The sequence below is a fragment of the Ranitomeya variabilis genome, chromosome 5 (genome assembly GCF_051348905.1).
Source record: "Ranitomeya variabilis isolate aRanVar5 chromosome 5, aRanVar5.hap1, whole genome shotgun sequence".
Classification (NCBI taxonomy): Eukaryota; Metazoa; Chordata; class Amphibia; order Anura; family Dendrobatidae; genus Ranitomeya; species Ranitomeya variabilis.
The window spans coordinates 558,467,161-558,611,339 of NC_135236.1; the positions used below are offsets into that span (position 1 = coordinate 558,467,161).

At 46.6% G+C, this 144,179-nt stretch overlaps 1 protein-coding gene across 1 annotated transcript; it reads left to right on the plus strand.

The window, feature by feature from the left end:
* Nucleotides 1-7,510: 7,510 nt before the first annotated feature.
* LOC143773840 (uncharacterized) lies at nt 7,511-104,162 on the plus strand. Its single transcript, XM_077261173.1, has 4 exons — nt 7,511-7,716; nt 7,807-7,854; nt 82,964-83,122; nt 103,866-104,162. The coding sequence occupies exons 1-4, from the start codon at nt 7,519-7,521 to the stop codon at nt 104,037-104,039; spliced, it is 579 nt and encodes a 192-aa protein (XP_077117288.1). The 5' UTR covers nt 7,511-7,518; the 3' UTR covers nt 104,040-104,162.
* Nucleotides 104,163-144,179: the final 40,017 nt, after the last annotated feature.

Sequence of the window (144,179 nt, forward strand, 5' to 3'; positions counted from 1 at the left end):
TCAAGCGCTTGAAAGACCTTAGGTGACGTCACTGCTTTGTGATTGGTCGCGTAGCGGTCACGGAGCGCCGTGACGTCATCTAAGGCCCTTCAAGCGCACATTCTTAGGTACAACGGCTCCTGGTTACGGCGGTAAAGTCCAGGCTGCGTCAAAGAGGTGAGCATATCCCTATTTTTTATTTTAATTCTTTCTTTTACACATTGATATGGATCCCAGGGCCTGAAGGAGAGTTTCCTCTCCTTCAGACCCTGGGAACCATACAGGATACCGTCCGATACTTGGTGTCCCATTGACTTGTATTGGTATCGGGTATCGGTATCGGATTAGATCCGATACTTTGCCGGTATCGGCCGATACTTTCCGATACCGATACTTTCAAGTATCGGACGGTATTGCTCAACACTATTCATAAGGTGAAAAGGCTGCATTTCTGTGGCCAACAGATTGGAGTGGCCATGCAATAATCTAAGAGATCACAGGCCATGAGTATTACTGAAACAAGTGCTGTAATCTTGGTAGCGAATACCTCTCAGCTGGCCCCTATGGTCCAGACAATGACACGATTGAATGACGAATCATCCGAGTAGGCTGCAGGCTGTTCACAATAATTAGTTCTCAGAAAAGTAATAGTGAACATATAGCTTAACCACATCCAGATTAGAACACATGGAATATGTGTATATCCCACCATACGATCACTCCATGATAACTCTACACTCCTCGCTGTTAACAACAATCCTGTTTTTAACCCTATAAATAAATACAGGACGATTGGACACCATTCTTCTTTGGAGGTTCCCACTATCAGGGTGTTCCATTCCCCTTCCCTCAGAGTAGCAGTCATATACCAGCCCTCAGGCTCACCCACCCACTTTCTTGACCACTTTTATGCGTTGCTGCCACACTTCATGTCCTCAGAACTGACAACCCCTATCCTGGGAGACTACAACAGCTCCACCTCCCCAACTGCATCCCAGCTTCTATCTCTAGCCAATTCTCGTGGCCTCTCGCAACTTTCCAACTCTGAGACACACAAAGACGGCAACACCTCTGATCTGGACTTTGTCAGGCTCAGTTCAATCTCCTACCTAGATTACTCACCTCTTACCCTTTGTCCCCCATGAATTTAGGAGTATAACCACAACTTAACACTGGAAAGATATACAGTATATCTTGGTACCGTGCTAGCTAGATATGAACTGTTCCAAAATTTATGGACATAACTGTTTCCCACTCTCACATAATGGTAGTTCTGTTTCACGTCACCTGTCTTATCTATGGCATTTTTTTCTGGGCTGTATTGTGCATAAATATGTGTTGTTTCAGAATTTGTATTAGTCTATGCATGATGAAGGGACCTGCATAGTCTCGAAAGCTTGCAATTTGTTACCATCTTTTCAATTAGTCATTAAAAGGTATCAACTACTGAGGACTCTCAATTCTAAATATTTTTCTAACCACAACTTAGACATTTGTCGGTGCTGCCTAAAAACACATCTGTTTAGGACGGCCTATCACATTCCCTAATTGAATCCTTTATATATATATATATAGCTTATTCTCTACTTCTCTGAACATAATTCGACATCAAACTCAAACGTACCCAAAAGGCTCATGCAGCCTTTATCTACCCCATTTCCTCAAGATGGTTGTACGATCATTGTAAATAAGCACCTGCAATTTGTGTCCACACCACCTCATTGTAGATTTTAAGCTCTGAAGAGCAGAGTTGTCATTATTTTTGCTTTAATTGTTTGATTATCTTAAACTTGGTAACTTTTGACTGTTTTTTATGAACTGCTGACTTGTAAAGCTGCGTGGAATATGTTTGCGATATATAAACTAAGATTATTATTAGTAGATTGAAGATAGTAAAGTTCAAGCTGTTAACTTTGCCATGTGTAGGAGGAAAGAATCTTTTACATGAGCACAACAGCACAACCGAGGGTTTGCTGCTGTGCTGACATAGGGTAGAGTAGGGTGAACATGACAAGCTACTGGACTGTGAGAGAGGTGCAGGTGGAGATGTTACGGTGGATTGAGAAAGATGGGGTGTGCTTGGTATGAAAGATCAGTTAAAAACAGCAGGCATGTTCAATTCCATATCAGCTGACAGGCTCACAGTCACCCCAAATGTAGGTAGTAAATCAGTGGAGGTTCTTTGTCTGAGACCTGTGTGACAACACTTGCCATGTTGAGAGAGGAGGAAGAATCAGAACATGCGGTTGATGGAATGGATGGTAGTTGCTGATGCCAGTTAGTTTGCATTTTAGCACAGTGACATTCCCTGATTAATGCATGTTGATCACGCATTTGCCAGTTCATGCATGAAGTACTGAAATGATTTAATTTTTTTACTCTACTAGGTCTTTTTTTCAGAAGTTGACAGCTAACGTGATTTTTTAGATTTTTGGCGGTCTGAAAAAAAGACCCAAGAAAGGCAACTGCAGAAACACGAACACTGCTGTCAACCGCTAGAGTTGTGGCTCAGGATGCATTAGTTGTTGTGGTTGCATAACACTGTGTCTACATAACCTACTCATCTTCCTCCTCTTCCTCTGCTGAGCAACTCATCTGCATGACTCTGAGTTTACACCAAATGTTATCTATTACCTCATTGTCATCCTCTCTGTTCTCCTACTCCTCGCCCTGAGAGTCACCCTCCTCCTCTTCCTGCCTTGACGGCACAGTACAGTATGCGGGCGTCTAAAGTATCTGCGTCTCATCACAAATAGATCACCTTCACCAACAGGGTTAATGTCTATTGTTGAGGGTTTGGTTTATGCTCGGACCAAATGTCGTCCTCCCATGGATCAAAGTGAGAAAAAAATTGGCTATCAGTGCAAATGATTTCCTCCTCTTGACTCTGTGAATCTCTAGAGTACACTTCCTTTGTCCATGGCATACAGTCTGTGAAGAGATCTGCAGACGCAGCCATCTGTGGTTCCCAACAGTCAGGTGGGCACTTGGAGAGTTGTGATGTGAGGAAAAAAGGGTAATTGGGGTGCCACAACAGAGGATTGTACTGTGTGTGATGTTAAGGTGGAGGAAGAGGAGCAGAGGCCACTTGATGCAATGCTTGCCATCTACTGGAGCACATGTTCTTTCTGGTCCTCATCTACAAAGCGTACCATAGTACGGCTGCCAAAAAAAGGGAGCGGAGTTGCCCATCCAGTACCAGAAGTTGTTAAAATGCTGTGCAATTGCTCATTGCAGCAAAACAAACCAACTTCTCATCCCTCATATCATACCTGTCTCACAACCCTAAACAGCTATTCAGTACTTTCAATTCTTTCTTGCATCTACCAGCCTCTCCTCCCTCTCCTTCAATATAGAGGTGCCTGAGCTACGTTATTAGTTTGCCTTGCATGCTTGCTAGTTGTCAGGTTCCCCAGGTCCGCCTGTCTGCTTGTCTACCCTGTACCCATCTGCTCTTACCTGTTTGTGTCCATATGCTAATATCTGTCTGTGCCCTTCCATCAGCCGGTCCAGATCGCACCTACCAATGCCCATCTGTCTAACATCCAGTCCAGCCAGCACCTGCCAGTGAATTTCTGTTCCTCGGCCTGTCCCATCTGCACCCGTGGTTCCATTGTCACTACAGAGCCTGCCTGCATTTTTCATCCCTCCTTCGGGCCGTAGCAGCTTACCCACTGAAGGGGGTCAGCTGCCACCTTCTGTAGACCAGCCATGGAGTAGCACCTGGTGCCACTTCTTTGTCCCTCCATGGGTCGCATTTTTTCACCTGCTGCCTTTTGTCCGAGTAGAGATTTGGTAGGCCACTGTTATGGTCCGGTGGTAGGACCTCAAAACTGACCTGACACATATGACCAGAATATAGGACAAGTTCTGGGGATGTGGCAGCTATACTGACCGCAATCCTGATCCTATCCACACACAATAAAGGCAGCTGTGGAGCGTTCCTAAAATCCTAGACGCCTCGTTCACAGCCTGAGAAACTGACTACCCCTAGAGAGAAAGCAAAGACCTCACTTGCCTCAGAGAAATAACCCCAAAGTTATAGTCAGCCCCCCACAAATAATAACGGTGAGTTAAGGGGAAAAGACAAACGTAGAAATGAAACAGGTTAAGCAAATGAGGCCCGCTAATACTAGATAGACAGAAAATAGATAGGAGTCTGTGCAGTCAGTACAAAAACTATCAAAAATAAACCACGCAGAGAATGCAAGAACCCCCACACCGACTCACGATGTGAGGGGCGCACTCTGCACCCCAGAACTAACCAGCAAGCAAAAATCACATAAAAGCAAGCTGGACTGAACTCATTATATAGTGAGAAACGTTTTCAAGGAAATAATAAGCAAACAAACTTAGCTTCTCCAGCAGGAGACTGGTCACAAGGAATATTCAGGAGAACTCAGAAACAGGACTGAATACACCGACAGCAGGCAACAAATGAAGGGCCAGGTGAATTAAATAGGCCCAGCATAGCAGGAAATGAATCAGCAGAGCCCAGCCAAGACCAGCCATATCGCTAAAGGCCACCAGAGGGAGCCCTAGAACAAACTCACACAGTACCGCTCACGACCACAGGAGGGAGCCCGAGAACGGAATTCACAACAGGCCACCTAGTTACGCCCCTTCCAGGCTTTCAGAGGGATATGGAACAGAGATTCCACCACTTTGCCCTTTACAGTCTCCATCTGCTGGGTTGGCCGTAGTGGAAGAGGTGTCGGTCCCCAATATACTAGTTCTACTTTAATGCAATTGATGCCACTTTTTTCATGTTTGCCACTAATTTTTGTAAATGTGTAGACTCCTGGTTGGGTCTCCTTCATGCGTGTTGCCTATAGCAGTAGGCCTCCAAGACCATCAGGCCTCCACTTCCTTGGAGTCAACTACCCGTGTTACTATCCTTAGATTTTTAGTAGTCTACAAAATTTGTATGATATTTGTGCCCCTTGAATGTAGCTGAATATGAAAGCAGATTGAGCTGTTGCATTTGGTTTCAGGGCTTCCAGCACAGGAGGCCTACATCGATCCCTCACCCACCTCGGCTTACTGTGACATTCAATTGAAAGCTATAAATGCTGTCCCAGACCCCGATACCTCATGCCTGACTGATTGCTGCAGTGCCATGCTATAATTAGTACTGTGGGTGAATTGAGGCCACTTTCCTGGTGTCTGTCGCTAATTTGATGTGTTTTGGGGCCTTTATAAGGTGTTGTGCATGCATTTGTTTTTGCCTCCCATTGAGATGAATGGCATTTGTTTATGTTCGGCGAATATATCAGCGAAAATTGCAAATTCGAAGATGGAAATCCGAACCAAACATTGAAATATTTGCTCATCTCTATTAGGAAGCCTTTGCTGGTGTTTTTTGTTAATGGTTCTAATTTATTGTGATAATTACTTTTGGGTTTTCATTGGCTGTAAGCCATGATCATCAACATTAGCAGAAATAAACACTTGAAATAGATCACTTTGTTTGTAATGACTCTATATAATGTATGAGTTTGACTTTTTGCATTGAAGAACTGAAATAAATTAACTTTTTTATTATATTCTAACTTTGTGAGAAGCACCTGTAGTCTGGGGTCTGCTATCACTTCCTGTCCTTCATGTATAGCGAGAGGTCTGTCTCTACCTGTCCTTCATGTATAGTGTGGGTTCTGTCATCTCTACCTGTCCTTCATGTATAGTGTAGAGTTTGTTATCTCTACCTGTCCTTAATGTATAGTGTGGGTTCTGTCATCTCTACCTGTCCTACATGTATAGTGTGCATTTTCTCATCTCTACCTTCCCTTCATGCAAAGTGTGAGGTCTGTCATCTCTACCTGTCCATCATGTATACTGTGAGGTCTGTCATCTCTACCTGTCCTTCATGTATAGTGTGAGCAGGGCCAGCGTCACCACCCGGCTCACCAGGACAAGTGTAGGGGCCCTGAGTAAGCGGGGGGACCAATCGCCATTGGGGACTTACTTTTCCCTGTTCCTCCGCAGTTCCTGTGTTTTCCACTTTTTCTGACTCTGTGATGTTTCAGGGCAGAGGGCGCAAAGACATCACTACAGTGCACCCTCTGCTCTGAGCAGTTACAGAGCAGACCTATAGCCAGCGAGGAGAGGTGAATATTTGAGTTTTTTTTAATGTATGGAGCATTATTTTGGGCCCAATCTGTATAGAGCATATATGGGGCCCATTCTGTATTTAGTATTATATGTTGGCCATTCTTTATGGAGCAATATATGGGGCCTATTCTGTATGGAGCATTATATGGGGCCCATTCTCCATGGAGTATTATATAGGGCCCATTCTGTATGGAAACTATATGGGCATATTCTGCATGGAGTAATATATGGGGCCCATTCTGAATTGGGTATTATATGGGACCCATGCTGTATGGAGCAATATATGGAGATCATTCTATATGGAGCAATATAAGTGGCCCATTCTGTATGTAGCATTATATGGGGCCCATTCTCAATGAACCATTATATGGGGCCCATTCTATATGGAGCAATATATGGGGCCCATTCTTTATGGAGCATTATATGGAGCCCATTCTGTATGGGGCACTATATATGGGGCCCATTATTTATGAAGCATTATATGGGGCCCATTCTGTATGTAGTAATATATGGGGCCCATTCTGTATGGAGCACTATATGGGGCCAATTCTACATGGAGAAATATATAGGGCCCATTAGGTATAGAGCAATATATAAGGCCCATTTTGTATGTGTATGAGAAGTGATTTGCATTTCCACAAAGGCAAACTTAGGAAATCTCTACTTTTGTTTTCGCTTAAAGCACCACTCCAGAATTATTCTTTTTTTCAACTCTGGAGTGATGCTTTAAATCTAAGCCCCTGCCACTGGTCATATACTTACCCTTTGGCAGCTTCACAGAATTTCTTTTCCTCTCCAGTCCCTTTGTTCCATCCTGTGAGTTTCTGACGGGCCGGATGTCAGAAGACTATACAAGAGCGCAATAAAAGTCTATGAGAGCCAGAATGAGGCCTTCGGACTGATGGGAGCAGTGGCGAAAATGGATGAAAACGCCGTAAGGTGATTATGAGACGGAGCAGGAGAATTACATTTAAAGCACCACTCCAGCGGTGCTATAAAAAAACAGCTGGAGTGGTGCTTTAACAAATGGCCCAATTTTTATTTATTTAATTCTCCAACCAGTGAGCTCTTATCTGCCCCACAACCCTGAAAAGGAGATGTTTGGTCATGGATGCTCTTAAAAGGGAAATTCCATTAAGGACCATTTATTTTAACTTCTCCCTTTAGGATTATCTTCTAATTAAAGAGAGATTTTGCAATAAAGCCACTGAGGATACTGAGATCACATGTCTCACATTTGCAGCATGTAGGGAGGATCCATCATCACTCCAACCTCTTCAAATAGAGCCTTGTGATTTCACACGCCTAGCAATAAGTTACTCATTTCAAAATCAGATTTTTTTTTTTAGAAAACCTTATCTTTTTGAACCAGAAGATAAAAACATTTCCTTTTCATGAGCTACAGTATATATAGATTTTTACTTTTAGATGCCAGAGCTTTGTTTGGTCTTACATTTAGTGTTCCCATTTAAAATGGATAGATGCTTTAAATTGTCATGTTTTTATTTTGGAATATTTTGTACATTATTCTTTCCAACATATACAATATCTGTCTACAATCCAAGACCTATCATTGAAGAAATTATTATTTTAACTGAAAAGGTAACTGACAAATTATTACATGAGGTAAGTGACCATAAATCCTTTTAAGATCCTGAAATTATTTGTTGTTTCCATTGATTATTATTTGATCGTTTGTTCTTTTTTGTAATTTAGCTCGATCATCACTTTCCTTTGGATACTCTACTGAAGAGTCAGAACTGGGTAATGTAACATTATCTTATAGATGTTCACTTTTACTCTATATGTTCACTATGTTCTTTTGTTTTAAGTCTATATATAATCAGTGCTTTATGTTGTTGCACTATGTAGTTATACTAATCAGTTCTATACAAGCATGTCTCACAGGTGCTTCACTTTATGATAGGTTCACCTGTACTGGAACGGCATAATGCTAATTTGATACATATTTTACTATTATATTTAAAATATGAGTAATTTCTGCCATTGAAGTGCAGTAGATTTCCATGTGGAATCTTTTTCCATATGGAAATGTTTTAGCTGCATATGAACATGGTTTCAGAGAGCCCATTCAAAAACATAGGGCATAGATTGTCCTCAAATTTTACACAAATCTGGTTAAAAATTTGTATCAAATAGTGTAAAAATAAAGGTTGTACAGTCCCAGTTTATTTTAATGTCCCTCTTTTTGACCTTATAAATACATTTGCAATACTACCGTTACTGTGTTACTCCAGGAAGCATCTGTTTGGTTTTCCACTGCATATTTGTATATTATTTAATAATTTTGGTCCTTAAAATTGGTTTCATTAGGTTATTTTTTGTGCCAATATATGTAAATCATACTAGATTCAAATACATAAATTTGTGTCAAAACCATAGAAGCATAAATGTTCCACTATCACCCATGGATCTTAAACTTGTTTTTCTTTTTAATTCCACTTTTATTAATTCTCAATGTTAGAGTACTAATTGGGAAATGACAACATATGCACCGTGCTCAATAATGAAAAATTATAGAAAGAATATCATCAGCCAGCCTTAGGCTAGGTTCACATTGCGTTAATGGGTTAACGCTAACGGACTGCATTGCACGGTGAAATTGTCGCAATTAACGCCGTGCAACGGGTCCGTTAGCGCACCCATTGACAGCAATGTGATTTTTCCCTGTAGCGCATCGATAACGCATGCCATTTTCGGCACGTGCTAGTGATGTACCGTTCTTTTGTGACGGACCTTGGACGCTGCTTGCAGCGTCCGAGGTGCGCCCGAGGTCCGTTCGGGGATCTGCGCTAGCGGGGACGGCGAACGAGGACCCTAGAGAAACATTGCGTTAGCGCAATCCGCTAGCGCTATGCGCTTAACGGATAACCCATTAACGCAATGTGAACCTAGCCTTAGGCTAAATAGTACCTTTGGCAAAATTACCTTTGATGCCCCCCTACTCCATTTTTTTTATATATAGTATGCCAAATACACATGCATGTGTTTTAAATGCTAGGAAAATTGATTGAAGCTTTCTTCACATATTGGCACTTGTTCATTGAGACGGACATTTTGTACATTTTGTATGCCAATCTTTGTAAAGAAGTAACTGGAGTGCGATGCAACTAATTTCTGAAAGTGTTGCTCCAATACTTATACATTGATTATTAATATGAGAACTCTTAGGTTCTGACCTCTAGCACCCCACAGATTAGCTTTTCTCAGTGAAGGCTGCCAGATATTGGCAGTTTTGGAGCATGGCAGCCAGTAGCATAACTAAAGTCTGATGTGCCCCGGTGGAAGATTTGGACTGTGCCCCCCGCATCCTGAATATTTATATATATTATATATACAGTGGCTTGCGAAAGTATTCGGCTCCCTGGAACTTTTCAATCTTTTCCCACATATCATGCTTCAAACATAAAGATACCAAATGTAAATGTTTGGTGAAGAATTAACAACAAGTGGAACACAATTGTGAAGTTGAATGAAATTTATTGGTTATTTTACATTTTTGTGGAAATTCAAAAACTGAAAAGTGGGGCGTGCAATATTATTTGGCCCCATTAACGTAATACTTTGTTGCGCCACCTTTTGCTGCGATTACAGCTGCAAGTCGCTTGGGGTATGTCTCTATCAGTTTTGTACATCGAGAGACTGAAATTCTTGCCCATTCTTCCTTGACAAACAGCTCGAGCTCAGTGAGGTTTGATGGAGATCGTTAGTGAACAGCAGTTTTCAGCTCTTTCCACAGATTCTTGAGTGGATTGAGATCTAGACTGTGACTTGGCCATTCTAAGACCTGGATACGTTTATTTGTGAACCATTCACTTGTAGATTTTGCTTTATGTTTGGGATCATTGTATTGTTGGAAGACAAATCTCCATCCCAGTCTCGGGTCTTTTGCAGACTCAAACAGGTTTTCTTCAAGAATGGTCCTGTATTTGGCTCTATCCATCTTCGCATCAATTTTAACCGTCTTCCCTGTCCCTGCTGAAGAAAAGCAGGCCCAAACCATGATGCTGCCACCACCATGTTTGACAGTGGGGATGGTGTGTTCAGGGTGATGAGCTGTGTTGCCTTTACGCCAAACATATCATTTGGCATTGTTGCCAAAAAGTTCAATTTTGGTTTCATCTGACCAGAGCACTTTCTTCCACATGTTTGGTGTGTCTCCAAGGTGGCTTGTTGCAAACTTTAAACGACACTTTTTATGAATATCTTTGAGAAATGGCTTTCTTCTTGCCACTCTTCCATAAAGGCCAGATTTGTGCAGTGTACGACTGATTGCTGTCCTATGGACAGACTGTACCACCTTTGCTGTAGATCTCTGCAGTTCATCCAGAGTGATCATGGGCCTCTTGGCTGCATCTCTGATCAGTCTTCTCCTTGTTTGAGATGAAAGTTTAGAGGGACGGCAGGGTCTTGGTAGATTTGCAGTGGCATGATACTCCTTCCATTTCAATATGATCGCTTGCACAGTGCTCCTTGGGATGTTAGAGTTTTGGAAATCATTTTGTATCCAAATCTGGCTTTAAACTTCTCCACAACAGGACCTGCCTGTTGTGTTCCTTGGACTTCATGATGCTCTCTGGGCTTCAAACAGAACCCTGAGACTATCACAGAGCAGGTGCATCTATACGGAGACTTGATTACACACAGGTGGATTATATTTTTCATCATTAGGCATTTAGGACTACATTGGATCATTCAGAGATCCACAATGAACTTCTGGAATGAGTTTGCTGCACTGAAAGTAAAGGGGCCGAATAATATTGCACGCCCCACTTTTCATTTTTTGAATTTCCCCAAAAAATTAAAATAACCAATACATTTCGTTCAACTTCATAATTGTGTTCCACTTGTTGTTGACTATTTACAAGCAAGTACGGCCCTACCCACGCAACTTGTGAACAACAACAGTCATTTTTGGAACTGGCAGCAATGGACAAACTTTTAACTATTTACAGTCACATCAGTTTTCTTTTTATTTTCTCTTATGCTTGTCTGGCCAGTGATGGTTGCCTTCCCTGCTTCTCCTGACATTTACAGCACTCTTGCCAGGTTATCATGGGGATTTCCCCTTGGAGCATGATCATGTCCTCCTCTCTGCTCACCTCCAGTGGTGTGCCTGTGAGTTTTAGCAGTGCTCTCATGTGCTTCTCCATCCCGGATCCCTGGTCCCAGGGAACACTGTAACGGCCCCAACCAGGTCAGGGAGCTGATGGTGCTGGGAGCGGGCCTACCAGTGATTCGTCGGTCTGCAGCGAGGCACAGTCGGTGGCTGCGGTAAGGTCAGTCACTGGAGCGAGGTCAGTCGCTGTGGCACGAGCAGTCGCTGGAGTGGGGTCGGTCACCGGGGCAGGGTCATTCCTCATACCTGCTTCAGATGCGGTCCCCTCGGTGCCGGTCTGCTCCGCTGTTGAAGCTGCAGTCGCTGGTCGCTGGATGGGCCACGGTGCTGTTGTCTCCTTCAGCAGCATCTCACTTTCCGGCTCCGCTGGGGTCAAAGGTGCGGGCTGCAGGTCTTTTGTCGGCGCCGCAATCTTTTTCAGCAGTGCCGCTGTTTCTGGCTCCTGGGCGCCGGATCTTCTTTCCTTCTCCGGACCAGACGAGGCTGCCAACGGACATCTGGTAAGGCTCGCAATGAAGGCCTCTTTCCACCCGGTTACGGTGCTCAGCTGTGCCTGCAGAAGTTGGTTGGTGAGTTCTTCCACCTCCGCTTTCAGGAACTCCAGGACCTTTGGTGACGGCTCGCTGCGGCTTCCATCCTGGTAGCTGGGGGAGTCCTCAGCTTCCACCCCACCCTCCGAGTCTGGAGCTGCAGCTCTGAGGGCATGCACAGCTCCGTTTCCTTCTCCTTTGCACTCTGACAGGATCCCACCCCTGCCAGGGATCAACTAACTGAGCAGAGCTCAACCAGCAACTCACTAACTTTCCCTACAGGCGACCAATTTTACCAATGTGGGGAGTGGCGTAATAAATAGGACAAGAGCTCCCCCTGGTGGCCTGGAGTGTGAAATGTGTTGCATGTTTGTGATACCTGGATGCATTTATCCTTCTTTGCCTCCAAACGTAGCATCACTCTCCCCGAGAGGAAAGCAATACCACTGCGACAACCAGGAACCTGGGGCACCGCAATAGTCCTCCATATAGTATAGTGTACCCCATAGCACTCCATATAATATAATGCACCCTCCATAGTACTATATATATATAATGCACACCCCATATTCCTTCATATAGTATAATGTACCTCCATATATAATGCACAGCCCATAGTACTCCATGTATGCATAATACACAGCACATATTCTTCATATAATATAATGCACAGCCCATATTCCCCCATATAGTATAATTCACAGCCAATAGTTCATCATATGGTATACAGCACAGCCCATAGTCCTCCATATAGTATAATGAACCTCATAGTCCTCCATATAATATAATGCACTCTCCATAGACCACCATTTAGTATAAAACACAGCCCATATCCTTCATATAACATAAAGTACAGCCCATATTAGCATAATATACAGCCTATATCATTAATATAATAAAATGCACATCCATGTAGTAGTATGGCCACCGTGTACTCACTGATTTAGAAAATAAATAAATACTCACCTCCCATTCACTCCCCCTTCGCGTGGCATCCTGTTCTGAAGCCGGCAACTTATTTCAGCGTGCAAATGACAGGAGCACATGATATCACTGCCATACGCCCCCAGTCAAATACATGTCGAAGTCAGTTTGCTTGCCTCTGATTGGCTGGCAGCGTGCATTTCCGCATATGGACCAGACAGGTCTGTGTGCTGCAATACACTTCAGCTGAATGTGCATCCATGGATGCTCATCCATCTAAAGTATTTGCTATCATCGGTGGGCCCCTTACCTGCCAGGCCCGCTTTCGGTGGTGACCATAGCAACCATTGCCAAATACTGCAGATTCACTTCTATTTGTTTGAATAGGAGTGGATTTCAGTATGTGGCAGCAGTAGCTACAGAGTTGATGAAGCTGTACTGTTCTGCTACACAACTGCTAACATCTAGACTGAGAACAGCTGATCGGTGGTGGTGCTAGGGGTCGGAACCTCAGCGATCTGATTACAGTAAAAGGTGTGAAGCAAACCCATATGATGCGTGTGCATCTTAATGAATAAGGTGTTCTGCTCCACCAGAAATTTTACTCCAGCCATAAGATGGAGCACATATCTGGTGTAATTTACCCATCTTTAGAGGAATAAATTATGATGAACCTTCTAAGTGGGCTTCTCCATTCCCTACTCATTCCACAGTGCAAACTTACCACTCACTCACACACTGGTCATATTGTGCGCACAACCCTGACACACTGGTTATATCGCACATAGCCCTCACAGCCCTAACAAACTGGCTGTATATCATACACAGCCCTCACACACTGATTGTAGATCGCATACAGACCTGACCCACTGGCCGTTTATCGCATACAACCCTTACACACTGGCCGTATACCACACACCAGCTGTATTATGCACACAGCCTTCACACACAGGCAGTATACCACACACAGCTTTCACACACATGCAGTATGCCGCACACAGCACTCATACACTGACCATATCCCAGAGATGTAGGCAGGTTTTCCAGCACGTGGAGCAAGAATTCAGTTTGCGGCCCCACCTCATCAGCACATATGCGATCTGAATACTTACTCACATGCAAACGAGCTGCTCTCCATAATTCTCTTAATGGTCAGTGAAAAACTGAGAGAAGTAGGAAAAAAAGCTTTTTGTCACGTGACCGTAGGTAAGAAAATCGCATATCAGTGAAGTGGTCATGTGATGACTGATGGAACCTGCAAGCAGAGCTGAATCCTGACATTGATTATATTACACACTGTTAGGATTAGCATGCTACAGGGTTTCATGTTATAATTAAAGAGCTTTTTCTGGTTGGAGAAGAAAGTCTGAAATGTGACTGAAGGGTTCTGAATTTTCACAGCACATGCACTGCACACTTTTAGGATTCTCCCTTGCTGGTGGCAAGAGTGCATAGTCATGTGAGTAGGGCCGGCATTATGGGCATGCAGACCAGGCAGCTGCCTAGGGGCCCCACCAGGGGCTGGCTGGCAATTTTCAGCCTGGGGGGCAATCACAAGGCAGTGGCCCTCGAGTTGCGGTGGCCCTCCTTTTTCCTGCTTATATCTGGCCACTGCATTAAAGTAGCAGAGATAACAGACTTTAAAAACAGGCTGGTACACAAATATGGGAACTGAACGGAGCTTGCTGCATAGATATGGGAGCAGAATCGAGCTTACTCCAGAGATATGGGAACAGAACGGAGCTTACTACAGAGATATGTGAGCAGAACAGAGCTTACTACAGAGATATGGGAGCAGAACAGAGCTTATTATAGAGATATGGGAGCAGAACCGAACTTACTAGATTCAGAGATATGGGAGCCGAACCGAGCTTACTGCAAAGATATGGGAGCAGAACCGAGCTTACCACAGAGATATGGGAGCAGAACCGAGCTAACAGCAAGGATATGGGAGCAGAACCGAGCTTACTGCAGAGATATGGGAGCAGAAGTGAGCTTACTAGAGAGATAAGGGAGCAGAACCGAGCTTACTACAGAGATATGGGAGCAGAACCGAGCTTACTGCAGAGATATGGGAGCAGAACCGAGCTTACTACAGAGATAAGGGAGCAGAACCGAGCTTAATAAGTCTACTACATGGAACCAAGTCTGCTACATAGAAACTGGAGCAGAACTGAGATTATGACATACATACAGTACCATAATCTAGATTACTACATTGATAGAGTACCAGAACCAAGCTTACTGCTTAGATATGGTGCTTACTTACAAACATACACACAACAATACAGCTACACAGTGCCTAGTACTATCACCACTACACAGAGAATACATAATATTATAATATCACCATTATCTCTACATGAAACTACATTCTATACAAAGACCAATGATGCCACCATACACTCCCTGACAGAAGTTATGTCGCTTATCCATGTTATGTCAATAAAAGCTTATAACCTGATGTTAAATTCATCCATTGGTTGTATAAGTTATTCTTTTGAAAGCTGGAACACTCCAAAATGTGATTTAGGTTAAGAAAATAAATTGTTATCAAAGCAGAAATATTGATCATTTAATGGACACAGAATGGTCAGATTTTGGCAAGACAAAATTTTTGTTGCCCACAGACAAATAATTAACTTAAAATACAAATATATGTTGCATAACATTGGTGAATGAAGTTGTGGTGCTCATCTAGATTCTTTGGTTTTGTCTTCCAAGCTTCCTCTTTCATCCTTCCCCAAACATGCTCAATGATGTTCATGTCTAGTGACTGGGCTGGCCACTCCTTGAGCACCTTGATCTTTTTTGCCTGGAGGAACTTTGTTGTAGAGATGGATGTATGAGATGGAGCACCATCCTGCTGCAGAATTTGACCTCTTTTATGATTTGGAATATAAGCGGTAGTTAATACTTCTTGATATTTTAGGCTATTGATATTGCCTTCCACCTTGCAAATGTTTCGCACACCCCAAAACTGAATGTAACCCCAGACCATGATCTTTCAACCACCAAATTTAACTGTCTTCTGGGTGTATTTTGGATCCATACTGGCTCCAGTAAGTCTCCTGCAGTGTTTGTGGCAGCTGTGGTGTAATTCTTCTACTGAAGAGAAATCCATCTTCTGCCACTTTTCCAGTGTCCATCTACAGGTCCTTCTCAAAAAAATAGCATATAGTGTTAAATTTCATTATTTACCATAATGTAATGATTACAATTAAACTTTCATATATTATAGATTCATTATCCACCAACTGAAATTTGTCAGGTCTTTTATTGTTTTAATACTGATGATTTTGGCATACAACTCCTGATAACCCAAAAAACCTGTCTCAATAAATTAGCATATCAAGAAAAGGTTCTCTAAATGATCTATTACCCTAATCTTATGAATCAACTAATTAACTCTAAACACATGCAAAAGATACCTGAGGCTTTTAATAACTCCCTGCCTGGTTCATTACTCAAAACCCCCATCATGGGTAAGACTAGCGACCTGACAGATGTCAAGAAGGCCATCATTGACACCCTCAAGCAAGAGGGTAAGACCCAGAAAGAAATTTCTCAACAAATAGGCTGTTCCCAGAGTGCTGTATCAAGGCACCTCAATGGTAAGTCTGTTGGAAGGAAACAATGTGGCAGAAAACGCTGTACAACGAGAAGAGGTGACCGGACCCTGAGGAAGATTGTGGAGAAGGACCGATTCCAGACCTTGGGGAACCTGAGGAAGCAGTGGACTGAGTCTGGTGTGGAAACATCCAGAGCCACCGTGCACAGGCGTGTGCAGGAAATGGGCTACAGGTGCCGCATTCCCCAGGTAAAGCCACTTTTGAACCATAAACAGCGGCAAAAGCGCCTGACCTGGGCTACAGAGAAGCAGTACTGGACTGTTGCTAAGTGGTCCCAAGTACTTTTTTCTGATGAAAGCAAATTTTGCATGTCATTCGGAAATCAAGGTGCCAGAGTCTGGAGGAAGACTGGGGAGAAAGAAATGCCAAAATGCCTGAAGTCCAGTGTCAAGTACCCACAGTCAGTGATGGTGTGGGGTGCCATGTCAGCTGCTGGTGTTGGTCCACTGTGTTTCATCAAGGGCAGGGTCAATGCAGCTAGCTATCAGGAGATTTTGGAGCACTTCATGCTTCCATCGGCTGAAATGCTTTATGGAGATGAAGATTTCATTTTTCAGCACGACCTGGCACCTGCTCACAGTGCCAAAACCACTGGTAAATGGTTTACTGACCATGGTATTACTGTGCTCAATTGGCCTGCCAACTCTCCTGACCTGAACCCCATAGAGAATCTGTGGGATATTGTGAAGAGAAAGTTGAGAGACGCAAGACCCAACACTCTGGATGAGCTTAAGGCCGCTATTGAAGCATCCTGGGCCTCCATAACATCTCAGCAGTAGTGTTGAGCATTCCGATACCGCAAGTATCGGGTATCGGCCGATACTTGCGGTATCGGAATTCCGATACCGGGATTCCGATACTTGCCGCGTATCGGATACCGGAATCGGAAGTTCACAGATTCAAAATGCACAAATTCATCCAATGAGAATGATTCCAAGTGTGGGCACATCCTGTTCAGCATGGAGGGCATGAAACTACTGGCATGGCTGTGATTGGCTGCTGAAATGATGTCATGATGCAGTTTAAAAGTCGCTGGCGCCATTTTGCGCTCACTCTGCTGTGAATTCAGTTAGTGACAGGACGCTGTTTGCTGACTGAGGGCCAGTTTAGAGATAGCGATTTGCTTCTTTGTGCTTTCCAAAGGCTAATTTAGCAACCGCTGTGTTCACCTACTATTCACCTTGCTTTTGCCTTGTAGCGCTGTTTTCACAGTGATCTGCAAGGTCTGTGTGTGTGTGTGTGTGTGAGTGCAGCCCACTCTCTAGTCTGAGTGCAGCCACATAGGCCATCCATAGCTGGTTGTATTCAGTTCAGGGAGGGTGGTTCATTGCCTCATACTGTTCTTCTTTTTTTTTTTTTCCAAGTAGTGTAGTCTGCTGCTAATTTTTTCAAAAAATTCCTATTAGTGTCTTTCCACCCGTCTCCAGCTAATTTGTGGAAAAACACTACATAGGATAACGTAGAGGAGAGTTTTTGGGCCTTGCAGCGCCATTTACGACTGTCTGCACGGTCTCCGTGTGACTGCAGCTCGCCCTTTAGTCTGTGAGCAGCCATAGCCTGGTTGTCTCCAGCTCAGGGTTCTCCACTGCGTCATACCGCTAAATCAATTTTCCTTTTATTTTAAGTAGTGCAGGCTGCTGCACATTTTTTCAAAAAATTCCTATTAGTGTCTTTCCACCCGTCTCCAGCTAATTTGTGGAAAAACACAACATAGGATAACGTAGAGGAGGGTTTTTGGGCCTTGCAGCGCCGTTTACGGCTGTCTGCACGGTCTCCGTGTGACTGCAGCTCGCCCTGTAGTCTGTGAGCAGCCATAGCCTGGTTGTCTCCAGCTCAGGGTTCTCCACTGCGTCATACCGCAAAATCAATTTTCCTTTTATTTTAAGTAGTGCAGGCTGCTGCACATTTTTTCAAAAAATTCCTATTAGTGTCTTTCCACCCGTCTCCAGCTAACTTGTGGAAAAACACTACATAGGATAACGTAGAGGAGGGTTTTTGGGCCTTGCAGCACCGTTTACGGCTGTCTGCACGGTCTCCGTGTGACTGCAGCTCTATCTGTTGTCAGTTCAGCCCCCAAAAAATAAATAAATAATAAAGTTCACCAAACACACCAGTGACACCACTTTACATTTGTGTAGGCCACATTAGCTCATATTAAAGTCTAGTCCACACTTTAGAAAATTAGTGTTTCTTATACCTGTTAGGAGGAGTTGCTCAGGAATAAGCACACAAAGCCGTTAGTACTTTTCTGCTTATCTTTATCAGTCAACCAAGATGAAGAAGGCAGTGAGTAAGGCACGTGGGCGTGGGCGTGGGCGCGGAGCAGGGAGGGGACGTGTGGATTCTGTGCCTGCTGCGGGCACCGGTGACTCATCAGCACCCACTTTCACCAGGGAACAGTCATTCATGCGCAGCTTTGTCGCAGAGCGCCGTACACCGCTGCTGCGTGAAGAACAAATTGAAGCCGTTGTCGGATGGATGGCAGCTAATGCATCAACTTCAATTAGTGCCACATCCTCTCAGACACAGAGCACTGGAGAGCAGCCATCTGTCTCTTCACCACCTGCCAAATTGCCCAGGCAGACAGAGAGCCCAGGACAGGAGCCGTCTCTACTTCTGTTCTCTGAATCTCTTGGCTTGGAAACATGGGGCCAGCCAAGCAGCATTGGAGAAATGGAAGAAGAGGCAGGGTGCAGTGATGCCCAACAGCTTTTTCTCTCTTCCTCTGAAGAGGCGGGTGGGCCAGTGGCTCCGGTCACCACATCGCAGGCCGCATCAGCTGATGATGACACTCAGGTGCCACTTACTGGTGCGTGCTCTGCTGCTGAGACTACCCAGGAGGAGCAGTTGGGGGCAGAGGGTAGTGTAGATGATGAGGTCCTTGACCCATCCTGGCGTGAGGGACAGGAAGGTGGTGGGAGCAGCTCTGAGGAAGAGATTCCCCGTACGGCCCAAAGAGGGAGAGGGAGGGGGAAGACTGCGGATCCTGCAGCCTCCGCTTTGGCACCCGTTAGGAGCATGTCTCTTCCAAAAGCCAAAAAGGGCGCTCCCAAGACTTGCAGTGCCTGGTCCTTTTTTGACACAGTTGCAGATGACATTTGCTATGTCAAATGCAAGGTGTGTCATCAAAAAGTCAAAAGAGGGAAAAATGTCAGCAACCTCAATACCTCCAACATGTGGAAACATGTGCGCACTAGGCACGTGGTGGAGTTAGAAAAACACACTGAAGAGCTAGGCCAACAAACAGCGGCAGCTACCACCTCTTCAGCTCGTGTTGCCTCTTCCTCCAGCTCACACGCAGCTGGTTTGGCTTCCTCCCAGGATCGCCGTGGAAGAACCTCTGGCCCTGTTGTCCAGAGACCCGCTGTAATTCCACCCGCAGCACCACTTTCCCAGTCATCCACACACTCCCAGCCCAGTCTACAGCCATCGGTAGTACAGGCATGGGAGAAAAGGCGGCCTTTCTCGTCAAACCACCCACGAGCACAGGCTCTGACTGCAGGCATTGCCAAACTTCTGTCACTGGAAATGCTGTCATTCAGGCTGGTGGAGACTGACAGCTTCCGTGACTTGATGTCATTGGCAGTCCCACAGTACAATGTGCCCAGCCGCTTTTACTTCAGCAGGCAAGCCGTCCCTGCCCTGCACAAGCATGTGGAGGGACACATAAAACACGCGCTACTGAACGCCGTCAGTAGCAAGGTCCACCTCACCACCGATGCGTGGACCAGTCAACATGGACAGGGGCGATACCTTTCCCTCACTGCCCATTGGGTTAATGTCGTTGAGCCGGGTACAGATCGTGCGAGTGGCGCAGGATGTGTCCTGCCCACTCCAAGGATTGCAGGAATCCATTCTGTACGCATTGACTCCTCCTCTTACACCAGTTCCTCAGAATCATCGCTGCAGGAGCCGTCACAGTCCACCTCCACATGGACCCGTGATGAACGTTTACCTGTTGCGACCGACATGAGCACAGCCGTGGCCAAACGTCAACAGGCCGTCTTGAAATTAATTTATTTGGGGAATCGAAGCCACACAGCGCAGGAGCTCTGGAATGCCATCAAGCAGGAGAGCGATGTGTGGTTTGTGCCAGCGAATCTCCAGCCAGGCATGGTAGTGTGTGATAATGGCCGAAATCTGGTGGCAGCTCTGGGCCTCGGCAACCTCACTCACATCCCATGTCTGGCACATGTGCTCAATTTGGTCGTGCAGAGTTTTTTGAGGGACTATCCGGATCTTGATGCACTGCTGCACAAGGTCCGCCTAGAATGTGCTCACTTGTGGCGTTCCAGCACGGCAAAAGCGCGCATTGCGGCTCTGCAGCGCCGACACCGCCTGCCGGAACATCGCATCATATGTGACCTACCTACCAGGTGGAATTCCACGTTACATATGTTGGAGCGGTTGTGTGAGCAGCAGCAAGCTGTAATGGAGTACCAGCTGCTTCAGGCGCAAAGAAGTCGCACTCAGCGCCGTACAGACTTCACAACCACAGAGTGGGCCACTATGAATGACGTCTCCCAGGTTTTGCGTCCCTTTGATTATTCCACGCGGATGACGAGTGCAGATGATGCACTAGTCAGCATGACTGTCCCCCTTATCTGCCTGCTTGAAAAATCACTGCAAGCGCTAAGGGATGATGTTGTGGAAGAGGTGGAGGATGAGGATTCACCATTTCCATCATCCTCTGGACAGTCAGCGCCACGTGGTTCCTCACAAACGCGTAGGCAGGGGACAGTTTGTGAGGAGGATGAGGAGGAGTCAATGGAGGAGGAAGACATCCGTCCAGAGGAGGGAGTTACACAATTGTCCAGTACTCAGTGTGTACAGCGAGGGTGGGGTGATGACGAGCAGGCAGAGATCACGCCTCCAGCAGGGGACAGTGTTTCTTGGGCAGTTGGCAGTCTGCAGCACATGGTGGATTACATGCTGCAGTGCCTGAGAAACGACCGCCGCATCGCCCACATTCTCAACATGTCTGATTATTGGGTGTTCACCCTCCTAGATCCTCGCTACCGGGACAACGTAGAAAGCCTCATCACACCGTTGAACCGGGAGCGAAAAATGCGGGAGTACCAAGACACACTGGTGAATTCCATCATCTTCTCCATTCCAACTGAGAGAAGTGCTGCTAGTGCATTCCAAAGCAGCTCAGTGCGTCCAGGCAGTGGTGGAGGCTCTGCACAAAGAGGGAGCAGAAGCAGTGCCTCTGCCCAAGGCAAGACCAGTATGGCCCAACTGTGGCACAGTTTTCTGTGCCCGCCACAAAAGTCTACACCATCACAGACGGCTCCAGTCAGCAGGAGGCAACGGTTCCGTCAGATGGTGACAGACTACATGTCTTGCCCTCTTGCTGTACTCCCAGACGGCTCTTCCCCTTTCAAGTTTTGGGTCTCAAAGCTGGATACATGGCCAGAGCTAAGCCAGTATGCATTGGAGGTGCTGTCTTGCCCTGCGGCCAGTGTATTATCGGAACGTGTCTTTAGTGCTGCAGGTGGTGTACTAACTGACCGTCGCATGCGACTATCCTCCGATAACGTTGACCGGCTTACTTTCCTGAAAATGAACAAGGCCTGGATCTCGCAGGAATTTGCCACTCCTCTTCCTGATTAAATAATTAGGTGACTGTCTACAGTATCCAGGTCTCCTGTTGTGTTCATCTTTCTACCACCTGAACTTAAATTCCTGGGCTCCAACACCGCCAGTTGAGGCTCAGAAGTGCCGTCTGCACAGTCAAAACATACGACCCAGTGTTATTGGGTTTCAGTAACGTCAGCTGATCCCCAGCTGTGTAGCCTGCAATGTGTCCTGCGACCGCCACGCTGACACAACAACTGAAATGTAAGGGAACCTGTCCCCCCCCCCCAAGGCGTTTGTTACTGAAAGAGCCACCTTGTGCAGCAGTAATGCTGCACAAGGAAAAGGTAGCTATTTTTGTTTAGCTCCTTGCACACGCAGAACTTAACACTTATAAAATGTGTCCACTGATACCGTAAAACCGTCCCGGAGGTGGGACTTTCCTTCGTAATATGACTCAGCACAGCCGTCATTCCTACCCCCCCGGCGCCGTGCCACGGCTCCTCAGCGTTGTTTGATTCCGTCCCGGAGCCTGCGCTGTTATGTTATCCCGTGGCCAGGCACACTTAGCGCTGCCCGTCTTCTGACATCATTTGGTGTCAGGATGGCTGCGCCTGTGCGGCCGCGCTGGCCGAGAGCCCGCCTCGCAGTGTCTTCTGATATAATCCCACTGGGGGCCTGAGATCCATGGACATGCGCAGTGCATATCTGAACCTCCACCTCTCACTCATCTCCCTACGGCTTCTTCAGACTGTGCGGTGTCAGCTGGTCCCTAATAGCATGCCACGGCCGTGACACCGCACAGTCTTAAGAAGCCGTAGGGAGGGGAGTGAGAGGCAAGGATATGCACTGCGCATGGCCATGGATCCCAGGCCCGCGGTGGGATTACATTAGACGACACTGCGAGGCGGGCTCTCGGCCAGCGCGTTCGCACAGGCGCAGCCAGCCTGACACCAAATGATGTCAGAAGATGGGCAGCGCTAAGTGTGCCTGGCCAAGGGATAACATAACAGCGCAGGCTCCGGGACGGAATCAAACAACGCTGAGGAGCCGTGGTACGGCGCCGGGGGGGTAAGAATGACGGCTGTGCTGCGTCATATTACGAAGGAAAGTCCCACCTCCGGGACGGTCTCACGGTTTCAGGGGACACATTTTATAAGTGTTTAGTTCTGTGTTTGCAAGGAGCATAATGAAAAGAGCCACCTTTTCCTTTTGCATCTTTTGTGCTGCACAAGCTGGCTCTTTCAGCTACAAACGCCTTGGGGGGGGTTAAAGGTTCCCTTTCGACTTTCTCCAATCAGGCTTCGGCCTACATTGTGTTCCTCTGCTTTTCCACCTGTCCCTGGGCTCCAACACCGCTAGTTGCCGTCCAGAAGTGCTGTCCGCACAGTCCCAACAGTCGCTCCTCTGTTATTGGGGTTCAGTAACGTCAGCTGTTCCCCTGCTGTGTGTGTGGCAATCCCTCCTACCTCCTCCTACCTCCTCCACCTCTTCCTCCTCCACCTGTCCCTGGGCTCCAACACCGCTAGTTGCCGTCCAGAAGTGCTGTCCGCACAGTCCCAACAGTCCCTCCTCTGTTATTGGGGTTCAGTAACATCAGCTGTTCCCCTGCTGTGTGTGTGGCAATCCCTCCTACCTCCTCCTACCTCCTCCTCCTCCACCTGTCCCTGGGCTCCAACACCGCTAGTTGCCGTCCAGAAGTGCTGTCCGCACAGTCCCAACAGTCCCTCCTCTGTTATTGGGGTTCAGTAACGTCTGCTGTTCCCCTGCTGTGTGTGTGGCAATCCCTCCTACCTCCTCCACCTCCTCCTCCTCCACCTGTCCCTGGGCTCCAACACCGCTAGTTGCCGTCCAGAAGTGCTGACCGCACAGTCCCAACAGTCCCTCCTCTGTTATTGGGGTTCAGTAACGTCAGCTGTTCCCCTGCTGTGTGTGTGGCAATCCCTCCTACCTCCTCCACCTCCTCCTCCTCCACCTGTCCCTGGGCTCCAACACCGCTAGTTGCCGTCCAGAAGTGCTGTACGCACAGTCCCAACAGTCCCTCCTCTGTTATTGGGGTTCAGTAACGTCAGCTGTTCCCCTGCTGTGTGTGTGGCAATCCCTCCTACCTCCTCCACCTCCTCCACCTCCTCCTCCTCCACCTGTCCCTGGGCTCCAACACCGCTAGTTGCCGTCCAGAAGTGCTGTCCACACAGTCCCAACAGTCCCTCCTCTGTTATTGGGGTTCAGTAACGTCAGCTGTTCCCCTGCTGTGTGTGTGGCAATCCCTCCTACCTCCTCCACCTCCTCCTCCTCCACCTGTCCCTGGGCTCCAACACCGCTAGTTGCCATCCAGAAGTGCTGTCCGCACAGTCCCAACAGTCCCTCCTCTGTTATTGGGGTTCAGTAACGTCAGCTGTTCCCCTGCTGTGTGTGTGGCAATCCCTCCTACCTCCTCCACCTCCTCCTCCTCCACCTGTCCCTGGGCTCCAACACCGCTAGTTGCCGTCCAGAAGTGCTGTCCGCACAGTCCCAACAGTCCCTCCTCTGTTATTGGGGTTCAGTAACGTCAGCTGTTCCCCTGCTGTGTGTGTGGCAATCCCTCCTACCTCCTCCACCTCCTCCTCCTCCACCTGTCCCTGGGCTCCAACACCGCTAGTTGCCGTCCAGAAGTGCTGTCCGCACAGTCCCAACAGTCCCTCCTCTGTTATTGGGGTTCAGTAACGTCAGCTGTTCCCCTGCTGTGTGTGTGGCAATCCCTCCTACCTCCTCCTACCTCCTCCACCTCCTCCTCCTCCACCTGTCCCTGGGCTCCAACACCGCTAGTTGCCATCCAGAAGTGCTGTCCGCACAGTCCCAACAGTCCCTCCTCTGTTATTGGGGTTCAGTAACGTCAGCTGTTCCCCTGCTGTGTGTGTGACAATCCCTCCTACCTCCTCCTACCTCCTCCTCCTCCACCTGTCCCTGGGCTCCAACACCGCTAGTTGCCGTCCAGAAGTGCTGTCCGCACAGTCCCAACAGTCCCTCCTCTGTTATTGGGGTTCAGTAACGTCTGCTGTTCCCCTGCTGTGTGTGTGGCAATCCCTCCTACCTCCTCCACTTCCTCCTCCTCCACCTGTCCCTGGGCTCCAACACCGCTAGTTGCCGTCCAGAAGTGCTGTCCGCACAGTCCCAACAGTCCCTCCTCTGTTATTGGGGTTCAGTAACGTCAGCTGTTCCCCTGCTGTGTGTGTGGCAATCCCTCCTACCTCCTCCACCTCCTCCTCCTCCACCTGTCCCTGGGCTCCAACACCGCTAGTTGCCGTCCAGAAGTGCTGTCCGCACAGTCCCAACATATCTGAACCTCCACCTCTCATTCATCTCCCTACGGCTTTTTCAGACTGTGCGGTGTCAGCTGGTCCCTAATAGCATGCCACGGCCGTGACACCGCACAGTCTGAAGAAGCCGTAGGGAGGGGAGTGAGAGGTGAGGATATGCACTGCGCATGGCCACGGATCCCAGGCCCGCGGTGGGATTACATTAGACGACACTGCGAGGCGGGCTCTCAGCCAGCGCAGCCGCACAGGCGCAGCCAGTCTGACACCAAATGATGTCAGAAGACGGGCAGCGCAAAATGTGTGCATGGCCAAGGGCTAACCTAACAGCGCAGGCTCCGGGACTGATTCAAACAACGCTGAAGAGGCGGCGCACGGCGTCAAGGGGGTAAGAATGACGGCTGTGCTGCGTCACATCACAAAGGAAAGTTCCACCAACCGGACGGTATCACGGTAGGAGGGGACACTTTTCATAAGTGTTAGGTTCAGCATGTGCAAGGACCATAATTAAAAGAGCTAAGTTTACCTTTTCCAGCATTAGTGCTGTACACGATGGCTCTTTCAGCTACAAACGCTTGGGGGGGGGGTTAAAGTTTCCCTTTCAACTTGCTCCAGTGCAGGCTTCGGCCTACACTCTAATCCCTCTCCTCCTCCTGCTGACCCTGGGCTCTAACACCGCCAGTTGGGGCCCAGATGTGCTGGCTGCACAGAGCCAAACACCAGCCAATGTGTCAGTGGGGTTCAGCACCGCCAGCTGTTCCCCTGCTGTGTAGCCGGCAACGTGTCCTGCAACAGCCTCGCAGGCACAAGAACTTAAATTGAAGGAAACCTGTCCCCCCTCCCCCAGGCGTTTCTACGTTTTACAGCCACCTTGTACGACAGTAATGCTGCATGTGTGCAAGGTGGCTCAGAAACTTATTCTCCTTGCCCAGGTTGAACTGAACACGTCTAAAATGAGTCCTCTGCGACCATTAAAACGTCCCTCAGGTGTGATTTTCCTTTGTATTGACACGCAACAAGCTCCTTGGTAGCGCTGCCCGTCTTCTGGCATCATTGTTTGGCTGCCTGAGCCTCTGCGGCCGCCTTGCCCCACACAACGCCCCTCGGTGTCTTATTTATTTGGACTGCGAGGGTGTGATTGATGGGCATGAACGGTGCATTTCTTCGCCTGTCCCTCATCTCCTTCCGCCTTCTTCGCACTGTGCGTCTTCATGGCCGTGGCATGCGATAAGGGATCAACTGACGCCGCATAGTCTGAAGCGGGTGTAAGAACCCAAGCGAGAGGCGAACATATGTACTGCACCAGGCCATGAATCCCAGCCCCGCAGTGTTTTAACAATGTTAAGACACTGCGGGGCTTGGATTCATGGTCATCGCAAACCGCAACGGCCGACATTACATGATGTCAGAGGATGGGCAGCGCTAACAGGCCAAGGGGTAACACAAAAGCGCAGACTCCTGTGCAACAAATAACGATGCTCAGGAGGCCGCGCAAAGCACCAAGGTGGCATTTTTGCCAGCTGTACTGCGTCTCTTTACGAAGGGAACTCACGCCTCAAAATCAGTTTGACTGTGTAAGGGCCTAAATGTTATACGTGTTTCATTCAGCGTGTGCAAGGAGAAAAATTAAAAGAGCAACCTTTGACTTGTGCAGCACTACTGCTGCATAAGCTGTGGCTCTTCTACTTTGTAACACCTGAGGGGGGGGTTAAAGGTTACCTTTGAAATTGGTTCAATTAGGCTTCAGCCTACACTCTGCTCCCCCTGCAGAGCCCGGGCTCCAACACCGCCAGTTGGGGCCCGGTACTGCTAGCTGCACAGAGCTAAACACCAGCCAATGTGTCAGTGGGGTTCAGCACCGCCAGCTGTTCCCCTGCTGTGCACCCGGCAACGTGTCCTGCAACAGCCACGCAGGCACAACAGACCCAAAGCTGCCGCCAGTGCAGGCTTCGGCCTACACTCTGCTCCCTCTCCTCCTCCTGCTGACTCTGGGCTCTAACACTGCCAGTTGGGGCCCGATACTGCTAGCTGCACAGAGCCAAACACCAGCCAATGTGTCAGTGGGGTTCAGCACCGCCAGCTGTTCCCCTGCTGTGTAGCCGGCAACGTGTCCTGCAAAAGCCACGCAGACACAAGAACTGAAATTGAAGGGAACCTGTCCCCCCTCCCCCAGGCGTTTGTATGTTTTACAGCCACCTTGTACAGCGGTAATGCTGCATGTGTGCAAGGTGGCTCATAAACGTATTCTCCTCGCACATGTGGAACTGAAAACACGTCTAAAATGTGTCCTCTGTGTGACCATTTAACCGTCCCGGAGGTGTGACTTTCCTTTGTAATGACACGCTGCAACCCCCTTGGTAGCGCTGGCCGTCTTCTGGCATCATTGTTTGGCTGCCTGCGCCTCTGCGGCCGCCCTGACCCACACAACGCCTCTCGGTGTCTTATTTATTGGGACTGCGAGGGTGTGATTGATGGGCATGAGCAGTAAATCAGTTCGCCTGTCCCTCATCTCCTTCCGCCTTCTTCAGACTGTGCGGCTTCATGGCCGTGGCATGCGATAAGGGATCAGCTGACACCGCACAGTCTGAAGCGGGTGTAAGGACCCGAGTGTGAGAGGCAAACATATGTGCTGCGCCAGGCCATGAATCCCAGCCCCGCAGTGTTTTAACAATGTTAAGACACTGCGGGGCTGGGATTCATGGTCATCGCGAACCGCACCGGCCGACATTAAATGATGTCAGAAGATGGGCAGCGCTAACAGCGCTAGGCCAGGGGATAACATGACAGCGCAGACTCCTGTACAGCAAATAACAACGCTCAGGAGGCTGCACCCAGCACCAAGGTGGGATTCTTGACATCTGTGCTGCGTCTCATTACGAAGGGAACTCGCGCCTCCAACACAGTTTGACTGTATAAAGGGCTAAATGTTATACGTGTTTCATTCAGCGTGTGCAAGGAGAAAAATTAAAAGAGCAACCTTTGACTTGTGCAGCACTACTGCTGCATAAGCTGTGGCTCTTCTACTTTGTAACACCTGAGGGGGGGTTTAAAGGTTACCTTTGAAATTGGTTAAATTAGGCTTCGGCCTACACTCTGCTCCCCCTGCAGAGCCCAGGCTCCAACACCGCCAGTTGGGGCCCGGTACTGCTAGCTGCACAGAGCTAAACACCAGCCAATGTGTCAGTGGGGTTCAGCACCGCCAGCTGTTCCCCTGCTGTGCAGCCGGCAACGTGTCCTGCAACAGCCACGCAGGCACAACAGACCCAAAGCTGCCGCCAGTGCAGGCTTCGGCCTACACTCTGCTCCCTCTCCTCCTCCTGCTGACTCTGGGCTCTAACACCGCCAGTTGGGGCCCGGTACTGCTAGCTGCACAGAGCCAAACACCAGCCAATGTGTCAGTGGGGTTCAGCACCGCCAGCTGTTCCCCTGCTGTGTAGCCGGCAACGTGTCCTGCAAAAGCCACGCAGACACAAGAACTGAAATTGAAGGGAACCTGTCCCCCCTCCCCCAGGCGTTTGTATGTTTTACAGCCACCTTGTACAGCGGTAATGCTGCATGTGTGCAAGGTGGCTCATAAACGTATTCTCTTCGCACATGTGGAACTGAAAACACGTCTAAAATGTGTCCTCTGTGTGACCATTTAACCGTCCCGGAGGTGTGACTTTCCTTTGTAATGACACGCTGCAACCCCCTTGGTAGCGCTGGCCGTCTTCTGGCATCATTGTTTGGCTGCCTGCGGCTCTGCGGCCGCCCTGACCCACACAACGCCCCTCGGTGTCTTATTTATTGGGACTGCGAGGGTGTGATTGATGGGCATGAGCAGTGCATCAGTTCGCCTGTCCCTCATCTCCTTCCGCCTTCTTCAGACTGTGCGGCTTCATGGCCGTGGCATGCGATAAGGGATCAGCTGACGCCGCACAGTCTGAAGCGGGTGTAAGGACCCGAGTGTGAGAGGCGAACATATGTGCTGCGCCAGGCCATGAATCCCAGCCCCGCAGTGTTTTAACAATGTTAAAACACTGCGGGGCCGGGATTCATGGTCATCGTGAACCGCACCGGCCGACATTAAATGATGTCAGAAGATGGGCAGCGCTAACAGCGCTAGGCCAGGGGATAACACGACAGCGCAGACTCCTGTACAGCAAATAACAACGCTCAGGAGGCTGCACCCAGCACCAAGGTGGGATTCTTGACATCTGTGCTGCGTCTCATTACGCAGGGAACTCGCGCCTCCAACACAGTTTGACTGTATAAAGGGCTAAATGTTATACGTGTTTCATTCAGCGTGTGCAAGGAGAAAAATTAAAAGAGCAACCTTTGACTTGTGCAGCACTACTGCTGCATAAGCTGTGGCTCTTCTACTTTGTAACACCTGAGGGGGGGTTAAAGGTTACCTTTGAAATTGGTTCAATTAGGCTTCGGCCTACACTCTGCTCCTCCTGCAGAGCCCGGGCTCCAACACCGCCAGTTGGGGCCTGATACTGCTAGCTGCACAGAGCTAAACACCAGCCAATGTGTCAGTGGGGTTCAGCACCGCCAGCTGTTCCCCTGCTGTGCAGCCGGCAACGTGTCCTGCAACAGCCACGCAGGCACAACAGACCCAAAGCTGCCGCCAGTGCAGGCTTCGGCCTACACTCTGCTCCCTCTCCTCCTCCTGCTGACCCTTTGCTCCAACACTGCTAGTTGGGGCTCTAGGAAGACAAGCTTGAATAGGTCCCCATCCTGGTTCCAGCACCGTCAGCTGGTTCCGGGCAGAGCCTTTGGCTTAGGTGCCTCCTTCTGGGTATCCGAGTTCCACCAACGTCAGGTGGTCCTTGGTAGTGCTTTCAGCACGGGTACCTCCTGCTTAGTAACCGGTAGGGTTGAGCGAAACGGGTCGATCATTTTCAAAAGTCGCCGACTTTTGGCTAAGTCGGCGTCTCATGAAACCCGATCCGACCCCTGTGCTTGTCGGCCATGCGGTACGCGACTTTCGCGCCAAAGTCGCGTTTCAATGACGCGAAAAGCGCCATTTCTCAGCCAATGAAGGTGAACGCAGAGTGTGGGCAGCGTGATGACATAGATCCTGGTCCCCACCATCTTAGAGAAGGGCATTGCAGTGATTGGCTTGCTGTCTGCGGCGTCACAGGGGCTATAAAGGGGCGTTCCCGCCGACCGCCATCTTACTGCTGCTGATCTGAGCTTAGGGACAGGTTGCTGCCGCTTCATCAGAAGCAGGGAGAGCGTTAGGCAGGGTCCACTAACCACCAAACCGCTTGTGCTGCAGCGATTTCCACTGTCCAACACCACCTTCGGTGTGCAGGGACTGTGGAAGCTATTTTTTTTTTTTTTTCCCCTCAGCGCTGTAGCTCATTGGGCTGCCCTAGAAGGCTCCGTGATAGCTGTATTGCTGTGTGTACGCCACTGTGGAAACCAACTGCTTTTTTCAAAGCACATATCCTCTTGTTCCTTCCTTTCTGCACAGCTATCTTTTCTGTTTTTCCACACTTTTTATTTAATTTGTGCATCAGTCCACTCCTATTGCTGCCTGCCATACCTGGCTTACATTACTGCAGGGAGATAGTAATTGTAGGACAGTTTTTTTTTTTTTTTTGTTTTTTTTTTTTGTGGGAGATTAAGATTGGCATTTCTGCTACAGTGCCATCCCTGTGTGTGCCATCTCTCACTGAGTGGGCCATAGAAAGCCTATTTATTTTTTCCGTGATTTGTGTTCTAAAATCTACCTCAACACAAAAACAGTACATCAATCAGTGGGAGAAAAATATTGGCCTCAGTCAGGGCTTGTGTGCCACTGCTGTGTGTGCTATCTCTCATTCAGTGGGCTATAGCAAGCCTATTTTTTATTTTTTTTTTTAATATTATTTGGTTTCTAATTCTCCCTGAAAAAAAAAAAAAAAACCTAAAAAAACAGTGGGAGAATAATATTGCCCTTTCAGCTTGTGTGCCAGTCTTGACTCCTGGGTGTGCCACCTCTCTCCCTCTCATTCAGTGGGCCATAGAAAGCCTATTTATTTATTTTTTTAAATATTATTGGGTTTCTAAAGTCTCCCTGAAAAAACAAAAAATACATAAAAAAACAGTGGGAGAGTAATATTGCCCTTTCAGCTTGTGTGCCAGTCTTGACTCCTGGGTGTGCCACCTCTCTCCCTTTCATTCAGTGGGCCATAGAAAGCCTATTTATTTTTTCCGTGATTTGTGTTCTAAAATCTACCTCAACACAAAAACACTACATCAATCAGTGGGAGAAAAATATTGGCCTCAGTCAGGGCTTGTGTGCCACTGCTGTGTGTGCTATCTCTCATTCAGTGGGCTATAGCAAGCCTATTTTTTTTTTTTTTTTTTTAATATTATTTGGTTTCTAAAGTCTCCCTGAAAAAAAAAAAAAAACATAAAAAAACAGTGGGAGAGTAATATTGCCCTTTCAGCTTGTGTGCCAGTCTTGACTCCTGGGTGTGCCACCTCTCTCCCTTTCATTCAGTGGGCCATAGAAAGCCTATTTATTTTTTGGTTTTTTTAATATTATTTGGTTTCTAAAGTCTCCCTGAAAATAAAAAAAAAAAATACATAAAAAAACAGTGGGAGAGTAATATTGCCATTTCAGCTTGTGTGCCAGTCTTGACTCCTGGGTGTGCCACCTCTCTCCCTCTCATTCAGTGGGCCATAGAAAGCCTTGTTTTTTTGTTTTTTTTTTAATATTATTTGGTTTCTAAAGTCTCCCTGAAAATAAAAAAAAAAAACATAAAAAAACAGTGGGAGAGTAATATTGCCATTTCAGCTTGTGTGCCAGTCTTGACTCCTGGGTGTGCCACCTCTCTCTCTAATTGTGGGCCATAGAAAGCCTATTTATTTTTTGGTTTTTTTAATATTATTTGGTTTCTAAAGTCTCCCTGAAAATAAAAAAAAAAAATACATAAAAAAACAGTGGGAGAGTAATATTGCCCTTTCAGCTTGTGTGCCAGTCTTGACTCCTGGGTGTGCCACCTCTCTCCCTTTCATTCAGTGGGCCATAGAAAGCCTATTTATTTTTTGGTTTTTTTAATATTATTTGGTTTCTAAAGTCTCCCTGAAAATAAAAAAAAAAAATACATAAAAAAACAGTGGGAGAGTAATATTGCCCTTTCAGCTTGTGTGCCAGTCTTGACTCCTGGGTGTGCCACCTCTCTCCCTTTCATTCAGTGGGCCATAGAAAGCCTATTAATTTTTTTGTTTTTTTAATATTATTTGGTTTCTAAAGTCTCCCTGAAAATAAAAAAAAAAAATACATAAAAAAACAGTGGGAGAGTAATATTGCCATTTCAGCTTGTGTGCCAGTCTTGACTCCTGGGTGTGCCACCTCTCTCCCTCTCATTCAGTGGGCCATAGAAAGCCTTGTTTTTTTGTTTTTTTTTTAATATTATTTGGTTTCTAAAGTCTCCCTGAAAATAAAAAAAAAAAACATAAAAAAACAGTGGGAGAGTAATATTGCCATTTCAGCTTGTGTGCCAGTCTTGACTCCTGGGTGTGCCACCTCTCTCTCTAATTGTGGGCCATAGAAAGCCTATTTATTTTTTGGTTTTTTTAATATTATTTGGTTTCTAAAGTCTCCCTGAAAATAAAAAAAAAAAATACATAAAAAAACAGTGGGAGAGTAATATTGCCATTTCAGCTTGTGTGCCAGTCTTGACTCCTGGGTGTGCCACCTCTGTCCCTCTCATTCAGTGGGCCATAGAAAGCCTTGTTTTTTTTTTTTTTTTTAAATATTATTTGGTTTCTAAAGTCTCCCTGAAAATAAAAAAAAAATACATAAAAAAACAGTGGGAGAGTAATATTGCCATTTCAGCTTGTGTGCCAGTCTTGACTCCTGGGTGTGCCACCTCTCTCTCTAATTGTGGGCCATAGAAAGCCTTTTTATTTTTTTCCTTCATTTGTGTTTTAAAATCAACCTCAACACAAAAACACTACATCAATCAGTGGGAGAAAAATATTGGCCTCAGTCAGGGCTTGTGTGCCACTCCTGTGCGTGCCATCTCTCATTCAGTGGGCCATAGAAAGCCTTGTTTTTTTGTTTTTTTTTTAAATATTATTTGGTTTCTAAAGTCTCACAGAGAAAAAAAAATAAATAAATTAGGTGGGAGATTAATATTGACATTAGTGCTTGAGTGACAGTCCTGCGTGTGTGTCATCTCTGTGATTTGGTGTCACAGAAAACAGAGTGTGTAACATTGTGCCTGATTTTCCTTGTGGTCTCACCAACCTGTTAAGGGATATTGAAATCATACTGAAGTTATAGCTCACCGTGTAAGTTGTTTGACAGCAACAAATAAAGTTAGTTTGGTTACGATTTTTAAACAATGAGGAAGTCTGGTGCAAGAGGTCGTCGTGGGCGTTCATTGTCAGCTGGTAATGATGGTAGTGGTAGTGGAGCATCAGGTGGTCGTGGGGATAAAAATATTCCACCTAAGTCTGGAGCTGTGGAGCCAGTTTCGTCGTCAGGCTACACAAGGCCTCGAACGCTCTCTTTTCTGGGAGTAGGAAAACCGCTTTTAAAGGCTGAGCAGCAACAGCAAGTTTTGGCTTACATTGCAGACTCAGCCTCTAGCTCTTTTGCCTCCTCTTCCGAAACTGGTAAATGTAAAAGCAGCGCGTCGCTTGTGGATGTTCACGGTCAGGGACAAGTCGCTTCCTTGTCCTCCTCAGCAAAAACTACAACAAGAGAGAAGGATGCAGCAGGCGACACAACGGGTCACTCCATGGAGCTCTTTACACATACCGTCCCTGGCTTAGAAAGTGAAACATTTAACAGGCCATGCCCATTACAAGTAGATTCTGACATGGAGTGCACTGATGCACAGCCACAGCCAGAGTACTATGCTGCTCCTTTGACTCAGACCACCACATTGCCCTCTCAGGGTACAGATCCACAATCAGACCCTGATGAGACTATGTTGCCCCGCCACGAACGCTATACCACCGACCGACACAGTGACACAGACGAAGTTGCACACGAGCTCGAAGAGGAGGTAATAGATGACCCAGTTATTGACCCCGATTGGCAGCCATTGGGGGAACAGGGTGCAGGCGGCAGTAGTTCAGAAGCGGAGGTGGAGGAGGGGCCGCAGCAGGCATCAACATCGCAACAGGTTCCATCTGCCGGGCCCGTATCTGGCCCAAAACGCGTGTCAAAGCCAAAACCTGTTGGAGGACAGCGTGGCCATCCGGTTAAAGCTCAGTCTGCAATCCCTGAAAAGGGATCCGAGTCTAGGAAGAGTGCAGTCTGGCATTTTTTTAAACAACATCCAACTGATCAGCGCAAAGTCATCTGTCAAAAATGTTCAACTAGCTTAAGCAGAGGTCAGAATCTGAAAAGTCTAAATACTAGTTGCATGCATAGACACTTAACCACCATGCATTTTCAAGCCTGGACTAACTACCAAACGTCCCTTAAGGTTGTAGCACCCTCGGCCAATGAAGCTAGTCAGCAACGCAACATCCCTTCCGTCACTGTAAGGCCACCATTTTCCGCACCACCGGCAGTATCTGTGCAGGTTTCTTTGCCAGCCAAAAGCAGTCAGGGTCAGGGAATCACCAGTTTAGTAGGAGGAAATATTGCATCTAGGGCACCGGCGGAAACAATACCGTCTCCAACCGTCTCTCAGTCTGCCATGTACACCGGCACACCCGAAAGTTCCACGATCTCCTGCTCTCCAGTCCAGCTCACCCTACATGAGACTCTGGTTAGAAAAAGGAAGTACTTATCCTCGCATCCGCGTACACAGGGTTTTAACGCCCACATAGCTAGACTAATCTCGTTAGAGATGATGCCCTACCGTTTAGTTGAAAGCGAAGCTTTTAAAGCCCTGATGGAGTACGCTGAACCACGATACGAGCTACCTAGTCGACACTTTTTTTCCAGAAAAGCCATCCCAGCCCTGCACCAGCATGTTAAACAGCGCATCGTCCATGCACTTAGGCAATCTGTGAGTACAAAGGTGCACCTGACTACAGATGCATGGACCAGTAGGCATGGCCAGGGACGTTATGTGTCCATCACGGCACACTGGGTGAATGTGGTGGATGCAGGGTCCACAGGCGACATCAATTTAGGGACAGTTGTGCCTAGCCCACGGTCTAGGAAACAGTTGGCTGTAGGCGTTCGCACCCCCTCCTCCTCCTCCTCGTCCTCCTGCAGAAGCTACAGCTCTTCCACAGAACGCAGTCGGCCAACCACTCCATCGGCAGATGACACTGTTGCACACCAGTTGTCCCATTATGGGCCAGCTACTGCCAAGCGTCAGCAGGCTGTATTGGCTATGAAGTGTTTGGGCGACAACAGACACACCGCGGAAGTTCTGTCCGAGTTCTTGCAACAAGAAACGCAGTCGTGGCTGGGCACAGTAGATCTTGAGGCAGGCAAGGTAGTGAGTGATAACGGAAGGAATTTCATGGCTGCCATCTCCCTTTCCCAACTGAAACACATTCCTTGCCTGGCTCACACCTTAAACCTGGTGGTGCAGTGCTTATTGAAAACTTATCCTGGGTTCTCCGACCTGCTCCTCAAAGTGCGTGCACTTTGCTCACATATCCGACGTTCGCCTGTACACGCCAGCCGTATGCAGACCTATCAGCGGTCTTTGAACCTTCCCCAGCATCGCCTAATCATAGACGTTGCAACAAGGTGGAACTCAACACTGCACATGCTTCAGAGACTGTGCGAACAGAGGCGTGCTGTTATTTATTTGTGGGAGGATACACGGGCAGGCAGTAGGATGGCAGACATGGAGTTGTCAGGTGTGCAGTGGTCGAAGATACAAGACATGTGTCAAGTCCTTCAGTGTTTTGAGGAATGCACACGGCTGGTTAGTGCAGACAACGCCGTAATAAGCATGAGCATCCCCCTAATGCGTCTGCTGATGCAAAGTTTGACGCACATAAAGGAGCAGGCGTCTGCACCAGAGGAAGAGGGAAGCCTTGATGACAGTCAGCCATTGTCTGGTCAGGGCAGTGTACAGGACGAGGTAGCGGGCGAAGAGGAGGTGGAGGACGAGGAGGATGATGGGGATGAGTATATTTTTAATGCCGAACCTTTCCCGGGGGCACAGGAAATTGGTTGCGTGTCACGGCCGGGTTCTGGTTTTTTGAGGGACACAAGTGACGTAGATTTGCCTGCAACTGCCCCTCAACCAATCACAACCGGAGATTTGACAACTGGAACTTTGGCCCACATGGCGGATTATGCCTTACGTATCCTAAAAAGGGACACACGCATTACGAAAATGATGAACGATGACGATTACTGGTTGGCCTGCCTCCTTGATCCACGCTATAAAGGCAAATTGCAAAATATTATGCCACATGAGAACTTGGAACTAATATTAGCAACCAAACAATCAACTCTTGTTGACCGTTTGCTTCAGGCATTCCCAGCACACAGCGCACGTGATCGTTCTCACACAAGCTCCAGGGGGCAGCAGACTAGGAGTGTTAGGGGTGCACACATCAGAAGTGGCGTTGGACAGAGGGGTTTTCTGACCAGGTTGTGGAGTGATTTTGCTATGACCGCAGACAGGACAGGTACTGCTGCATCAATTGAAAGTGACAGGAGACAACATTTGTCCAGTATGGTTACTAACTATTTTTCATCCCTTATCGATGTTCTCCCTCAACCGTCATTCCCATTTGATTACTGGGCCTCCAAATTAGACACCTGGCCAGAATTGGCAGAATATGCATTGCAGGAGCTTGCTTGCCCGGCAGCAAGTGTCCTATCAGAAAGAGTATTCAGTGCTGCAGGTTCAATATTAACCGAAAAAAGGACTCGTCTGGCTACCCAAAATGTTGACGATCTAACATTCATTAAAATGAACCACAACTGGATTTCGAAATCTTTTGCCCCACCTTGCCCGGCCGACACCTAGCTTTCCTATGAAAAGCTCTTGCCTGTGAATTACTTTTCTAATGTCTAATTTGCTGCAGCTGATTGTACAGCATACGACATGTTTACACCTCCCTAAATGGCAAAACTCCCCACACGGGGCCGTGGTATCGCGACTTGGCGCAAGCACCCGTGAGACTGCTGTTTGTCTGAAGAGGTGGGTGTGCTCGCTTTTGGTTGACGGCATTGCTACTGGGTCCCTCATAGTACAATGTAGTGTCTCTGGCGGTGGTGGTGCGCACCCAACGTCAGACACACCGTTGTAACATGAGGGGCCCTGGGGCGGTCCCGCCGGCCTCAAGAGAGTTCCCCCCTACCCCAGCTCAAAATGTGCTCTACCACGTGCAAAATTATGTCGCACAGCTCCACCAATCTTTAGTCTATTCGCTGACATCATTCAATGTCTGGCACTGACAATACAAATTTGTAGACATCTATGATGCAACTTAAAGTAGTCTGTGTCTGTGTCCTATATTGGCACCATTAAATAGTTACTGCCAAATTACAATGTCAGAAACTCAGTAGATGAGCCCACCCCTGTACCTAAGTATGCCACCTTTTTTTTTTGTTTTGGTTGTTTTGCGAGACATTAACATCTATTTATATTTTGGGAGTACTGGGACAGACACTCCTTGCACTACTCCTCCACTCACCACCAAGCTGCCTGTGTATCCATGTAACCGCTGTAAAACTGCCATGAGCCTATTGTTTGTTATTTTAGGCCTTTGATAGCCTGTCTGCGGTCCCTACTTTAAATACTCCTCCACTGACCACCAAGCTGCCTGCCCGTGTATCCATGTAACCGCTGTGAAACTGCCATGAGCCTATTGTTTGTTATGTTAGGCCTTTGATAGCCTGTCTGCGGTCCCTACTTTAAATACTCCTCCACTGACCAGACCACTGCTGCCCGTGTACCCCTGGAACCAATTATAAAGTGCCTACAGCCAGCCCATTTTCTTATGTTAGGCCTTTGAAGCCTGTCTGCGGTCCCTACTTTAAATACTCCTCCACTCACCACCACCAAGCTGCCTGCCCGTGTATCCATGTAACCGCTGTGAAACTGCCATGAGCCTATTGTTTGTTATTTTAGGCCTTTGATAGCCTGTGTGCGGTCCCTACTTTAAATACTCCTCCACTCACCACCAAGCTGCCTGCCCGTGTATCCATGTAACCGCTGTGAAACTGCCATGAGCCTATTGTTTGTTATGTTAGGCCTTTGATAGCCTGTCTGCGGTCCCTACTTTAAATACTCCTCCACTGACCAGACCACTGCTGCCCGTGTACCCCTGGAACCAATTATAAAGTGCCTACAGCCAGCCCATTTTCTTATGTTAGGCCTTTGATAGCCTGTCTGCGGTCCCTACTTTAAATACTCCTCCACTGACCAGACCACTGCTGCCCGTGTACCCCTGGAACCAATTATAAAGTGCCTACAGCCAGCCCATTTTCTTATGTTAGGCCTTTGAAGCCTGTCTGCGGTCCCTACTTTAAATACTCCTCCACTCACCACCACCAAGCTGCCTGCCCGTGTATCCATGTAACCGCTGTGAAACTGCCATGAGCCTATTGTTTGTTATTTTAGGCCTTTGATAGCCTGTCTGCGGTCCCTACTTTAAATACTCCTCCACTCACCACCAAGCTGCCTGCCCGTGTATCCATGTAACCGCTGTGAAACTGCCATCATGAGCCTATTGTTTGTTATGTTAGGCCTTTGATAGCCTGTCTGCGGTCCCTACTTTAAATACTCCTCCACTGACCAGACCACTGCTGCCCGTGTACCCCTGGAACCAATTATAAAGTGCCTACAGCCAGCCCATTTTCTTATGTTAGGCCTTTGAAGCCTGTCTGCGGTCCCTACTTTAAATACTCCTCCACTGACCAGACCACTGCTGCCCGTGTACCCCTGGAACCAATTATAAAGTGCCTACAGCCAGCCCATTTTCTTATGTTAGGCCTTTGAAGCCTGTCTGCGGTCCCTACTTTAAATACTCCTCCACTCACCACCACCAAGCTGCCTGCCCGTCTATCCATGTAACCGCTGTAAAACTGCAATGAGCCTATTGTTTGTTATTTTAGGCCTTTGATAGCCTGTCTGCGGCCCCTACTTGCAATACTCCTCCACTGACCACAATGCTGCCTGGAGTGCCTGCCTGTGTATCCATGTAACCGATGTAAAACTGCCATGACTGCCTACTGTTTGTTATTTTAGGCCTTTGATAGCCTGTCTGCAGCCCCTACTTGCAATACTCCTCCACTGACCACACCAATGCTGCCCGTGTACCCCTGGAACCTATTTAAAAGTTCATAGAGCCTAGTTATATATTTTATTTACTATTAATAAGGCCATGATGGACTACGCTGTACCACGCTACAAGCTAACCAGTCGACACTTCTTTTGCGAGAAAAGCCATCCCAACCCTCCACCAGCATGTAGAAGACCGCATTGTCCATGCACTCTGGCAATCTGTGAGTACAAAGGTGCACCTGACAACAGACGCATGGACCTGTAGGCATGGCCACGGAAGATTACGTGTCCATTACGGCGCAATGGGTTAATGTGGTGGATGCATGGTCCACAGGGGACAGCCTACTAAGTCTGTCTGCAGTCCCTAATTCAAATTGTGCTCCACTGTCTAAATCGGAACTTCCACCTTCTGGCTTTCGGCCTATAGTATCAGAAATTAAACTGCATTTGGCCTTCAACTTTGGTTAGGGCCTACTAACGGCTTCTGCCCCTCCCTGGTGTTGCCCTCAACTAAATAAAGCTGAGCTTCAACCTTCTGCTCCAAATTACCATTTTGAAAAATGCAATAGGCTTTTCAGGCCTACTAAAGGAGTCTGTCTGTGTGCCCCTCCCTGGTGTTGTCCTCAACTAAATAAAGCTGAGCTTCAACCTTCCGGCTCTCATTATGTGGTTTTAAAAAAAAAAAAGGTGGTTAGGGCCTACTAACGGCTTCTGCCCCTCCCTGGTGTTGTCCTCAACTAAATAAAGCTGAGCTTCAACCTTCCGGCTCTCATTATGTGGTTTTAAAAAAAAAAAAGGTGGTTAGGGCCTACTAACGGCTTCTGCCCCTCCCTGGTGTTGTCCTCAACTAAATAAAGCTGAGCTTCAACCTTCCGGCTCTCATTATGTGGTTTTAAAAAAAAAAAAGGTGGTTAGGGCCTACTAACGGCTTCTGCCCCTCCCTGGTGTTGTCCTCAACTAAATAAAGCTGAGCTTCAACCTTCCGGCTCTCATTATGTGGTTTTAAAAAAAAAAAAGGTGGTTAGGGCCTACTAACGGCTTCTGCCCCTCCCTGGTGTTGTCCTCAACTAAATAAAGCTGAGCTTCAACCTTCCGGCTCTCATTATGTGGTTTTAAAAAAAAAAATGGTGGTTAGGGCCTACTAACGGCTTCTGCCCCTCCCTGGTGTTGTCCTCAACTAAATAAAGCTGAGCTTCAACCTTCCGGCTCTCATTATGTGGTTTTAAAAAAAAAAAAGGTGGTTAGGGCCTACTAACGGCTTCTGCCCCTCCCTGGTGTTGTCCTCAACTAAATAAAGCTGAGCTTCAACCTTCCGGCTCTCATTATGTGGTTTTAAAAAAAAAAAAGGTGGTTAGGGCCTACTAACGGCTTCTGCCCCTCCCTGGTGTTGTCCTCAACTAAATAAAGCTGAGCTTCAACCTTCCGGCTCTCATTATGTGGTTTTAAAAAAAAAAAAGGTGGTTAGGGCCTACTAACGGCTTCTGCCCCTCCCTGGTGTTGTCCTCAACTAAATAAAGCTGAGCTTCAACCTTCCGGCTCTCATTATGTGGTTTTAAAAAAAAAAAAGGTGGTTAGGGCCTACTAACGGCTTCTGCCCCTCCCTGGTGTTGTCCTCAACTAAATAAAGCTGAGCTTCAACCTTCCGGCTCTCATTATGTGGTTTTAAAAAAAAAAAAGGTGGTTAGGGCCTACTAACGGCTTCTGCCCCTCCCTGGTGTTGTCCTCAACTAAATAAAGCTGAGCTTCAACCTTCCGGCTCTCATTATGTGGTTTTAAAAAAAAAAATGGTGGTTAGGGCCTACTAACGGCTTCTGCCCCTCCCTGGTGTTGTCCTCAACTAAATAAAGCTGAGCTTCAACCTTCCGGCTCTCATTATGTGGTTTTAAAAAAAAAAAAGGTGGTTAGGGCCTACTAACGGCTTCTGCCCCTCCCTGGTGTTGTCCTCAACTAAATAAAGCTGAGCTTCAACCTTCCGGCTCTCATTATGAGGTTTTAAAAAAAAAAATGGTGGTTAGGGCCTACTAACGGCTTCTGCCCCTCCCTGGTGTTGTCCTCAACTAAATAAAGCTGAGCTTCAACCTTCCGGCTCTCATTATGTGGTTTTAAAAAAAAAAATGGTGGTTAGGGCCTACTAACGGCTTCTGCCCCTCCCTGGTGTTGTCCTCAACTAAATAAAGCTGAGCTTCAACCTTCCGGCTCTCATTATGTGGTTTTAAAAAAAAAAAAGGTGGTTAGGGCCTACTAACGGCTTCTGCCCCTCCCTGGTGTTGTCCTCAACTAAATAAAGCTGAGCTTCAACCTTCCGGCTCTCATTATGTGGTTTTAAAAAAAAAAATGGTGGTTAGGGCCTACTAACGGCTTCTGCCCCTCCCTGGTGTTGTCCTCAACTAAATAAAGCTGAGCTTCAACCTTCCGGCTCTCATTATGTGGTTTTAAAAAAAAAAATGGTGGTTAGGGCCTACTAACGGCTTCTGCCCCTCCCTGGTGTTGTCCTCAACTAAATAAAGCTGAGCTTCAACCTTCCGGCTCTCATTATGTGGTTTTAAAAAAAAAAAAGGTGGTTAGGGCCTACTAACGGCTTCTGCCCCTCCCTGGTGTTGTCCTCAACTAAATAAAGCTGAGCTTCAACCTTCCGGCTCTCATTATGTGGTTTTAAAAAAAAAAAAGGTGGTTAGGGCCTACTAACGGCTTCTGCCCCTCCCTGGTGTTGTCCTCAACTAAATAAAGCTGAGCTTCAACCTTCCGGCTCTCATTATGTGGTTTTAAAAAAAAAAATGGTGGTTAGGGCCTACTAACGGCTTCTGCCCCTCCCTGGTGTTGTCCTCAACTAAATAAAGCTGAGCTTCAACCTTCCGGCTCTCATTATGTGGTTTTAAAAAAAAAAAAGGTGGTTAGGGCCTACTAACGGCTTCTGCCCCTCCCTGGTGTTGTCCTCAACTAAATAAAGCTGAGCTTCAACCTTCCGGCTCTCATTATGTGGTTTTAAAAAAAAAAAGGTGGTTAGGGCCTACTAACGGCTTCTGCCCCTCCCTGGTGTTGTCCTCAACTAAATAAAGCTGAGCTTCAACCTTCCGGCTCTCATTATGTGGTTTTAAAAAAAAAAAATGGTGGTTAGGGCCTACTAACGGCTTCTGCCCCTCCCTGGTGTTGTCCTCAACTAAATAAAGCTGAGCTTCAACCTTCCGGCTCTCATTAAGTGGTTTTAAAAAAAAAATGGTGGTTAGGGCCTACTAACGGCTTCTGCCCCTCCCTGGTGTTGCCCTCAACTAAATAAAGCTGAGCTTCAACCTTCTGCTCCAAATTACCATTTTAAAAAATGCAATAGGCTTTTCCGGCCTACTAAAGGTGTCTGCCCCTCCCTGGTGTTGTCCTCAACTGAACAAAGCTGAGCTTCCACATTCTGGCTTTCGCCCTATACTATCAGATATTAAACTGCATTTGGCCTACTAGTGTGGTTAGGCCCTTGAAACAGTGTCTGCTGCTCTTGGGTTTGCTACTCCACTGAACAAAGCAATGCCGCCTGTTTAGTCCTGTTACCAATTTTGAACTGCATGTAGCCTACTTTATTCTTTGGCCCTATATCTGTTTCCTCCTCATCCTGCCCATTGCCCAGCCACTGCTAAATGAGTCTGCTGGTACATTGACCGAGACCACTACATTCCCCTTGTACTCTACACAGCCAGAATCTGTCCCTGCTGAAAGTAAGGTTCCCCTTCCCGCATGTTATACCACCTTACACAGGGACAAAGAGGAAGGTGCAGATGAAAGTGCAGGTTCCTTCATCAGGTGGGGGGGCATACTCGTTGGCGACGTCACTGGCACAGGGCCCCTCAGAGTACGCAAAAGTGTCGCTGCTGGTGGGAGGCGCCCCCGCCATGCAAACACACCGCCGTACTTTGAGGGGCCCTGTGCCAGTGGCAATGCGAACGAGTGGGCCCCCCCCCTGCTTGCTCAGGATCACAGCACTTGCAACTTTTAAATAATTACCTTTCCCTGCAACACCGCCGTGACGTAGTCCGCATTTCCTGGGCCCACGAAAAACTTGAGCCGGCCCTACTCCCCCCACAACTTTTGCCAAATGACCCCCAATTCCCTATGCCCAACTATTATTATAAAGTTAATTAAGATTGACAAGCTTCAGAAACAAGAATGGATGTTTTTGGCATTAAAATGGGCACTGTAGGTGTTTTCCTGGCCTCCACTCACTGCCGACTATGCTTCCCCATTGACTTGCATTGGGTTTCGTGTTTCGGTCGATCCCCGACTTTTAGCGATAATCGGCCGACTGCACTCGACTCGACTCTGGACAAAATCGGGTTTCCCAAAACCCTACTCGATCTTAAAAAAATGAAAGTCGCTCAACCCTAGTAACCGGGTTCCAGTAACGTCAGCTGGTCCTCGGTAGTTCCATTGGCTCTTGGACCTTCGGCTACCCATCCGGGTTCCAGTACCGTCAGCTGGTTCTCGGCAGTGTCTTTTGCTCTTGTACCTTCTGCTCCCCATCCTGGTTCCAGTACCATCAGCTGGTTCCGGGCAGAGCCTTTGGCTTAGGTGCCTCCCTCTGGGTATCCGAGTTCCACCAACGTCAGGTGGTCCTTGGTAGTGCTTTCAGGCACGGGTACCTCCTGCTTAGTAACCGGGTTCCAGTAACGTCAGCTGGTCCTCGGTAGTTCCATTGGCTCTTGGACCTTCGGCTACCCATCCGGGTTCCAGTACCGTCAGCTGGTTCTCGGCAGTGTCTTTTGCTCTTGTACCTTCTGCTCCCCATCCTGGTTCCAGTACCGTCAGCTGGTTCCGGGCAGAGCCTTTGGCTTAGGTGCCTCCCTCTGGGTATCCGAGTTCCACCAACGTCAGGTGGTCCTTGGTAGTGCTTTCAGGCACGGGTACCTCCTGCTTAGTAACCGGGTTCCAGTAACGTCAGCTGGTCCTCGGTAGTTCCATTGGCTCTTGGACCTTCGGGTAGCCATCCGAGTTCCAGTTCCATCAGCTGTTTCTCGGCATTTTCTCAGCCTTCTTGTACCTTCTGCTACATTTCCAAGTTCAAGACCCTAAAGACGACGACCCGGAAGACCACCCCTAAGATGACGACGACACCAGAGACGACGACCACTGAGATGATGACGACCCTGGAGACGATGACCCTGAAGACCACCCCGATGACGACGACCCCGGAGACAACGACTCTGGAGACGATGACCCTGGAGACGACGACGACATGGGAAACCGAGAAGCAGAAGAACAAGAGGCTGCAGAACAAAGAGCAGAAGAACATTAAGCATAAGACTAAATATCAGAGCAAAAGATATTATCTAAATTATAAGCAGAAGAAGACTAAGCAGTGTATGGGGGTGAGTCCGTTCCTCCTCGTGGTGCCCCTGGATAAAGCCTGATGCTGCAGGCCAAACTGAACGCGGACAAATGTAACTCTTTTGTGACAGGCAGAACGGAAGGTGTAATCTTCAAACTTTTATAGATAACAACTACGGGAATGCCTGTCACAAATAAGAATATGATGAAGAAGTTGAATATGAAAAAGATAATAGTTAAATAAAAAGAATATGAACAATGTAAAAAAAAAATATATAGGTAGAAGAAGAAGAAGATGAATAAGGTGAAGATAGTTGATGTCAAAGAAGCTGATGATGAGGATAATGAAGAAGAAAGTGGGAGAAGTAAAAAAGAAGGTGAAGGACGTGGAAGTAGTGAAACATCAATATCTGAAAAAAAAAAAAAAACATAGTCAAAATCTTTCTAACGCCGAACGTCATAAAAAAAAACAAAAAAAACTGCTATTCTATTTGTTTGGGCTAAACCTCTGTGCCTTTAATGTCTCCGCCACCTCCCCCAATACATCCTACATTATTCTTAGTTGTTTTCCTTCATGTAGAATGAACCTACAAGGAAAGAAAGGGTTTATTTTAATTCCGATATTTTCGTCCCATTGACTTGCATTGGGATCGGGTATCGGTATCGGATTAGATCCGATACTTTGACGGTATCGGCCGATACTTTCCGATACCGATACTTTCCGATATCGGAAGGTATCGCTCAACACTACTCAGCAGTGTCACAGGCTGATTGCCTCCATGCCACGCCGCATTGAAGCAGTCATTTCTGCCAAAGGATTCCCGACCAAGTATTGAGTGCATAACTGAACATTATTATTTCATGGTTTTTTTGTTTGTTATTAAAAAACACTTTTATTTGATTGGCCGGGTGAAATATGCTAATTTATTGAGACAGGTTTTTTGGGTTATCAGGAGTTGTATGCCAAAATCATCAGTATTAAAACAATAAAAGACCTGACAAATTTCAGTTGGTGGATAATGAATCTATAATATATGAAAGTTTAATTGTAATCATTACATTATGGTAAATAATGAAATTTAACACTATATGCTAATTTTTTTAGAAGGACCTGTATTTAGCAGGCTGTGGGAGTTTGCAAATGCCACACGGTTTTTTATTTGCCTTTTGTTTAGTGCTGGCTTCTGGGCACTGATTCGACCATGGAGGCCATTTTGAGACAGAATCCTACAAACTGTTCTAGTTGACACAGGTAAAGGTTTAGGTGTGCACTCAGCCATAATATGGCGAGGTGCTGGTGTAACGGACCAATGGCCCAGAATAACAGTAAAAGTTAAATTCACTGCACTCTCTCTAGGTTTCTTATGCAAAGTCTGGTATAAATTTATTATACATAATCTGGGAGCATAACAGAATATTACAGCATCTGTGATTTTTTATATACAACGTTTCGGCTCAACCAGAGCCTTTGCCACGTAATCGCTTGTTCCAGCTAAGATAGTGATATGCAGAGAAGGCGGAAAGTCCCAGCGGTGCAATATAAGCTCTATTGTAATCTAAATGTCCGCCTATGGAAGATCCTGTCCAGTAGTGTGGACCTGCAGTGTCTGTTATGACAAGCGGCACTACCGCGCCTTGCTAACGATCGGCGTGTCACGTGCGGTGAATTTAACTTTTACTAGTTGACACAGGGACTTGAGGTGACCAGACCTGTTGGAGCTCTGCTGCTGTGGAAGAGGGGCTTGCTTTGGATTTTATAACCAACAAACATTCCTCCTGAGCGGTTGTCTTGCGGGGTCTGCTTGTCCTGGGCTAGTCAAACACATCTCCAGTCTCTTCAAATCTTTTTTTTAATTCTTTGTACTTGACGCTGAGACACAGCAGTGGATCTGGTCTTCAGCCTCTTGATAATCCAGGCTTTGGTCGCAGGGTGGATTTTTGGCATGTTGTCAAGAGCTCAAGTTGCAGTTCAAGTGAAGGTCTGGGGTGCTGGGTTTCTTTTTATATACACACACTAAATAACCGATCATTTACTGAGCACAGGTGAGGATGTAAACTAGGATTGGGTGCATTATATGACCAGGCGAGAAAAATTTTGGCTTGCTAAAATCTGACCATTCTGTGTCCATTAACTGATCAATATTTCTGCATTGATGTCAATTTATTTTCTTAACCTAAACCACATTTTGGAAGGTTTCAGCTTTCAAAAGAATAATTTATACAACCAATGGATGAATTTAACATCAGGTTATAAGCTTTTATTTACATAACATGGATAAGCGACATTACTTCTGTCAGGGAGTGTACAACTTTTACTACTAGTATACTACAATACTGATCATTAATTTTACAAAAAGCACAACACTAAGTGCCATTGTATACAGGAACTCTGTATTTACAGTCAGTGTAAAGATACTACAGTGATCACTGGTGACATTATACACAGGAGATCTGTATGAGGTGTCAGTGTACAGGTAATACAGTTATCACCACTGCCAGTGACATTATACACAGGAGCTTTGTATATAGTATACAGTGTATAGTGTCAGTGTACAGGTAATACACTGACTCACTAGTGATGTCTCTAGCTGAAGTCCTTCATCTTTGCTTTTCATTTTCATCCAGCACAGACTGCCATCATTTCTTCCAGCCAGGACTCGTCTCTGCATAAAATAACACAGTTACCTAGAGCACGGCTTCCAGACCACATTTCCCACTTTTTCCCTTTCTTCTACACCATGTTCCAAATTATTATGCAAATTATATTTTTCTCGGATTTTCCTAAATGGTCGGTGCAAATGACAGTCAGTCTAATAAAAGTCATCACCCGTTAGAGTATACATCGAATTTTATTGGAGAAACCTCCCAATGATAACAGTATAATCTCCAAAATGAATAAAAACTCAAAATGCACTGTTCCAAATTATTAGGCACAGTGGAATTTCTAAACATTTGATCTGTTTTAAAGAACTGAAAATGCTCATTTGTGGAATTTGCAGCATTAGGAGGTCACATTCACTGAACAAAAAAGCTATTTAACTCCAAAACATCCTAACAGGCCAAGTCACATGTTACCATAGGAACCCTTCTTTGTTATCACCTTCACAATTCTCGCCTCCATTGAACTTGTGAGTATTTGGAGAGTTTCTGCTTGTATTTCTTTGCATGAAGTCAGAATCGCCTCTCAGAGCTGCTGTTTTGATGTGAACTGCCTCCCACCCTCATAGATCTTTTGCTTGATGATACTCCAAAGGTTCTGTATAGGGTTGAGGTCAGGGGAAGATGGTGGCAATACCATGAGTTTATCTCCTTTTATGCCCATAGCAGCCAATGACTCAGAGATATTCTTTGCAGCATGAGATGGTGCATTGACATGCATGAAGATGATTTTGCTCCTGAAGGCACAATTCTGATTTTTATACCATGGAAGAAAGTTGTCAGTCAGAAACTCTATATACTTTGCCGAGGTCATTTTCATACCTTCAGGTACCTTAAAGGGCCCTTCCAGCTGTTTCCCCATGATTCCAGCCCAAAACATTACTCTTCCATCTTCTTGCTGACGTTGCAGCCTTGTTGGGACATGGTGGCCATCCACCAACCATCCACTACTCCATCCATCTGGACCACCCAGGGTTGCTCGACACTCATCAGTAAACAAGACTGTTTGGAAATCAGTCTTCATGTGTATCTGGGCCCACTGCAACCATTTCTGCTTGTGAACACTGTTTAGGGGTGGCCAAATAGTAGGTTTATGCACCACAGCAAGCCTTTGAAGGATCCTACACCTTGAGGTTCGAGGGACTCCAGAGGCACCAGCAGCTTCAAATAACTGTTTGCTGCTTTGTAATGGTATTTTGGCAGCTGCTCTCTTTATCCAATGAATTTGTCTGGCAGAAACCTTCCTCATTATGCCTTTATCTGCATGAACTCTGTCTGTGCTCTGTTTCAGTCACAAATCTCTTCACAGTATGATGATCACTCTTAAGTTTTTGTGAAATATCTAATGTTTTCATACTTTGACCAAGGCATTGCACTATTTAATGCTTTTCAGCAGCAGAGAGATCCTTTTTATTTCCCATATTGCTTGAAACCTGTGGTCTGCTTTATAATGTGGAACATCATTTTTAAGTAGTTTTTCTTTAATTAGAATCACCTGGAAAACTAATGATCACATGTGTTTAAGATTGATTTCAGTGATCCATTGAGCCCTGAGACACAATACCATCCACAAGTTTATTTGCAAAACAAAACAATTAAATCTTTATGACACTTAAATCCAATTTGCATAATAATTTGGAACATGGTGTACACTAGACATCTGAATACAGAGGTGCACCCACAAACAATATATAATTGGTTATTATGCAACCTCATAGATTGTAAGCTTGCGAGCAGGGCCCTCATTCCTTTTGGTATCTGTTGATCTATGTGTTTATTGTTATGCTTAATGTCCATTGTCTGTACAAGTCCCCTCTAAAATGTAAAGTGTTGGCACTATAGAAATAAAATTATCATTATTATTATTAACCGACCATTCCAAATATAAATTATAATCCACCACTGTGCACCCACTAACTATAAATAGCCACTTTCCCCATTTAATATATAAATTAATTAGCACCTGTACTCTTTCCCCCAATTCATTACCAGTCACTTCATCCTCAACGCCCCCCACTATGTACCTACCACTCTAACCCTAACCCCGATTCATTATAGTTACATGCCCCTCCCGCCCCAATTCATTGTCATGTCTTTCTCTCTCACCCTCTATTCATTATCAACTGCTCTACCCCACATTCAATACATCATTTACTCCCCCACCCTTAAAATGAATTATTTGTTCTTCCCCTAGATCATCATTTGCTCTCCCCACCTTCAATTAAATTGCTGTCCCCTGTCCCTCACACTGAATTTATCATTTTGCAGTCCCCCCACTTTAATTTGAAGTCCCCTTACTTCATTCATTGCAGTCCCCTATCACCCCCTCACTTCATCTGCAGTGCCCCTTCATCATTTGCAGCCCCCTATCCCCCTTCCATTTCATCATGAGCAGTCCCACATCAGACACACTTCATCATGTGCAGTCCTGCCTGCAGTCCCATTCTCCCACTTCATCATGTGCAGTCCCCTTACCCCCCCACTTCATCATGTGCAGTCACCCTTACCCCCCACTTCATGTGCAGTCCATCTTACACTCCACTTTATCATGTGCAGTCCCCATTACCAACACTTCATGTGCAGATCACATTACCCCCACTTCATCATGTGCAGTCCCCTTTAACCCCCAATTCATCATGTGCAGTCCCCCTTACCCCCACATCATCATGTGCAGTCCCCCTTACCCCCACTTCATGTGCAGCCCCACTCCCCCTTCATCATGTGCAATCCCCCTTACCCCCACATCATCATGTGCTGCCCCATTCCATCATGTACAGCCCCACTCTCCCCACTTCATCATGTGCAGTCTCCTTTATCCACTAAACTATCATGTGCAGCCCCACTCCCCCTTCATCATGTGCAGCCCCACTCCATCATGTACAGCCCCACTCAACCTTTATCATGTGCAGGGCAGTTTCTAGCCCAAAAATGACACAGGGCGAGAGTAGGAAATTTCTCCCCCCCCCCCCCCCCCCCCCGGCACCGAAAATAATAAACATTATTTTTGTGGGCTTGAGTAATAAATAGAGAGCAGGCTTGTATCTTCCCTTTTTTTAATAAATTATAATTTGCCTTTAACTTATATAGAACTTGGGGAAAAGGGACAAGTATGCTAATTATTAACGGTGAGAACAAAGTTGTAGGTAAATAATATCTATTAATTATTTTGGAAACAGATCCTAAAAATTGTAGGTTGCAGATTTATGAGAAACTGACTCTTCTAGATTTAGCCGCTGCAAAAGCATTAATAGCTTCCGAATAATTCAGCTTTTCTGCCAGTTCATTTTCTAATTCCAGGTCACATTTACTAATCTCTTCTAAAAGGAGATTGGCGAGACTTTCCCCAGATGTATCAGTAGCAGGACGATAGCCAATAAAATGTTCCTTTATTGCTACGTGATCATCATCTATATCAACAAATCTTAAGGTGTATGACAACTGTTCAGTGTGACCTGCATCTTGTGTGCAGTCCAACATTATTGAAAAATACTTAGATCTTTTGGCTTTTTCTAGAATACATTTCTTCACCTGAGAGGCCATCAAGCAGATAATTTCATTTTGAATTAAATTTCCACAGTAATGTGTATGGATTTCCTGGGAAGTAATTCGTTTTAAATGATCTCTCATTACTGGTTCAAATTTTCCAAGAAGCTCTATAAGCCCAAGGAAATGTCCATTATTTGGTGTAAACAATGTATTTGACGATCCTCGAAAAGCTAAATTATTGGTTGCCAGGTATACAGTTACTGCCATAACTCTTTCCAACACTTCTCGCCTGGGTGAGGATGCCACCAGACTGCCAAAGATGAGGTAAGTCAGCTGGGCCCCCTCCCGGGTTTCATGCTGTGGGGCATGCCAAATCAGCATGCCCCAAGGGTGGTTGGGGGGGGGGCAGGTGTGGGGGTCCCCATCCAAAAAAAAAGGCTAGCCCAACCCATCCCATCCCTCAGACCCCCTCACCTGTTCAGTGTGTCAGTGCCCTCTGCCCTCTGAGTCTGAGCGCGCTCAGACTGCTAAATGGGGCTGCTGGGAAGGGAAGGACTAATCCATAGGCAGGGGGTGGGCATTTTTGCTATACTGCTACCACTGTCAGACTAGACTGCAGCCTGTCCTGTCCAGCATTGAAATTGGCAACAGCCAGGCAGCCTAGTCTGACAGTGATAGTGTGTGTGCTTAGCTCTTTGATCACTGTCTCAGGGAGCGCCCGTGCTCAGCCGAGAGCGCGGCGCCCCTGCTATCAGTGTGGGAGTGGCCGAGCTGCCTCATCCTGGCTGTTCATTCTCGCTGTTCATCCAGCGCGGAGCGGAGGTGAGTCATACCTCCCAACTTTTGAAGATGGGAAAGAGGGACAAAGTTTGCGGCGCGCTTTGCGCGCCGCGGCAAATTTTAGGCCACGCCTCTGACCACACCCATTCATAATTAGTCACACCCATATCCACATCCCAACCACACCCATTTAGCACTGCCGATCACACTGTTTCATATACAATAATTATAAACAAAAAAATATGGCCACACAGTGCCCCATACTGTATAATGGCCACACATGATGCTCCATACTGTATAATGAACACACATGACGCTCCATACTGTATAATGGCCACACATGATGCTCCATACTGTATAATGAACACACATGATGCTCCATACTGTATGACCGCACATGATGCTCCATACTGTATAATGACCGCACATGATGCTCCATACTGTATAATGAACACACATGATGCTCCATACTGTATAATGGCCGCACATGATGCTCCATACTGTATAATGAACACACATGATGCTCCATACTGTATGACCGCAAATGATGCTCCATACTGTATAATGACCGCACATGATGCTCCAGACTGTATAATGACCGCACATGATGCTCCATACTGTATAATGACCCCACATGATGCTCCATACTGTATAATGACCGCACATGATGCTCCATACTGTATAATGACCGCACATGATGCTCCATACTGTATGACCGCAAATGATGCTCCATACTGTATAATGACCGCACATGATGCTCCAGACTGTATAATGACCGCACATGATGCTCCAGACTGTATAATGACCGCACATGATGCTCCAGACTGTATAATGACCGCACATGATGCTCCAGACTGTATAATGACCGCACATGATGCTCCAGACTGTATAATGACCGCACATGATGCTCCAGACTGTATAATGACCGCACATGATGCTCCATACTGTATAATGGCCGCACATGATGCTCCATACTGTATAATGGCCACACATGATGCTCCATACTGTATAATGGCCGCACATGATGCTCCATACTGTATAATGGCCACACATGATGCTCCATACTGTATAATGACCGCACATGATGCTCCATACTGTATAATGACCGCACATGATGCTCCATACTGTACAATGACCGCACATGATGCTCCATATTGTATAATGACCGCACATGATGCTCCATACTGTATAATGACCGCACATGATGCTCCATACTGTATAATGGCCACACATAATGCTCCATACTGTATAATGACCGCACATGATGCTCCATACTGTATAATGACCGCACATGATGCTCCATATTGTATAATGACCACACATGATGCTCCATACTGTATAATGACATACAGGCACGCAGCTCACACACAGGCACGCAGCTCACACGCACGCAGCTCACAAACACATGCAGCTTTGACACAAATGCATCACACACGCAGCCATCACACACACACGCAGCCATCACACACACACACACGCAGCCATCACACACACACACACGCAGCCATCACACACACACACGCAGCCATCACACACACACACACACGCAGCCATCACACACATGCAGCCATCACACACACACGCAGACATCACACACGCAGCCATCACACACACACACACACGCAGCCATCACACACACACGCAGCCATCACACACACGCAGCCATCACACACACACAGCCATCACACACACACAGCCATCACACACACACACCCAGCCATCACACACACACACACGCAGCCATCACACACATCACACACACACAATCTCCTCTGTGATGCAGGGGCGGCTGATGTCCATGTGCAGCTCTCTGCTGAAGTCTTCAGTCTCCTGCTCACAGCTCTGCACTATCCCGGCACCTCCCCCGTCTCTCCTTCTCTGCCGGGATAGCAGCTAAGAGCAGAAGCCGGAGCTCCGTGCACACACAGCCAGAGGTAGTGAATCGCTGACCTTTCTTCTTGATTGCTGCAGGCTCTCTCCTTCAGCGTGGCAGCGCCGCACAGGGGGCGGGAGGGGGGGGGGGTGTTGCGCGGGCGGTCAGGAGGCAGCTTTTATATAAAAAAAAAAAAAAACAGGCTCTCTCTACGTCCCGGAAGTGGGCGGGGCTTCACCGGCGGCCGCAAATTCGGGATTTTAAATGCCCGAAGCGGGACAGCGGGACCCCGGTGCCAAAGCGGGACTGTCCCGCTGAAATCGGGACGGTTGGGAGGTATGGGTGAGTGGCGGCGCCGAGGTGGCCGCAACCATTATGTGCGGTGCGGGGGGGGGGGCGCGGCGACGCGAGGCGATGATCTGACCGCTCAGCTGTCAGATTTGCAGCTGAGTTCGGGCAGGGCGCGCCCGCGCTCAGCACTGAGCGCGGCATCCGCGCCCCTGACAGCCCTTAAACAGCAGCAGCAGCGGGCAGGGGACCACCGGGGCCCGAGGCCTCTCCTGCGCCCCCCGGCCCCACGGCGCCCCGTGTGGCCGCCCTGCCCGCCCTGTTGAAGAAACGGCCCTGATCATGTGCAGCCCCACTTACCCCCTCACTCCATCATGTGCAGTCTCCTTTAACCCCCAAATTCCATCATGTGCAGCCTCCTTACACCCCCCACTTCATAACTTGCAGTTACCCACCATTAAATTTATTTTATAAAGAAAACAAAAAAGTTCTTCATACTTACCTCATCAGTTGCTCATCTGCAGTGCCTCTCTGCTTCTAGCCCCTTCATGACCTTGCCTTTTTTGCAATTCTGACCAGTGTCCCTTTATGAGGTAATAACTCAGGAACGCTTCAACGGATCCTAGCGATTCTGAGATTGTTTTTTCGTGACATATTGTGCTTCATGTTAGTGGTAAATTTAGGTCGATAATTTCTGAGTTTATTTGTGAAAAAAACGGAAATTTGGCAAAAATTTTGAAAATTTCGCAATTTTCACATTTTGAATTTTTATTCTGTTAAACCAGAGAGTTATGTGACACAAAATAGTTAATAAATAACATTTCCCACATGTCTACTTTACATCAGCACAATTTTGGAAACAAATTTTTTTTTTGCTAGGAAGTTATAAGGGTTAAAATTTGACCAGTGATTTCTCATTTTTACAACAAAATTTACAAAACCATTTTTTTTAGGGACCACCTCACATTTGAAGTCAGTTTGAGGGTTCTATATGGCTGAAAATACCCAAAAGTGACACCATTCTAAAAATTGCACCCCTCAGGGTGCTGAAAACCACATTCAAGAAGTTTATTAACCCTTCAGGTGTTTCACAGCAGCAGAAGCAACATGGAAGTAAAAAATGAACATTTAACTTTTTAGTCACAAAAATGATATTTTAGCGAAAATTTTTTTATTTTCCCAAGGGTAAAAGGAGAAACTGGACCACGGACGTTGTTGTCCAATTTGTCCTGAGTACGCTGATACCTCATATGTGGGGGTAAACCACTGTTTGGGCGCACGGCAGGGCTCGGAAGGGAAGGAGCGCCATTTGACTTTTTCAATGAAAAATTGGCTCCAATCTTTAGCGGACACCATGTCGCGTTTGGAGAGCCCCCGTGTGCCTAAACATTGGAGCTCCCCCACAAGTGACCCCATTTTGGAAACTAGACCCCCCAAGGAACTTATCTAGAAGCATAGTGAGCACTTTAAACCCCCAGGTGCTTCACAAATTGATCCGTAAAAATGAAAAAGTACTTTTTTTTTCACAAAAAAATTATTTTAGCCTCAATTTTTTCATTTTCACATGGGCAACAGGATAAAATGTATCCTAAATTTTGTTGGGCAATTTCTCCTGAGTACACCAATACCTCACATGTGGGGGTAAACCACTGTTTGGGCACATGGTAAGGCTCGGAAGGGAAGGAGCGCCATTTGACTTTTTGAATGAAAAATTATCTCCATCGTTAGCGGACACCATGTCGCGTTTGGAAAGCCCCTGTGTGCCTAAACATTGGAGCTCCTCCACAAGTGACCCCATTTTGGAAACTAGACCCCCCAAGGAACTCATCTAGAGGCATAGTGAGCACTTTAAACCCCCAGGTGCTTCACAAATTGATCCGCAAAAATGAAAAAGTACTTTTTTTTCACACAAAATTTCTTTTAGCCTCAATTCTTTCATTTTCACATGGGCAACAGGATAAAATGGATCCTAAAATTTGTTGGGCAATTTCTCCTGAGTATGCCGATACCTCATATGTGGGGGTAAACCACTGTTTGGGTGCACGGCAAGGCTCGGAAGGGGAGGCGTGCCATTTGACTTTTTGAATGGAAAATTAGCTCCAATCGTTAGCGGACACCATGTCGCGTTTGGAGAGCCCCTGTGTGCCTAAACATTGGAGCTCCCCTACAAGTGACCCCATTTTGGAAACTAGACCCCCCAAGGAACTTATCTAGATGCATAGTGAGCACTTATAACCCCCAGGTGCTTCACGGAAGTTTATAACGCAGAGCCATGAAAATAAAAAAATAATTTTTCTTTCCTCAAAAATGATTTTTAGCCCAGAATTTTTTATTTCCCCAAGGGTAATAGGAGAAATTGGACCCCAAATGTTGTTGTCCAGTTTGTCCTGAGTATGATGATACCCCATATGTGGGGGTAAACCACTGTTTTGGCACACGTCGGGGTTCGGAAGGGAAGTAGTGACGTTTTGAAATGCAGACTTTGATGGAATGCTCTGCGGGCGTCACGTTGCGTTTGCAGAGCCCCTGATGTGCCTAAACAGCAGGAACTCCCCACAATTGACTCCATTTTGGAAACTAGACCCCCAAGGGAACTTATCTAGATGTGTAGTGAGCACTTTGAACCCCCAAGTGCTTCACAGAAGTTTATAACGCAGAGCCGTGAAAATAAAAAGTGTTTCCTTTCCTCAAAAATATTTTTTTAGCCCAGAATTTTTTTATTTTTGCAAGAGTAACAGGAAAAATTGGACCCCAAAAGTTGTTGTCCAGTTTCTCCTGAGTACGCTGATACCCCATATGTGGGGGTAAACCACTGTTTTGGCACACGTCGGGGTTCGGAAGGGAAGTAGTGATGTTTTGAAATGCAGACTTTGATGGAATGCTCTGCGGGCGTCAGGTTGCGTTTGCAGAGCCCCTGATGTGCCTAAACAGTAGGAACTCCCCACAAGTGACTCCATTTTGGAAACTAGACCCCCAAGGGAACTTATCTAGATGTGTGGTGAGCACTTTGAACCCCCAAGTGCTTCACAGAAGTTTATAACGCAGAGCCGTGAAAATAATAAATGTGTTTCCTTTCCTCAAAAATATTTTTTTAGCCCAGAATTTTTTATTTTTGCAAGAGTAACAGGAGAAATTGGACACCAAAAGTTGTTGTACAGTTTCTCCTGAGTACGCTGATACCCCATATGTGGGGGTAAACCACTGTTTGGGTACATGCCGGGGCTCGGAAGGGAAGTAGTGACGTTTTGGAATGCAGACTTTGATGGAATGGTCTGCGGGCATCATGTTACGTTTGCAGAGCCCCTGATATGCCTAAACAGTAGAAACCCCCCACAAGTGACCCCATTTTGGAAACTAGACCCCCCCAAGGAACTTATCTAGATGTGTGGTGAGCACGTTCAACCCCCAAGTGCTTCACAGAAGTTTACAACGCAGAGCCGTGAAAATAAAAAATCATTTTTCTTTCCTCAAAAAAGATGTTTTAGCAAGCAATTTTTTATTTTCACAAGGGTAACAGGAGAATTTGGACCCCAATATTTGTTGCCCAGTTTGTTGTGAGTACGCTGATACCCCATATGTGGGGGTAAACCACTGTTTGGGCCTCAATTCTAACTTCAACACTAACCCCAACACACCCCTAATCCTAATCCCAACTGTAGCCATAACCCTAATCACAACCCTAACCCCAACACACCCCTAACCACAACCCTAACCGCAACACAACCGTAACCCTAATTCCAACCCTAATCCTAACCCTAATCCCAACAGTAACTGTTGTGAATTTGGATTCTGGGCTCCCCCGGTGGCTACTGGTGGAATTGAACTGGTGTCTTCATCTTCTCTGTTCACCTGTTCCCATCAAGATGTGGGAGTCGCTATATAACCTTGCTGCTCTGTTAGTTGCTTGCCGGTCAACAATGTTATCAGAAGCCTCTCTGTGCTTGTTCCTGCTCCTAGACAACTACTAGATAAGTTGGACTCTTGTCCATGTTTGTTTTTGCATTTTTGTTCCAGTTCACAGCTGAAGTTTCGTTACTGTGTCTGGAAAGCTCTTGTGAACAGGAATTGCCACTCTGGTGTTATGAGTTAATGCCAGAGTTTTAAAGTAATTTCTGGATGGTGTTTTTGATAGGCTTTTCAGCTGACCATGAAAGTGTCCTTTCTGTCTTCTGCTATGTAGTAAGTGGACCTCAAATTTGCTAAACCTATTTTCATACTACGTTTGTTATTTCATCTCAACTCACCGCCAATACATGTGGGGGGCCTCTGTCTCCTTTCGGGGTATTTCTCTAGAGGTGAGCTAGGACTAATATTTTCCTCTGCTAGTTTTATTTAGTCCTCCGGCTGGTGCTGGGCATCTAGAATCAACGTAGGCATGCTACCCGGCCACTGCTAGTTGTGCGTTAGGTTTAGTTCATGGTCAGCTCAGTTCCCATCTTCCAAGAGCTAGTTCCTATATATGCTTATGCTATGTTCTCTTGCCATTGAGATCATGACAGTTTGACCGGCCTTCAAAGTGTTAATTGTTTGGGCTGAAGCAGGAGAAAAAGAAGTGTTGAAGGGAAATTTTTTTTTTTTTTTTTCCCCCTCAGAGTTTTGCTGCCTAGCCCTTAATTGCTGTCTAGCTGCTTCTTACCTCCTCTTAACCCTTGAATGGCTCTGTGTCCACCTGTTTGTAATGGATCTTCAGAGTGTAACTGCAGGTTTGAATAATCTCGCCACGAAGGTACAAAATTTGCAAGATTTTGTTTGTCATGCACCTGTATCTGAGCCGAGAATTCCTTTGCCGGAATTTTTCTCGGGGAATAGATCCGGGTTTCAGAATTTTCGAAATAATTGCAAATTATTTTTGTCCCTGAAATCTCGCTCTGCCGGAGACCCTGCACAGCAGGTCAGGATTGTGATTTCCTTGCTCCGGGGCGACCCTCAAGACTGGGCTTTTTCATTGACACCAGGGGATCCTGCGTTGCTCAATGTGGATGCGTTTTTTCTGGCCTTGGGGTTGCTTTATGACGAACCTCATTTGGAGCTTCAGGCAGAAAAAACTTTGATGTCCCTATCTCAGGGGCAAGATGAAGCGGAAATTTACTGCCAAAGATTCCGTAAATGGTCTGTGCTTACTCAGTGGAATGAGTGCGCCCTGGCGGCGACTTTCAGAGAGGGTCTCTCTGATGCCATTAAGGATGTTATGGTGGGGTTCCCTGTGCCTGCGGGTCTGAATGAGTCCATGACAATGGCTATTCAGATCGATAGGCGTTTGCGGGAGCGCAAACCAGTGCACCATCTGGCGGTGTCCACTGAGAAGTCGCCAGAGAGTATGCAGTGTGATAGAATTCTGTCCCGAAGCGAGCGGCAGAATTTTAGACGGAAAAATGGGTTGTGTTTCTATTGTGGTGATTCTACTCATGTTATATCAGCATGCTCTAAGCGCACTAAAAAGCTTGGTAAATCTGTTTCCATTTGCACCTTACCGTCTAAATTTATTCTATCTGTGACCCTGATTTGCTCTTTGTCATCTATTACCACGGACGCCTATGTCGACTCTGGCGCCGCTTTGAGTCTTATGGATTGGTCCTTTGCCAAACGCTGTGGGTATGATTTAGAGCCTTTGGAGACTCCTATTCCTCTGAAGGGGATTGACTCCACCCCATTGGCTAATAATAAACCACAATACTGGACACAAGTAACTATGCGTATTAATCCGGATCACCAGGAGATTATTCGCTTTCTGGTGCTGTATAATCTACATGATGATTTGGTACTAGGATTGCCTTGGCTGCAATCTCACAACCCAGTCCTCGACTGGAGAGCTATGTCTGTGTTGAGCTGGGGATGTAAGGGGGCTCATGGGGATGTACCTGTGGTTTCCATTTCATCATCCATTCCCTCTGAAATTCCTGAGTTCCTGTCTGACTATCGTGACGTCTTTGAAGAATCCAAGCTTGGTTCGTTACCTCCGCACCGAGAGTGCGATTGTGCCATAGATTTAATCCCGGGTAGTAAATACCCAAAGGGTCGTTTATTTAATCTGTCTGTGCCTGAACATGCTGCTATGCGAGAATATATAAAGGAGTCCTTGGAAAAGGGACATATTCGTCCATCGTCATCTCCCTTAGGAGCCGGTTTTTTCTTTGTGTCAAAAAAAGACGGCTCTTTGAGACCATGTATTGATTATCGGCTTTTGAATAAAATCACTGTTAAATATCAATACCCATTGCCGTTGCTGACTGATTTGTTTGCTCGCATAAAGGGGGCCAAGTGGTTCTCTAAGATTGACCTTCGTGGGGCGTATAATTTGGTGCGAATCAGGCAGGGGGATGAGTGGAAAACCGCATTTAATACGCCCGAGGGCCACTTTGAGTATTTAGTGATGCCTTTTGGTCTTTCTAATGCTCCGTCAGTTTTCCAGTCCTTTATGCATGATATTTTTCGCGATTATTTGGATAAATTTATGATTGTGTATCTGGATGATATTCTGATTTTTTCGGATGACTGGGACTCTCATGTCCAGCAAGTCAGGAGGGTTTTTCAGGTTTTGCGGTCTAATTCTTTGTGTGTGAAGGGTTCTAAGTGTGTTTTTGGGGTACAGAGGATTTCCTTTTTGGGATATATTTTTTCCCCCTCTTCCATTGAAATGGATCCTGTCAAGGTTCAAGCTATTTGTGATTGGACGCAGCCCTCTTCTCTTAAGAGTCTTCAGAAATTTTTGGGCTTTGCTAACTTTTATCGTCGATTTATTGATGGTTTTTCGGATATTGCTAAACCATTGACCGATTTGACTAAGAAGGGTGCTGATGTTGCTGATTGGTCCCCTGATGCTGTGGAGGCCTTTCGGGAGCTTAAGCGCCGTTTTTCCTCTGCCCCTGTGTTGCGTCAGCCTGATGTTGCTCTACCTTTTCAGGTTGAGGTCGACGCTTCTGAGATCGGAGCTGGGGCAGTGTTGTCGCAGAAAAGTTCTGACTGCTCTGTGATGAGGCCTTGTGCCTTCTTTTCCCGTAAATTTTCGCCCGCTGAGCGGAATTATGATGTTGGGAATCGGGAGCTTTTGGCTATGAAGTGGGCTTTTGAGGAGTGGCGCCATTGGCTTGAGGGGGCCAGACATCAGGTGGTGGTATTGACTGACCACAAAAATTTGATTTATCTTGAGACCGCCAGGCGCCTGAATCCTAGACAGGCGCGCTGGTCATTATTTTTCTCTCGGTTTAATTTTGTGGTGTCGTACCTACCGGGTTCTAAGAATGTTAAGGCGGATGCCCTTTCTAGGAGTTTTGAGCCTGACTCGCCTGGTAACTCTGAGCCCACAGGTATCCTTAAGGATGGAGTGGTATTGTCAGCCGTTTCTCCAGACCTGCGGCGGGCCTTGCAGGAGTTTCAGGCGGATAGACCTGATCGTTGCCCACCTGATAAACTGTTTGTTCCTGATGATTGGACCAGTAGAGTCATCTCTGAGGTTCATTCTTCTGCGTTGGCAGGTCATCCTGGCATTTTTGGTACCAGGGATTTGGTGGCAAGGTCCTTCTGGTGGCCTTCCCTGTCACGAGATGTGCGAGGCTTTGTGCAGTCTTGTGACGTTTGTGCTCGGGCCAAGCCTTGTTGTTCTCGGGCTAGTGGATTATTGTTGCCCTTGCCTATTCCTAAGAGGCCTTGGACGCACATCTCGATGGATTTTATTTCAGATCTGCCTGTTTCTCAGAAGATGTCTGTCATCTGGGTGGTGTGTGACCGTTTTTCTAAGATGGTCCATTTGGTTCCTCTGCCCAAGTTACCTTCTTCTTCCGAGTTGGTTCCTCTGTTTTTTCAAAATGTTGTTCGTTTGCATGGTATTCCTGAGAATATCGTTTCTGACAGAGGGACCCAATTCGTGTCTAGATTTTGGCGGGCATTTTGTGCTAGGATGGGCATAGATTTATTTTTTTCGTCCGCTTTCCATCCTCAGACGAATGGCCAGACCGAGCGGATTAATCAGACCCTGGAGACATATCTGAGGTGTTTTGTGTCTGCTGACCAGGATGATTGGGTTGCTTTTTTGCCATTGGCGGAGTTCGCTCTCAATAATCGGGCCAGCTCTGCCACTTTGGTGTCCCCGTTTTTCTGTAATTCGGGGTTTCATCCTCGATTTTCCTCTGGTCAGGTGGAATCTTCGGATTGTCCTGGAGTGGATGCTGTGGTGGAGAGATTGCATCAGATCTGGGGGCAGGTGGTGGACAATTTGAGGTTGTCCCAGGAGAAGACTCAGCTTTTTGCCAACCGCCACCGTCGTGTTGGTCCTCGGCTTTCTGTTGGGGATTTGGTGTGGTTGTCTTCTCGTTTTGTCCCTATGAGGGTCTCTTCTCCTAAGTTTAAGCCTCGGTTTATCGGCCCGTATAAGATATTGGAGATTCTTAACCCTGTTTCCTTCCGTTTGGACCTCCCTGCATCCTTTTCTATTCATAACGTTTTTCATCGGTCATTATTGCGCAGGTATGAGGTACCGGTTGTGCCTTCCGTTGAGCCTCCTGCTCCGGTGTTGGTTGAGGGTGAGTTGGAGTACGTTGTGGAGAAGGTCTTGGACTCTCGTGTTTCCAGACGGAGACTCCAGTATCTGGTCAAGTGGAAGGGATACGGCCAGGAGGATAATTCTTGGGTGAATGCATCTGATGTTCATGCCTCCGATCTGGTTCGTGCCTTTCATAGGGCCCATCCTGATCGCCCTGGTGGTTCTGGTGAGGGTTCGGTGCCCCCTCCTTGAGGGGGGGGTACTGTTGTGAATTTGGATTCTGGGCTCCCCCGGTGGCTACTGGTGGAATTGAACTGGTGTCTTCATCTTCTCTGTTCACCTGTTCCCATCAAGATGTGGGAGTCGCTATATAACCTTGCTGCTCTGTTAGTTGCTTGCCGGTCAACAATGTTATCAGAAGCCTCTCTGTGCTTGTTCCTGCTCCTAGACAACTACTAGATAAGTTGGACTCTTGTCCATGTTTGTTTTTGCATTTTTGTTCCAGTTCACAGCTGAAGTTTCGTTACTGTGTCTGGAAAGCTCTTGTGAACAGGAATTGCCACTCTGGTGTTATGAGTTAATGCCAGAGTTTTAAAGTAATTTCTGGATGGTGTTTTTGATAGGCTTTTCAGCTGACCATGAAAGTGTCCTTTCTGTCTTCTGCTATGTAGTAAGTGGACCTCAAATTTGCTAAACCTATTTTCATACTACGTTTGTTATTTCATCTCAACTCACCGCCAATACATGTGGGGGGCCTCTGTCTCCTTTCGGGGTATTTCTCTAGAGGTGAGCTAGGACTAATATTTTCCTCTGCTAGTTTTATTTAGTCCTCCGGCTGGTGCTGGGCATCTAGAATCAACGTAGGCATGCTACCCGGCCACTGCTAGTTGTGCGTTAGGTTTAGTTCATGGTCAGCTCAGTTCCCATCTTCCAAGAGCTAGTTCCTATATATGCTTATGCTATGTTCTCTTGCCATTGAGATCATGACAAGTAACCCTAATCCCAACCCTAACCACAACTGTAACCCCAACACACCCCTAACCCTATCCGTAACCCTAACCACAAGCCTATTCTTAACCCTATTTCCAACCCTAGCCCTAATTCCAACCCTAACCCTAAGGGTATGTGCCCACGTTGCGGATTCGTGTGAGATTTTTCCGCACGATTTTTGAAAAATCTGCAGGTAAAAGGCACTGCGTTTTGCCTGCGGATTTACAGCAGATTTCCAGTGTTTTTTTGTGCGGATTTCACCTGCAGATTCCTATTGAGGAACAGGTGTAAAACGCTGCGGAATCCGCACAAAGAATTGACATGCTGCGGAAAATACAATGCAGCCTTTCTGCACGGAATTTTCCGCACCATGGGCACAGCAGATTTGGTTTTCCTTAGGTGTACATGGTACTGTAAACCTGATGGAAAACTGCTTCGAATTCGCAGCGGCCAATCCGCTGCGGATCCGCGGCCAATCCGCTGCCAATCCGCTGTGGATCCGCGGCCAATCCGCTGCAGATCCGCGGCCAATCCGCTGCGGATCCGCTGCGGATCCGCAGCCAATCCGCTGCAGATCCGCGGCCAATCCGCTGCGGATCCGCTGCCGATCCGCTGCGGATCCGCTGCCGATCCGCTGCCGATCCGCTGCCGATCCGCTGCCGATCCGCTGCAGATCCGCGGCCAATCCGCTGCCGATCCGCTGCGGATCCGCGGCCAATCCGCTGCCGATCTGCTGCGGATCCGCGGCCAATCCGCTGCCGATCCGCTGCGGATCCGTGGAAAAAGAAAAAAAAATATTTTCTTTATTTTATTATTGTCCCTACCTATGGGGGTGATAAAGGGGGGGGTTTATTTATTATTTTTTTATTTTGATCGCTGTGGTAGAACCTACCACAGCGATCAAAATGTACCTGTAACGAATCTGCCAGCCTGCAGATTCGGCGGGCGTACTGAGCATGCGCCCGCCATCTTGGAAGATGGCGGCGCCCAGGGAGAAGACGGACCGACTTCGGGAGGATCGGTAAGTATGAGGGGGTGGTGGGGGGGTGGTGGGGGGGTGGATCGGAGCACAGGGGGGGGGATCGGAGGACGGGGGGAGCGGACAGGAGGACGGGGGGAGCGGGCAGGAGGACGGGGGAGCGGGCAGGAGGACGGAGAGGACCGGGCCACATAACGGACGACTGGGGAGGAGATCGGGGGCGGTGGGGGGGGCCAGTACATGATTTCCAGCCATGGCAGATGCTATTGCAGCATCGGCCATGGCTGGATTGCAATATTTCACCATTTTCATAGGTGAAATATTGCAAATTGCTCTGATAGGCTGTTGCACTTTCAACAGCCAATCAGAGCGATCGTAGCCACGTGGGGGCAAAGCCACCCCCCCTAGGCTGAAGTACAACTCCCCCTCTCCCTGCAGATCGGGTAAAATAGGAATTAACCCTTTCAACTGATCTGCAGGGATGCGATCATTCCATGACGCCGCATAGGCGTCATGGGTCCCCTTACCCCCACATCATCATGTGCAGTCCCCCTTACCCCCACTTCATGTGCAGCCCCACTCCCCCTTCATCATGTGCAATCCCCCTTACCCCCACATCATCATGTGCTGCCCCATTCCATCATGTACAGCCCCACTCTCCCCACTTCATCATGTGCAGTCTCCTTTATCCACTAAACTATCATGTGCAGCCCCACTCCCCCTTCATCATGTGCAGCCCCACTCCATCATGTACAGCCCCACTCAACCTTTATCATGTGCAGCCCCACTTACCCCCTCACTCCATCATGTGCAGTCTCCTTTAACCCCCAAATTCCATCATGTGCAGCCTCCTTACACCCCCCACTTCATAACTTGCAGTTACCCACCATTAAATTTATTTTATAAAGAAAACAAAAAAGTTCTTCATACTTACCTCATCAGTTGCTCATCTGCAGTGCCTCTCTGCTTCTAGCATCCAGGTAATGTCGGCGTGTGCGTGAGGACACCATCGCGCATGCCCAACACCTAACCTGGAAGTATAGAAAACATGAAGGGAGCAGTAGCTGCGCAGCCGTCAAGGTGACGGCCAAGCATAGCTCCTGGCCCCAGCGCAGACGTGTGCACTAACTGTGATGCGGCTGTGTCTGCTGCCAGCCGCATCACAGTACAGCAGACATGGCTGCGCACAATTTGCTGTGTGGTTGTAGCCACCACCAGGCAGCCGGCCCTGAACAGCCGCTGGGGGAGCGGCCCAGGGGGCATTTGCCTCTTTGCCACCTGGGCCAGTCAGCCCCTGGGCCCCACTCCTCCAGGGTCCCCCAGCCAGTGGCTTGACGCTAATAGTGGCAAACAATGCAGCCTCTATGGGGCCCGGTGCCGCTCCCCACATCACGCATTCAACTTATCGGCATCATAGATGACGATACAGTTGAAAGCAGTGATGGAGGAGAAAGTGTCAGATGACGCTTCCTCTCCCATCACTCTCCCTCTGCTTCTGAGTCAGCGGGCACTCGATGATGTCACTTCATCAGGCACCATGCTGTGCAAGCAATGGAGCAGAAGAGATGCAATGTAGAAGCCAGAGCAGCATGAGAACGGGTAGAGGTTAGTATTGTATGTGTGTATGCATTATACTGTGTATGTGCATATATGTGTATGCATTACACTGTGTGTGTGCTGCACTATACTGTGTGTGGGGGACTGCACTATACTCTGTGGGGGCCTGCACTATACTGTGTGTGGGGGGGCTGCATTATACCGTGAGTGGGGAGGGGCTGCATTATACTGTGTAGGGGAGCTGCAATATACTGTGTGGGGGCTGAATTATACTGTGTGTTGGGTGGCTGCATTATACTGTGTGTGGGGACTGCACTATAGTGTGTGTGGCTGCATTATACTGTGTGTGTAAGGGAGGCCACATTATACTGTGTGTCTGCATTATACTTTGAGGGGGGCTGCATAATACTCTGGGGTGCTGCATAATACTCTGAGCGAGCTGCATAATACTCTGAGGGGACTACATTATACTGTGTGTGTGGGGCTGCATTATATTCTGAGGGGGCTGCATTATATTCTGAGAGGGCTGCATTATACTCTGAGGGGGGCTGCAGTATACTCTGAGGAGGGCTGCACTATAGTCTGAGGGGGCTGCAGTATACTCTGAAGGGTGCTACAGTATACTTTGAGGGGGGCTGCAGTACACTCGGTGGCAAGAGTGTATGGTCATGTGAGCAGGGCAGGTAGACCAGGCAGCTGCCTAGGACCCCCGCTTCTTTCAGGGACCCCCAGCCAGTGGCTTGATGCTAATAGTGGCACACCACGCAGCCACTATGGAGCTCAGCGCCACCCCCTGCATCACACATTCAACTTATTGGCATCATAGATGCCGGTACAGTTGAGAGCAGTGATGGAGGAGAGAGCTTCAAATAACGCTCCCTATCCCATCACTCCCCCTCTGCTTCTGAAGTCGTCAGGCGTGCGATGATGTCACTTCATCATGCGCCACGCTGTGCCAGCAGTGAAGCAACTGAGATGCCCTGCAGAAGCTAGAGCAGCGGGAGAACAAGCAGAGGTAAGTATTGTATATGTGTATGCATTATACTGTGCGTGTATGTGTATAAATGTGTATGCATTATACTGTGTGTGTGCTGCACTATACTGTGTGTGGGGGGACTGCACTATACTGTGTGGGGGGCTGCACTATACTGTGTGTGTGGGGAGACTGCATAATACTGTGAGCAGGGAGGGGTTGCATTATACTGTGAGTGTGGGGGGATGCATTATACTATGAGTAGGTAGGGGCTGAATTATACTGTGAGTGGGGAGTGGCTGCATTATACTGTGATGGTGGGGGGCTGCATTATACTGTGAGTGGGGAGGGGCTGCATTATACTGTGAGTGGGGAAGGGCTGCATAACACTGTGAGTGTGGAGTGGCTGCATTATACTGTGTGGGAGGGGGCTGCATTAAACTGTGTGAGGGGCTGCACTATACTGTGTGGGGGGCTGCACTATACGGTGTGTGGGGGGCTGCATTATACTGTAGGGGCTGCATTATACTGTGTTTTGGGGGCTGCACTATAGTATGTGTGTGTGGCTGCATTATACTGTGTGTGTGAGGGGGCTGGATTATACTGTGAGTGGGGAAGGGCTGCATAATACTGTAGGAAGCTGGAGCCAGGGCTGTAGTCATGGCTCACAGTAATCCCTGTATCACCCTCTGGTCCCATCCCTCCTGAGTACCTCGGTACTGCTCCTCTGCACCATCTGGGCTCTCCCAGTACAGGGTTGTTTCCTCTGCAGATGGTTCCACAAATAAAGAGTCACAGTCCGGCTTCAATTTAACTTCAACTTCTTTACTCAGCACAGCATCATCCAAGGCACAATCAATCACAGCAATTGGTAACGCTTCCCCTTGCCTCTTCTCTCTGTCGCTAAGCCTGTCCCTGGGACGAACTGCATCTTCCGGTCCCTCAGTGTCCTCAATGCCAAGAACTTCTTATTCTCGTGGGGGTATTCTCTGCTGTCTCACCCTGGTCTTAAGAATAGTGGCCCACGTAAACATCTGCCACATTGTGGGCAATTTGCTCCCATTCTGCTTAGCCTTCTTCCTCTAGTAACTGCAGTCCCACTAATACTGCACCGCTAGCAAAGCTGCTGCTGTACTCTCTTCTGTGCTCTGGCCCCCTGTATGCTGGATGCTGGGCCCCACTCTTAATGGTGCATAGCTACTGCTGTGACTTGGGCCTATAGCCCATGTGGACCCCTTGGGTGCTGCCGCCCTACTCAACTATTCCAGGAACTATTCCCTGGCTTACCAAACAGCAGCCCCTCCTATTGTTAACTATTTGCTATCCTACTTATAGTGCCCCCATCTAATGGCCAACTTGGGGTACTATGCCCCTAGCACTATACCTAATAATCGGTCCGGGGTACTCACTTTCCCTATCATGCAAATACTCTGCAAAACATGCAAACAAACAGAGATATATACATATCAGAGTAATACACTTTAGGTATAGCAATACTCATATACATGGCTGGTAAAACACTTATATGTGTAGCAGTACCACCGTGTATAAAACATATTCATGAAATTAAATATGTAAAGAATGATTGGGAGAGAAAAAGGCATTATACCTGTCACACCCCTTAAAATACTGTGAGTGTGGGGAGGCTGCATTACACTGTGTGGGATGGGGCTGCATTATACTGTGTGAGGGGCTGCACTATACTGTGTGGGGGGCTGCGCTATACGGTGTGTGGTGGGCTGTATTATACTGTGTGGAGGGTCTGCATTATGCTGTGTTTTGGGGCTGCACTATAGTATGTGTATGTGTGGCTAAATTATACTGAGTGTGTGTGAGGGGGCTGCATTATACTGTGTTTGTGTGTGGGGCTGCATTATGCTCGGAGGGGGCTGCATAATACTCTGAGTGGACAACATTATACTGTGTATGTGTGTGGGGCTGCATTATACTCTGAGAGGGCTGCATTTTACTATGAGGGCAACTGTAGTATACTCTGAAAGCGGCTACAGTATACTCTGAGGGGGGCTGCAGTATACTCTAAGGGGGGTTGTATTATACATATTATAGACGGCGAGGGACCTGACGGACACCGGAATGTGAGTATGTACTGTTTGGTTTTTTTTACATTTACGATGGTAACCAGGGTAAACATCGGGTTACTAAGCGCGGCCCTGCGCTTAGTAACCCGATGTTTACCCTGGTTACCCGGGGACTTCGGCATCGTTGGTCGCTGGAGAGCAATCTGTGTGACAGCTCCCCAGCGACCACACAACGACTTACCAACGATCACGGCCAGGTCGTATCGCTGGTCGTGATCGTTGGTAAATCGTTTAGTGTAACGGTACCCTTATTGTACAATTATCTGTGTTTATCTGCTCTCTTCCACCAACCCTGAGATAAGAACCATTCTCCTGACGAGGGTCAATATCCTATAGATTTGCGTATAGAGCTATTTTTGCTATAACTATTGTTATATGCAACTGTGGTCTATAGTGTATTGTATCTAGCACAAAAGTTTATGAACCCTAATAAATGGAACTGAAAAGGGGTTACCACCTTTTTTAATAAAAAAAAATGCAAGTTAAGCTTAAAAAGGTTTGTACTTGTGGGGTGTGGCTTTTCACAGAGCTTAACACATATACTATGTGAAGGATAAAGAGAATATTCAGCCATGACACCCATCTTTAACTAGTTCAGGACTGGATCATAATACACAGTTCCTGACCAGGCACATTTTGGGGTTTTATCATGCATACATTTTTAATGGCTCTAAACACTTTTTATTCAGTTATTCAAATATTTTTTGTCTTTTTTTAACAAATACATGGGGTTTAATTTTTATGTCATGACTATGTCTCTATTTTTCACATTTTTTTAGTTTTTAGTTTATTGTGACCACATAGAAAAATCCATGGTCATTATTTTTCTACAGTAAATTGAACATGTTTTGTTTCAATGGATGTGGCAATAATCAGGAATTTGGACTGTTTATTTATTAATAGTTTTGTTGTTTTCTTGCTTTTTTATTTAATAATTTTTTCATTTATTTTACACAATGTGTCACACATGAAGACTCTTTGGGAGCATTTAAACATAATAATACTGCCCATACAGTAGCCCCAGTTACAGAAAAAAATCAGCATCAAGGCTCTTTGATCACATGACTGCAGGGAAACACTGTCAGTGCTTCCTAATCTGTATTTAGAAATCATGTTTTCTCTCACTGTAATGAGTCTGGCCGGTTTCACACGTCAGTGTCTCCAGTACATGAGGTGACAGTTTCCTCACGTACCGGAGACACTGACACGTGTAGACCCATAAAAATCAATGCATCTGTTCAGATGTCATTGATTTTTTGCGGACCGTGTCTCCGTGTGCCAAACACGGAGACATGTCAGTGTTCGTGGGAGCGCACGTATTACACGGACCCAATAGAGTCAATGGGTCCGTATAAAACACGGACCTCACACGGACGTTCTCCGTCTGGGGTCCGTGTGCGTGCAGGAGACAGCGCTACAGTAAGCGCTGTCCCCCCCACATGGTGCTGAAGCCGCGATTCATATGTTCCATGCAGCAGCGTTTGCTGCAGAGAAAATATGAATAATAGTGTTTAAAATAAAGATCTATGTGTCCGCCGCCCCCCCACCCCCTGTGCGCCCCCCCGCTGTCCTGAAAATACTCACCCGCTCCCACGTTGGCTGTCACTCCTTCCTCTCTGCTCCGTGCCTCCTACTGTGTGCGGTCACGTGGGGCCGCTCATTTACAATCATGAATAGTCGGCTCCGTCCCTATGGGAGGTGGAGCCACATATTCATGACTGTAAATGATCGGCCCCACGTGACCGCATACACTAGAAGCCGCGGCCAGACCAGGAAGCAGCAAGGGAGGCGGGTAAGTATTTTCAGAACAGCGGGGGGGGGGGGCGCACAGGGGGTGGGAGGGCGGCGGACACATAGATCTTTATTTTAAACACTGTTATTCATATTTTCTCTGCAGCAAACGCTGCTGCAGGGAACATATGAATCGCGGCTTCAGCACGAAGCAGGGTACCACACGCGTGGGTACCACACGCTCCGTGTGGTACCCACTCGCCATACGGGCGGCACACGTGTGCCACACGTATGGCCTACGTGAGTTCCCAGGCACACGGACACGGATAACTCCGGTACCGATTTATTCCGGTGCCGGAATTATCTGGACGTGTGGGACAGCCCTCTGGCTGTGCATGACAGTCGCCTCCCCACACCCATAGCTGCACAATCTACAGTTATGCTGTAATGTCCATTGTATGTACAAGTCCCCTCTAAAATGTAAAGTGCTGTGGAATATGTTGGCGCTATAGAAATAAAATTATTATTATTAGTATTATTAATCTACTGTAAGTTGCTTCCTATGCAGTGGCCTTTTAGGCTGTCACTTTAGAGTGAGGACTGCCTGGACATTTATAACCTAGTAGATAGTGGCCCAATTTTAACGCATCGGGTATTCTAGAATATGTATGTATGTATGTACGTCGCGCTGTGGGTGGGGGTTAAATTCCGTGCCAATATCGCTGATTGGTCGCGCCCGGCTGACCGATCAGCAAAGCGTGGTTCAAATCTGGTGCCAATTCACGGCCGGACTGCGCCTGTCGCTGATTGGTCGCGGCAGGGCACGACCAATGACCGGAGTGGTGTTTAAATACCGGGCCAATATCGCTGATTGGTCACAGCCGGCCGTGTGTGACCAATCACTGAAGCGGTGTTTAAATCCCGTGCCAATATCGCTGATTAGTCGCGGCCGGCCGGGCGTGTGTTGTGAATTAGACTTTTTTGGCTCCCTCTTGTGGTCACTAGTGGTATGACTCTGAGATTGTCTTTCCCTAGTTTGGCACCCACCTGGGTCGTTAGTCCAGGGGTGTTGCTATATGAACTTCCTGAATTCTTAGTCTGGTGCCTGGCATCGTTGTAATCAGTCCTTTCTGTTTGCTCCTGTCTGCTGTCCTGGTTCATGCAAAATTAAGCTAAGTCCTGCTTCCTTGTTTTTTGGTTATTTGTATTGCTCTTATTTTTTGTCCAGCTTGTACTAAATGTGATTCCTGATTTTGCTGGAAGCTCTAGGGGGCTGGTATTCTCCCCCCGGGCCGTTAGACGGTTCGGGGGTTCTTGAATATCCAGCGTGGATATTTTTGATAGGGTTTTTGCTGACCGTATAAGTCATCTTACTATATTCTGCTATTAGTCAGTGGGCCTCTCTTTGCTAAATACCTAGTTCATCCTTACGTTTGTCTTTTCTTCTTACCTCACCGTTATTATTTGTTGGGGGCTTGTATCCAACTTTTGGGGTCTTTTCTCTGGAGGCAAGAAAGGTCTGTCTTTTCCCTTCTAGGGTTAGTTAGTTCTCCGGCTGGCGCGAGACGTCTAGAACCAACGTAGGCACGTTCCCCGGCTGCTGCTATTTGTGGTGCTAGGATTAGCTATACGGTCAGCCCAGTTACCACTGCCCTATGAGCTGGTTTTTTGTGTTTGCAGACTTGGTATTCATAGCAGAGACTCTCTGCCATTGGGGTCATAACAGTATGCCAGGCCAAAGTTGAATGTTTAATGCATTGCAGAAGTGGGATAATAAGAAAGGAAATTCTGAGTTTTTTTTTTTTCCCTCTCTTTCTTCCTCCCCTTTACCTCTGAGTGGCTTAAGCTTGCTGCAGACATGAATGTCCAGACTCTGATTACAAGTGTGGATCAGCTTGCTGCTCGTGTGCAGAGCATACAAGATTTTGTTACCAGTAGTCCTATGTCTGAACCTAAAATACCTATTCCTGAACTGTTCTCTGGAGATCGATTTAAGTTTAGGAATTTCAGGAATAATTGTAAATTGTTTCTTTCTCTGAGACCCCGTTCGTCTGGAGACTCAGCTCAGCAAGTTAAAATTGTTATCTCTTTCTTGCGGGGCGACCCTCAGGATTGGGCTTTCTCGCTAGCGCCAGGAGATCCGGCATTGGCGAATATTGATGCGTTTTTTCTGGCGCTCGGATTGCTTTACGAGGAACCCAATCTTGAAATTCAGGCAGAAAAAGCCTTGCTGGCTATTTCTCAGGGCCAGGATGAAGCTGAAGTGTATTGCCAAAAATTTCGGAAATGGTCCGTGCTTACTCAGTGGAATGAGTGTGCTCTGGCTGCAAATTTCAGAAATGGCCTTTCTGAAGCCATTAAGAATGTGATGGTGGGTTTCTCCATTCCTACAAGTCTGAATGATTCCATGGCGCTGGCTATTCAAATTGATCGGCGTTTGCGGGAGCGCAAAACTGCTAATCCTCTGGTGGTGTTGTCTGAACAGACACCTGATTTAATGCAATGTGATAGAATTCAGACTAGAAATGAACGGAAAAATCATAGACGTCAGAATGGGTTGTGTTTTTACTGTGGTGATTCTACACATGTTATATCAGCATGCTCTAAACGCCTTACAAGGGTTGTTAGCCCTGTTGCCATTGGTAATTTGCAACCTAAATTTATTTTGTCTGTGACTTTAATTTGCTCATTGTCTTCCTACCCTGTTATGGCGTTTGTGGATTCGGGTTCGGCCCTGAGTCTTATGGATCTGTCGTTTGCCAAGCGCTGTGGTTTTGTTCTTGAGCCATTGGTAAATCCTATCCCTCTTAGAGGTATTGATGCTACGCCATTGGCGGAAAATAAACCGCAGTTTTGGACACAGGTAACCATGTGCATGACTCCTGAACATCGGGAGGTGATTCGTTTTCTTGTTCTGCATAAAATGCATGATTTGGTCGTTTTGGGTCTGCCATGGTTACAGACCCATAATCCAGTCTTGGATTGGAAGGCAATGTCTGTGTCAAGTTGGGGCTGTAAGGGAATTCATGGTGATTCCCCACCGGTGTCTATTGCTTCCTCTACTCCTTCGGAAGTTCCTGAGTATTTGTCTGATTATCAGGATGTATTCAGCGAGTCCAGGTCCAGTGCTCTGCCTCCTCATAGGGACTGTGACTGCGCTATAGATTTGATTCCGGGTAGTAAATTTCCTAAGGGAAGATTATTTAATCTGTCTGTACCTGAGCATACCGCAATGCGTTCGTATATCAAGGAATCTCTGGAGAAGGGGCATATCCGTCCATCCTCTTCCCCTCTTGGTGCGGGATTCTTTTTTGTGGCCAAGAAGGACGGATCTTTGAGACCTTGTATTGACTATCGGCTTCTGAATAAAATCACTGTTAAATTTCAGTATCCTTTGCCTCTGTTGTCGAACTTGTTTGCCCGGATTAAAGGTGCCAAGTGGTTCACCAAGATAGATCTTCGTGGTGCGTACAACCTTGTGCGCATTAAGCAAGGAGATGAATGGAAAACTGCATTTAATACGCCCGAAGGTCATTTTGAGTACCTGGTGATGCCTTTTGGGCTCTCTAATGCTCCTTCAGTGTTTCAGTCCTTTATGCATGATATTTTCCGGAAGTATCTGGATAAATTTATGATTGTTTATCTGGATGATATTCTGTTTTTTTCTGATGATTGGGACTCGCATGTAGAGCAGGTCAGGATGGTGTTTCAGGTTTTGCGTGAGAATGCTTTGTTTGTTAAGGGCTCAAAGTGTCTCTTTGGAGTACAGAAGGTTCCCTTTTTGGGTTTTATTTTCTCCCCTTCTGTGGTGGAGATGGACCCAGTCAAGGTCCGAGCTATTCATGATTGGACTCAACCCACGTCAGTTAAGAGTCTTCAGAAGTTCTTGGGCTTTGCTAACTTCTACCGTCGTTTTATCGCTAATTTTTCTAGCGTTGTTAAACCTTTGACGGATATGACCAAGAAAGGTTCTGATGTTGCTAACTGGGCTCCTGCAGCCGTGGAGGCTTTCCAAGAGTTGAAGCGCCGGTTTACTTCAGCGCCTGTTTTGTGCCAGCCTGATGTCTCACTTCCCTTTCAGGTTGAAGTGGATGCTTCTGAGATTGGGGCAGGGGCCATTTTGTCACAGAGAGGCCCTGGTTGCTCTGTAATGAGACCATGTGCTTTTTTCTCTAGGAAGTTTTCGCCTGCTGAGCGGAATTATGATGTTGGCAATCGGGAGTTGCTGGCCATGAAGTGGGCATTTGAGGAGTGGCGTCATTGGCTCGAGGGTGCTAAGCATCGTGTGGTGGTCTTGACTGATCACAAAAATCTGATGTATCTCGAGTCTGCTAAACGCCTGAATCCTAGACAGGCCCGTTGGTCATTGTTTTTCTCCCGTTTTGACTTTGTGGTCTTGTATTTACCAGGTTCAAAGAATGTGAAGGCTGATGCTCTTTCAAGGAGCTTTGTGCCTGACTCTCCTGGAGTCGCAGAACCGGTTGGTATTCTTAAAGAGGGAGTAATCTTGTCAGCCATTTCTCCGGATTTGCGACGTGTGTTGCAGAGATTTCAGGCTGGTAGACCTGACTCTTGTCCACCTGACAGACTGTTTGTTCCTGTTAAATGGACCAGCAGAGTCATTTCCGAGGTTCATTCCTCGGTGTTGGCAGGGCATCCGGGAATTTTTGGCACCAGAGATTTGGTGGCTAGGTCCTTTTGGTGGCCTTCCTTGTCGCGGGATGTGCGGTCATTTGTGCAGTCCTGTGGGACTTGTGCTTGAGCTAAGCCTTGCTGTTCTCGTGCCAGCGGGTTGCTCTTGCCCTTGCCTGTCCCGAAGAGGCCTTGGACACACATTTCCATGGATTTCATTTCAGATCTTCCGGTGTCTCAGGGCATGTCTGTCATCTGGGTGGTATGTGATCGCTTTTCCAAGATGGTCCATTTGGTATCTTTGCCTAAGCTGCCTTCCTCTTCCGATCTGGTTCCTTTGTTCTTTCAGAATGTGGTTCGTTTACACGGCATTCCTGAGAATATCGTGTCTGACAGAGGATCCCAGTTTGTTTCCAGGTTCTGGCGATCTTTTTGTGCTAAGATGGGCATTGATTTGTCGTTTTCGTCTGCCTTTCATCCTCAGACTAATGGACAAACGGAGCGAACTAATCAAACTTTGGAGGCTTATTTGAGGTGTTTTGTTTCTGTGGATCAGGATGATTGGGTGACCTTCTTGCCGTTGGCTGAGTTTGCCCTTAATAATCGGGCTAGTTCCGCTACTTTGGTCTCGCCATTTTTCTGCAACTCTGGTTTCCATCCTCGTTTTTCCTCGGGACATGTGGAGCCTTCTGACTGTCCTGGGGTAGATTCTGTGGTGGATAGGTTGCAGCAGATTTGGAATCTTGTGGTGGACAACTTAAAGTTGTCACAGGAGAAGGCTCAGCGTTTTGCCAACCGCCGCCGTGGTGTGGGTCCCCGACTTCGTGTTGGGGATTTGGTATGGCTGTCTTCTCGATTTGTTCATATGAAGGTCTCCTCTCCTAAATTCAAGCCTCGCTTCATCGGTCCTTACAAGATATTGGAAATCCTTAATCCTGTGTCCTTTCGCTTGGATCTTCCGGTGTCGTTTGCCATTCACAACGTGTTCCATAGGTCTTTGTTGAGGCGGTACGTTGTACCTGTGGTTCCTTCTGTTGAGCCTCCTGCTCCGGTGTTGGTTGAGGGCGAGTTGGAGTACGTGGTGGAGAAAATCTTGGATTCTCGTCTCTCCAGACGGAGGCTTCAGTATCTGGTCAAGTGGAAGGGCTATGGTCAGGAGGATAATTCCTGGGTGGTTGCCTCTGATGTGCATGCGGCCGATTTAGTTCGTGCCTTTCACGCTGCTCATCCTGATCGCCCTGGTGGTCTTGGTGAGGGTTCGGTGACCCCTCCTTAAAGGGGGGGTACTGTTGTGAATTAGACTTTTTTGGCTCCCTCTTGTGGTCACTAGTGGTATGACTCTGAGATTGTCTTTCCCTAGTTTGGCACCCACCTGGGTCGTTAGTCCAGGGGTGTTGCTATATGCACTTCCTGAATTCTTAGTCTGCTGCCTGGCATCGTTGTAATCAGTCCTTTCTGTTTGCTCCTGTCTGCTGTCCTGGTGCATGCAAAATTAAGCTAAGTCCTGCTTCCTTGTTTTTTGGTTATTTGTATTGCTCTTATTTTTTGTCCAGCTTGTACTAAATGTGATTCCTGATTTTGCTGGAAGCTCTAGGGGGCTGGTATTCTCCCCCCGGGCCGTTAGACGGTTCGGGGGTTCTTGAATATCCAGCGTGGATATTTTTGATAGGGTTTTTGCTGACCGTATAAGTCATCTTACTATATTCTGCTATTAGTCAGTGGGCCTCTCTTTGCTAAATACCTAGTTCATCCTTACGTTTGTCTTTTCTTCTTACCTCACCGTTATTATTTGTTGGGGGCTTGTATCCAACTTTTGGGGTCTTTTCTCTGGAGGCAAGAAAGGTCTGTCTTTTCCCTTCTAGGGTTAGTTAGTTCTCCGGCTGGCGCGAGACGTCTAGAACCAACGTAGGCACGTTCCCCGGCTGCTGCTATTTGTGGTGCTAGGATTAGCTATACGGTCAGCCCAGTTACCACTGCCCTATGAGCTGTTTTTTTGTGTTTGCAGACTTGGTATTCATAGCAGAGACCCTCTGCCATTGGGGTCATAACAGGCGTGACCAATCAGCGAAGCGTGGTTTAAATCCTGCGTCAATTCGTGGCTGGACTGCATCTGTCACTGATTGGTCGCAAGATGTTGGGGGTTCGGGGAGCTGTATGTCGGGGGTTTGGGGTGCAGAATATAGTACAGCCACGTAGTATATAACACAGCCACGTAGTATATAGCACAGCCACATAGTATGTAGTATATAGCACAGCCACTTAGTATATAGCACAGTCAGGTAGTGCATAGCAGCCACGTAGAATATAGCACAGCTGTAGTATATAGCACAGCCACATAGTATATAGCACAGTCATGTAGTATATAACACAGCCACATAGTATATAGCAGCCACATAGTATATAGCAGCCACATAGTATATAGCACAGCCATATAGTATATGGCACAGCCACGTAGTATATAGCACAGCCACATAGTATATAACACAGCCTACGTACTATAAAACACAGACAGCCACGTAGTATATAGCATCCACATAGTATATAGCACAGCCACATAGTATATAGCAGCCACATAGTATACAGCAGCCACACAGTATATAGCAGTCACATAGTATATAGCAGCCAAATAGTATATAGCACAGCCACATAGCATATAGCACAGCCACATAGTATATAGCACAGCCACATAGTATATAGCACAGCCACGTAGTATATAACCCAGCCCACGTAGTATATAGCACAGCCCATGCAGTATAGAGCATAGACCAAGCAGTATATAACACAACCACGTAGTATATAGCACAGCCACGTAGTATATAGCAGCCACATAGTATATAGCACAGCCACGTAGTATAAAGCAGCCACGTAATATATAGCACAGCCACGTAGTATATAGCACAGCCACGTAGTATATAGCTCAGCCACATAGTATATAGCCCAGCCACATAGTATATAACACAGCTCACGTATTATATAACACAGACAGCCACGTAGTATATAGCATAGCCACGTAGTATATAGCACAGCCACGCAGTATATAGCACAGCCATGTAGTATATAGCACAGCCGCATAGTATATAGCACAGCCACGTAGTATATAGCAGCCACGTAGTATATAGCAGCCACTTACTATATAGCAGCCACGTAGTATATAGCACTGCCACACAGTAAATAACACAGCCCACACAGTATATAACACTGCCCACGTAGTATATATCAGTCACGCAGTATATAACATAGCCCAGGTAGTATACAGCAGTGTGGGCACCATATGTCTGTTAAAAAAAAAGAATTAAAATAAAAAATAGTTATATACTCACCCTACGGCGTCCACCGATGTGTGAAAGTGGCGAGGCTGCCGCCAGCTTCCGTTCACAGAGATGCATTGTGAAATTACCCAGATGACTTAGCGGTCTCGCTTTTTTGTTTTTTTATTATTATTTTTAACATTATATGTTTTTACTATTGATGCTGCATAAGCAGCATCAATAGTAAAAAGTTTGTCACACAGTATTAATAGCAGCATTAACAGACTGCGTTACACCGCGTTATACCGCGGTGTAACGCAGTCGTCTTAACGGACTGCTAAAACACTATGTGGGCAGCGGGCGCTGACTAGGGGGGGGAGTATGGAGGGGGCACTTACTGCAGGGGAGTAGGGAGCGGCCATTTCGCAGCCGGACTGTGCCCGTCGCTGATTGGTCGTGGCCGCTGGCTGCGACCAATCAGCGACTTGGGATTTCCGTGACAGACAGACAGAGAGACGGAAGTGCCCCTTAGACGATTATATAGATAGATTGATATTAGATAAATAGTTAAAGTGGACTTGCAGCAAAATGTCTGTGTCTGCCTTTAGCTCCTACTCTGCATAAAATATTGAGAGCAGGAATTGCCATCTCAAATTTCAGTAATGTGAAAGTTTGTATTCACTGAATATAAATTTTGCTTGTGAATATTAAGAAATAAAGATCAGTCCAGGAGGAGAATGAAGCATATTTGTGCTTGTACATACTACAGTATTTGAATGTGTACTATTTATTAATTGAAAAAAAAATTGAAACGTCAATAATTCTTTACTTTCGATATTAGCACGAGTTTTGGCAATTAATATCACTGTATCTTATCTCCCAAAAGGCAACTTTACCGTTAGTGGCAACCTGGGGAAAGCATGATTAACAGCTCCAGGCTGTTGCACCTGGTTAATTAATACCTACCATCATCTATTTTAATATCATCCTTTATCAATTCGATAGGTATCAACCAATCCATGATTTTCGCAGATTGCACTGTGATAGCCTATGAGGCTGTTCATGTTAGTGATTTTTGCAGACCAAGTGCAATATTGATCCAAGTATCGGGTCTATGAAAAAAATCTGACAGCACTTGGATTCCATCAGTGTGCTGTTTTTTTTTCTCATCAGTGAAAAAAAACTGATGACATTCTTATCACACTCTGATGAAAATCACTGATGTAACTCTGATGAAAAATAGTTGATTTTTCTCGTCCCTCAAAACAACTAACGTCTGAATGAGGCCTAAAAGAGATTTTACTGAACTAGTGCTATTTAAAGACCCCTTTAACCCCTTTCCAACCTTGGACTTTGTAAGTAGGTCTAAGGTAACCTCCCCGTTTGATATAGGCTTCGGCGATGACACTGCAACTTATCCGGAACATGTCAGCTGATTTCATTAGCTAACATGTGCCCCTAACAGCTGCGTGTGGAATTGCGATCCACCTGCGGCTGTTAACATGTTAAATGCCAATGTCAATTTCTGACAGCGGCATGTAGCATGCTACGCGTCATTAATTCCGCACATTGGTTCCCGTGTCACATGACCGCGGGTCACCGATGGGCCGGCATAACAACCCGAGGTCTGCAGGAGACCCCTGTTGTTGTAATTGCTGGATAACTATTAGCCCTGCTCAGTGGTCGGTGCTCATAGCAAGTGAGCATTTCTGGTACACAGAGCAGAACTGAAGCCCTGCTATGTGTAGCACAAGCGATCAGATGATCGCAGCTTATAGTCTGCCATGGAGACTATTGAAGCAAAGTGTAAAGTAAAAAAAAAATAAAATAATATAAAAAAGTTTAAATCCCCCTCATTCGCACCATTCAAAATAAAACAATTTAAAAAAATACACATATTTGGTATCGCCGCTTTCAGAAATGCCCGTTCTATCAATATCTAAAATGAATTAATACGATTGTTAAACGGTGTAACAAGAAAAAATTCAAAATGCCAGAATAATAGGGATCAAAATATTGTATCTACATCAAAATGGTATCAATAAAAATATCAGCTCAGTGCGCAAAAAATAAGCCCTCACCCAGTACCAGATCATGAAAAATAGAGACGCTACGGTTCTTGGAAAATGTGCCTTTTTTCTTATTTTTGAGAGGGGGGGATTTTGAATTTTGTTTTTATCACTTAAATGAAAAAGAACCTATATATATATTTGGTATCTGCAAACTCATAATGACCGAGAGATTCATAATAACATGTCAGTTTTAGCGTTTAGTGAACATGGTAAAAAAAAACAACAATTGTTGAATTGCACCTTTTTTGCAATTTCACCACACTTTGAATTTTTTTATCATTTTCCAGTACACTATATGGCAAAAACAATAATGTAATTCAAAAGTACAACTTGTGCCACAAAAAACAAGCCCTCACATGGCCATATTGACAGAAAAATAAAAAGTTATGACTCTGGGAAGAAGGGGAGCAAAAGAAATGGAAACTCAAAAACAAAAAACCCAAGATGGTGAAGGATTTAATGTACTGTATACATTATGTGCATACAAAAATACGACACTGAAACATTACAAAAAAATGATGTTTTATCGAACGTAAATTGCTAAAACATAAACATCCTAGACCAGTGTTTCCCAAACCTGTCCTCATGGCCCCCCAACACATAATGTTTACAGGATTTCCTTAGTATTGCACAGGTGAGAGAACCTGTGGCAAATTCTGATGTCGTGATAATAGTTCCATCACCTGTACAATACTAAGGAAATCCTGAAAACTTGACATGTTTGGAGCCATGAAGACTGGAGTTTGGGAAACACTGTCCTAGACCAACATGACTTTGTAATGGTTATACTGTATATGAATCGGTAATTTCCCTCCAAAATACAAAATATTAAAATATGCACAACCATTGCTAATATTTTAGCAGCAACTATGTTTCACTTATTTTATGAAATGTGTAATGCATATTACAGAAAAACAAAACAAATAAGGCATGTCTTCCAAAAATATACAGCTCTGGCAAAAATTGAGAGATCACCACATCAAAACCCTGTCATGGGCAGCCCAATCTCTAGATCTGAACCCCATTGAAAACCTCTGGAATGTAATCAAGAGGATGATGGATAGTCACAAGCCATCAAACAAAGAAGAACTGCTTACATTTTTGTGCCAGGAGCAGTGTGACTAATGGAAAGCATGCCAAGACGCATGAAAGCTGTGATTAAAAATCATGGTTATTCCACAAAATATTGATTTCTGAATGTCACATACCTACTTCTCAGCATGCTACTTGGGGTTGCGCCTGCAAGGGTTAATCCATCTCCCCTTTCTCAGTCCAGCATTCAACCTCTGTCCTATGCTGTAATGGGAGCATACATCAAACCCCGACCCAGGCCACACACCTGCTCATACATGCTGCCACCACTCACTGAACACACAGGCGATGAGTCCCGGAAATATTGCTACTACTGTCTGCCAATCATAAGGCTCACACACTTTAAGGCTATGAATTCTTAAGAACATGCAAGGTTCAACTTTTTAAAGTTGTATGCTTTAATAGAAAAGGTACAGTGCTTACAATAGAAAGGGTATAAAAATATGGTAATAAAAAGTTACATACAAATATGCAAAACAGTTATAAAAATAAACGGAGAACACTTACAGAAATATCTAACTTTGTAGTCTGTTTTCTGCTCCCTGAGGGGGGGGGATGAATATGGAATGGAACACATCAGCTCAGCTGCCCCTCAATCTGTGAACCACGATTCTATGTGTACAGGTCTAATTTATAGAGTCACCCTGGAGGTCAGATTTCTAGACCAGCCTCTCAGGTTGATATTATAATTGCTCGTTCTTCACTGAACCATGGCCACTCCACCAATGAATATATTATTTTCTCTGAAATTCTTAAGTAAGTTCTCACAGATAGATAGTAAATAGAATTTGTCCGGCTGTACTAGGTCCCATTTGGCATCTGCCTTTGAGGTGTTAAATGTTTCCAATTCTGTCTTTCCAGGAAGGCCCCCCTGTGGTCTGAGAACAGGAAAACTGCCTTTTCTCAGGATAACATATATTATCACCTTGGTGAGACCTGCAACCTTCAGGACAGATGTTAAATTACTGCTAGTCACACGATCATACCTATACATGTTTCACTAGACTGAACTCTTCCTGAACTAAAACATTCGTATTGTTGTTTCAAAATGATTATGAACTTGTTTTCTTTGCATTATTTGAGGTCTGAAAGCACTGGGTTTTTTTTAATTTTGACCATTTCTCCTTTTCAGAAAAAAAATACAATATGTATTTCTTGGAAATTCGGAGACATGTTGTCAGAAGTTTATAGAATACATTTACATTATATATAGAGAGAGTAAATTTACAATTTACATTTTACTCAAAAATATACCTGTAAAGAGAAAAATCAGACAAACTGAACATTTTGCAGTATTTTCTTAATTTTTGTCAGAGCTGTATGTTATATAGACAAAAAAAGCCTCCTGAAAAAATCATATTCTTTGTATTTATTCAGAATAAACCTCATGGATGCTTGGGAAATTACTTAGAAACCTTTGAAGATGGAGTGAAATCAATTTCCAAAAATATCACCCACAATGATAAAGTTATCTCTATTCTCGAGCATATTACAAACTGTACAACTTTACTGAAAGAACATTGTGATAAAGTAAAGGTAAGTTGACGGCAAAACATCCACAATATATTTTGTATTGCATTTTCTAAGAGTAGTTGTGCCTGCAACAAAGACTGCAAAATAAATTATATTATAAAATCAATATATCGTTAATTATTATATGGTACAGGTAAAGGGGTAGTGGTTTAGGGCAGCATAATACACTTATATTTTAATTTTATGTAATATATATTTTGAAATAGCAAAATGAGAAACATAAAACATAACTTTTACTTCACAAATATAAAAATTACGATAGTAGTATAAAAATGAGAACACCCCCGTCTCCCATGAATAAAGATTTAAAGTGAACCTGTCAGCAGAATTGTGCTCAGTAACCTACAGACATTGTCAGGTCGGCACTGTTATACTGATTACAATGATCCCTTGGTTGATGAAATCTATCTTGTGGTTGTTGCTTAACCCCTTTCTGCCATTGGACGTACTATTCCGTCCATGTGGGGTGGGCCCTAATTCCCAAGGATGGAATAATACGTCCAGCACAATCGGCCGCGCTCACGGGGGGAGCGCGGCCGATCGCGGCCGGGTGTCAGCTACCTATCGCAGCTGACATCCGGCACTATGTGCCAGGAGCGGTCATGGACCGCCCCCGGCACATTAACCCCCAGCACAGCACGATCAAACATGATCGCGGTGTGCCGGCGGTACAGGGAAGCATCGCGCAGGGAGGGGGCTCCCTGCGGGCTTCCCTGAGCCCCCTGGAGCAACGCGATGTGATCGCGTTGCTGCGAGGGACTCTTACCTCCTATCCCTGCAGGCCCCGGATCCAAAATGGCTGCGGGGCTGCATCCGGGTCCTGCAGGGATTACTTCCGGGTGCAGACCAGGTTCTGGTAAGCCTGCAGCACTGGAACTCAGATCAGTGATCTGACAGAGTGCTGTGCAAACTGTCAGATCAGCGATCTGTGATGTCCCCCCCGGGACAAAGTAAAAAAGTTAAAAAAAAATTCCCACATGTGTAAAAAAAAACGAAAAAAAAAATCCTAAATAAAGAAAAAAAAAATATATTATTCCCATAAATACATTTCTATATCTAAATTTAAAAAAAATCAAACAATAAAAGTACACATATTTAGTATCGCCGCGTCCGTAACGACCCCACCTATAAAACTATATCACTAGTTAACCCCTTCAGTGAACACCGTAAAAAAAAAAAAAAAAAAACAGAGGCAAAAAACAACGCTTTATTCTCATACTGCCAAACAAAAAGTGGAATAACACGCGATCAAAAAGACGGATATAAATAACCATGGTACCGCTGCAAATGTCATCTTGTCCCGCAAAAAGAGCCACCATACAGCATCATCAGCGAAAAAATAAAAAAGTTATAGTCCTCAGAATAAAGCAATGCCAAAATAATTATTTTTTCTATAAAATAGTTTTTATCGTATAAAAGCGCCAAAACATAAAAAAATGGTATAAATGAGGTATCGCTGTAATCGTACTGACCCGGAGAATAAAACTGCTTCATCAATTTTACCAAACGCGGAACGGTATAAACGCCTCCCCCAAAAGAAATTCATGAATAGCTGGTTTTTGGTCATTCTGCCTCACAAAAATCGGAATAAAAAGCGATCAAAAAATCTCCCATGCCCGAACATGTTACCAATAAAAACGCCAACTCGTCCCGCAAAAAACAAGACCTCACATGACTCTGTGGACTCAAATATGGAAAAATTATAGCTCTCAAAATGTGGTAACTAGTGTTGAGCATTCCGATACTGCAAGTATCGGGTATCGGCCGATAATTGCTGTATCAGAATTCCGATACCGAGTTCCGATATTTTTGCGATATCGGAAATCGGAATCGGAAGTGTGCGGTGCGTATGGTTCCCAGGGTCTGGAGGAGAGGAGACTCTCATTCAGGCCCTGGGATCCATATTCATGTAAAAAATAAATAATAAAATTAAAAAATATTGATATACTCACCCCTCCGGCGGACCCTGGACCTTAGCGATGTAACCGGCAGCCTCCGTTCCTAAGAATGAGTGAGTGTAGGGCCTGCGATGACGTCACGGCTTGTGATTGGTCGCGTGAGCGGTCACATGAGCGGTCACGCGACCAATCACAAGCCGTGACGTCATTGAAGGTCCTTCACTCTGCATTCTTAGGGAACGGAGGCAGACGCTTGGACCGGTGAGAGCCGGGGCCGTAAGAGGGGTGAGTAATATCAATATTTTTTATTTTTATTCTTTATTTTATACATGAATATGGATCCCAGGGCCTGAAGGAGAGTTTCCTCTCCTTCAGACCCTGGGAACCATTCCGATATTTTGTGTCCCATTGATATGCATTGGTATCGGGTATCTGTATCGGCGATATCCGATACTTTTTGGGTATCGGCCGATCTAATCCGATACCGATACCTTTGCATATCGGAAGGTATCGCTCAACACTAGTGGTAATGCAAAAAATATTTTTTGCAATAAAAAGCGTCTTTCAGTGTGTGACGGCTGCCAATCATAAAAATCCGCTAAAAAACCCGCTATAAAAGTAAATCAAACCCCCCTTCATCACCCGCTTAATTAGGGAAAAATAAAAAATTTAAAAAATGTATTTATTTCCATTTTCCCATTAGGGCTAGGGTTAGGGCTAGGGTTGGGTTAGGGTTAGGGTTAGGGCTAGGGTTAGGGCTAGGGCTAGGGTTGGGTTAGGGTTAGGGTTAGGGCTAGGGTTAGGGCTAGGTTTAGGGCTAGGGTTAGGGTTGGGGCTAGGGTTAAGGCTACAGTTAGGGGTGGGGCTAAAGTTAGGGTTAGGGTTGGGGCTAAAGTTAGGGTTAGGGTTAGGATTAAATTTATGGTTGGGAATAGGGTTGGGATTAGGGTTAGGGGTGTGTCTGGGTTAGAGGTGTGGTTAGGGATACCGTTGGGATTAGGGTTAGGGGTGTGTTTTGATTAGGGTTTCAGTTATAATTGGGGGGTTTCCACTGTTTAGGCACATCAGGGGCTCTCCAAACGCGACATGGCGTCCTATCTCAATTTCAGCCAATTCTGCGTTGAAAAAGTAAAACAGTGCTCCTTCCCTTCCGAGCTCTCCCGTGCGCCCAAACAGGGGTTTACCCCAACATATCGGGTATCAACGTACTCGGAACACATTGGAGAACAATTTCTCCTGATAACCTTGGGAAAATACAAAACTGGGGGCTAAAAAATAATTTTTGTGTAAAAAAATATATTTTTTATTTGCACGGCTATGCGTTATAAACTGTAGTGAAACACTTGGGGGTTCAAAGCTCTCACAACACATCTAGATGAGTTCCTTAGGGGGTCTACTTTCCAAAATGGTGTCACTTGTGGGCGGTTTCTACTGTTTAGGTACATTAGGGGCTCTGCAAACGCAATGTGATGCCTGCAGACCATTCCATCTAAGTCTGCATTCCAAATGGCGCTCCTTCCCTTCCGAGCCCTCCCATGCACCCAAACGGTGGTTCCCCCCCACATATGGGGTATCAGCGTACTCAGGACAAATTGGACAACAACTTTTGGGGTCCAATTTCTCCTGTTACCCTCGGGAAAATACAAAACTGGGGGCTAAAATATAATTCTTGTGGGAAAAAATTTTTGTTTTATATTTACGGCTCTGCATTATAAACTTCTGTGAAGCACTTGGTGGGTCAAAGTGCTCACTACACCTCTAGATAAGTTCCTTAGGGGGTCTAGTTTCCAAAATGGTGTCACTTGTGGGGGGGGTTTCAATGTTTAGGCACATCAGTGGCTCTCCAAACGCAACATGGCGTCCCATCTCAATTCCTGTCAATTTGGCAGTGAAAAGTCAAACGGCGCTCCTTCCCTTCCGAGCTCTCCCATGCGCCCAAACAGTGGTTTACCCCCACATATCGGGTATCAGCGTACTCAGGACAAATTGTACAACAACTTTTGGGGTCCAATTTCTTCTCTTACTCTTGGAAAAATAAAAAATTGGGGGTGAAAAATAATTTTTGTGAAAAAATATGATTTTTTATTTTTACGGTTCTGCATTATAAACTTCTGTGAAGCACTTGGTGGGTCAAAGTGCTCAACACACCTCTAGATAAGTTCCTTAGGGGGTCTACTTTCCACAATGGTGTCACTTGTGGAGGGTTTCAATGTTTAGGCACATCAGGGGCTCTCCAAACGCAACATGGCGTCCCATCTCAATTCCAGTCAATTTTGCATTGAAAAGTCAAATAGCGCTCCTTCGCTTCCGAGCTCTGTCATGCGCCCAAACAGTGGTTTACCCCCACATATGGGGTATCGGCGTACTCAGGACAAATTGTACAACATCTTTTGGGGTCCATTTTCTCCTGTTACCCTTGGTAAAATGAAACAAATTGGAGCTGAAGTAAATTTTGTGTGAAAAAAAGCTAAATGTTCATTTTTATTTAAACATTCCAAAAATTCCTGTGAAACACCTGAAGGGTTAATAAACTTCTTGAATGTGGTTTAGAGCACCTTGAGGGGTGCAGTTTTTAGAATGGTGTCACACTTGGGTATTTTCTATCATATAGACCCCTCAAAATGACTTCAAATGAAATGTGGTCCCTTAAAAAAAATGGTGTATTAAGTATTTTGTGTGACATATCACTGTGATTTAATTGCATAAAAATTCAAAGTTGGAAAATTGCGAAATTTTCTAAATTTTCGCCAAATTTCCATTTTTTTCACAAATAAACGCAGGTAATATCAAAGAAATGTTATCACTATCATGAAGTACAATATGTCACGAGAAAACAGTGTCAGAATCACCATGATCCGTTGAAGCGTTCCAGAGTTATAACCTCTTAAAGAGACAGTGGTCAGAATTGTAAGAATTGGCCTGTCATTAACGTGCAAACCACCCTTGGGGGTGAAGGGGTTAATCTTTATTTTCAGTTAATGAGATTCTCTTGCTTTGGATGGGCCTGTGGGGGGGTCTTTATGTGGTGCTCTGCTTACTGTGACGGGGTCACTGGCGCCGTATGTGAGAGGAGAGAAATGTCGCAAAGGTTATTATCCTGCGTGATGTGAAAGCCATGAGTTTTCTGCTAGCATGATAGGTGCTGGGAGTAAGTCAGTTGTTCCTAGGGCATGGCTTTCATGTGAGTAGGTAAGAGATGAGCGGGATGCCTACTCACCATATCTCCACCTCAAGGGTGTGGCTGGGAGGTTAAATGTCCAGCCAGGATTTTCATTTCTGTTATTTCTGGCGCCATTTTGCTTGTGTAAGAAAAAAAATTGTCTCCAGAATCAATGTATATGACTAAATAAAATAATTTAATGCACATTATACATGAGATACCGCGACCGGTGCCTGCCTGCTGAGGGTGATTTCTTTTTCAATATCTATAACAATCAGTATGTAAAATAGGGGGTAGGTCAGTGAAGGATCATTTAGTGAAGTATATCGTGGCACAGCTGTGTTGGTGCACAAATAGGTTCCCCAAACCAGTGAACATGCAATATAATAATTTGGCACTCAACTTATTAGCGTCAGCCGCCCCGGGGCACAAGAATCTCATTGACTGAAAACTGAAAATAAAGATTAACCAACAACCACAAGATGGATTTCATCACCCAGGTATAATTTTAATCAGTATAATAGCGCCAACCTGGCACTGTCTGTATGTTGTGCAGCACAATCTTGCAGACAGGTTCCTTTTAAATGAATATACTGCCACAGTGGTGGACAGTTTTTCTGTAAACACAATATATATCTGCAAGAAAAATTTTGATACTTATGCTTAAGAAATTACAGTGGTCACATAAAACGCATATAGGATAATTAGGAAAATGTCAAACTGTTTGATACTGAGGAAATAAAATTGGAAATCTCTCATCCAAAGTTCAGATCCACAGGGAAGCTAGGAAATTCCTCCTTATCCAAACAAACGCCAGACATGATGCTCTTCAGGTCAAAGGAGTAGAGCTGGGAGTGATTAGCTGTATTAGACGCTAAAGGTACCTTCACACGAAACGACGCTGCAGCGATAGCGACAACGATGTCGATCGCTGCAGCGTCGCTGTTTGATCGCTGGAGAGCTGTCACACAGACCGCTCTCCAGCGACCAACGATGCCGAGGTCCCCGGGTAACCAGGGTAAACATCGGGTTACTAAGCGCAGGGCCGCGCTTAGTAACCCGATGTTTACCCTAGTTACCAGCGTAAACGTAAAAAAAAAAAAAACAGTACATACTCACCATCTGATGTCCGTCAGGTCCCTTGCCGTCTGCTTCCTGCTCTGACTGAGTGCCGCCGTACAGTGAGAGCAGAGCACAGCGGTGACGTCACCGCTGTGCTGTACTTTCACTTTCACTTTGCGGCGCTCAGTCAGTGTGGGAAGCAGACGGCAATTGACCTGACGGACATCAGATGGTGAGTATGTACTGTTTTTTTTTTTTTACATTTACGCTGGTAACCAGGGTAAACATCGGGTTACTAAGCGTGGCCCTGCGCTTAGTAACCCGATGTTTACCCTGGTTACCAGTGTAAAATATCGCTGGTATCGTTGCTTTTGCTGTCAAACACAACGATACACGGCGATCGGATGACCAAATAAAGTTCTGAACTTTATTCAGCGACCAGCGATATCACAGCAGGATCCTGATCGCTGCTGCGTGTCAAACTAAACGATATCGCTAGCCAGGACGCTGCAATGTCACGGATCGCTAGCGATATCGTTACAAAGTCGTTTCGTGTGAAGGTACCTTAAGGCTAGGTATCATAAACCTGTAAACTCCTACCCTTAGGCCGGGGTCACAATTGCGTGTGTAATGCAAGAATCTCGAAATAGTCTCTCACATCAATACCCGGCACTGCCGCTGGCACTTGGGACCGGAGTGTGTGGCTGCATGTATTTCTATGAGTTTCTCGCATTACACATGCAAGTGTGACTCCGGCCTTACAAAGGCAGTTCACATCTATCCCTCAGCTGAACTGACCCTATAACAGCCCAGCATGACTCCCGATGTGTTTCTCTTCATAGGTCATCATGGGAGTACATGTGCACTCTTCATAAAATGATAAAGGCTGAATGTCCATTGCCCACCCTGCTTGTTAGTTCAGCTGAGGGATAGCTGTGGACTGCCCTTGTGGGGTGGGATTTGGGGCATACTGGGCATGCAGGGTTATGATACCTATCCTTAGGGCCTAATAATAGGGTTAATCACTCCAAGCTCTACTCCCCTTTGACCTGAGGAGGACCATGTCTGGCGTTAGTTTGGGATGAGGAGGAATTTCCAATCTACCCTGTGGATCTGAACTAATCACAAAGAAACCAGCAGGATAACAGAATGGAGAAAAGAACACATACGCATGGCCACTCCTCTATTCTTTGTGTTAAACAGTTATTTTTGCTTCTTACAATGCCCCACCCATATGCATGGTGTAACATCTAAGGCTACTTTCACACTAGCGTTAACTGCATTACGTCGCAAATCCGTTTTTTTGCCGAAAAAACGGATGCGTCAAAAAAGTGAAAAACGTATGCAACGCATACAGCATTTCGACGGATCCGTCGCAAATCCGCTAAACGTTTCCGTCAAAATACTGGATGCGTTGCATACGTTGCATCCGTTTTTACCATCAGTTGCATCCGTTTTTACGATGGATCCGTTTTTAAAATGGGAGGCTCCCAAATTTGATCGGCTACTGGAAAATATGGAAAACTATATAGTTACTGTTTTTACAGCCCATCTTTGAGGGTTTTAGTTTTGTGGCAGCGATGGAAGGTGTTCTTGTGAGGATTGCTAGTTTGGTTACCGACATTATCTTTGAGACGAATCGCCTGGATATCATAGTGCGGGAGAAGGAGGCGGCAGCGGAAAAACGTAGGATGCTTCTGCAGCAACGGAGACGGAGGCGACTCTGGATACATCCGATTAATGAACTACGGATGACTCGGGGTGTCCAGTCCACTCTGTACCTGGAGTTGCGGCACAATCCACACAAATTCTACAATTACGTGCGGATGAGGATGGAACATTTTGACTTTTTGCTTCAAAAACTGGAGGATGTCATCCGAAGGCAGGACACAAGGATGAGGCTTGCCATCACACCGGCGGAGCGGCTGATGGTGACCCTGCGGTAAGCATCTTTTTTTTATTTCATTGCTGATATTGAATGTTATATTACATGCTGCAGACAATACTGCGCTGACATATTGCGCACTATTTTCTGCAGCATGTAATTTTTGTTTTGTTTGCGGCCATTCCACTGCTTTTTTTTAATGTCATTGCTAGTGTTGAGCATTCCGATGCTGCAAGTATCGGGTATCGGCCGATACTTGCTGTATCGGAATTCCGATACCGGGATTCCGATACTCTTGTGGTATCGGGTATCGGGTATCGGAACAACATTAATGTTAAAATGTGTAAAATAGAGAATTAAAATAAAAAATATCGCTATACTCACCTGTCCGACGCAGCCGGGACCTCAGCGCAGGAACCGGCAGCGTTGTTTGTTTAAAATTCCCGCTTTTACATGGTTACGCGAAGTCCCGGCTTGTGATTGGTCAGGGCGGCCATGTTGCCGGGCCGCGGACCAATCACAGCAAGCCGTGACGAAAATACGTCACGGCTTGCTGTGATTGGTCCGCGTCCCGGCAACATGGCCGCCATTAACCAATCACAAGCCGTGACGTCACGGGAGGCTGGAAACGCGCTCATTTTAAAAAGGGCGCGTGTCCAGCCTCCCGTGACGTCACGGCTTGTGATTGGTTGCGTCGCGGTCAACCAATCACAAGCCGGGAGGCTGGACACGCGCCCATTTCAAAATGAGCGCGTCCAGCCTCCCGGCTTGTGATTGGTTGATCGCGGCGCAACCAATCACAAGCCGTGACGTCACGGGAGGCTGGACACGCGCCCATTTCAAAATGAGCGCGTCCAGCCTCCCGGCTTGTGATTGGTTGATCGCGGCGCAACCAATCACAAGCCGTGACGTCACGGGAGGCTGGACACGCGCCCATTTTAAAATGAGCGCGTGTCCAGCCTCCCGTGACGTCCCGGCTTGTGATTGGTCAGGGCGGCCATATTGCCGGGACGCGGACCAATCACAGCAAGCCGTGACGTAATTTCGTCACGGCTTGCTGTGATTGGTCCGCGTCCCGGCAACATGGCCGACCTGACCAATCACAAGCCGGGAATTCACGTAACCAAGTAATAGCGCGATTTTTAAACAAACAACGCTGCCGGTTCCCTCGCTGAAGTCCCGGCTGCGTCGGACAGGTGAGTATAGCGATATTTTTTATTTTAATTCTTTCTTTTACACATTTATATGGTTCCCAGGGCCTGAAGGAGAGTTTCCTCTCCTTCAGACCCTGGGAACCATCAGGGATACCGTCCGATACATGAGTCCCATTGACTTGTATTGGTATCGGGTATCGGTATCGGATTGGATTCCGATACTGTGACGGTATCGGCCGATACTTTCCGATACCGATACTTTCAAGTATCGGACGGTATCGCTCAACACTAGTCATTGCTCATATTGAATGTCCTATAACAGACTGCAGAAAATACTGCGCTGAAATATTGCATTGCATTTTCTGCAGTTTTTTTATTTTTGGGGGGGTTTGTTGACATGCAACTGCTTTTTTTCCTGTGATTGCTGATATTGAATGTTATATTACATGCTGCAGACAATACTGCGCTGACATACTGCGCACTATTTTCTGCAGCACGTAATTTTTGTTTTGTTTGCGGCTATTCCACTGCTTTTTTTTTAATGTCATTGCTCATATTGAATGTCCTATAACAGACTGCAGAAAATACTGCGCTGAAATATTGCGTTGCATTTTCTGCAGTTTTTTTATTTTTTGGGGGGTTTGTTGACATGCAACTGCTTTTTTTCCTGTGATTGCTGATATTGAATGTTATATTACATGCTGCAGACAATACTGCGCTGACATATTGCGCACTATTTTCTGCAGCACGTAATTTTTGTTTTGTTTGCGGCCATTCCACTGCTTTTTTACACCGGTTTCATGCAGGTTTTATTGTGTGTTCCGTCCTAAAAAAAAATTTCACAGTGCCATTTATTGAAACTTTTTGGTCTGTGCAATTTTTTCTAAAATGTTTATTTTTTTTTTTCAGCTTCCTAGCTACTGGTGAATCGATGACTTCGCTCCATTACCAATTCCGGCTGGGCATTTCCACTATTTCCGGAATAGTGAAGGAGACATGTCGGGCTATTTGGACCACTTTACAGCCAGAGTATATCCCCCAACCATCCATGGAAATCTGGTTGAGAAGTGCCGAACAGTTTCAGCAATTTTGCAATTTCCCAAATTGTGTGGGTGCAGTTGACGGGAAACACATAAGGATTGCGAAACCGGCAGGAACAGGATCGGAGTACTATAATTACAAGAAGTATTTCTCCATCGTTCTTATGGCTATTGCAGACGCCAACTGCAAGTTCCTTGCCGTGGACATAGGAGCGTATGGACGGTCCAACGATTCGCAAGTTTTTAAAAACTCTCCAATGGGTCGTTGCCTTTATGGAGAGACCTACGATTTCCCGTCAGCCAGACCACTGCTAGGAACAAGTGAACCAGCCATGGAATATGTTTGTGTAGGTGATGAAGCCTTTCAACTGTCGCCGCACCTACTGAAACTGTATAGTAGCCGGAACTTAACCCGTACCAAGCGGGTATTTAATTACCGGCTTACTAGGGCACGAAGCATAGTAGAGTGTTCTTTCGGTATATTGACGGCGAAGTGGCGAGTTCTGCTGACGGCGATCAAACTGAAAACCACAACTATAGACGAGGTTGTTAAAGCCTGTGTGGTGCTCCACAACTTTGTACTTTCAAAGGAGCCCATTTCCTTGGATGACGAAGAGTTGGAGACAACCTTGTGGGACTACCGCAGCAGCTCGGTTCGCTCTACAGGTTCTGTTACAAGGATGAGGGACCAGTTTGTAAATTATTTTTTGTCACCTGTCGGGCGGATCCCATGGCAAGACATAATTGTGTAACCTGTTTTCCATGTGTTTGGTTTATGTAAAAAATGTGTTTCTCCCCCCCAAAAAAAAGGCCCAAAAGCGTGGTTTTCTTGCTAGTAAAACCAATATGTTATACCTTTCACACGTCTGGTGTTTGTTTTTATTTTACCTTTTTTATTTAGTTGCCATATTACCTTAATAAATCCACACACAAAGACTAGAATTTAAATCAGAGAAAATTTTATTTTAACTCTTTTTTTTTTAAACAAAAATTTTTTTTGCCAAAAAAGTAGATATTTTTATTTTCAAATATTTTTTTTGAAAAATTTGCATTTTTTAAAATAACATTTACATTAACATTTTAAAAAATACTTTATAAGTCTTCAAACTGTGGGGTGGAGATACGAGGGGAGGAGGGGCAGGAAGGTTGGACCACGTCGATAGGTGGGTAAACCTTACTTGTTTGGGGTGCAGTGGAAGGGGGGGGTAAAACCAGGAGGCTGACCAGAGGGGGGTGGTGTTGGGGAAGGGGGAATACTTACTGGGGAAGGTAAGCTGGGCAAGGAAGAAAACAGTGGAGAAGGAATTTGGTTTGGGGGCCAGGATGGGTATGGGGACTGGGTTGGGTGTTGGGACTGGGTTGGGTATTGTGACTGGGTTGGGTAGTGGGACTGGGTTGGGTAGTGGGACTGGGTTGGGTAATGGGGCTGGCGTGGGGTTTGTGGCTGGGTTTGGTAATGGCGCTGGTGTGGGTAATGGGGCTGGGTTTGGTAATGGGTGGTATGGTGTGGAAATGGGGCCTGGGGTGGGGCATGGTGTGGAAATGGGGCCTGGGGTGGGGCCTGGGATGGAATTGTAGTGGATGTGTGGGTAGATTCGGGTTCGTTAAGGGCCTTCATTAGAGCATTATGGCAGGTATTCATTACCCGCATCTGTTGCTGAAGAGAAAGCTTCTCCATGCTCCTGAGCATGGATTGAAAAAAAAGATTGGCAGGAGACTGACTTACATCTGAATGCAGCCTATCCAAGCGACTGCTGGTTTCATGGCTTGTTTCACTGATGCGTGATTGCACCATGTTGAAACCAGCAGTCACTTGCTCTCCCAAAATTTTGAAAGAGCTTTGGAAGGATGCATTCAGATGTAAGAACTCAGGAGCATAGCTCTTTTCCTGACCCCTCTGTCGCTGCCGCCACGAACCTAATGGTGGTCTCGAGGTGGCAGGATCAGAGGGGTGGGGTAAAGGAAACGCTATCTGTTCAGCATCAGATGCGAGCAATGAAGGCTGCAATAATGCTCCACTGCTTGGGGCAGATGAGGTGGAGGGGTCAGAGGAGGGGTCAGTGGTGTGGGGCCTACCGATGTGGCCCTCAGTGGCAGACTCAGGAGGGATCGCTCCAGAGGGTGCTGAGGAAGATGCAGGCGCCCGGTGGCTGGAGAAGGTGCTGTGAAAGAAAAAACAAAAGAAATTAATATATTGATATGAAAAAGCCCTGACTGAAACCAAACTAAGTTAGACAGGTTAACATGTTTATTAGTGGGCTGTAGAATACTTACACTCTACTCAGCATGGTTCGCCTCAGGAAGGAGAGGGCCTGGCCGTGTTTGTATCTGCTCCTCTTCCTTCCTGCTGAGCCACTCGGGGCCTGCATCTCCATGTTGAATTCCCTCTTAGGGTATGTGTCCACGTTCAGGATTGCATCAGGATTTGGTCAGGATTTTTCATCAGTGTTTGTAAGCCAAAACCAGGAGTGGAACAATTAGAGGAAAAGTATAATAGAAACATATGCACCACTTCTGCATTTATCACCCACTCCTGGTTTTGGCTTACAAATACTGAGGTAAAATCCTGACCAAATCCTGATGCAATCCTGAACGTGGACACATACCCTTAAAGCGATCCCTCAGTGACCGCCACCGCTTCCTAACCTTTCCACCTGTGAAGACAAGAATAAAAAGAAAAAAAAAATTGGTAAATGCAATACATTACAGTCAGCTCAAAACATCACTGAAAAGTGAATACTTACATAGTTTGCTCTGCTGCTGTGGAGGAAGGTCCTCCCACCTTGGAAAGATGTTATGGCACACTTTGTCCCAGAGCCGACGGGTGACACCGGTATCGGCATGGCTGCGGTCAGCCATGTTCCACAGCGGCTCCCGCTCGCGAACCTCCTCGATGAGACTGTCTATATCGATGTCATCATCGAACTCCTCTGCGGGAGCACGCTGTGAAGCCTGTGCAAAAAAAGAAGAAGAAAAACAAACAAATTAGTACACTGAAACACTAAAGTACCAATAGAATCCCCCTCAAAAAAAAACAACTCACTGATGGCCGACCGCGGCGACGATGACGCCGACTCTGGGAACGGCTGGGAGGACCTTCACGATTTGCTGACTGGTCGTCAGCAGCAGCAGCAGCAGGAGACTGAAATAAAGGAAACAAATTCTCTGTAATGTAGGCATGTTTTCGGTGTTAAGTTATGTATGAAAATCTGTTTTGTGTATGGTGCAGTGTGATGTGTGAAGCAACTGTTTCACCACTACTTACACTTGGTTCCTCCTCCACTTGCATCTCTCCACCCGTCTCGCCCCCTTCTGACAGCTCCTCATCTGATTCAGCTTCCTGTTGAAACATAATTTATGCATGTAGTGATCCATAAAAATGTAATTTAAAAAAACTAAAAAAAAAAACATTTTTTGTGTTAACTTACCTATACACGCTGTTGCTGTGGAGGAGGGCTGTCAGAAGAGGACATTGTTGATGTACAAAGGCCGGTGGCTGTGGTCCTGGTGGGATAGCCGGTGGTTGTGGTCCTGTTGGCTCTGTAAGTTAAAAAGACACTTGCAATCTGCTCTACACATTGCAGTAGCAGATTTGGGGTCTTCAAAACTTACTTTTAAAGAATAGAAAATGTGGTCCTGGTGGGATAGCCGGTGGCTGTGGTCCTGGTGGGATAGCCGGTGGCTGTGGTCCTGGTGGGATAGCCGGTGGCTGTGGTCCTGGTGGGATAGCCGGTGGCTGTGGTCCTGGTGGCTCTATAAGTTAAAAAGACACTTGCAATCTGCTCTACACATTGCAGTAGCAGATTTGGGGTCTTCAAAACTTACTTTTAAAGAATAGAAAATGTGGTCCTGGTGGATAGCCGGTGGCTGTGGTCCTGGTGGGATAGTCAGTGGCTGTGGTCCTGGTGGCTCTGTAAGTTAAAAAGACACTTGCAATCTGCTCTACACATTGCAGTAGCAGATTTGGGGTCTTCAAAACTTACTTTTAAAGAATAGAAAATGTGGTCCTGGTGGATAGCCGATGGCTGTGGTCCTGGTGGATAGCCGGTGGCTGTGGTCCTGGTGGGATAGCCGGTGGCTGTGGTCCCTGGTGTACCTGTAAGGCCGGCGTCACACTGGCGAGTTTTACGGACGTAAGAGCACAGAAAATACGTCCGTAAAACTCGCAAAATAAACGGCACAATTATTCTCAATGGGGCTGCTCCTATCAGCCGTATATTACAGTTCAGTATTATACGGCTTTCTACGGCCGTACAAAATCGCAGCATGCTGCGTTTGTCAGCGTATTGCGCAAAAAAATCGCCAATGAAAGTCTATGGGGGCGAGAAAAATACGGATTCCACACGGACCAGCAGTATGACTTGCGAGAAATACGCAGCGGTGTTAGTGAAAAGTCGGTAATTCAATTCAATTCATTGACCTATATTTCCTTCAGTCGTGGTGATGCGCCCCCTAGTGGATGTCCTCATATGACCTGGAGCGTGGGAAAAAGTTCCCAGGCTGCAGTTCATGAGAACATCCAGCAGGGGCGCATCACCGCGACTGAAGGAAATGTAGGTCAATGACCTACATTTCCTTCATTCGCCGGGGAATTACAAGCACGAGCACAGCTGCATTTGCAGGGCTCCTGCTTGTAAATTATTTTAACCCCTTCAGATGGATTACCTCGTGGGACGTGACGGGTCAGCAGAAGGTATGTATATAATCTTTTTAATCTTTTTAATCTTTAAAGAGTCCATAATAACAGGGTCTGTACCACAGGACTGGCGTATAGCAAATCTGGTGCCAATATTCAAAAAGGGGACAAAAACTGAACTCGGAAATTATAGGCCAGTAAGTTTAACCTCTACTGTGGGTAAAATCCTGGAGGGCATTCTAAGGGATGCTATACTGGAGTATCTGAAGAGGAATAACCTCATGACCCAGTATCAGCACGGGTTTACTAGGGACCGATCATGTCAGACTAATTTGATCAGCTTCTATGAAGAGGTAAGTTCCGGTCTGGACCAAGGGAACCCAGTAGATGTAGTGTATATGGACTTTTCAAAAGCTTTTGATACGGTGCCACACAAAAGGTTGATACATAAAATGAGAATAATGGGGATAGGGGAAAATATGTGCAAGTGGGTTGAGAGTTGGCTCAGGGATAGGAAACAAAGGGTGGTTATTAATGGAGCACACTCGGACTGGGTCACGGTTAGTAGTGGGGTACCACAGGGGTCAGTATTGGGCCCTCTTCTTTTTAACATATTTATTACTGACCTTGTAGGGGGCATTCAGAGTAGAATTTCAATATTTGCAGATGACACTAAACTCTGCAGGGTAATCAATACAGGGGAGGACAATTTTATATTACAGGCTGATTTATGTAAACTAGAAGCTTGGGCTGATAAATGGCAAATGAGCTTTAATGGGGATAAATGTAAGGTCATGCACTTGGGTAGAAGTAATAAGATGTATAACTATGTGCTTAATTCTAAAACTCTGGGCAAAACCGTCAATGAAAAAGACCTGGGTGTATGGGTGGATGACAAACTCATATTCAGTGGCCAGTGTCAGGCAGCTGCTACAAAGGCAAATAAAATAATGGGATGCATTAAAAGAGGCATAGATGCTCATGAGGAGAACAAAATTTTACCTCTATACAAGTCACTAATGCGACCACACTTAGAATACTGTGCACAGTTCTGGTCTCCGGTGTATAAGAAAGACATAGCTGAACTGGAGCGGGTGCAGAGAAGAGCGACCAAGGTTATTAGAGGACTGGGGGGTCTGCAATATCAAGATAGGTTATTACACTTGGGGCTATTTAGTTTGGAAAAACGAAGACTAAGGGGTGATCTTATGTTAATGTATAAATATATGAGGGGACAGTACAAAGACCTTTCTGCTGATCTTTTTAATCATAGACCGGTGACAGGGACAAGGGGGCATCCTCTACGTCTGGAGGAAAAAAGGTTTAAGCATAATAACAGACGCGGATTCTTTACTGTAAGAGCAGTGAGACTATGGAACTCTCTGCCGTATGATGTTGTAATGAGTGACTCATTGCTTCAATTTAAGAGGGGACTGGATACCTTCTGGAAAAGTATAATATTACAGGGTATATATATATTAGATTCCTTGATAAGGCGTTGATCCAGGGAACTAGTCTGATTGCCGTATGTGGGGTCGGGAAGGAATTTTTTTTCCCCATGATGGAGCTTACTCTTACCACATGGGGTTTTTTTGCCTTCCCCTGGATCAACATGTTAGGGCATGCTAGGCTATGGGTTGAACTAGATGGACTTAAAGTCTTCCTTCAACCTTAATAACTATGTATATTGTGGGTTTATTGTTTTGCCAAGCGAGGGTCTGCAAATGGATTGAGAGAGCAATAAAATATTAAAACAACCGCTGTGTTTATTTCATTAAAATACTTTTAAATCATGTGTGTGTGTGTGTTTTCTAACCCTTTCAAACAATTGGATTAATAATGGATAGGTGTCATAATTGATGCCTCTCCATTATTAATCTGGCTTAATGTCACCTTACAATAGCAAGGTGGCATTAACCCTTCATTACCCCATATCCCACCGCTACAGGGAGTGGGAAGAGAGTGGCCAAGTGCCAGAATAGGCGCATCTTCCAGATGTGCCTTTTCTGGGGTGGCTGGGGGCAGATGTTTTTAGCCACGGGGGGGCCAATAACCATGGACCCTCTCCTGGCTATTAATATCTGCCGTCAGTCACTGGCTTTACCACTCTGGCGGAGAAAATTGCGCGGGAGCCCACGCCAATTTTTTCCGCCATTTAACCCTTTATTTTAGCAGCTACAGCGCCCAAACTTTGCATACACACACTACTAACATTAGTAGTGTGGAATATGCAAAAAAAATGGGGATATGAGATGGTTTACTGTATGTAAACCATGTCTCATATCCTGTCGGGTTTGGAAAGGAGAAATGAAAAGCCGGCAATTGAATTACCGGCTTTTCACAGATATCGCGCTGTAGTAAATATAAATAGGAAAAAAGGAGAAGATCCAGCTCAACGATGTAGTGAAAAGTCCATAGTTTTATTTCACCTTGAAAATAGCATGGTGTAAGGACAAAACATCAGCATACAAAAGGGTTAAAAACCAGGATCAACGCGTTTCCGGTGACTAAGCACCCTTAATCATGCTATTTTCAAGGTGAAATAAAACTATGGACTTTTCACTACATCGTTGAGCTGGATCTTCTCCTTTTTTCCTGTTTGTTCACGCCCTGACACAGCGGTTCCGTGCTCCGAGACCTGGGGAATGTCGGTATGGTGAGCTGGACTTTGTTCCTTTACTCAGTAAATATAAATACAGACTATATATATATATATATATATATATATATATGTGTCTCAATGACATATATATATATATATATATATATATATATATATATATACTGTATATATGTTTTCCCGAACATTTGAGCACATAAATCCATTAGATGTCGGTTTTGCAAGCCTGCGAGAAAATATCGCAGTACGGATGCCATACGGATTACATACGGAGGATGCCATGCGCAAAATACGCTGACACACCCTGCCTACGGATCACTATTTTGGGAACATTTCTCCGTATTACGGCCGTAAAATACGGACCGTATTGTCTTACGCCGAGTGTGACGCCGGCCTAAGTATAATTAATTTATATTTAGACCACCCCCTGAACTAGGTAATGTTTAACGATAACCACCCTGCTAAAATGATGTGATAAATGTTCATGAAGGTGAACACCCAAACCCAGGTGCACCTAACCATTTCCATGTAAAAAAAAAAAAAATGAAATGTGAACCCACCATGTAAAAATATATTTAACACATTTTATTTTCAAAAATCACCTCCCCAAAAAAACCTTTAAAGTATAACCTTTATTAAAAAATGAGATGTCAACCAACTCTGTATTGCATGTGTAACCATTGGTACATACACCAGTTTTAAATTTACCTTTCTGAAATGATACTACGGACATTTTTTTTTAACAAACATTTTATTATTCTTTTTTTTTTTTTTCCTTCACATCACAATTGGGAGCTGAATTGCTCTTTATTTTAAATACAAGTATGGTACATCAACTGCGAATGGTTTCAACAGAAAATCAACAGTTTTAAATAGAAAAAAAAAAAAAAAAACACACTCACACATTCAAACCACAAGCTGCAGAATAGACTTTGCAAAAATACTTCCGATAAAAAATAAAAAAAAATAAATAAAATAAGAAAAAGAAAAAAATACACACATTTAAACCACATGCTGCACAGACCACTATACTTAGTAAATCCATCAGAAAAAGGCAATTAACCCATCAGGTACGGACAAATGCACATGCAATCAACAACATGCGCACAAACATGCCTGATATGTGTCCACGTTCAGGATTGCATCAGGATTTGGTCAGGATTTTCCATCAGTATTTGTAATCCAAAACCAGGAGTGTAACAATTAGAGGAAAAGTATAATAGAAACATATGCACCACTTCTGCATTTATCACCCACACAAATACTGATGAAAAATCCTGACCAAATCCTGTTGCAATCCTGAACGTGGACACATACCCTCCCACATGAGCAGGCATAAGATTGGCAAAGGCATAATAAGGTGCAGGCACATGAAGACATACTTACAAAAGCACACAGCCGTACAAAAATACACACACACACACATACACACAAAAGCACATAAGCTTTATGCAAATACACATATGTACAACAAAGGCAGAAAGGTGAACCCAATCAGAAGACGCATACACACACACACACACACACATTACACACACACATACACGTAAAAAAGGCTGGCAGTCCTCTGGCAGGAGCTGCATGTCTTCACAGTGGCTGGCATCAGGGTGGATCTGGACTCTAGCATGGCACTGGCTGTTACAGGACGATGGCAGGCCTCTGTTTCTCTTCAGGTTTTAAGCTCTTGCTGTAGTCAGTACCTCATACACACACAAATGCACAGGCACACAGATGCACACAAAAATTGCAATACTCACACTGGCTCTATGGTGGCTGGAGTCTTGGGGCTGGCTCCTGTGGCTGGCTCCTGTGGCTGGGGTCTTGTGGCTGGCTGGGGTCTTGTGGCTGGCTGGGGTCTTGCTGGCAGTCTTCTCCTCTCTGGGTCTTGCTGGCATATGTGGGGTTGAAGGCCCAGGCCAGGTTTATATAGATTTGGGGGTGTCTGGCCAATTGGCAACAAAATCCTTCTTCTGAGCATGCTCAGTGTAAAAAAAACGTATTGCAGCGCTGCATTGCGTCGTACGACGTGTCCCGACGCATCCGTCGCTCATAGGCTTCCATTGTAGCCAACGACGCATGCCGAAGGATGCGTCGCGACACGTTTTTTAGGCGGAGACAAAAAACGTTACAATCAACGTTTTTTGCCGACGACGTGTCGCCAAATTTCGACGCATACGTCGTACAACGGACACGACGTATGCCAATCCGTCGCAATACGTCGCCAATACAAGTCTATGGGGAAAAAACGCATCCTGCAAAAACTTTTGCTGGATGCGTTTTTTATGAAAAAAGACGATTTGAGACGTAATGCAGTTAACGCTAGTGTGAAAGTAGCCTAAGGCACCGATCATATTGCAATTGGCCCCTTCCTGAAAAACTTTATTCAGATGGAATCTCCACCAGAGTCCTGAAGCACAACGAGACAAAAGGAGGTCAAATGTGATTGTGCTTTGTTCAGACTGGAACAATAATGTAGTTCAAGGATAGCCTACAATGCACAATAGTAAAGCCTTCAAAGAAAAAATGTGGGTTATGAGATTGAAAAGGAGATATGGAAGTAGAGCCCACTAGTTTTTATCTGCAACCAATAGCCGCTGTTCACACAATATTTTTGTAAAACCATAAGTGACTAGTAGTACTTTACAGTATGTCCATGCGTGACATTTTTGCGGTGTTTTTTATGCAGCTTATTTGGTGTGTAAAATATTCAGCGTTTTGCACACATTGCATTTTTTTAGCCCATGTAGTTTGGGCCTTGCTGCTGTAAGGAAGTGGAGGATTTGTCCACAACCCCTCTTGAAGATATGTGATATAATGTTTGCATGTAATCTTATGTGTAATGTTACACTGTAGTCTTGCCAAAAGGCCGCATGCCAATTCTTTCAGCATTTTTGGCAGCACTTTTAACCCACTTTTTAAACTGCAAGTGAAAACATTGCAAAAATGCATGCAAATGCACGACAAAAGCACATGTTGTATACGTTTCTTCTGTCACCACTCTGGCTTTTGATGCAGAAAAAAAAAAGCTGCAAAAATGCCATGTGTGAACATACCTTTACCATGCTTGTAGGGTTTGATTTCCCTGAAGGACTAGTATTGCAAAGTGTTATTTTCTTTCTGTCTTTCTGTCATTTTCTTCTCACACTTCCTACCTTATTATTAGATCAGTCTAAAGACAAAAAAGTGAAAACACAGATCATGCTTTTAACCAATGAAACAGCCCTGGTTTGTAACATTTTAATACTATGTGGATTAAGTAACCAATAATATTATCCGTGTTTTGTATTTCAGAAAAAAAAGCACCATGCTGAAAACTGTGAAAATGAGACAAAAAAGCGAGGCATAAAAGCATTCATGGATAGAATGCTTTCATTTTCCAAGTTCCTTGATAGAGAGAACATGTGTCATAATATTGTGCATTACAAAAACTATTACGATGGGAATGAGCTACTCGATCCCTGTTAAACCTTATGGTCTGGTCATTATCTCACATTTTAGGTTGAAGTAGATTTCTTGTTCCAAAGCCAACTGCTGTTATTAATCTATGGTTTGGTCTTTACTGCTTGAAATCAACCATCATTTTGCCTATTGTACTGCATTAAAGTAATAAATTGCTCCATGTTTTAAGTATTGTCTGTTAAGCTTTCTACCTAATTAAAGGTTTACAATTTATTATTAGAAGAAAAATGTAATTAATTAGGATATTAGGCTAGGTCATCAATACCAGATCAGTGGAGGTCCAACACCAGGCACCCCCACCAATCTACTGTTACCAGCTCCGATAGAGGTCAGAAACAGTGTATAGAGAGAAATACTGCATCATAGATTCCTCAGTATTGAACACCAGCTACTATTTAAATCAATCTAATTTATATGGATATGGGTTTATATGGATGGTGTTCAATTTACTATACGTTTAAATAAGTGTTTCAGTTCTGAAATTTTTTTCACCCCTTAATCTTCAACTGTATAAACTACCAAACAGAGATTTACCCCACTACACCTGCTCTAGCACTGCCCTTCTGTCGCTTCTCGTCTTTGCCACCGATCACAAGGCTCAGCACTCTTACGTGGAATGCCTTAGCAAGTTAGCACCACTAGGCCCAGTATTTGACTGCAGTCTTCCTGTTCACTGTAGTTGCGACAACAGCAAAGACTGAAGCATCATGTTATAACACTGATGCTGTTAAGCAGGAATGCCAATTTGATTATGGTAATACCAATCATTCATGGACATTTTTTCTGTAAAGAAGAGAAAATAATAAATTAGGTTTGTGATGCCATATTTTGAAGCCTGTAACATTTTTAGTTATCCATTTATGGAACTGGGCGAGGACTTATTTTTTGCATGATGAATTTATGTTTTTATTGACAACATTTTGGGATCATGCAATTTTTTGATTGCTCTATATTGGATTTTGTTAGGGAGATGAGATGCCAAAAACTGCAACTCTGGCATTTAGAACGATTTATTTTATTGATATCGATAGACTGGACTTTAATGGATTCAGCAATAACAGCTATCGTTTTGTTTATATATATATATATATATATATATATATATATATATATATATATATATATATATATATACACTCACCGGCCACTTTATTAGGTACACCTGTCCAACTTCTTGTTAACACTTAATTTCTAATCAGCCAATCACATGGCGGCAACTCAGTGCATTTAGGCATGTAGACATGGTCAAGACAATCTCCTGCAGTTCAAACCGAGCATCAGTATGGGGAAGAAAGGTGATTTGAGTGCCTTTGAACGTGGCATGGTTGTTGGTGCCAGAAGGGCTGGTCTGAGTATTTCAGAAACTGCTGATCTACTGGGATTTTCACGCACAACCATCTCTAGGGTTTACAGAGAATGGTCCGAAAAAGAAAAAAAATCCAGTGAGCGGCAGTTCTGTGGGCGGAAATGCCTTGTTGATGCCAGAGGTCAGAGGAGAATGGGCAGACTGGTTTGAGCTGATAGAAAGGCAACAGTGACTCAAATCGCCACCCGTTACAACCAAGGTAGGCCTAAGAGCATCTCTGAACGCACAGTGCGTCGAACTTTGAGGCAGATGGGCTACAGCAGCAGAAGACCACACCGGGTACCACTCCTTTCAGCTAAGAACAGGAAACTGAGGCTACAATTTGTACAAGCTCATCGAAATTGGACAGTAGAAGATTGGAAAAACGTTGCTTGGTCTGATAAGTCTCGATTTCTGCTGCGACATTCGGATGGTAGGGTCAGAATTTGGCGTAAACAACATGAAAGCATGGATCCATCCTGCCTTGTATGGAGCATCTTTGGGATGTGCAGCCGACAAATCTGCGGCAACTGTGTGATGCCATCATGTCAATATGGACCAAAATCTCTGAGGAATGCTTCCAGCACCTTGTTGAATCTATGCCACGAAGAATTGAGGCAGTTCTGAAGGCAAAAGGGGGTCCAACCCGTTACTAGCATGGTGTACCTAATAAAGTGGCCGGTGAGTGTATATATATATATATATATTGTAGTATAGTGACCTATGTTGTAGGTAGGGGGCGCTGTATGAGCTTCCCAGAGTGTGCATAGAGGCGTTTGGAGGCCATAAGAATGCATGATAATCATAGATATAAGTGTGGTGGTGAGTCAAAGTCCGGCATTATGGTGAATGGCCGGTGTGTGTGTCGCAGAGGGAGACACTCTGCACTGTCAATCTGAAGCAAGGATGATGATGATGACAAGTGAATTGTGTGTGTTGTTTAGCTAGGGAGATTGGCAGGGCTAGATCTGAGAGATGGGAGGGTCAGACTAGCCAAACACACTCCCATCTAGGGGAGTGGTTGGTAGCATATAATGTGACTGAGGTCTGGTCACATGGGCTCTGTGTGTGGATCCGAGTGGTTTTGTGCTGGAAGGTCCCGGAGAGAGCCCCTTGTGTTGGGAGTGGCGGCTCCCTGAAGAGCACATGGCAGGGGCTCTGGACCTCGCACAGACCATGCTGTGGAACGGATGGAGATCCATGTTTGTACTGACCGGGGTCAGTGTGAAAATGTCAGAAGGATGCCTCTAGTGGAGAGAGGTATCCGAGAACCTGTGCAGCAATGGCAGGTAACAAATGGAGATTCGTGTATATTACTGACCGGGGTCAGAGAAAAGGGAAGACTGAGTGGAAACATCTGAAGGATGCCTCTAGTGGAGAGAGGTATCCGAGAACCTGTGCAGCACCAACAGGTAACGAATGGAGATTCGTGTTTGTACTGACCGGGGTCAGAGTGAGAGACATTGTGTATGGGCACCTCAGAGGCCAAGAGGTGTCCAGGAACCCGTGAAGGTTGCCAACGGGTAACGGTCTGAAAACCGTGTATAATGCTGACCGGGGTCAGAGACGAACTGTGGTAAAGTTGAATATGTCCAGATACTGTTCAAGCTGTTACTAAGTTCCTGTGGATGTGGTTTATGTTGTGCTAAATAAACCTAAAGACTGTGTTTTTGATAGAAAACCGTGCCCGAGTGCTTTAATCCCATGCCAAGCGAGTGTCCCCCAAGACACGTAGTAGATGCTATGCTGCTGTATATATATATACTGCTCAAAAAAATAAAGGGAATACTAAGATCACACATCCTAGATATCCCTGAACCACAACTAATATCCCACGGAGGTCTGGAGTTGGAATGATGCTCAAAATCAAAGTGGGAAATGAAGTTACAGGCTGATCCAACATCAGTGGAAATGTCTCAAGACAAGGAAATGATTCTCAGTAGTGTGTGCGGCCTCCACGTGCCCGTATGACCTCTCTACAATGCCTGGGCATGCTCCTGATGAGGCTGCGGATGGTCTCCTGAGGGATCTGCTCCAAGACCTGGACTAAAGCATCCGCCAACTCCTGGACAGTCTGTGGTGCAGCGTGATGTTGGTGTATGGTCCAACACATGATGTCCCAGATGTGTTCAAACGGATTTGGGTCTGGGGAACGGACGGGCCAGTCCATAGCTTCAATGCCTTCATCTTGCAGGAACTGCTGACACACTCCAGCCACATGAGGTCTGGTGTTGTCCTGCATTAGGAGGAACCCAGGGCAAACTGCACCAGCATATGGTCTCACAAGGGTTCTGAGGATCTCATCTCGATACCTAATGGCAGTCAGGCTACCTCTGGCAAGCACATGGAGGGCTGTGCGGCCCTCCAAAGAAATGCCACCCCACACCATTACTGACTCACTGCCAAACCGGTCATGCTGAAGGATGTTGCAGGCAGCGGATCGCTCTCCATGGCGTCTCCAGACTCTGTCACGTCTGTCACATGTGCTCAGTGTTAACCTGCTTTCATCTGTGAAGAGCACAGGGTGCCAGTGGCGAATTTGCCAATCCTGGTGTTCTGTGGCAAATGCTGTGGACGTCGGGCACTCAGACCATCCTCATGGAGTCGGTTTCTAACCGTTTGTGCAGACACATGCACATTTGTGGCCTGCTGGAGGTCATTTTGCAGGGCTCTGGCAGTGCTCCTCCTGTTCCTACTTGAATAAAGGCTAAGATAACGCTCCTGCTGCTGGGTTGTTGCCCTCCTATGGCCTCCTCTACGTCTCCTGGTCTACTGGCCTGTCTGTTATGATCTGGTGGCCTAAGAGCAGCATGAGACGTACTCTGGAGAAGGTGGTACCTGTACTAACCGCAGACCCTGAACTTAACACCGCAACTAGAAGTAGCCGTGGAATGTACCTATCACTCCCTAGACATCTCGACACAGCCAGAGGACTAATTACCCCTAGAGATAGAAAAGGGAAAACTATCTTGCCTCAGAGAAAATCCCCAAAGGATACACAGCCCCCCACAAATATTGACTGTGAGAGGAGAGGGAAAAAACATACACAGACTGAAATCAGAATTTAGCAAAGGAGGCCACTTCTAGCTAAATAGAAAGGATAGGACAGAGTACTATGCGGTCAGTATTAAAACACTAGAAAATATCCACCACAGAAAATACAAAATCTCCACAGCTAACTAAAGATATGGAGGGTATATCTATATCTCCAGAGATACCAGCTTGGCTAAACAAATCCTTATACAGACCAAGCTGGACAAGACAAAAACATGGAAAAGAACTGAATAATAAGGCTACAGCGTGTGGACAGCAAAAATCAAGGCCAGAACTTATCTTTGTTGAAATGAACAGCAAAGCAGGAGAGACCAGGCAGGGATGTGAATCCTCCAGGAACAATGGACAACTGGCACTGACTAAAGGGTCAAGCAAGACTAAATAGCCCAGTCAGATTTGCAAAAAGTGAACACACCTGATAAATGCTGTGATTCAGAGACAGCAGCGCTACCACTTACAACCACCGGAGTGAGCCCAAGAGCAGAATTCACAACACCTGTCTCCTGGTAGTGCCTCCAGCCTCTGGACACCACGCTGACAGACACAGCAAACCTTCTTGCCACAGCTTGCATTGATGTGCCATCCTGGATGAGCTGTACTACCTGAGCCACTTGTGTGGATTGTAGAGTTCGTCTCATGTTACCTTGAGTGTGAACGCACAACCAACATTCAAAAGTGACAAAAACATTAGCCAGAAAGCATTGGTACTGAGATGTGGTCTGTGGTCCCTACCTGCAGAACCACCCCTTTATTGAGCGTGTCTTGATAATTACCAGTAATTTCCATCTGTTGTCTATTCCATTTGCACAAAAGCATGTGAAATTGGTTGTCAAACAGTGTTGCTTCCTAAGTGGACAGTTTAATTCCACAGAAGTTTATTTTACTTGTAGTTATATTCTGCTGTTTAAGTGTTCCCTTTAATTTTTTGAGCAGTGTATATTGCAATACTACATTATTGTAGTATATAGGACAAATCACGGTCTCCTATTCATGGGAGAGCCAAAATTGCAGTAATGGGGGGCTTAAAACACAAATATTGTTACATCCAATGGTGTCCTAAGTGGATTTGTGGACCCATTCTACCACAGGACTGAGCCTGCCTAGGAAGGTGCATATCTAAATGACTACCTGGTGTTTAATGGAGCTCCTGATGGTGGAGACAGGCTGGACTGCAGGTAGCTGCCTGGTATCACTCCTAGGCAGAACCATGTATGGCAGATTCGCTGACACTGTATAAGGACTAGCGCTACATTCAGACTAATAAATTCTGGCTCCTCTACAGAATCGTTGCTGACACGGATTATGGCTATGTTCTGATTTGGCTGATTTGGAAAATGGTTCTAGCAGGCCTGATAGAAACAAACTGAGGGATGAAGTTTCAGGCACTGGTCGCACACAGACCAGGGAAGCAGGTTCAGGCACTAGCTGCATGTGGACCAGGGGTTTTCGTTCAGTACCCTGTGCACATACGGACAAGGGGTTCAGATTCAGGACACTGGCCACACTGAGACAAGGGATTCGCGTTCAGGATATGGCTACACCGGGACCAGGGATTCTTGTTCAGGACAGTGGCCACACGGACACTGGGTGCCATCTTGCAGGTGTACTCTGATACTAAATGCCTTCCAACTATTTGCTGGGGGCATTTTACTACACTGTGTTCCAAATTATTATGCACAAAGAGTTTAGGAGTGATAAGGTTAGAATTTTTTTTGTTTGTCATTTAAACTCATTGATGGTGATGTGTGTCAGGGCTCTTTATTTCACTGAAAGCAATTGCAGATACCTGTGCAAATTTGTTTGGCAGGTGTGTCCAAATAAAGGCAAGTCTACTTAAGAAGGCTGTTCCACATTATTAAGCAGCCTACATTTTTTGCCAAAATGGGAAAGAAAAAGGATGTGAGAAGCAACAAATTGTGGAGTATTTAGGTCAAGGCATGACTACAATCAACAATGCCAAGACACTTCATCGTGATCATCACACAATCAAGAAGTATGTAGCTGATTCCCAGCCCACACGTGTGTGTGCTGATAAAGAAAAATTGAGGACTCTTTCCAACAGGCAATTGCTTAAGGTTAAAAGAGCAGCTGCAAAAATGCCTTGTCATAGCAGCAGATAAGTTTTTGAAGCTGCTTGTGCCTCCCAAGTCCCCAGAACAACAAGATGCAGGGTCCTTCAGAGGTTTGCAGCTGTGCGTACGCCATCCTATCGACCACCTCTATCCACTGCACACAAGCAGAAATGGCTCCAGTGGGCCAAACGATACATGAAGACTGACTTCCAAACTTCCGGTGTTTTGTTCACCGATGAGTGCCGTGCAATGCTCGATGGTCCAGATGGATGGAGTGGAGGATGGCTGGTTGATGGACACCCCATGAAAACACGGCTAAGGCGCCAACAAGGAGGAGGTGGAGTAATGTTTTGGGCTGGAATCATGGGGAGAGAGATTGTCGGCCCCTTTATGATCCCTGAAGGGGTAAAGATGAACTCCATAATCTATGTGGAGTTTCTAAAACAACACTTCCTGCCATAGTTCAAGAGGAAGAACCGTGCTTTCCGCAGCAAGATCATTTTCATGCATGATAATGCACCGTCTCATGCTGCAAAAAACACATCTGCATCTCTGGCTGCTATGGGCATAAAAGAGGACAAACTTATGGTGTGGCCACCATCTTCCCCTGACCTCAACCCCATTGAGAACCTCTGGAGCATCATCAAGGGAGTGTCTATGATGGCGGGAGGCAGTTCACATCTAAGCAACAGCTCTGGGAGGGTATTCTGTCCACATGCAAAACAATTGAGGCAGAATCCATCCAAAAACTGACAAATTCAATGGACGAGAGAGTTCAGAAGCTTCTTTCGAACAAGGGGTCCTATATGCAAATGTAACATCACCTAGAATAAAGTTTTCACTTGAAAACTGTTTGATTTCATTTTGTAATAAGCTGATAATGCTTATAACTTCACAATTGACCATTTTTTTGTTCAAAATAAAAAAAAGGTTGAAAACTCTGCTGTGCATAATAATTTGGAACATGCATTTTGAGTGTTTATTTTTTTTTTTAAAGATACTGTTTAATAGGCAGTTTGTTCCAAAACATTGCAATTAGTCTAGAATAGTAGATGACTGGAAAATAACAATGACTGCAATTCAATAGGTAATTTAGAGAAAATATGAGGAAATATTATATGCATAATAATTTGGAACACAGTGTATGTGCATGCTGCACTGCACCTTTAAGAACTGGGACGTACTCATGTGCGCAAACTAGGCATGCTGCCAGAAAGTGTGGTGTGCACAAGCAGGTGACATGCCAGCAGAAAGGAACTGGCAATAGTGTTACAGTACCCTATCCTTTACGCCCCCTCTTCTTCAAGCCAATGAGGACTCTCTGCAGAGAAGTTAGAGCCCAACACCTCTTCACAGACTCCCATTACTTCTCTTGAGGACCATGACTTCTTCTGTCCACTGCAAAAAAAGAGACATCTCTCACCATCTTCATGACTAGGATGCTTCTCTCTATCATGCCATCCTCAGCATAGGCTGAAGCAGGCATAGTACTGGGAACTGGGCATTGGGAAGTCTCTCTCCATCTGATAAGGATACAAAGACCAACTAGAGTTCCTCAGCATGGTTGATGGATTTCAGATACTTTAAAGATGACACCACTTTGATGTTCATTTCACTGGACCACCTAGAAACTGAGTATACCTTCTCTGAGTACATCTTCAGCCTGGTCTCCAAGATGACATGTCCACGAGACGAAGAGGTTCTTAGAGGCAGATAATTGGTTCAATCTTCTGGACTGTGTGGGGATATTGCCTCCACTTCCTTTCCTTTGGAGATGCCAGCAGACAGCGAGTCAGCGATTAGCAGACCTGATGGAGAATATGACGACACAGATGACTGACCTGGACATATGGAGAAAAGACACCTCTTGTTACTCGAATGTCCCCAATGGAACACTTCTCGGTATCTCTAGATTAGAATGGGCACTTGAGTTCTCAGCTCTGGATGACTGCACGGGCATTGAGGTATGGATTGAATGAACCAGTCAGCAGTGGAAGTCGATCTTCTCCATGTGTACTGCTCCTATCTGGAGCTCTGAGATGACTTGACTGTTTTTTGGTAGGACTCGTTCTTCACCTGGCAACACCCTCAACGAATTCTGGAGCTGTCGGACAGGAATCTGATGCCAACTCTTAACAGCATGCAGAGCAAACTATCCCGCTGGACTGAAGTTTCCACTTGCCATGGATACAGTCACAGTCATTGGTGGAGAGGGAATACTCATGCCAAGATGTCACGCCAAGGCTAGCCTCTCCTACTAGTCCAGGGCTTTGGAGTTCTTTAGACGTCTGAGAACAGAGATCCTCAAGATGTTCCACACAACCACAGCGATGCCTTAATCCCTTCTCACGACTGAGTTCAGGCTATATGCTCCTTTCACTCTCCCTATGCTCACACTGCACTCTCCCTGCGCTGTTTCCGGCGCAATGTGTGCAAGGTGGCGCAGGCAGAGATTAAATATCCCCTATGACTCTGTAAGACCAGCCAATCACAGTAATGTCGCACCAAAGATGGCGCCAGCATTACTGTGATTAGCAAACCAGCCCAGCATGTTCATTGGCTGCAAATAAAATAATAAATACGCTGGGCGGATCACTCGAATATACTGAGGCGAATACCAAATTACTCTCCGAGTAACGAATAGCGTACTATTCGTGTGAGTAACAAATAGTGCCGAATGTATTAGCTCATCATTAGTCCTAATATAAGGCAGAGCAAACAGCCGACTTATAGCCAAACATAGGTATGAGAAGGAAGAAGGGGAAATGGCTTTTATAATGCTTTTACCATGCAACCATTTTTTTGGAAAGTAGGTAAATTAATCTGTATATCTGATTAGGCACACTCCATAGGATAAAGTTTAGTGAGTTCGGAACAGTAAAACATTGGCTACTCTCACAAAGGCACTGACTATACAAAGATCTAAAAACACAAGAGTTAAACAAAATTCTTAGGGATTACAGAATAAAATAAGAAGTTTACAGCTTCAAAAAATTAATTATGTTATGACGTCCAGCAAAAGGAGATAAAATACATCATGTTTTATTAGTAAAATCATATAAAACCAAGGTACAAAAACTCCCTAAACTGAGATATTCTTAATGTTACTGTAATAAGGGGCATCAGCAAGGGCATACACAGACATCATAGGGCCCCATAGGAGAAGTTCTTGCCCCCCCCCCCCTCAAAAAAAAAAAGAAATCAATAATTGTTGGGGTCACAGGAAATCATATCTCACAACTTTCCAGCCTTTATATACATATTAAGATTGAGAGTCCTCAGTGGTTGATATCTTTTAATGGCTAACTGAAAAGATGGTAAGTTGGTAGCAAATTGCAAGCTTTTGAGACTACTCAGGTCTCTTCATCAGGTATACAATAATACAAAATCTGAAGAGTCAAATATTTACATATTTATACACAACAGTGCACACGATTAATGCAATAGATAAGACAAGTGACGTGAAGCAGAACTATCATTATGGGAGAGAGATAAACAGTTGTGGCTGTAAATATTGGAACAGTTCATAGATAAGAAGGGTGAAAGCTTTTTTGTCCTGTGATTGGGGTCTGGTCGATGGTAGTGATGTCCCCACAAGGGCTGAGGAGCAAATTCCTTAGTTGATGTAGAAAGACATAAATCCATGCAACAAATTCATTCCTGCTGAGGGTATCAAAGGTTGTCATAAGTTTATACTCCTAGACTCTTCTGTCTCTCTGAGATTTGAAGTAACCTTTTAATACTAGTAATACTAGTACTTTCATGTCCATGTCCAGCCTTTACATTGTAATTTAGCTTCTGCTGAAGTCCTAGATTCCTCTTTAATTGCCCCCATAATGTATGATGCCAACAAAAGTGACTCCCAAAAACAGTATGATGCCCCCATGGTGAATTCCTCCACAATAGCCACCACATGCACAGTATAATGACCCTACTATACCCCACCTCAACTCCCAAGGCAAAGTATGGTGACCTCCACACAGCCCTTCATGCAGTATCATGGGCCTACATACAGTATAATGGCCCCACAACTTTCCACACTGTATAATGTGTTATGACCCCAATGGCAGAGGGTCTCAGAAATAATTACTAAGTCTGCAAACACAAAAAAACCAGCTCATAGGGCAGTGGTAACTGAGCTGACCATATATCTAATCCTAGCACCACAAATAGCAGCAGCCGGGGAACGTGCCTACGTTGGTTCTAGACGTCTCGCGCCAGCCGGAGAACTAACTAACCCTAGAAGGGAAAAGAAAGACCTTTCTTGCCTCCAGAGAAAAGACCCCAAAAGTTGGATACAAGCCCCCAACAAATAATAACGGTGAGGTAAGAGGAAAAGACAAACGTAAGAATGAGCTAGGTATTTAGCAAAGAGAGGCCCACTAGCTAATAGCAGAATATAGTAAGATGACTTATATGGTCAGCAAAAACCCTATCAAAATATCCACGTTGGATATTCAAGAACCCCCGAACCATCTAACGGCCCGGGGGGAGAACACCAGCCCCCCTAGAGCTTCCAGCAAAGTCAGGAATCACATTTAGTACAAGCTGGACAAAAATAAGAGCAAAGCAAATAACCAAAAAACAAAGAAGCAGGACTTAGCTTAATTTTGCACGAACCAGGACAGCAGACAGGAGCAAACAGAAAGGATCTGATTACAACGATGCCAGGCACTGGACTAAGGATCCAGGAAGTTTATATAGCAACACCCCTGGACTAACGACCCAGGTGGGTGCCAAACTGAGGAAAGACAATCCCAGAGTATATCACTAGTAACCACAAGAGGGAGCCAAAAAGTCTAATTCACAACAGTACCCCCCCCTTAAGGAGGGGTCACCGAACCCTCACCAAGACCACCAGGGCGAGATCAGGATGAGCAGCGTGAAAGGCACGAACTAAATCGGCCGCATGCACATCAGAAGCAACCACCCAGGAATTATCCTCCTGACCATAGCCCTTCCACTTGACCAGATACTGAAGCCTCCGTCTGGAGAGACGAGAATCCAAGATCTTCTCCACCACGTACTCCAACTCGCCCTCAACCAACACCGGAGCAGGAGGCTCAACAGAAGGAACCACAGGTACAACGTACCGCCGCAACAAAGACCTATGGAACACGTTGTGAATGGCAAACGACACCGGACGATCCAAGCGAAAGGACACAGGATTAAGGATTTCCAATATCTTGTAAGGACCGATGAAGCGAGGCTTAAATTTAGGAGAGGAGACCTTCATAGGAACAAATCGAGAAGACAGCCATACCAAATCCCCAACACGAAGTCGGGGACCCACACCGCGGCGGCGGTTGGCAAAACGCTGAGCCTTCTCCTGTGACAACTTTAAGTTGTCCACCACATGATTCCAGATCTGCTGCAACCTATCCACCACAGAATCTACCCCAGGACAGTCAGAAGGCTCCACATGTCCCGAGGAAAAACGAGGATGGAAACCAGAGTTGCAGAAAAATGGCGAAACCAAAGTAGCGGAACTAGCCCGATTATTAAGGGCAAACTCAGCCAACGGCAAGAAGGTCACCCAATCATCCTTTTCTGCCGAAACAAAACACCTCAAATAAGCCTCCAGAGTCTGATTAGTTCGCTCCGTTTGTCCATTAGTCTGAGGATGAAAGGCAGACGAAAATGACAAATCAATGCCCATCCTAGCAAAAAAGGATCGCCAGAACCTGGAAACAAACTGGGATCCTCTGTCAGACACAATATTCTCAGGAATGCCGTGTAAACGAACCACATTCTGAAAGAACACGGGAACCAAATCGGAAGAGGAAGGCAGCTTAGGCAAAGGCACCAAATGGACCATTTTAGAAAAGCGATCACATACCACCCAGATGACAGACATGCCCTGAGACACCAGGAGATCTGAAATGAAATCCATGGAAATGTGTGTCCAAGGCCTCTTCGGGACAGGCAAGGGCAAGAGCAACCCGCTGGCACGAGAACAGCAAGGCTTAGCTCGAGCACAAGTCCCACAGGACTGCACAAATGACCGCACATCCCGTGACAAGGAAGGCCACCAAAAGGACCTAGCCACCAGATCTCTGGTGCCAAAAATTCCCGGATGCCCTGCCAACACCGAGGAATGAACCTCGGAAATGACTCTGCTGGTCCACTTATCAGGAACAAACAGTCTGTCAGGTGGACAAGAGTCAGGTCTACCAGCCTGAAATCTCTGCAACACACGTCGCAAATCAGGAGAAATGGCCGACAAGATAACTCCCTCTTTAAGAATACTAACTGGTTCTGCGACTCCAGGAGAGTCAGGCACAAAGCTCCTTGAAAGAGCATCAGCCTTCACATTCTTTGAACCTGGTAAATACGAGACCACAAAGTCAAAACGGGAGAAAAACAATGACCAGCGGGCCTGTCTAGGATTCAGGCGTTTAGCAGACTCGAGATACATCAAATTTTTGTGATCAGTCAAGACCACCACACGATGCTTAGCACCCTCGAGCCAATGACGCCACTCCTCAAATGCCCACTTCATGGCCACCAACTCCCGATTGCCAACATCATAATTCCACTCAGCAGGCGAAAACTTCCTAGAGAAGAAAGCACATGGTCTCATTACCGAGCAACCAGGGCCTCTCTGCGACAAAACGGCCCCTGCCCCAATCTCAGAAGCATCCACTTCGACCTGAAAGGGAAGTGAGACATCAGGCTGGCACAAAACAGGCGCCGAAGTAAACCGGCGCTTCAACTCTTGGAACGCCTCCACGGCTGCAGGAGCCCAGTTAGCAACATCAGAACCTTTCTTGGTCATATCCGTCAAAGGTTTAACAACGCTAGAAAAATTAGCGATAAAACGACGGTAGAAGTTAGCAAAACCCAAGAACTTCTGAAGACTCTTAACTGACGTGGGTTGAGTCCAATCATGAATAGCTCGGACCTTGACTGGGTCCATCTCCACAGCAGAAGGGGAAAAAATAAACCCCAAAAAGGGAACCTTCTGTACTCCAAAGAGACACTTTGAGCCCTTAACAAACAAAGCATTCTCACGCAAAACCTGAAACACCATCCTGACCTGCTCCACATGTGAGTCCCAATCTTCAGAGAAAACCAGAATATCATCCAGATAAACAATCATAAATTTATCCAGATACTTCCGGAAAATATCATGCATAAAGAACTGAAACACTGAGGGAGCATTAGAGAGCCCAAAAGGCATCACCAAGTACTCAAAATGACCTTCGGGCGTATTAAATGCTGTCTTCCATTCATCTCCTTGCTTAATGCGCACAAGGTTGTACGCACCACGAAGACCTATCTTGGTGAACCACTTGGCACCTTTAATCTGGGCAAACAAGTCCGACAACAGAGGCAAAGGATACTGAAACTTAACAGTGATTTTATTCAGAAGCCGATAGTCAATACAAGGTCTCAAAGATCCGTCCTTCTTGGCCACAAAAAAGAATCCCGCACCAAGAGGGGAAGAGGATGGACGGATATGCCCCTTCTCCAGAGACTCCTTGATATACGAACGCATTGCGGCATGCTCAGGTACAGACAGATTAAATAGTCTTCCCTTAGGAAATTTACTACCTGGAATCAAATCTATGGCGCAGTCACAGTCCCTATGAGGAGGCAGAGCACTGGACCTGGACTCGCTGAATACATCCTGATAATCAGACAAATACTCAGGAACTTCCGATGGAGTAGAGGAAGCAATAGACACTGGCGGGGAATCAGCATGAATTCCCTGACAGCCCCAACTTGACACAGACATTGCCTTCCAATCCAAGACTGGATTGTGGGTCTGTAACCATGGCAGACCCAAAACGACCAAATCATGCATTTTATGCAGAACAAGAAAACGAATCACCTCCCGATGTTCAGGAGTCATGCACATGGTTACCTGCGTCCAAAAGTGCGGTTTATTTTCCGCCAATGGCGTAGCATCAATACCTCTAAGAGGAATAGGATTTACCAACGGTTCAAGAACAAAACCACAGCGCTTGGCAAATGACAGATCCATAAGACTCAGGGCAGCACCTGAATCCACAAACGCCATAACAGGGTAAGAAGACAATGAGCAAATTAAAGTCACAGACAAAATAAATTTAGGTTGCAAATTACCAATGGCGACAGGACTAACAACCCTTGTTAGGCGTTTAGAGCATGCTGATATAACATGTGTAGAATCACCACAGTAAAAACACAACCCATTCTGACGTCTATGATTTTTCCGCTCATTTCTAGTCTGAATTCTATCACATTGCATTAAATCAGGTGTTTGTTCAGACAACACCACCAGAGGATTAGCGGTTTTGCGCTCCCGCAAACGCCAGTCAATTTGAATAGCCAGCGCCATGGAATCATTCAGACTTGTAGGAATGGGGAAACCCACCATCACATTCTTAATGGCTTCAGAAAGGCCATTTCTGAAATTTGCGGCCAGAGCACACTCATTCCACTGAGTAAGCACGGACCATTTCCGAAATTTTTGGCAATACACTTCAGCTTCATCCTGACCCTGAGAAATAGCCAGCAAGGTTTTTTGTGCCTGAACTTCAAGATTGGGTTCCTCATAAAGCAATCCGAGCGCCAGAAAAAACGCATCAATATTTGCCAATGCCGGATCTCCTGGCGCTAGCAACAAAGCCCAATCCTGAGGGTCGTCCCGTAAAAAAGAGATAACAATTTTAACTTGCTGAGCTGAATCTCCAGATGAACGGGGTCTCAGAGATAGAAACAATTTACAATTATTCCTGAAATTCCTAAACTTAAATCGGTCTCCAGAAAACAGTTCAGGAATAGGTATTTTAGGTTCAGACATTGGACTACTAGTAACAAAATCTTGTATGCCCTGCACACGAGCAGCAAGCTGGTCTACACTTGTAATCAAGGTCTGGACATTCATGTCTGCAGCAAGCACAAGCCACTCAGAGGTAAAGGGGAGGAAGAGAGGAAAAAAAAAAAAAACTCAGAATTTCCTTTCTTATTATCCCACTTCTGCAATGCATTAAACATTCAATGTTGGCCTGGCATACTGTTATGACCCCAATGGCAGAGGGTCTCAGAAATAATTACTAAGTCTGCAAACACAAAAAAAACAGCTCATAGGGCAGTGGTAACTGAGCTGACCATATATCTAATCCTAGCACCACAAATAGCAGCAGCCGGGGAACGTGCCTACGTTGGTTCTAGACGTCTCACGCCAGCCGGAGAACTAACTAACCCTAGAAGGGAAAAGAAAGACCTTTCTTGCCTCCAGAGAAAAGACCCCAAAAGTTGGATACAAGCCCCCAACAAATAATAATGGTGAGGTAAGAGGAAAAGACAAACGTAAGAATGAGCTAGGTATTTAGCAAAGAGAGGCCCACTAGCTAATAGCAGAATATAGTAAGATGACTTATATGGTCAGCAAAAACCCTATCAAAATATCCACGCTGGATATTCAAGAACCCCCGAACCGTCTAACGGCCCGGGGGGAGAACACCAGTCCCCCTAGAGCTTCCAGCAAAGTCAGGAATCACATTTAGTACAAGCTGGAAAAAAATAAGAGCAAAGCAAATAACCAAAAAACAAAGAAGCAGGACTTAGCTTAATTTTGCACGAACCAGGACAGCAGACAGGAGCAAACAGAAAGGATCTGATTACAACGATGCCAGGCACTGGACTAAGGATCCAGGAAGTTTATATAGCAACACCCCTGGACTAACGACCCAGGTGGGTGCCAAACTGAGGAAAGACAATCCCAGAGTATATCACTAGTAACCACAAGAGGGAGCCAAAAAGTCTAATTCACAACAATAATGGCATGCACTAGCCCTCCAAATAGTACAATAGCCCCCACACAGCCCTCCACACAATATGATTGGCCCCACACAAACTTTCACACTGTATAATTGCTTGGTTAAAGTATAATGTCCACACAAATATACCTCCAAATATTATGATGGCCCCAGATTGTCTTCCAAGTGGTATAATGGACTCCATGTAGTCCTCCATATAGCACAGGGCAGCAAGGTGGCTCAATGGTTAGCATTGCAGCGCTGGAGTCCTGGGTTCAGATCCCACCAAGGACAACATCTGCAAGGAGTTTGTATGTTCTTCCCGTGTTTGCCTGGGTTTCCTCCAGGTATTCCGGTTTCCGACCACATTTCGAAGACATACTGATAGGGAATTTAGATTGTGAGCCCCACTGGGGACAGCGATGATAATGTGTGCAAAATTGTAAAGCACTGCGGAATATGTTAGCGCTATATAAAAATAAAGATTATTGTTATTTATTGTTACAATGCACCCACCATAATCCTCCATATAATATAATGTTCTCCCCACGGTCCTCCATAGAATAGAATGCACACCCATGGTCCTCCACATAATATAATGCACTCCCCATGGTCCTCCATACAATATAATGCACTTTCCATGGTTCTCCGTAACAAATTGTGGAGATTAGACTGAAAGAATCCATTGTGTCTTTCTGCTGAGACATCTGGTTTTTTTATCAAGAAACTAGAGCAAAATTGACATTTCCTTTTATGGACGCATTCCTTTTTGATAGTGTAACCTTTTACCTACATACTAGAAGCTGAACCTTATCTCTTGTATAGACTGTTATTGTAAAAGGATGTGAAATATGAGCGCTTGTGCGCATGTCTGTAAAATGTCTAACTCTTTTTATAAAGGAGGGGTAGAGCTCAGTGAGTCAGGCGCGCTCCTGGGCTTTCCCTGTAAATGATCACACAACCTTTCGTGCTGCGTGTCATTTCACTTGGATTCCTACAGTTAGGAAGCCAGGGACAGATAAGGACTCAACATTTCTCTGGCGCCCGAACAGGGACCTGAGATAAGAGTATTTGCTCGAGATTTACCTGCGGATACGGACAACGGAGATCTGGGATAATGGACGGCAAATGAACTGAAAAACCTGGCCAGGTAAGAGACATTATTAGTTCTCTTTTATCTGCCCTGTATTATCCGAAAGATCTCTATGAGCCGTGTCACGCTGGGTTAGTCTAGTAGTGAGTAGATACCTATAAAACTCGGGTTACCATATTGTATAGATTTATGAGTCCTGTCCCTGGCAGTGTGTGAACAGTGTGAAGATTGTGGTATGTTGTGAAAGAAGAGCAAAAGTGCGTAGAAAAATAAGCCGAAATAGTTGGGGTATAAGCCTTATACACGGAAGTCAGCCTAACTGGGTCATGTGGTAGCGTCCTTCTGGGAGACCTCCGCCCATGCTTGACTCCAATTAAGTGCTTAACTTCCTTCATTTCTGGATAAGGTTTGATAGAATGAGCCCAGGACGCGGTTTCATGAGCCTGGGACAAGTATGCTAACTGACACAGAAAGTTTTGTGATCTGTATGGTGTTGCTGGGTCTGTTTGTGTGCATAATAGCACTTAAGTACGTCCTGCATATTAGAAGAAACGGAGCAGACAAGCCCTTCAATATTTTAGCTCCCTAGGAGAGAAGGCAACGAGACGCCACCATAGAGTAAGTGATTGTCCAAACGTCACCTAGGGTAGTCATAGCTAATATTGAAAAGAAAAATGGGAAATAAACAGACCAAAACTGTCTTAGGACAAGTGGAAGCAGCAGATATCATACAGGAAAGATGTGGAAAGACAGTCAGAAGGCAGATTAGAAGGGTGAGAGAAAAATTGGGAATTTCAGAAGCACTTATGTTCAGTACAGAATGGGAAAGACTGAGTAAAGAACGAGGTGGAATTATCAAAGATAATGGGTGGGAAGAAATCATACACTGTATGATAGAGGTCTCAAAAACAGCTAAAGAGGAGAATTGGAAGTACGATCCAGACACTTCCAAATGGATCATGGGGAAGGGAAAAAGTTGTGACATAATCCCGCCACCTTACCTAGATCCAAAAGCCCAATCATTTGTACCATCTGGAAGAGCAGAAGGAGGAAAACAATTTCCAGCCTTGAATCCCAATCTTGGTGGGGTAGGAGGATGGGAATGTTCACACTGTGGACAACAAAATCCAGATTGGAGAAATGATTGCCTAGCCTGTGGTACACCTAGATATGGCGCTGTACTTGCCCCTGTTAGGATAGTACCAAGACCTTTTAGAGAACCTGGTGAAGGAGGAGTAATGAACACCAGATATCATCAGACCAGACAATACTTTCCTTGGTCCCCTGCTGAGGGTATGTCACTCTTACATAATGCACTGGATCCCACTCAATACCCCATAAGGTTTGCGCAGTATATACAACAAATCATGCAGACTCATGCTGGGGTCTGGGCGGACGGGGAAGAATTATGTAGAATGAAAATGTCCCCCGGACTTTTTCAGGAATTATTGACACACCTACAGCCCAATAGACCAGTGGCAGAAGGGGGTGCCTTACAGACAGAAGCATCAGGTACCCAGTTCATAGAGGCATTAATAATTTTCATGAGAGGAGAACAGAGGGAAAGGGGGTCTACAGGTGTGATTATGCAGAAATTTGGGCAAAGTATTGAAGAATATAGTCAAGAACTAGAAAATAGCTTTAGGGATGAAGGATTGGATTTGACTGATGCTTCAGTAAGGAGACTTTTTACAAAACAATTAATAGAGGGGCTAGATCCGAAAATCAGAGAAAAATTTAAATCCTCTACTCCAGATTGGAGAACAATTGAACAACCAAATATTGTGAAACAACGATGTTTAGGAATAGCCATGGATATGAGAGAGAATCATAAGCCTGTTAAAATAGCACAAGCTAATACAGGAGGAAGAGTGAGACACAATTTTCCTTGCCACTACTGTAAAAAGCCAGGTCATTTCCAAAGAGAGTGCAGGAAGAAGTTGGCAGATATAAAGTCAGGCAAATTTGTTCCCAGAAATAACCCTTCCCAAACGGACAACCAGCAGAAATCTACCATCATAGATGGTCCCATACCAGATTCAGATTGACTCGATGTGTTACAAACTTCCCTACCAGCTAGAAGACCTATGATACAGGTGAATGTGGGGGGGAGAGAGATTCCATTTTTGATAGATACAGGTGCAACTTCCTCAATTTTGAATCAAGATTTTCTTCCGAATCCGGACGATATTTCAGAACAAACAACTTTTGCTGAGGGTTATGATGGGGTAATTCGAACACTGCCATATACTGTGCCCCTAGAGGTCTCATTAGGACCTAAATGTTTTGCATCCAGATTTTTGTATGCCAGAGGTGCCCCAACATGTCTGTTAGGAACTGATGTACTAAAGAAATTAGAAGCTAACATCAAATTTAGGGAAGATGGCACAGTTATGCTGACTATCCCTGATGATGCAGAATCATTAGAACAATATGTCAGAATTCAGGCTTTTGAGGATTATACTGAAGAAACAGAGTACAACACAGATCTAGACCTCTCAACGGTCCCAGAAACACTGTGGGCACAGGGTGACACTGATGTGGGATTATTGCATATCTCTCCTGTAAAATTATCTGTGCAACCAGGAACTGTTCTCCCACAGCTCAGACAATACCCTATGAGTGCCCAGCAGGAATTAGCAATTACAAAACAGATAGAGGGATATAGAGAGAAAGGAGTTTTGGTAGAGATACAATCACCTGCTAACACTCCTCTGTATCCAGTCAAGAAGAGAACTCTTGATAAGGGTTCTATGCCCAAATATCGTATGGTACATGATCTAAGAGAAATAAACAAAGTTCTAGATCCAATCACCCCAGTTGTACCCAATCCTCATACGTTACTATCACAGATACCAGCCAGTTCTCAAGTGTTTACTGTAATAGATCTTTCAAATGCATTTTTCTCGGTTCCTTTACACCAAGATAGTTGGCATTTGTTTGCATTTACATTTAAGGGCAAACAGTTGGCGTGGACACGCCTTCCACAGGGAATGATACACTCCCCTACTCTTTATTCAAATGCCCTACAAACAGTCCTTCAGAGGTTTGAACTCGAACCACAGGTAGTAATTTTGCAGTATGTGGATGACCTACTACTTTGCTGCCCAGATCTAGAAACTGCAGAAAGGTCCACTGTGAGTTTATTATGTTTTCTAGAAAAAGAAGGGTGTAAAGTGAATAGACAAAAGCTACAAGTTTGTCAGATCAAAGTGGTCTTTCTAGGTCATTGCATTTCTCAAGGTAAAAAGCATCTTACACCTCAAAGAACTGAAGCAATAAGACAGATGAATGAGCCTAGAAATTATAAACAGCTACGAGCATTTTTAGGAATAGTGTCTCATTGTAGACAATGGATTATACATGCCAGTCAACTAATGCAACCACTGTATGACTGTGTAAAAAGTGAACCTTATTTGTTGACAAAAGAAGGTCAGATTTCGTTCCAACAATTAAAAGATGCCCTTGTTTCAGCTCCAGCGTTAGGGCTACCAGACTACACAAAACCATTTCAGCTTATGGCTGCAGAAGTTGATTCCCATGCTACAGGAGTTCTTACCCAGAAGCATGCAGGGAAACAAAGACCAATTGCATATCTTTCAGCAAGGTTAGATCCAGTAGCTAAAGCAGCGCCAACCTGTGTACGTGTAGTTGTTGCTGTCTCACTATTGTTGGACAAAGCATCAGAAATTGTTCTAGAGCATCCACTCACAGTTCAAACTACGCATGATGTTTATGGGATATTAAACCAGGTCCAACCAAAACACATTTCCATGGCCAGACATTTGCGGCTACAGTGTTCTTTGCTGCTCCCCTCTACTATCACATTTGCAAGGCTTCAGACTCTCAATTTAGCTACACTGCTACCTCTCGAGTCTGAAGGGGGGAATAAGGACACTGATCCACACGCAAATTTTTTCCCTACAGACACACATGATTGTACAGAGCTCATTTTACAAGAAACAGCAGGCTTACCCAATGTATCCGAAACACCACTTCAAAATCCAGATTTAGAGCTGTTTATAGACGGTAGTAGGTTTGCAGATGACACAGGTAACTTCCATACAGGGTATGCAGTTGTGTCAGAATCTGAAACTCTCAAAGCAGAACCACTTCCACCAAAACAGTCTGCACAAGAAGCAGAACTAACAGCATTGATTGAAGCGCTAAAAATAGCTGAGAATCAGACAGCTAATATATACACTGATTCTAGGTATGCACATGGTATTGTGTTTGATTTTGGAGTAATCTGGAGAGCTAGAGGTTACATGACAGCGTCAGGCCAACCTGTAAAACATGCTTCTCTGATCAAACAGATCTTAGAGGCTGTACAAGAAACAAAAGAAGTAGCAGTAATCAAGGTAGCTGCACATGTGAGACTCGACACTAGGGAATCTAGGGGAAATGATAGGGCTGATAAAGCAGCCAAGGCAGCAGCGGTCAAACCCTTACAGCAGGTTCATACTGTAAACCCCACAGAAAATACTGAAGATAGACTGAGACAAGCACAGGAAGATGCAGGAGAAGAGGAGAGGGACAGGTGGAAAAAGGAAGGGGCAGAAGAACAAGCAGGAATTTGGAAGAAAGATGGACTAATATGTCTACCTAGAGCCTGGTACCCGATTGTAGTTGGTGGACTACACCACCCTACTCATGTGTCTGCAAATGCAATGACACTACTGGCAAAGCAAGTCTGGTTGGCTCCAGGTTTTGGCAACTACGCAAGAGACTATTGTGCTGCATGCGTTATATGCCTGGCACATAATCCCGGACAGACGACAAAGACCCCTATGAAGCACCACGTCCGACCTCTCTATCCGTTTCAGCGATTACAAATAGACTTTATCCAGCTGCCAAAAAGTAATGGGTATGAGTATGTGTTGGTGTGTGTGGACATGTTCTCAGGGTGGCCAGAGGCCTATCCAGTTCGGAAGGCTTCAGCTAAAAACACTGCTGTAAAGCTAGTTGCCGAACTGATACCCCGTTACGGTCTCCCTGAAGTGATCGAGTCAGATAGGGGTACTCATTTCACTGGAGAAATATTTCAAAATGTACTGAAAATGTTGGGTGTTGAAAGTCAGTTACACACTCCATACCATCCTCAAAGTTCTGGTAAGGTGGAACGCATGAATGGAACTTTAAAATTAAAAATACAGAAAGCCATGGCTGAAACAGGAAAGCCTTGGACAGAATGCCTTCCACTGGCCCTTTACTCAATACGCAATACCCCAAGGGGTAAGACTAAACTGTCTCCATATGAAATTTTGTTTGGCAGGACTGCCAATTTAGGATGTTATTTTCCACAACAACTTGTGTTAAATATTGAGTCATTGACTTCTTATGTGCAAAATCTTCAGAAACAATTAACTAAGGTGCATGCACAAGTTTTTGCTTCCCTTCCAGATCCTGACAACATTGAAGGAAGTCACAAGTTGGAACCAGGTGATCAAGTCTATGTAAAAAGACACACCAGAAAGGCTCTTGAACCAAGATTTGACGGACCCTTCCAAGTCCTGTTGACAACACCTACATCAGTCAAGCTAGAAGGAAAGGCATCATGGATACATGCAAGCCACTGCAAAAAAGCAGTACAAAACTCATGATATTGATGTTAATAATGTTAATCTCAACGGAGGCATGGGATAGACTAAAATCTCTAACCCCTTTGAACAATAGATTCGTACAACATCATAGAAAATTAGTGCATGACTTGTTAAATAATACACAACCCCTGGCAGATTGTTGGATCTGTACCCATTCACCGGTATCAGCCACAAGTATACCTTTTCTAGCAGTTCCCGTATCAGCAGAAGAAATATTCACTTGGCCTAATTGTTCAGACAAACTGGCCAACAACCAAACTGGTAATGCTAGGCTGTGGAATACTACAATCGCCATACCAATTGTGGGATGGGTAGAATTTCCTTGGTGGCAGGGTAATCTCTCAGGGAGTAATACACATCTACAATATTTAGCATTCAGGGGAGGAAAATGGGTACCTAGGAATAAGACTGGATTAACTGATCTAGGACAGGTCCCCACTGAAAATCTACAGCTCAGTTTCAGTACAACCGTCCCTTCCTCTGATGCTTTCAAACCTGTAGTATTGGAAAGATACATACACAATAGAAATTGGGAACATTCTGAGTTGTTCCCTCAAGGTAATGAAAGAGATTGTACAAGCAAACTGGGGAACCTGGTTTGTAATGAATCCGATGAATATATCAATGGAATGCCTGTATGTGGAAATCCCGCAGCCGGGTACTGTAGCCCTTTGGGACAAAAACCCTCTTGGTGTATGCTTCAGAATGTATCTAGATTTGTGGATTTGGCTCACAGATTGGTATTGCAGCACTCAGCTTTGTGGGATCTGCCTGAGGGTACATTTTGGATATGCGGAGAAGGAGCATACAAATGGCTTCCCGTAGGTATAAAGGGTACTTGTACATTAGGACGCCTAACCCCGGCTACTTTCATAATTTCGAACAAACAAGTGAATATGCAAGCCGTGCCCAAGCACACACTGTATAAAAGAGCTGCAGATAACTCACCACGTCCCTCGGGGAGACCACACATAGTGCAAATGGGTATAGCCAATAAAATTGTCAGTTCTATTTTTATTTACCCTATGATTACACAAATGTGGGATAAACTGGTTAGGGCCACAGACTATCTAGATGATCAAATTTGGGATATATTGGATATACTAAACACTAGTATAGCAGTACAGAATCAGCTTATAATAGTCATCAACCAACATACTCTGGTATTGGATTACCTAACTGCCTCACAAGGAGGTATGTGTCAAATCATCGGACCCACCTGCTGTCATTATATAGACCCGAATAGTACTATGAGTATGACATTTAAATTAAAGGACGTACAACGACTCAGAGATCAGTATGACAAAGATAATGACCAGAATAAGGATAACTGGTGGTCAGATACCTTTTCTTTTCTTAACCCAGCCAACTGGTTCAGAGGAATCGGTGGGTGGGTTGCTGGGATTATGCAGAGCATAATACATATAGTTATGATTATTGTAGTCATATACGTACTATTCCAGATTGTGCTCAAGGGTATCTCAGTATGCACAGATAAACTTTGTGTAATAGATGCAAGAGTATAAAGTTTTTTTTTTTTTCTTCCTTCTTATGTTATCCTCTAGTGATTCTAATTAATATTACTGTACTAATTTTTGTTTTTATATTTTAGTATACTGCTAAAGAAGAAAATAATTTGCAATAGAAGAATTAATACTAGATTTGATTCTCTTATTAATAATATAAGTGTGTGTATGTGTAATACCAAAAATAAAGGCTTTGTCTTTGGCCCTATGGTAATAAATAAAAGGAATATGTCAAAGGGGGGAATTGTGGAGATTAGACTGAAAGAATCCATTGTGTCTTTCTGCTGAGACATCTGGTTTTTTTATCAAGAAACTAGAGCAAAATTGACATTTCCTTTTATGGACGCATTCCTTTTTGATAGTGTAACCTTTTACCTACATACTAGAAGCTGAACCTTATCTCTTGTATAGACTGTTATTGTAAAAGGATGTGTAATATGAGCGCTTGTGCGCATGTCTGTAAAATGTCTAACTCTTTTTATAAAGGAGGGGTAGAGCTCAGTGAGTCAGACGCGCTCCTGGGCTTTCCCTGTAAATGATCACACAACCTTTCGTGCTGCGTGTCATTTCACTTGGATTCCTACAGTTAGGAAGCCAGGGACAGATAAGGACTCAACAATATAATGAACTCCCCATGGTGTTCCTTGCAATATAATGCACTCACTATGGTGCGCCATACAATATAATGCACTCCCATGTTCCTCCATGCAATATAATGCACTCGCCATGGTCCTCCATATAATATGATACACCCACCATGGTCCTCCATAGAACATAATGCACTCGCCAAGGTCCTCCATAGAATATACTGCACTTGCCATGGTCCTCCATATAATATAATGCACTCCCCATCGTCCTCCATATAACATTATGCACGTCCCATGGTCCTTCATACAATATAATGCACTTCCTATGGTCCTCCATATAATATAATTCACTACCGATACGATATAATGCACACCATCCACATAGTATAATGCTCTTACCATAGTCATCCATACAATATAATGCACTCCCCATGGTCCTCCATATAATATGATGCACCCACCATTGTCCTTTATAGAATATAATGCACTCGCCATGGTCCTCCATAGAATATACTGCACTCGCCATGGTGCTCCATATAATATAATGCACTCCCCATGATCCTTCATATAATATCATATAATGCACTCCCCATCGTCCTCCATATAACATTATGCACGTCCCATGGGCCTTCATACAATATAATGTACTCCCCATGGTCCTCTATCTATATAATCGTCTAAGGGGTACTTCCGTCTGTTTGTCTGTCACGGAAATCCCGCGTCGCTGATTGGTTGCGGCCGGCTGTGACCAATCAGTGACGGGCACAGTCTGGCCACAAATTGGCCCCTCCCTACTCTCCTCAAGTCAGTGCCCCCTCCCTACTCCCCTCCAGTCAGTTCCAGTGTGTCGCCCCATCCCGAACCAACTTTTTACTATTGATGCTGCCTATGCAGCATCAATAGTAAAAAGATATAATGTTAAAAATAATAAAAAAATAAAAAATCATGCTATTCTCACCTTCCATCGCCTCTGCAGCTTTCCCGCTCCTCCCGTTGCTGTCTCCAGCTTCCATTCCCAGAGATGCTTTGCGAAATTACCCAGATGACTTAGCGGTCTCGCAAGACCACTACGTCATCTTGGTAATTTTGCAATGCATCACTGGGAAAGAAGCTGCCGGCCGCATCGCGAGGAGCGGGACAGCTTCGGTGGATGATGGAAGGTGAGTATATAACTATTTTTTATTTTAATATTTTTTTCACAGGAATATGATGCCCACACTGCTGAGTACTACATGGGCTCTGTTATATACTACGTGGACTGTGCTATATACTACGTGACCTGTGTTATATACTACGTGGGCTCTGTTAAATACTACGTGGGCTGTGTTTAATACTGCGTGGCCTGTGTTATATACTACGTGGGCTGTGTTATATACTATGTGGCCTGTGTTATATACTACATGGGCTGTGTTATATACTATGTGGGCTGTGTTATATACTGTGTGGCTGATATATACTACGTGGCTGCTATATATTACTTGGCTGCTATATACTATGTGACTGATATATACTACGTGTCTGTGCTATATACTATGCAGCTGTCTGTGTTATATACTACGTGGCTGCTATATAATATGTGGCTGTGCTATATACTGTGTGGGCTGTGTTATATACTACGTGGCTGCTATATATATTACGTGGCTGCTATATACTATGTGACTGCTATACACTGTGTAGCTGTCTGTTTTATATACTACGTGGCTGCTATATATTACGTCGCTGTGCTATATACTACGTGGGCTGTGTTATATACTACGTGGCTGCTATATACTACATCGCTGTGCTATATACTATGTGCCTGTGCTATATACTACGTGGCTGTGCAATATATTACGTGGCTGTGCTATATACTGTGTGGGCTGTGCTATATACTATATCGCTGTGCTATATACTACGTGCCTGTGCTATATACTACGTGGCTGTGCAATATACTACATGGCTGTGCTATATACTGTGTGAGCTGTGTTATATACAACATCACTGTGCTATATACTACGTAGCTGCTATATACTACGTGGCTGTGCTATATACTACGCGGCCGGCTGCGACCAATCCGATATTGCCGCGGGATTTAAACACCGCTTTGGTGATTAGTCGTGCCTGGCAACCGCGACCAATCAGCGAAACGCAGTCCGGCCGCGAATTGGTGCAGGATTTCAACCACACTTCGCTGATTGGTCGCGCCCGGCTGGCCACGACGAATCAGCGATATTGGCGCGGAATTTAACCCCCACTCATAGCATGACGTACGTACATACATACATATTATAGACTACCCGATGCGTTAGAATCGGGCCACCATCTAGTATAATATAATGCACTACTCATACAATATAATACACACCATCCACATAGTATAATGCCCTTTCCATAGTCTTCATTACAATATAATGCACTTCTCATGGTCCTCCTAACAATATAATGCACTCACTCCCCATGGTCCTTCATACAATATAATGCACTTCCCATGGTCCTCCATAAAATATAATACTCTCCTCATGGTCCTCCATACAATAGTATGCACTCCCCATATACTACGTGGGCTGTGCTATATACTACGTGGCGTGTGTTATATACTACGTGGGCTGTGTTATATACTACGTGGGCTGTGTTATATACTGTGTGGCCTGTGTTATATACTACGTGGGCTGTGTTATATACTACGTGGCCTGTGTTATATACTACGTGGGCTGTGTTATATACTACGTGGGCTGTGTTATATACTGCATGGCTGATATATACTACATGGCTGCTTTATGTTACGTGGCTGCTATATACTACGTGGCTGCTATATTTTGCTTGGCTGCTATATACTACGTGGCTGTGCTATATACTACGTGGCTGTCTGTGTTATATACTATGTGGCTGCTATATATTACGTGGCTATGCTATATACTACATGGGCTGTGTTATATACAACGTGGCTGGTGTAATATAATGCACCACCCATACAATATAATACACACCATCCACATAGTATAATGCCCTTACCATAGTCTTCCATACAATATAATGCACTTCCCATGGTCCTCCAAACAATATAATTCACTCACCATGGTGCTTCATACAATATAATGCACTTCCCATGGTCCTCCATACAATATAGTACTATCCCCATGGTCCTCCATACAATAGTATGCACTCCCCATCATACAATATAATGTATCCTCCATGCTTCTCCATACAATATAATGCGCTCCCCTCCATACAATATCATGCACTCCCCATGGTCCTCCGTACAATGTAATACACTCCTCTCCATACAATTTCATGCACTCTCCATGGTCCTCCATACAACATAATGCTCTCCTCATGATCTTCCACACAATATAATGCACCACCCATACAATATAATACACACCCCATGGTCCTCCATACAATATTATGCACTTCCCATCATATGATATAATGTACTCTCCATGATTCATTATACAATATCATGCACTCCCCATGGTCCTTCATACAATATAATGCACTCCTCTCCATACAATATCATGCACTCCCAATGGTCCTCCACACAATATAATGAACTCCCTATGGTCCTCCATGCAACATAATGCTTTCCTCATGATCTTCCACACAATATAATGCACAATCCATACAATATAATGCACTCCTCATGGTCCTCCATACAATATAATGCACTCCCCATCATACAATGTAAAGCACTCTCCATGTTTCTCCATACAATATAATGACCACCCATAGACCTCCATAAAATATAATGCAAAACTTACCTCTCCTCATTCCACCGTATGAATCCGGTCACCTGAGCCTTGTAGTGTGAAGCGCCGCACATCTCAGTACAGTCGGCACGCAGTACCAACGCCATTGCTCATGCTGCTCTGACACGTAGGACGCCGAGGCAGAATGACGGATGGAGGGGGGCCTGCCTTGCGTGTGCTGATGGGTGGAGTGCAGGTGGAAAGGTGGCCCGGTGCAGGTGCTGATACTAGGTTCCTCAGGCTTGTAGGCCCCATAACAGTCGCGTGGCCTGCCGCCATTGGCTGTACGCCACTGGGCATCAGAATCATTACAAAATCATGCTAATAGGAACTCTTTAAAGACGTTGTCACATCTTCTAAAGGAGGAGCAGCTCCCCGGCCTCACAGCTTTCTGATTGCTTGTATTATAGTACACTCCTGGGTGATTGACAGTATGGGCCAGCATCATCATTGCACTGTGTGCTCAAATTGTGTGCTCTTCGATGCTACAGCTTTGTTTCTGCAGCATCTTAAGAGCACTGTAGCACTGAAGCTGGCTGGAGCGAGCGCTAACTTTACTCTAGCAATTTAGTCAGCTGCACTTGTTCGACCACTGCTGCTATACTTCAGTGGCGGACTGTAACCAAGGCAATAAGCAGTAAACAATACAATTTCACTCCTTATTTGAAAATGGAAAAGATTTTTAATGACAAGCAAATTGCAAAATTTCTTGGCTTTTAAAATAAACTTTGAAATTTTACCAATTGATGAGAATAACATCCAGCATAAAAACTATATAGTTATCATTATATTTTTATCTTTCTTGGTCAGAAAGGCCATACCTCGCTATAATGCCATATCAATACACTGTCTAATATGCTTTAAAAATTGTAATTCAATCCCTGTCTTTCTAGCATATGTAAAATATTTAATGACTGCAGTGTTTGAGCAACTAAGATTATTAGGGTTGAACAATTAATATAATGTTCAATTCTCCAGTTGCCTACTCCTGGCCTAATGGATATTGATCATGTGCACTAAAGAAATACACCAGACACAGTCAGCTGTAACTCTCCTTGATCAATGTGTGGCTCAGCTCCAAGAAGGGATTTTATTAGTGAAAACACAATGTTATATATCTCCTGTAAGGGGGCTCGGTTATCTCTAAAATGGGAGTGATCGGATGTATTTCATTGGTTAGTGGGTTGGGCATGAGCAAGTCCATGGGCGGATCCATGAGGTCATCAGGGTGGGTTGGTCCGTGAGGTCATCAGGGTGGGCATCACTGTGGGTGGATCCATGAGGTCATCAGGGTGGGCGTCATCTTGGATACCAGACCACACGGCATGCTGATACAGGAAATGGCGGCCATCTTCAGTGTCTTCATTGTTCATCTTGGATACCAGAGCACATGGATCTGATACAGGAGATGGCGGCCATCTTCAGTGTCTCACTTTGTCTGAGGAAAACTTATGTAAGGTTAAACAATACATGTTATAGGTTGCTTCTCTCAATTACCTTATGTGTTGAGGTTAATTAAGTATTTGATCTTATGGCTCTCCTCAACAAGATCATAAGAGATATTGAGGTCTGAAACTAAAGTTGGCAACTCTCATCTCTACCATGTTATCAGCCACAAAATTAGGACAGTAACAATTTAAGAAAAAATCTTCAACAGCTCCTCTCAACATAATTGTAACACCATTACATAATGCATTGCTATAAACATATACATCCATTATTTGTATAATATCCATTTACTATATTTTAAAGTGGGTAACATAGATTCAATATTATACAGGCATCTAACTGAATTCTTCCAGTTTTGTTTCTTTTATTAAATACTAGCTGTACTACCCGGCTTCGCCCGGGTTAATAACTGCTGTTAGCAAAATAGAATGTGTTAACAAACATTTATTCTGCACACAAAAACCACAAAACAAATAGATAGAAATGTAATTATTAAAAGGCAAAAACTAAGCTAATAGAAGCATTTCACAACATATATTTCAACACTAGATGTATTCCACACAGATTTAACTAAATTGGCCAAGTAATGTGAAGAAATCTTCTACTACTTATTCGACTGCCTTTTGATAAACGACATTCTTAGTTTTTCCTTCAGGTGCAAAGACGAGCAGATTTTTGGCTGTTCCAACTCTTGAACAGGCCACATAAAGTTGACCATGAGAAAAGCATGGAGATTGTAAATCGATTCCAACTACTTTTAAGGACTGTCCCTGAGCCTTGCTGATGGACATAGCAAATGCCAGTCGAACAGGAGATGTTTAAAATCAAAAGGCAAATCAGATGGAATGAGAGGAATTGTTGGAATGAAAACATCTTCCCCTGTGGCACATCCTGTCAAAATGGTTGCCTCAATTACATGTGGAAACAGGTTCTTAATCAAGGGTCTTGTTCCATTACACAGCTTTGGTGGATCCAAATTTCCCAATTGCAGAATAGGTGCTCCAGGTTTTAGAAAGAGGTTGTGAGGAGGAAGTCCTTGTGGCTCCAAGGAATTGAGGAACTCAGTTGGATATGGCTCTTGAGGAAGCAGCTGCTGTTCTCATGTGTGTCAGCCCTGTTTCTCGGTCTTCACATTTTTCATTGGCCCGTAATGCAGCTTTTCTTTTTGCATCAGCTGACATTCGTGCCATGGAATTCATTTTCTTATGAGGCATTATTGTGGTAAAAATATTCTGTAACTGGCAGTTTCTGTATCCTCTCACATAGAGGTAATGTGACTGACATCAGCCTTTCCACCAACACACCCTAACTGACATGCTATTACCTCACACAAGCTTTGTTATACTGAGAATGTCCTTTGTTGCCTATATTAACCAATCAGAGCTCAGATTAATTAACTGTAGCAAAATAGAAGCTGAGCTGTGATTGGTTGCTATTGGCAACCTGATAAATCCCCAGTCAACAGGAAGCCCACCCCCCTGGCAGTATATATTAGCTCACACATACACATAATAGACAGGTCATGTGACTGACAGCTGCCGCATTTCCTATATGGTACATTTGTTGCTCTTGTAGTTTGTCTGCTTATTAATCAGATTTTTATTTGAAGGATAATACCAGACTTGTGTGTGTTTTAGGGCGAGTTTCATGTGTCAAGTTGTGTGTGTTGAGTTGTGTGTGGCGACATGCATGTAGCGACTTTTGTGAGATGAGTTTTGTGTGGCGACATGCGTGTAGCAACTTTTTGTGTGTCAAGTTGCATGTGACAGGTTAGTGTAGCAAGTTGTGTGCAGCAAGTTTTGCTCATGGCGAGTTTTGCACGTGGCGAGTTTTATGTGTGGTGTGTTTTGAGTATGTGCAAGTTTTGTGTGAGGCAACTTTTGCATGTGTTGCAACTTTTGTGCATGTGGCAATTTTTCCGCGTGTGCAAGTTTTGCGTGTGGCGAGTTTTCCATGAGGTGAGTTTTGCACGTGTGGTGAGTTTTGCGTGAGTCTAGTTTTGCATGTGGCGAATTTTGCACGTGGTGAGTTTTGAGTGGCGACTTTTGTGTTTCGACTTTTATGTGGCGAGGTTGGTGTATGTGTGGTGAAATGTGTGCTGAGGGTGGTATATGTGTTCAAGCACATGGTAGTGTGTGGCGCGTTTTGTGTGGGTGTGTTCATATCCCCGTGTGTGGTGAGTATCCCATGTCAGGACCCCACCTTAGCAACTTTGGCGCCATCGATCTCATTCTTTAAGTCCCCTTTGTTCACATCTGGCAGCTGTCAATTTTCCTCCAACACTTTTCCTTTCACTTTTTCCCCATTATGTAGATAGGGGCAAAATTGTTTCTTGAATTGGAACCCGCGGGGTTAAAATTTCACCTCAGAACATAGCCTATGACGCTCTCGGGGTCCAGACATGTGACTGTGCAACATTTTGTGGCTGTAGCTGCGACGGTGCCGATGCCAATCCCGGACATACACACATACAGACACACACACATTCAGCTTTATATATTAGACTAGATAGCAGCCCGATTCTAAAGAATCGGGAGTCTAGAATCCATATATACTTTATTTATTCAAATGTAAGAATAATTTGGTGGGCGGGGACCCTCGGCCTCCGATTTGGTTGGCGGGTCCCCACGGCCTCCGATTTGGTGGGCGGGGTCCCTCTGCCTCCGCTTTGGTGGGCGGGGCCGCTTGGCCTTCGATTTGGTGGGCGGGGCTCCTCGGCCTCCGATTTGGTTGGTGGGGCCCCTTGGCCTCCGATTTGGTGGGCGGGGCCCCTTATCCTCCGATTTGGTGGGCGGGGACCCTCGGCCTCCGATTTGGTGGGCAGGGCCCCTCGGCCTCCGATTTGGTTGGCGGGGCCCCTCGGCCTCCGATTTGGTGGGCAGGGACCCTCGCCCTCCGATTTGGTGGGCGGGGCCCCTCGGCCTCCGATTTGGTGGGTGGGGCCCCTCGGCCTCCGATTTGGTGGGCGGGGACCCTCGGCCTCTGATTTGGTGGGCAGGGACCCTCGGCCTCCAATTTGGTGGGCGGGGACCCTCGGCCTCCGATTTGGTGGGCGGGGACCCTCGGCCTCCGATTTGGTGGGCGGGGACCCTCGGCCTCCGATTTGGTGGGCAGGGCCCCTCGGCCTCCGATTTGGTTGGCGGGGCCCCTCGGCCTCCGATTTGGTGGGCAGGGACCCTCGCCCTCCGATTTGGTGGGCGGGGCCCCTCGGCCTCCGATTTGGTGGGTGGGGCCCCTCGGCCTCCGATTTGGTGGGCGGGGACCCTCGGCCTCTGATTTGGTGGGCAGGGACCCTCGGCCTCCAATTTGGTGGGCGGGGACCCTCGGCCTCCGATTTGGTGGGCGGGGACCCTCGGCCTCCGATTTGGTGGGTGGGGACCCTCGGCCTCCGATTTAGTGGGCGGGGCCCCTCGGCATCCGATGTGGTGGGCGGGGCCCCTCGGCCTCCGCTTTGGTGGGCGGGGCCGCTCGGCCTTCGATTTGGTGGGTGGGGCTCCTCGGCCTCCGATTTGGTTGGCGGGGCCCCTCGGCCTCCGATTTGGTTGGCGGGGCCCCTCGGCCTCCGATTTGGTGGGCGGGGACTCTCGGCCTCTGATTTGGTGGGCGGGGACCCTCGGCCTCCGATTTGGTGGGCGGGGACCCTCGGCCTCCGATTTGGTGGGCAGGGACCCTCGGCCTCCGATTTGGTGGTCGGGGACCCTCGGCCTCCGCTTTGGTGGGTGGGGCCCCTTGGCCTCCGATTTGGTGGGCGGGGTCCCTCTGCCTCCGATTTGGTGTGCGGGGACCCTCGGCCTCCGCTTTGGTGGGCGGGGCCCCTCGGCCTCCGATTTGGTGGGCGGGGACCCTCGGCCTCCGATTTGGTAGGTGGGGCCCCTCGGCCTCCGATTTGGTGGGCGGGGACCCTCGGCCTCCAATTTGGTGGGCGGGGACCTCGGCCTACGATTTGGTGGGCGGGGACCCTCGGCCTCCGATTTGGTGGGCGGGGCCCCTCGGCCTCCGATTTGGTGGGCGGGGCCCCTTGGCCTTTGATGTGGTGGTCGGGGCCCCTCGGCCTCCGCTTTGGAGGGCGGGGCCGGGCCCCTCGGCCTCCGCTTTGGTGGGCGGGGCCGCTCGGCCTTCGATTTGTTGGGCGGGGCTCCTCGGCCTCCGATTTGGTTGGCGGGGCCCCTCGGCCTCCGATTTGGTTGGCGGGGCCCCTTATCCTCTGATTTGGTGGGCGGGGACTCTCGGCCTCCGATTTGGTGGGCGGGGACCCTCGGCCTCCGATTTGGTGGGCGGGGCCCCTCGGCCTCCGATTTGGTTGGCGGGGCCCCTCGGCCTCCGATTTGGTGGGCGGGGACCCTCGGCCTCCGATTTGGTGGGCGGGGCCCCTCGGCCTCCGATTTGGTTGGTGGGGCCCCTCGGCCTCCGATTTGGTGGGCGGGGACCCTCGGCCTCCGATTTGGTGGGCGGGGACCCTCGGCCTCCAATTTGGTGGGCGGGGCCCCTCAGCCTCCGATGTGGTGGGCGGGGCCCCTCGGCCTCCGCTTTGGTTGGCGGGGCCCCTCGGCCTCCGATTTGGTTGGCGGGGCCCCTTATCCTCCGATTTGGTGGGCGGGGCCCCTCGGCCTCCGCTTTGGTGGGCGGGGCCGCTCGGCCTTCGATTTGGTGGGCGGGGCTCCTCGGCCTCCGATTTGGTTGGCGGGGCCCCTCGGCCTCCGATTTGGTTGGCGGGGCCCCTCAGCCTCCGATTTGGTGGGCGGGGACCCTCGGCCTCCGATTTGGTGGGCGGGGACCCTCGGCCTCCGATTTGTTGGGCAGGGACCCTCGGCCTCCGATTTGGTGGTCGGGGACCCTCGGCCTCCGCTTTGGTGGGCGGGGCCCCTTGGCCTCCGATTTGGTGGGCGGGGCCCCTCGGCCTCCGATTTGGTGGGCGGGGACCCTCGGCCTCCGCTTTGGTGGGCGGGGCCCCTCGGCCTCCGATTTGGTGGGCGGGGACCCTCGGCCTCCGATTTGGTAGGCGGGGCCCCTCGGCCTCCGATTTGGTGGGCGGGGACCCTCGGCCTCCAATTTGGTGGGCGGGGACCCTCGGCCTACGATTTGGTGGGTGGGGACCCTCGGCCTCCGATTTGGTGGGCGGGGCCCCTCGGCCTCCGATTTGGTGGGCGGGGCCCCTTGGCCTCCGATGTGGTGGTCGGGGCCCCTCGGCCTCCGCTTTGGAGGGCGGGGCCGGGCCCCTCGGCCTCCGCTTTGGTGGGCGTGGCCGCTCGGCCTTCGATTTGTTGGGCGGGGCTCCTCGGCCTCCGATTTGGTTGGCGGGGCCCCTCGGCCTCCGATTTGGTTGGCGGGGCCCCTTATCCTCCGATTTGGTGGGCGGGGACCCTCGGCCTCCGATTTGGTGGGCAGGGACCCTCGGCCTCCGATTTGGTGGTCGGGGACCCTCGGCCTCCGCTTTGTTGGGTGGGGCCCCTCAGCCTCCGATTTGGTGGGCGGGGTCCCTCTGCCTCCGATTTGGTGTGCGGGGACCCTCGGCCTCCGCTTTGGTGGGCGGGGCCCCTCGGCCTCCGATTTGGTGGGCGGGGACCCTCGGCCTCCGATTTGGTAGGCGGGGCCCCTCGGCCTCCAATTTGGTGGGCGGGGACCCTCGGCCTCCGATTTGGTGGGCGGGGACCCTCGGCCTCCGATTTGGTGGGCGGGGCCCCTCGGCCTCCGATTTGGTTGGCGGGGCCCCTCGGCCTCCGATTTGGTGGGCGGGGACCCTCGGCCTCCGATTTGGTGGGCGGGGCCCCTCGGCCTCCGATTTGGTTGGTGGGGCCCCTCGGCCTCCGATTTGGTGGGCGGGGACCCTCGGCCTCCGATTTGGTGGGCGGGGACCCTCGGCCTCCAATTTGGTGGGCGGGGACCCTCAGCCTCCGATGTGGTGGGCGGGGCCCCTCGGCCTCCGCTTTGGTTGGCGGGGCCCCTCGGCCTCCGATTTGGTTGGCGGGGCCCCTTATCCTCCGATTTGGTGGGCGGGGACTCTCGGCCTCCGATTTGGTGGGCGGGGACCCTCGGCCTCCGATTTGGTGGGCGGGGCCCCTCGGCCTCCGATTTGGTTGGCGGGGCCCCTCGGCCTCCGATTTGGTTGGCGGGGCCCCTTATCCTCCGATTTGGTGGGCGGGGACCCTCGGCCTCCGATTTGGTGGGCAGGGACCCTCGGCCTCCGATTTGGTGGTCGGGGACCCTCGGCCTCCGCTTTGGTGGGTGGGGCCCCTCGGCCTCCGATTTGGTGGGCGGGGTCCCTCTGCCTCCGATTTGGTGTGCGGGGACCCTCGGCCTCCGCTTTGGTGGGCGGGGCCCCTCGGCCTCCGATTTGGTGGGCGGGGACCCTCGGCCTCCGATTTGGTAGGCGGGGCCCCTCGGCCTCCAATTTGGTGGGCGGGGACCCTCGGCCTCCAATTTGGTGGGCAGGGACCCTCGGCCTACGATTTGGTGGGCGGGGACCCTCGGCCTCCGATTTGGTGGGCGGGGCCCCTCGGCCTCCGATTTGGTGGGCGGGGCCCCTTGGCCTCCGATGTGGTGGTTGGGGCCCCTCGGCCTCCGCTTTGGAGGGCGGGGCCGGGCCCCTCGGCCTCCAATTTGGTGGGCGGGGACCCTCGGCCTCCGATTTGGTGGGCGGGGACCCTCGGCCTCCGATTTGGTGGGCGGGGACCCTCGGCCTCCGATTTGGTGGGCAGGGCCCCTCGGCCTCCGATTTGGTTGGCGGGGCCCCTCGGCCTCCGATTTGGTGGGCAGGGACCCTCGCCCTCCGATTTGGTGGGCGGGGCCCCTCGGCCTCCGATTTGGTGGGTGGGGCCCCTCGGCCTCCGATTTGGTGGGCGGGGACCCTCGGCCTCTGATTTGGTGGGCAGGGACCCTCGGCCTCCAATTTGGTGGGCGGGGACCCTCGGCCTCCGATTTGGTGGGCGGGGACCCTCGGCCTCCGATTTGGTGGGTGGGGACCCTCGGCCTCCGATTTGGTGGGCGGGGCCCCTCGGCATCCGATGTGGTGGGCGGGGCCCCTCGGCCTCCGCTTTGGTGGGCGGGGCCGCTCGGCCTTCGATTTGGTGGGTGGGGCTCCTCGGCCTCCGATTTGGTTGGCGGGGCCCCTCGGCCTCCGATTTGGTTGGCGGGGCCCCTCGGCCTCCGATTTGGTGGGCGGGGACTCTCGGCCTCCGATTTGGTGGGCGGGGACCCTCGGCCTCCGATTTGGTGGGCGGGGACCCTCGGCCTCCGATTTGGTGGGCAGGGACCCTCGGCCTCCGATTTGGTGGTCGGGGACCCTCGGCCTCCGCTTTGGTGGGTGGGGCCCCTCGGCCTCCGATTTGGTGGGCGGGGTCCCTCTGCCTCCGATTTGGTGTGCGGGGACCCTCGGCCTCCGCTTTGGTGGGCGGGGCCCCTCGGCCTCCGATTTGGTGGGCGGGGACCCTCGGCCTCCGATTTGGTAGGCGGGGCCCCTCGGCCTCCGATTTGGTGGGCGGGGACCCTCGGCCTCCAATTTGGTGGGCGGGGACCTCGGCCTACGATTTGGTGGGCGGGGACCCTCGGCCTCCGATTTGGTGGGCGGGGCCCCTCGGCCTCCGATTTGGTGGGCGGGGCCCCTTGGCCTCCGATGTGGTGGTCGGGGCCCCTCGGCCTCCGCTTTGGAGGGCGGGGCCGGGCCCCTCGGCCTCCGCTTTGGTGGGCGGGGCCGCTCGGCCTTCGATTTGTTGGGCGGGGCTCCTCGGCCTCCGATTTGGTTGGCGGGGCCCCTCGGCCTCCGATTTGGTTGGCGGGGCCCCTTATCCTCTGATTTGGTGGGCGGGGACTCTCGGCCTCCGATTTGGTGGGCGGGGACCCTCGGCCTCCGATTTGGTGGGCGGGGCCCCTCGGCCTCCGATTTGGTTGGCGGGGCCCCTCGGCCTCCGATTTGGTGGGCGGGGACCCTCGGCCTCCGATTTGGTGGGCGGGGCCCCTCGGCCTCCGATTTGGTTGGTGGGGCCCCTCGGCCTCCGATTTGGTGGGCGGGGACCCTCGGCCTCCGCTTTCGTGGGCGGGGCCCCTAGACCTTCGATTTGGTGGGCGGGGCTCCTCGGCCTCCGATTTGGTTGGTGGGGCCCCTCGGCCTCCAATTTGGTGGGCGGGGACCCTCGGCCTCCGATTTGGTGGGCGGGGACCCTCGGCCTCCGATTTGGTAGGCGGGGCCCCTCGGCCTCCGATTTGGTGGGCGGGGACCCTCGGCCTCCGATTTGGTGGGCGGGGCCCCTCGGCCTCCGATTTGGTTGGCGGGGCCCCTCGGCCTCCGATTTGGTTGGCGGGGCCCCTTATCCTCCGATTTGGTGGGCGGGGACCCTCGGCCTCCGATTTGGTGGGCAGGGACCCTCGGCCTCCGATTTGGTGGTCGGGGACCCTCGGCCTCCGCTTTGGTGGGTGGGGCCCCTCGGCCTCCGATTTGGTGGGCGGGGTCCCTCTGCCTCCGATTTGGTGTGCGGGGACCCTCGGCCTCCGCTTTGGTGGGCGGGGCCCCTCGGCCTCCGATTTGGTGGGCGGGGACCCTCGGCCTCCGATTTGGTAGGCGGGGCCCCTCGGCCTCCAATTTGGTGGGCGGGGACCCTCGGCCTCCAATTTGGTGGGCGGGGACCCTCGGCCTACGATTTGGTGGGCGGGGACCCTCGGCCTCCGATTTGGTGGGCGGGGCCCCTCGGCCTCCGATTTGGTGGGCGGGGCCCCTTGGCCTCCGATGTGGTGGTTGGGGCCCCTCGGCCTCCGCTTTGGAGGGCGGGGCCGGGCCCCTCGGCCTCCGCTTTGGTGGGCGGGGCCGCTCGGCCTTCGATTTGGTGGGCGGGGCCCCTCGGCCTCCGATTTGGTTGGCGGGGCCCCTCGGCCTCCGATTTGGTGGGCGGGGACCCTCGGCCTCCGATTTGGTGGGCGGGGCCGCTCGGCCTCCGATTTGGTTGGTGGGACCCCTCGGCCTCCGATTTGGTGGGCGGGGACCCTCGGCCTCCGATTTGGTGGGCGGGGACCCTCGGCCTCCAATTTGGTGGGCGGGGCCCCTCAGCCTCCGATGTGGTGGGCGGGGCTCCTCGGCCTCCGCTTTGGTGGGCGGGGTCCCTCTGCCTCCGATTTGGTGTGCGGGGACCCTCGGCCTCCGCTTTCGTGGGCGGGGCCCCTCGACCTTCGATTTGGTGGGCGGGGCTCCTCGGCCTCCGATTTGGTTGGTGGGGCCCCTCGGCCTCCAATTTGGTGGGCGGGGACCCTCGGCCTCCGATTTGGTGGGCGGGGACCCTCGGCCTCCGATTTGGTAGGCGGGGCCCCTCGGCCTCCGATTTGGTGGGCGGGGACCCTCGGCCTCCGATTTGGTGGGCGGGGACCCTCGGCCTCCGATTTGGTGGGCGGGGACCCTCGGCCTCCGATTTGGTGGGTGGGGACCCTCGGCCTCCGATTTGGTGGGCGGGGACCCTCGGCCTCCGATTTGGTGGGCGGGGACCCTCGACCTCCGATGTGGTGGTCGGGGCCCCTCGGCCTCCGCTTTGGTGGGCGGGGCCGGGCCCCTCGGCCTCCGCTTTGGTGGGCGGGGCCGCTCGGCCTCCGATTTGGTAGGCGGGGCCCCTCGGCCTCCGATTTGGTGGGCGGGGACCCTCGGCCTCCGATTTGGTGGGCGGGGCCCCTCGGCCTCCGATTTGGTTGGCGGGGCCCCTCGGCCTCCGATTTGGTTGGCGGGGCCCCTTATCCTCCGATTTGGTGGGCGGGGACCCTCGGCCTCCGATTTGGTGGGCAGGGACCCTCGGCCTCCGATTTGGTGGTCGGGGACCCTCGGCCTCCGCTTTGGTGGGTGGGGCCCCTCGGCCTCCGATTTGGTGGGCGGGGTCCCTCTGCCTCCGATTTGGTGTGCGGGGACCCTCGGCCTCCGCTTTGGTGGGCGGGGCCCCTCGGCCTCCGATTTGGTGGGCGGGGACCCTCGGCCTCC

What these genes read in the sequence shown, in the direction of transcription:
- LOC143773840 (XM_077261173.1), top strand. Translation starts at nt 7,519, where the DNA reads ATGCCAGAGCTTTGTTTGGTCTTACATTTAGTGTTCCCATTTAAAATG. An exon ending in CTGACAAATTATTACATGAG is followed by an intron (nt 7,717 to 7,806) that starts GTAAGTGACCAT and finishes TTTGTAATTTAG; the next exon opens with CTCGATCATCACTTTCCTTT. An exon ending in TACTGAAGAGTCAGAACTGG is followed by an intron (nt 7,855 to 82,963) that starts GTAATGTAACAT and finishes GTATTTATTCAG; the next exon opens with AATAAACCTCATGGATGCTT.